General features: G+C 28.3%; 21 protein-coding genes across 21 annotated transcripts; 14 read left to right on the top strand and 7 right to left on the bottom strand.

Moving 5' to 3' along the window:
- Positions 1-9336: 9336 nt before the first annotated feature.
- OCT59_017043 (uncharacterized protein) lies at positions 9337-10579 on the bottom strand (the record flags this gene model as incomplete). The annotated part of the gene is made up of 5 exons (XM_066146097.1): positions 9337-9402; positions 9471-9676; positions 9750-9836; positions 9932-10198; positions 10258-10579. 5 exons carry the CDS (start codon positions 10577-10579, stop codon positions 9337-9339), a joined length of 948 nt encoding a protein of 315 aa, XP_066003823.1.
- Positions 10580-16621: 6042 nt separating this feature from the next.
- OCT59_017042 (uncharacterized protein) lies at positions 16622-17843 on the top strand (the record flags this gene model as incomplete). Its single annotated transcript, XM_025316644.2, has 4 exons — positions 16622-17213; positions 17342-17428; positions 17502-17707; positions 17778-17843. 4 exons carry the CDS (start codon positions 16622-16624, stop codon positions 17841-17843), a joined length of 951 nt encoding a protein of 316 aa, XP_025180048.2.
- A 5160-nt stretch (positions 17844-23003) lies between these two features.
- Positions 23004-23890, top strand: OCT59_017041 (uncharacterized protein; the record flags this gene model as incomplete). Its single annotated transcript, XM_066146096.1, has 2 exons — positions 23004-23139; positions 23691-23890. The coding sequence occupies 2 exons, from the start codon at positions 23004-23006 to the stop codon at positions 23888-23890; spliced, it is 336 nt and encodes a 111-aa protein (XP_066003822.1).
- An 89-nt stretch (positions 23891-23979) lies between these two features.
- OCT59_017040 (uncharacterized protein) lies at positions 23980-24358 on the top strand (the record flags this gene model as incomplete). The annotated part of the gene is made up of 2 exons (XM_066146095.1): positions 23980-24111; positions 24224-24358. 2 exons carry the CDS (start codon positions 23980-23982, stop codon positions 24356-24358), a joined length of 267 nt encoding a protein of 88 aa, XP_066003821.1.
- Positions 24359-29910: 5552 nt separating this feature from the next.
- On the top strand, positions 29911-31553 carry OCT59_017039 (uncharacterized protein; the record flags this gene model as incomplete). The annotated part of the gene is made up of 6 exons (XM_025310669.2): positions 29911-29992; positions 30079-30159; positions 30485-30664; positions 30822-30968; positions 31140-31262; positions 31336-31553. 6 exons carry the CDS (start codon positions 29911-29913, stop codon positions 31551-31553), a joined length of 831 nt encoding a protein of 276 aa, XP_025180045.2.
- A 5310-nt stretch (positions 31554-36863) lies between these two features.
- OCT59_017038 (uncharacterized protein) lies at positions 36864-38327 on the bottom strand (the record flags this gene model as incomplete). The annotated part of the gene is made up of 6 exons (XM_066146094.1): positions 36864-36901; positions 36981-37028; positions 37420-37547; positions 37625-37856; positions 37942-38179; positions 38268-38327. 6 exons carry the CDS (start codon positions 38325-38327, stop codon positions 36864-36866), a joined length of 744 nt encoding a protein of 247 aa, XP_066003820.1.
- A 217-nt stretch (positions 38328-38544) lies between these two features.
- On the bottom strand, positions 38545-38909 carry OCT59_017037 (uncharacterized protein; the record flags this gene model as incomplete). Its single annotated transcript, XM_066146093.1, has 2 exons — positions 38545-38751; positions 38820-38909. 2 exons carry the CDS (start codon positions 38907-38909, stop codon positions 38545-38547), a joined length of 297 nt encoding a protein of 98 aa, XP_066003819.1.
- A 9625-nt stretch (positions 38910-48534) lies between these two features.
- OCT59_017036 (uncharacterized protein) lies at positions 48535-49314 on the top strand (the record flags this gene model as incomplete). The annotated part of the gene is made up of 5 exons (XM_066146092.1): positions 48535-48735; positions 48898-48981; positions 49071-49079; positions 49158-49175; positions 49267-49314. The coding sequence occupies 5 exons, from the start codon at positions 48535-48537 to the stop codon at positions 49312-49314; spliced, it is 360 nt and encodes a 119-aa protein (XP_066003818.1).
- A 4307-nt stretch (positions 49315-53621) lies between these two features.
- OCT59_017035 (uncharacterized protein) lies at positions 53622-54683 on the bottom strand (the record flags this gene model as incomplete). Its single annotated transcript, XM_066146091.1, has 2 exons — positions 53622-54055; positions 54158-54683. 2 exons carry the CDS (start codon positions 54681-54683, stop codon positions 53622-53624), a joined length of 960 nt encoding a protein of 319 aa, XP_066003817.1.
- A 380-nt stretch (positions 54684-55063) lies between these two features.
- OCT59_017034 (uncharacterized protein) lies at positions 55064-56510 on the top strand (the record flags this gene model as incomplete). Its single annotated transcript, XM_025316643.2, has 1 exon — positions 55064-56510. One exon carries the CDS (start codon positions 55064-55066, stop codon positions 56153-56155), a length of 1092 nt encoding a protein of 363 aa, XP_025180042.1. The 3' UTR covers positions 56156-56510.
- A 1902-nt stretch (positions 56511-58412) lies between these two features.
- Positions 58413-59513, top strand: OCT59_017033 (uncharacterized protein). Its single transcript, XM_025316642.2, has one exon. It carries the CDS (start codon positions 58445-58447, stop codon positions 58994-58996), a length of 552 nt encoding a protein of 183 aa, XP_025180041.1. The 5' UTR covers positions 58413-58444; the 3' UTR covers positions 58997-59513.
- Positions 59514-62433: 2920 nt separating this feature from the next.
- OCT59_017032 (uncharacterized protein) lies at positions 62434-64215 on the top strand (the record flags this gene model as incomplete). The annotated part of the gene is made up of 13 exons (XM_066146090.1): positions 62434-62453; positions 62588-62652; positions 62731-62752; positions 62905-63097; positions 63167-63206; positions 63285-63364; positions 63431-63490; positions 63544-63630; positions 63713-63828; positions 63878-63883; positions 63949-63965; positions 64029-64048; positions 64129-64215. 13 exons carry the CDS (start codon positions 62434-62436, stop codon positions 64213-64215), a joined length of 813 nt encoding a protein of 270 aa, XP_066003816.1.
- Positions 64216-67937: 3722 nt separating this feature from the next.
- Positions 67938-68535, top strand: OCT59_017031 (uncharacterized protein; the record flags this gene model as incomplete). Its single annotated transcript, XM_066146089.1, has 4 exons — positions 67938-67971; positions 68158-68177; positions 68268-68393; positions 68491-68535. The coding sequence occupies 4 exons, from the start codon at positions 67938-67940 to the stop codon at positions 68533-68535; spliced, it is 225 nt and encodes a 74-aa protein (XP_066003815.1).
- A 3-nt stretch (positions 68536-68538) lies between these two features.
- Positions 68539-69900, bottom strand: OCT59_017030 (uncharacterized protein; the record flags this gene model as incomplete). Its single annotated transcript, XM_066146088.1, has 3 exons — positions 69135-69900; positions 68884-69003; positions 68539-68732 (listed from the first exon to the last, which is right to left on the bottom strand). Exons 1-3 carry the CDS (start codon positions 69598-69600, stop codon positions 68539-68541), a joined length of 780 nt encoding a protein of 259 aa, XP_066003814.1. The 5' UTR covers positions 69601-69900.
- Positions 69901-72399: 2499 nt separating this feature from the next.
- OCT59_017029 (uncharacterized protein) lies at positions 72400-73278 on the top strand (the record flags this gene model as incomplete). Its single annotated transcript, XM_025329795.2, has 1 exon — positions 72400-73278. The coding sequence occupies one exon, from the start codon at positions 72400-72402 to the stop codon at positions 73276-73278; it is 879 nt and encodes a 292-aa protein (XP_025180040.2).
- Positions 73279-78257: 4979 nt separating this feature from the next.
- Positions 78258-79375, bottom strand: OCT59_017028 (uncharacterized protein; the record flags this gene model as incomplete). Its single annotated transcript, XM_066146087.1, has 4 exons — positions 78258-78569; positions 78652-78848; positions 78936-79088; positions 79255-79375. The coding sequence occupies 4 exons, from the start codon at positions 79373-79375 to the stop codon at positions 78258-78260; spliced, it is 783 nt and encodes a 260-aa protein (XP_066003813.1).
- Positions 79376-80627: 1252 nt separating this feature from the next.
- Positions 80628-81726, top strand: OCT59_017027 (uncharacterized protein; the record flags this gene model as incomplete). Its single annotated transcript, XM_066146086.1, has 5 exons — positions 80628-80844; positions 80920-80952; positions 81031-81102; positions 81204-81478; positions 81559-81726. The coding sequence occupies 5 exons, from the start codon at positions 80628-80630 to the stop codon at positions 81724-81726; spliced, it is 765 nt and encodes a 254-aa protein (XP_066003812.1).
- A 2755-nt stretch (positions 81727-84481) lies between these two features.
- Positions 84482-86829, top strand: OCT59_017026 (uncharacterized protein; the record flags this gene model as incomplete). Its single annotated transcript, XM_066146085.1, has 10 exons — positions 84482-84653; positions 84738-84830; positions 84920-85018; positions 85134-85181; positions 85266-85334; positions 85450-85524; positions 85620-85679; positions 85764-85817; positions 85935-86566; positions 86650-86829. 10 exons carry the CDS (start codon positions 84482-84484, stop codon positions 86827-86829), a joined length of 1482 nt encoding a protein of 493 aa, XP_066003811.1.
- A 28314-nt stretch (positions 86830-115143) lies between these two features.
- Positions 115144-116871, top strand: OCT59_017025 (uncharacterized protein; the record flags this gene model as incomplete). The annotated part of the gene is made up of 4 exons (XM_066146084.1): positions 115144-115314; positions 115414-115476; positions 115552-115625; positions 115710-116871. 4 exons carry the CDS (start codon positions 115144-115146, stop codon positions 116869-116871), a joined length of 1470 nt encoding a protein of 489 aa, XP_066003810.1.
- Positions 116872-127080: 10209 nt separating this feature from the next.
- OCT59_017024 (uncharacterized protein) lies at positions 127081-127514 on the top strand (the record flags this gene model as incomplete). Its single annotated transcript, XM_066146083.1, has 2 exons — positions 127081-127162; positions 127237-127514. The coding sequence occupies 2 exons, from the start codon at positions 127081-127083 to the stop codon at positions 127512-127514; spliced, it is 360 nt and encodes a 119-aa protein (XP_066003809.1).
- Positions 127515-127675: 161 nt separating this feature from the next.
- OCT59_017023 (uncharacterized protein) lies at positions 127676-128243 on the bottom strand (the record flags this gene model as incomplete). The annotated part of the gene is made up of 2 exons (XM_025325665.1): positions 127676-128088; positions 128174-128243. 2 exons carry the CDS (start codon positions 128241-128243, stop codon positions 127676-127678), a joined length of 483 nt encoding a protein of 160 aa, XP_025180035.1.
- Between the last annotated feature and the right edge of the window lie 570 nt (positions 128244-128813).

The following is a 128813-nucleotide window of genomic DNA, read 5'->3' as shown; positions in this document are numbered from 1 at the left end:
TCTTCGTCTATCGCATACTAAAGCTTGAGTCTGACATGGACTGAATTAAATTCAAATTCAAGTTTCTAACTTGGGGTATACTTGTCGTCGAGATTCGTGAATTTCAGCAATTTTGACATTTAGGCTATCCGTAATTAATTCGGTGCAGTTCGTAAATTATCCGTAATGCCGTAAATAAGATGCCTTGATTCACTTCAATGATACATTATGGAAGGATCTGGAAACTTACTTTCAGTATTGGATAAATTAATTACTGGTATTTCATTATTTGAATCTACACTATGATTTGCATTGTTTTACCTTTGGTATCATGAATCAAATGGTAAGATTCATATGTACAGTATTTATAAGCCTCTATTTACCTATTGATACTAAAGAATATATTTTTCTAGAAGTAGGTAACAAAATTAAAGAAATATTAATAGGTCGATGAAATATAAAATATATCATCTGGTTATATCAATCGCACATCTTTTAGATCCACAATATTATGGACGAAAACTTCTAGCAAATGGCATGACAATAATCTCATAATTTATTCAAAAATATTATTCACATAATGCAGACATTATATAAAACCAAAACTGGTGGTGGAAGGAAACTTTGAACTTCAGCGCCTGAGTTGTGCAAAGTAACTGCTAGGATCCATCAATGACAGCAGCTTCAGAACGTAGAGCTGTGACCCGTCAGAATTTCTGGATCCGGATCATATCCAAATCAAAAGGTGTTACCCGACTCCATAACGGGTATTACCCATTTATACCCGTTTACTTTTTTATCAGATATGACTTCAAACACTTTGATATTATGTAGATTTGTATTTAATATTAGACTATCAATTTAATTTTTGTATAATTCAAATTAAGTGTTAAAGCCTTAAAGGTCACCTAGTGACCGTCAACACGCCACTTAATTCTGGCCGAATATTATAATTTTGGCCAGATTTAATTCAGCCAAGCAAAAATCCATATAACCCTTAATTTAATTTTCAGTTGAATTACTCCGGGGTATATGTGTATCAACACAAAACGGGTACGGATACTCATAAATACCCGAGTAAACAGGTAATTGGTCGCAGAACGTAGTTGGTCAAATTTTTCCTACATACATGAAAAGAAACGAAATCGTTTAACTGATGAACAGTTCAAGTGAAGATGGTGTTACTATCGATTTGCGTCGGGGTCACGTGATAGTAACAGAAATTCGTGTTACGTTTATCGTAAAATAAAATGAAATAAAGTATATATGTAAAATTAAGAGTTATATGTATGATTTTAAAGTGTATATTTATTCAATGTAAATAATAACTTAAAATAATCAAGCAATACAATAAATAAATGCTAATACATAATAAATTTCATAAATAATATCAGAATAAAATATTGCTGCCTCTGCCGGCGATCTGCAATATTACCGAATAAACTATACTAAAATTTAACACTAAATAAACCTTAATTATCCCCTATCCCCCACTGTTCGCCCGCTCTATATATATTATTCGAAATTCGGTATAAATTATACTATGTATAAGTTAAACTTCGTATAAATTATACCAAGTATAAATTACACTTAGTATAAACTATACAAAGTATAAGTTACACCGTTACACTGCGGATCGCTGCTAATTTCTTGAACTTTCCATGTGGCGCAGATCCGCGTAACAATGGTAACGGAATATGGAGATGAAGAATTATCTGAAAATTATTTAGACTTTGACTTAGAAGGTTTAATTTCTTTTTTTGAAAAAAACTACTATCTATAAAGAGACAGATTTTGAGAGTACTTTCGCGAAATTTGAAATGAGATTGTTAAGAATCCAGAGTTATAAAAGTTTAAAAATGAATCGTTTTTTAATAGGAAACTTCTTTTATAAAGCGAATTCAAACTATAAGTAAATTATAGTTTATTATAGTTTATTATAGAAAAATCCCTAATAGTAAATTTTTATATGGTACCGTACATAATTTTGATTACTTAGTTGATGGAACACTGATGAACACATCATTCAAAGGGAAATCTTTCTCTGAGTCAATTTTTTTCCGAATTAAATTTCCTTTTTTAAAAATTAAGTTAATTGAGAATGTAAGATACTTTGTCTTTTAATACAAAATAATGTTGCTTATTTTCGGGACTTATAATTCAGTTCATATATAAACATACGTCCCATTTTTCAGAAAAATATTGTCAGAAATATGTATAGGCCATAGGGAAAAAAAATTTCAAAATTTAATTTTTTTTTAAATAAACGAAATATTTGTATTAAATCGAACAGCTGATAAAAACATTTCACTTTATTAGCTCTATTTGTTAACGTTAAAGATAAAATATATTTTACATATTTATTCCTTCACGCAACAACTTTTTTTTTTTATCTCATTTACTCTTTATATATATATAATTTATCATTATATTTTTCCTAAAACCTTAGAAATCGTTTCATTTCCCATAAAATCGAAAAAAAATCTAAATGAGTTCAACTATCTTCCGACAACCCAGAGGAGAATCAAGTGGTAAAAAGTGTGGCGCAGTACCGCTCGTCTCAACACAACCCTCGTTTGCCAATCGATTCTTCCACAAATCCTCAACATGTTCATCCTTCTGTCTTCTTCTACCGGCCATCAAACGATTTTTACCACTATCTTATTAAGTGTAACGAATTATCTTACGATGCCATTATAAGTTTATTAAATAAAGAAGTTATTATATTTAATGATACGTGCAATCTAAAGAAAGCGAATATATATCTTCTTTTATCGACAAGAATACGATGGTCGATTTTCATGTGAAACTCTCTTTTGGTTAATAATTGTTTGAATATAAATTTTCTCGGAGTTGAACTTCAACAAAACATGAAACAAGAACATTTGGCATTTACCGTTGATCAAAAAGATTTTCTTGAACATCATTTAACAATACTTAAGTCAATATATATTAAACTAAACGAATAATGAAAAGGCTAATATAAACTTAATCTATAAAATTTTTAGTTTTATTTATATTAGTGACGTCGTGAAATCAATGTTACTGATTAATATAGTGTTAATAAATTAGTAATACCACCCTTATAAATAACAAAGATTTTATAAATACGCGAATCTACTATTATGCCAATATTTTCATCTACGTTTTTTAAGCAATGTGTTTCAAATACGTAACAGAATGTCACGTGATGTCAGTGTTTAAACGTGACATATTGATCAAATGATAGACGTTAACCTAATTAACCAAAACTATATCAACTATGGATTATTTAGTTATATATAATTTTACTATAAATAATATTAATTTTGTAAAAATGTTTTACACTTGAATTGTCTTCCTTTTTCGCCCACTTTGGTTAAATACGATTCTTCTAACTTATAAAAGCATCTTTACGGTTGTAAATTTAAAGATTACTTATTGGTGTCAGTAATAAATATAATAGTAAATTGTAAAATGACGTGAAATTGACTGATTTCATGTTAGGACATTATTTAGTATCCAAATATTTGACCGTAAAATTAATATTTCAGCATATTATTCATAGATAAAATGTCAAGGTTATTAAAGGGAACAATACAATGCAGAAAGGCATCTGAAACATGAAATCTACGAATTTTAGATCCAAACAATAGGACTTTAGAAGTTACACATAAAATTATTATCAATTCATAAAAAATAAAGCATCCAAAAGGCCCAAAAGTCGTGATTCATTAATAAATTCTCTTGAGAATTAACTGATGACTAATTGAAAGCAGCTAAATAGTCTTCTTTTTAAACAATGAGGTATCCTAAAGGACCAAATCAAGGTTAAATACTTCCACTTTTTTTACAAAAAAAGCAATGGATTTAATTGGTGATTGACTTTACAAAACGAGAAAAAGCTCAAGTACATTGATTCAACATAAAAATTTACGGAAGCAAGTCGCTCAACTTGATAAATCAAATGCTAAAAAAACTTGTAAAGGTCCGTCAATTAGCAAGAACTATTTCATAATACAAGCTCGAACACAATCAATACATGCCAATAATTCGTGCTGCAACTCATAATTAGTGAGCGTGAAAAAAAGCAAACATTTTATTTGAGAATTTATTTGAAAAGTAATCTAAAAAATTACACTAAAATAATTATTGAAATAAATTAATATATGAATAATTAATTAAAATAAAAAATTAATATAACACGAAAAAATGGAGAACTTTATAATTTGCTGACATGGTTTCGATTAAATAGTCACTAAAAGTTCGTGATACCAAGATTTGCAGAATTTACAAATTTTACTTATAATATAAACTTAGTCGACCGGCTAAGTACGTTAAGTACGTATTTTATTTCAAAAACTAAATAACACCGTTTCTTGTTTTGTCAACGAAATACGCTTATGAAAAAGTCCAAATTTTAATATTTTTTTCTCCAAAATAAAATATTTTAATAAAATAAACAAATATTTGATTTTGATCAAACCTTTTTAGTTGTTATTCAAAAAATATAAAAATATAGTATTTCACTTTATTGGATCTATTATTTTGTTAAAATATATATTTTATCATATTGTACATTTATTCTTCCACACGCTACTTTCTCCGTCATTAATATATAGTTTATTATTATCTTTTCTCTTGGAACCTTAGTACTAGTTCTAATTGAACTGAAAATTATATAAATGAGTTCTACAATTAATTCGCCAAGTTTTGCCAATAGCCTAAACGGATGTGGCGTAGTAGTGGTAGTACGCCTTGTCTCAACATACCCCTCTTTTACCAAAATTTATTCCGTAAATCTTCTTTCTCTTTTTTTTATCGACCACCGAATGGTTTTATCATTATCATATTAAATGAAATGAAATATTTTATGATACCGTTAAAGAAATAAAGAAAATAACATGAAATCTAAAAAAGACAAATATATCTTTTATCGACAAGAATTTAATGGCCAATTTTATCAGGTGTTATGTCAAATTGTTTCCTCTCTTTTAGTTAACAAATAATTGAGTAAAAATTTTCTTGAAGTTAAAATACGGAACAAGAGATTGGCATTACTGTTGGTCAAAAAGATTATCTTGAAGCAATATTTTAAGTCAATACATATTATATTTAACTGAGCAAATGAATTATTATGAAAAGATTTAGTATAATTGTCTTTTAGTATAGTATTTTTAAGTTTTATGATGCGGTAAAATTAATTATACGGTAGGGATGTTAATAGTCTGGTCTGGTTCATCCTGCAGTCCAGGACTGGAACGACCGGTCGATCCTATAAGACCAGAGTCCTATAATTTATATATCAGTCCTATAAAAAGTTTTTTTTATATTTTTTTGCATTTTTTTTTTAGATTTGGACGTTCGTCTACCTCTTGAGGCGCCTTAAAGAGTTAGCGGTACAACTAACTGTATAGTGGTACAAATTAAGTCTTACAGTACCGATCGTTCCTATCACTGTTGATTCCGGTCCTATATCGGTATACGTGTTAGTGTTTCTTAACTTGTAACTGAATATAAATATAAAAGAACTTTTATTTTCAGTATACATACAGGATTGCTTGTCAGATTATAGTATTTGTTTATATCAGAGAATTTTTTTTTTAAAAAAAAATGGAAAAAAGAAAAAAGCAACTGTAAAGTAAAAGTGAATATGTAAGTAATGCATTCTTAACTGATGACTGATTGCCATAAAAATTTTTTGTTCAATACTTAATGGTCAAGAATACTTTTAGACGTGTTGCTTTATATGGTTAGATTAGGGATGGAGATAGAACCGGTTCCAATAACCGGTTTGAAACAAAACCTGGTTCCAATATTGTATCGTTCCCAAACATCTCTTATTTTGATAAATGTGCAATTTAAATTTTTTTTTTTTAATGAAAATGTACAATTATTTTTTAACAAAATTCAAGCTAGAGGTTAGATCCGGTATTCGATATTCGGATTTAAATCCGAATACCGTATATAATTAATCCGGATGGAACGAAGGAAACCGGATTTATCATATCTGGATAACCGAAGGAAAACCGAATAAAACGTGATATAATCCGAAGGATTCGAAGGAAAGCGGATATATTATAAGTAAAAATTAAACCGGATTTATTTTTTAAATCCGGTTTCAACCTCTAGTTACACATTCATTTAACTGTATAAACACATACAGTTACGTTTAGTTAAAGTTAAATGCCAAGTCAGAAACTAATTTTAGCACTGTCTCAAGCAGCTATTTATAATTACGTCGATTCAATAAAACAAAATTTCCCCCGTAAAAGAATATTCTATTGAAAGAGCGTAAATCTAATGCAAAATGGTATCTTTGAACCTGAATGTCAGAATTTTGACGGAAATATCCAAATTGTCTCTGTAACGGGTGGCAGATATTAGAGTCGGTTGCTTACAACTATTTCGGAACGAAATTTTTATGTTTATAAAAAACTTAAGCGACTGAAAATAACTAAAACATGATTTGTTTTCATTTTTATTATTTTTATTTTTGTGACTTAATGTGATCACATCATAAGTCAACAAACATTTTTATATTGTTAATATGTAAACTATTCATTTAATTGTGACACGTAAATAAATGAATGAATGTGATCTCCAAAATACGCAAAACTCTGAAAAAATCAGCAATATATACTATCTTATTTAATATTAAAAGAATTAAAATATATTTTATTTAATCACATGCAAAAATCATCGTTCGATCAATTTCAATTTATCGCTATAACTTGAGTTGTTAATATCGATAAATCACTTCGTATTCATTTGCAAATTAAGATACGAGCTTAATCCACTAAATATTAAGGCAAATATTAAGCGGCAAAAACTCCTGATGTCAAAAAATTTATTAAATATTTTAATTCATTCGTTGTAGTTTCCTTTAACTTGAAATATTAAAATAAGAAATTGCAGTTAAACATCATCATATGGATATTAAATTAATTAATATATGAACTTTTGGCCAAGAATAGACCATCTTTTCAACAAACTTATTTGGTGAATAAATATCATATCAAAAAAAATAAAAACATTTTGATAACAATCCAGATTTCTTGAAATTAATAATCTAATAACAAAGATCTTGGAACCTATAAATTTAAAAAATTTAAAATCGTTGGAATATTTCCATATGAATTACAATTTACAAGCGAGCTTCAGTTGTTAATTGATAAATTTGGCGTTGAACAATTTCGATTAAGCTTATCGTACATCAAATCATATAAATGTTCATTAATTGCAAACCGGAAGTGTATTTCCTCTTACATAATGTAATGACAGTAAAGTATTTGATTAGAAGTTTCCAAAGTTAGCAAACGAGAATTATTACTTGGCCATGAATCTTCTCACCTTTATCACGCCTTGACGCATTAGAAAATTTGATTATCTACAATAAATATATAGGGGTGCAGACTTTTTCCTTTTTTAGCTACTTCACTCATGAAGTCAGTGAAAGGTTGTAACTCGTGACGTAGACTGCGTCACGTAGCTCGATATTATATAAATTATTATAAAATTTCTATGCGAACATCTGCAGTGACGTTATTGACGTAACTTTGTTACGGCAGTTATGACGGTAAAGTTTGCACCTCTAGTACTGTATATAGGTCAATATAGATTAAACATAAAATATAATATAAACACACTCCCTAGTGTTGACAAAACCACTTTAGAACCATCAGAGCCGCGAAGTCAAGCATGAGATATGAGAAGAACTGAATTATTTAAATGATTAATTACGAAGAAAAATGAAAAGTGGAATTAAAAAAATTAAAAAGAAAAAAAGGTATGGTTGAAAAAAAAAAAAATACTCCTATGAGCGTGAAATATTGTACGCACGATATTATTCCTAATGACCGAATTACAATATTTTAATAACTATTTAAATAAATATGTATTAATATCGAATCAAAAACAGGTGAAACTTTCTTAAAACTTTTTTTTTTAATTCCGTTAAACGACTAATTTGAAGTCGGGTTTTTTTGTTAAAAAATATATATATATATATATTGAAATAATAGTATTGCATATAATAACAAATAAATTAACAGACGTAATATCTAAATATACTATAAAGTATAAACAATCAGCATATCAACTCCAACGGTTTGGTAGTCCCATCGTTCCGTTCTACTGGCCTCAAGTCGGACTAAACTGGCCCGTTAACAACACCAAAAATATTTATCATATAGAGAGGAATAAAAAAAGAAAGGAATAACGAAATTAGCGAAATAAAATAAAAGAAATAAATTCTTAATCACGTGTTTAACTATTATGAAATTCGTAATAAAATAACCGAGACATTTCAAAATAAAAATGTTTATAAATAAAATATTTCAAATTGATATTTCATTTCGTTAAATTGGTATCCTTAATTTGATACTTAGTACTTTACACAAAAAAGGAGTTAGTATATTAAGAATTTTGATGCATCATTACTCAGAAAGAAAAGTAGAAAAAACAAACTTCTATAAACATAAGCAAATAATGAATACTAACTACGTACCAATTAAGGATTGTGAAATTGGGAGGATCAAAGTAATAAAAGGACTAAAAAGTCCGATATTATTTTAGGTATTTTTAATTAAAAGTTCCTCTATAGTATAATATATTAAATCAAAAATCAAACAATAATTAAATATAAGAGAATGTGTAATATATAAATTTGAAATAAAAAAAATATTTATTATAGCTAAAATACTATTAAATTACGTAGGATCATATTTTCATAGACCGAAATTCTTATTATAAAGCATAACAATGATAATACATGATTGTTCATAATTGACATAATAAAGTGGAGTAAAAAATATGGCATAAGCGAAAAATTTTAGAGTTCAGCTATTCACTACTATATAGTGGTAAATAATTATTTATCACTGTTTAACTAACCTAATTCATTATAACATAATCCTAACCTAACCCTAATCCTAACCCTAACCCTAATACTAACCCTCTAAATTTTACTATAGAATCTATATACATCACTATATAGTTACAAATAGGTATTTCCAAAATTTTATAGGAAAATTTTAAAATTTAAATAAAGCTTATAAAATGGTTTAAAAATAGCATAAAATAAAATTCATAGAAACTTAGATAAAGCTTATTTATGATGTTATAATTAATGATTGGATTGATTGGTGTAAAACATTCTTTGTGTACAACAGGTGATCGTCCTTTTATCAATGAATGTTACCAATTCGGTATGTTTTTGAATGAAAAATCCCCAATTTTGGTTTAATAGAACGTAACCAAGAAAGTTCTTTCAAAAAAAATAAATAAATAAATAAAATGAGGAAAAATATGTATATATAAACCTAAACCCCACTTCTTTTTGACAATATTCTTTTCAATTATCGAAGAATTTTTTTTTTATTTGTGCCAATTACTACCGAGAATACTATCGACTTCTGATTTATATTGATATTCACTATTATTCTAGATTAGATAATAAATTAATCAAAAATCGCAATTAATTTTTTTTTTTAAAAAAAAAAAAATATTACCTTATAATTTTGTTTTATGTTTTTCCATTTACACGCACATTGTGAAGGTGAAAATTTCTTATTGGTAAGTTGTAATAACGTATTTGATATATCTTCCCAGAGTGGTTTTTTTACATTTCCACGATTTGAAGTCAGTCGCCTTACCTTTACTTTACGTTGTTCCAAAAGGGATAAAAACAATTTTGCAATTTCTGGTTCAAACTTTTCTTTTATAATGTAAATTAATATATACATTAATATGGGTGAGTGGAACTCCGATCATAATAAAAAGATACCCACCTTTTTTATAGTCGTTTGCGCGAAAAGTCGATGATCCTCTAATTTCGGCAGGCCGACTAACACTCCCATGAGTCCCATCAGTAGCTTCTAAAATACACAAAGCGTTAAGTAATATTCATTATTAATTACTAACTAAAGATATTACTATATTCTATTTGCGAATCTGCAGGAAGAAATATTACTTTGTACACTATCGTCCAACCAGGTACTAGAATACTCTACAATTGGTTGAGCATCATTTTGACTTTGTTGTTGAAAAGGTTGATTAGACAGACTTTGCTGAGCTTCAATGAGACCATAAGGCGAGGAAAAATTCATGCCATTCCGGTTTTGATTGTTTAATTGGGCATTGAACTTAGTAGGAAAGGCGAGATTCGTGCCATATTCAGTTTCACTCGAATAAAGGGTGTTTCCACTTTGGATTTGTGTCCAACTTGGGAGCCAATTTCCTTAAAAAAAAAAGAAAAAAACGTTAAAGAAAGTTTCAAATATTCTTTTCGAAACTTACCTCTTGGGATCCGGTATCCAACTTCGGAGCCGTTTAATTGAGCTTCAAAAATAGCATTGGAACCAGAAGGAGAGTTATACGTTTCTTCAACTCCAAGAGGGTTAATAGGATAAGATTCGAAATCCAAATCGTCGTTTTTACCTTGGGCTTGTAGAGTGGTTACATTGGGATTAAAAATGGAGTCTAAATCAATATTAAGAAGAGATTTGGGATCCAAATCAAGAAGACCTTGGGCTAGTGTAGTGGTTATATTTTTGTTAGGTGGGTGAATTCCTTTTTCTCCTGCTCTGTTATCCCGACTTTGGCTTTGTTGACCATTCATTTTTTTAAGAAATGAAACAATGTTGTTACGAAAAAAATGGGAAAAGGAAGGTGAAGAAAGAACGTATAAATACATTCAGTTGTCAAGCACTAATCTAATCCACGCGCTGGAATACGATTGACTGTGGCAACTGTGAATTGGATATGATTAACTGCAAATTTGGATTGGATACGATTAGCTGTGGCAACTGTGACACAAATTAAAGTTTTAAGTTTTGGATAACTTCTTAAAGTTTCAGATAAAAAAAACTTAAACCACCCTCAGGGACTCTATTTCTCATTTAGTTATGAAAATAATTCTAGAACATTTTGTTTTTTTTTTATCTAAATTCATAATTTATATTGTAGAATGAATGCGAAACTAATAAAAACAGAGAGAGCATGAAAAGGATCGTCTTCAATTTTAAAGTTGCAATCACAAATATATTTAAATAGTTATTAACACCCTACAATTAATCTAGCGTTATTGTGACTTTAACAGTTAACTATCGTCTATCAGATTTAGACTAAATTGTATTAATGATATTAATATAATTACAGGTTACAAAATCTGTATATGACTTAGAAAGTAAAATTGATGCAGTTCAAGGGCACATATTTATTTGTCATATTTCCCTTTGCGGAAGCTTTTATTGCAATAAATCTGAACATTTGTATTCTAAAAATTTGGGATTTGATTTTATTTTTAGAAATCATGAAGGAATAAAATTAACGACAGTTAATTGGAACTATTGCCTGATCAATTCCTATCTTATTGTTATAGATGCAAGTATGACATCATGTGATTGGATTTCAAAAATTTAAAAAACACGTAAATTATCACAGATTTTTATTATTTTTTTGACAATCATATCTTTAAATGAAAATTGGGCGTATTTTTATGGATTAGATTTCCACATTTTAATTTAATCTAACCATAATTCCTAATTTGGACGTATGTATTGTGAAACTAATCTTTAATTATTTTTTTTGTTAGAGAAGAGGAAATCACTTACCCATTTTTAATTTATCTTTCGTAATAAATACTCGAAAAATTCAAAAATAAAAAAAAATGAAAATCGTTTCCTATTTTGATTTATCTTTTTTCTTTTTGTAAGAAAAAAAGTTCGTCTCAATTTTTATAAAAAAAAATTCAAATAAAAAAATTACTTTCCATGACATATCTTTTTCTCTTTTTGTAAAAAATTTATCCGTATTTCATTTGAAAAGAGCTTAGTAAAAAGTAAGCAAGTAGTAAGTTCTGATGCTGAACAATACTAGATAAAGAAATTGTTAAGTATATAGATTTAAAATAGTCTGAGATTTAAATAAGGGTTTTAAAGACATGTATTATTATTTTTTCATATGGGTCTTCTCTGAATTAAATTATGTATAGAAAATATTCATGTTTCAGAGGTTATGGTTTCGGTCCGATGATCTTTCTGAGTCCGGTAATGTTAATTTTTAGCATAGTCATGTGAATTTTGATGCAGACCGAATTAAACTTTGATCGGACTTCGCTACCATCGGACGTGACCGATCTACATTTCTTATATTTAATTAGTTGTAAATTTAAATATTCTTTATACAATAAACTCATAACAAAAATTTAAAAATAGCTCATGTAAGTAGTATTGTTAATGGAATGCTTGCATATTAATTTATTGTAACTTTAAAACAAGCGTAATAATAATTTGAGTGCATATTTATGGAAAAAAATATTAATATTGACCAAAACTAACCAGCGTTATTAAATTTCAAATTTCGATTCAGAAGTAGCGATACGCCGACTTATAGATAAAAAAACTATTGTCCGAAAGAGTATGTATGATCTTTGGAAAAAAAATAAAATGATTGTTTGTTAAAAGAAGTGAGGCTGAGATTGTTGCATTATCGGATGATCTTTTTTTTACCATGCAGTATCTCCGAAAAGACATTGAATATAAATAAATAGTCATTTTCATATTTCATGTTTTATTGTCTATAATTTTCTTTGTAACAAATAAATTTAGTGTTTGTCGTATGATTTTAAGAATATTTTAGTATTGTAGTGTCGCAAAAAAAAAAAAAATATGTATACTACAACCATTATCTCATTAAATTAATAAAAAAAAATATTTTTTTTTTAGTAACTCTCATTATAAAGCAAATAGCAATAAAAAAAAATCGTGTTAGATCAAGCTTATACAGCAATCAATCGGACCCAAGTAATTATTCTAAGCGACTGCATGGTCCGATGATCCGGACTCAAATTCACATGACTGTGCTAAATAAAAATTGATATGACTTGGAGATCATCGGACCGGACTCAGTAAAGATATATTCTATATTACTAATAGTCTAGCTGAGCTGATGCTATTAATTTAATAATTATATTTCACATCAAAGTACTTAAATGCTGCAGCATATACTTAACTTATATTTTATAAGTTTTTTGATTTTTTCTGACCATTTTCAAGGGTGCCAAGTAATTTTAATTAGTACAACTTCAGTTGTTTATGCTATAGTTTTGTGAAATCACATACTATGGTGTGGTGTTGAGTACCAGTGGTGTGTTATAATAATATACAATTTAAAGATACATTCAATTCTCCTAAAGAAACACATTCAATTAGTAAATTTTTTTAGTAAAACGCTCACGCAATTGCAGAACGTAATATCACATGACTGTCTTCAGCACATCAAAATTTGATTGGCCAATTTTCACTTAGCCACTACGTATTAAAATGTAAGTATTATAACTACAACTATTTAGACATAAGAAAATATGAATATAAGTAGTAAAATTAATTGTATAAAACTCGTTCTTTAATATATTTTTTTTAGTAACTATGAATACTGCCGAACCTGAGTAAATTATCAAAAAGAAAACATTGCGCAACGTTTTTTTTTAAATAAATTAATTAATAAAAACGTTTCACAACATTTTTATTAAATTATCAAAAAAAAATGTTGCGTCACAACAATCTCCTGATTAAATTTCCGTCAGATATATTTAGATAGGTATACATGAAGTTCAACCAACGCTTAAAATCCATGAAGAATTTGTAGCAAGAGTTCAAAATTACGCGTCATATTGCAATTTTTAGATGCGGTTGAGCAAAGTAGGTCGTGACAAAGAAAAATATATATTAGAAGAACAATCTTATGCTTATGTTCACGCGCAAGTAAGGAGGATAAAGTCAATTCAAGAGATCGTAAATCCTAAAGATGTAATTGTCCATTTTTATCAGAGCTTCACTTGATAATGATAGTGGACTTTAGCCATGAAATTGGTAACATAATCATGAAATGGTTGCTCCTGAATACAAAATATTTCTTAGTAATGAAAGAATAATTCCCCAAGAAATTAAAGTACGAATCATATTTTATCATCAAGCAGGTTGTAATGTACCAACAATTCGTTCAATTTTTAAGTAAGAATATAAACATGATGGATTTATAATGATATTTATAATTTTATATATCAGTTAATTGTAAACAAAAACAACACTTTTTTGAAGCAGAAGAATTTAAACCAACTTAAAAGAGAAATTGATGGATTTGAGTATGAGATAAGAGTTGATGGAGATACAAAATGAATTACTTCAAGTAATTTGGATGTACTTGATCAGAATCCTCTACCAAAAAAGTTGCTTGATTTTTGAAATATTACAAAATAAAGGTATAAAATAATATTTAATCATTATTTATTTCATTATTATAAAATTTTCTCAATTTATCATTACATATTTGTTTTTAGACAAAATATTAGAAACTGATCGCGCGGAAATTTGTTTTATGCACTATACAGAAACTGCAATTGTATTGATTAAGTATTTTTGGCGCAAATGATCTGGTTAATAAAAATTTTTTTAACAGCAGTGTAATATGAAATAAATACATTATAAAAAATTATGCATTTTTTAGTTGGAAATTTAATTGTATTTTGTACGTAAAATTCAGCACGGTATTTATTACAAAATAATCAGCAAAAGAAAAAACAAAAACATAACGAAAATATTAAAAACAGGAAAAAAATAACAGATAAAATAGTATTTTAATTTATAGATCGAACTTTAAATAATAGTTTAGATAGATAATAGTGTTGCTCTTGTTAACGCATTTAGAAATATGTATTTTTTAACTCTGTATTTCTGTATAAATTTTATATGTAAATTCTTATTATAAATATAATAAAGAAATGCGTGTTACTAACAAAAAAAAAAAAATGTTACAAAATATAACAATTTTTGCCCAATCAAAATTCGAGGTCCGGGATAAATTATTTTTTTCGTATGATCACGTGACCATAAATTTATGATGATGCTGGGGGGAATAGAATCAAACCATAATAATTAAAGATGTTTAACAGACTCGCAGAGTCGACTCTGCAGTCTCTGCTCACTCCGCTCAAGCTGCTCGGTTCAGCTCAAACTGGAGATGACGTTCGGCTCTAGAGCCAACTCCAAGTTGCATCCCTAGGATCGATTCGAATTTGTGTTAAATAAATTAACTTTTTTTTAATGCACTTCAAAGGACACTAATTTTATTAAATTCTTTTGTTTCCTTAAACATCCTATCATATTTAAGGCTTTTATAAAACTTTTTGACTCTTAAATTAATATTTTCTGTTACCTGTAAAAAAGCTTTAATATAAAGTGTATTATTGTTAAATTTGGTTAGAACATTGTTGAGAAATAGTTAAAAAACTTATTGTCCATACGGAAACTTTATAATTCTTAATAATTTATTAAATTTTTTGATAACGCCTGTTATTACAGGTTCGCGTTTACCTACGCATTTTCAAAAATATTAATTTGCTTTTAAAAAGAACATCTATATACAGTATATTAACTTGTAGAGCGAAAAAAAATTTCGTGTACAGTATATTATTGGAAGAAGTTAAGGTTTGCACTATCAAAATTTATAAAAAGTGATCAAACCTGAAACATGAATGTTTTCTATACATAATTTAATTCATATGAAAAATAATACTACATGTCTTTAAAACCCTTATTTAAATCTTAGACTATTTTAAATCTATATATTCATACTTACGATTTCTTTATCTAATATTGTTCAGCATCAGAATTAACAGAATTAACTATTTGCTTACTTTTTTTCAAATGAAATTTTTGATGATTGTATCTCATTATAAAATGGGAAACGATCTTCATTTTTTTTTTATTTTCGAATAAAAATGGTAAGTGATTTCCTTTTCTAACAACATAGAGTTTTTGCGTCCAAATTGGGAATTATGGTTAGACTAAATTAAAATGTGGAAATCTAATCCATAAAAAATACGCCCAATTTTTTCATTTCACAAAAATTTAATTCGTCATAATAAATCTCTCGCATAATTTTAAAATTTGAAATCCAATCACATTATATCATACTTACATATAACAATAAGATAGGAATTAATACTGTCGTTAATTTTATTCATTCCTTCCCATGATTTCTAAAAATAAAATCCCAAATTTTTAGAATACGAATATTCACTTTCTAAGCCATATACAAATTTTGTAACCTGTAATTATGTTAATATCATTAATACTATTTAGATTAAATCTGATAAACGATAGTTAACTGTTAAAGTCATAATCACACTAGATTAATTGTAGGGTGTTAATAACTATTTAAATATATTTGTGATTGCAACTTTAAAATTGAAGACGATCCTTTTCATGCTCTCTCTGTTTTTATTAGTTCTACAATATAAATTATGAAATTAAATAAAAAAAACAAAATGTTTTAAAATTATTTTATAACTAAATGAAGAATATAGGGTCTCTGAGGGTGGTTTAAGTGTTTTTTTTATCTGAAATTAAATGAAACTTTAAGAAGTTATCCGAAAACAAACTTTAATTTCCCAGTTATCACAGTCAATCGTATCCAATCCAGATTTGTGCCATAGTTGCAGTCAATCGTATCCAATTCACAGTTGCAACAGTAAAGCAATCGTATCCCAGCGCGTGGATTAGATTAGCGCTCGATAATGTATTTATATGTGAAAAATTTTCTTTCTTCACTTTCCTTTTCTCTTTTTTTTTCATAACGACATTGTTTCATTTCTTAAAAAATGAATGATCAACAAGGCCAAAGTCAAGGTATCAGAGCAGAGGAAGAAGGAATTCACCCACTTGACATGAATATTATCTCTTCCGGTCCCAATGCTCCTTTTGTAACCACTTCACAAGTCCAAGATCAAAACGACGTTAATTTGGATTTCTCTGATTTTGATTTATACTCTCTTCTTACTAGTCTCAATACTGATCTTGTAACAACTTCACAAGTCCAAGATCAAAACGACGTTAATTTGGATTTCACTGATTTTGATTTCAGCTCTCTTCCTGATCCCAATGTTCCTATTGTAACCACTCCACAAGTTCAAGATCAAAACAACGTTAATTTGGATTTCGGCTCCCTTCTTGATTTGGATGCCAAATCTCTTCTTAACTTTGATTTAGACTCTCTTCTTACTAGTCTCAATACTGCTGTTGTAACAACTTCACAAGTTCAAGATCAAAACAACGTTAATTTGGGTGGAGTTGAAGAACATAGCGTGAATGTTTCCTTTCCTCCTGATCCCACTAAAACTCACCCACAAAACCAACCAAGTTCTGCAGAAGGACGTCGAAGAAATATTACTTTGTACTCTAATGTCCAGCTAGGTATCAAAATACTTAACAATTGATTGAGAATCATTCTGGCTTTGTTAAACCGCTGAGATTCGTAAAAGAAATATAGTAATATCTTAGTAATTAATAATGAGTATTACTTAACGCTTTGTGTATTTTAGAAGCTACCGATGGGACTCATGGGAGTGTTAGTCGGCCTGCCGAAATTAGAGGATCATCGACTTTTCGCGCAAACGACTATAAAAAAGGTGGGTATCTTTTTATTATGATCGGAGTTCCACTCACCCACATTAATGTATATATTAATTTACACTATAAAAGAAAAGTGGGAACCAGAAATTGTAAAATTGTTTTTATCCCTTTTGGAACAACGTAAAGTAAAGGTAAGGCGACTGACTTCAAATCGTGGAAATGTAAAGAAACCACTCTGGGAAGATATATCAAATACGTTATTACAACTTACCAATAAGAAATTTTCACCTTCACAATGTGCGTGTAAATGGAAAAACATAAAACAAGATTATAAGGTAATATTTTTTTTTCTTTTTTTAAAAAAAAATTAATTGCGATTTTTGATTAATTTATTATCTAATCTAGAATAATAGTGAATATCAATATAAATCAGAAGTCGACAGTATTCTTGGTAGTAATTGGCACAAATAAAAAAACCATTTTTCAAAATTCTTCGATAATTGAAAAGAATATTGTCAAAAAGAAGTGGGGTTTAGGTTTATATATACATATTTTTCCTCATTTTATTTATTTATTTATTTTTTTGAAAGAACTTCTTTGGTTACGTTCTATTAAACCAAAATTGGGGATTTTTCATTCAAAAACATACCGAATTGGTAACATTCATTGATAAAAGGACGATCACCTGTTGTACACAAAGAATGTTTTACACCAATCATTAATTATAACATCATAAATAAGCTTTATCTAAGTTTCTATGAATTTCATTTTATGCTATTTTTAAACCATTTTATAAGCTTTATTTAAATTTTAAAATTTTCCTATAAAATTTTGGAAATACCTATTTGTAACTATATGGTGATGTATATAGATTCTATAGTAAAATTTAGAGGTTAGTATTAGGGTTAGGGTTAGGGTTAGGCCGTTAGGGTTAGGTTAGGATTATGGTATAATGGATTAAGTTAGTTAAACACAAAGGGCTAGTGATAAATAATTATTTACCACTATATAGTAGTGAATAGCTGACTCTAAAATTTTTCGCTTATGCCATGCCATATTTTTTACTCCACTTTATTATGTCAATTATGAACAATCATGTATTATCATTGTTATGCTTTATAATAAGAATTTCGGTCTATGAAAATATGATCCTACGTAATTTAATAGTATTTTAACTATAATAAATATTTTTTTTGTATCAAATTTATATATTACACATTCTCTTATATTTAATTATTGTTTGATTTTTGATTTAATATATTATATAGAGGAACTTTTAATTAAAAATACCTAAAATAATAACGAACTTTTTAGTCCTTTTATTACTTTGATCTTCCCAATTTCACAATCCTTAATTGGTACGTAGTATTCATTATTTGCTTATGTTTATAGAAGTTTGTTTTTTCTACTTTTCTTTCTGAGTAATGATGCATCAAAATTCTTAATATACTAACTCCTTTTTTGTGTAAAGTACTAAGTATTAAATTAAGGATACCAATTTAACGAAATGATGAAATATTTTATTTAATAATCATTTTTATTTTGAAATGTCTCGGTTATTTTATTATGAATTTAATAATAGTTAAACACGTGATTAAGTTTTTATTACTTTTATTTTATTTCTCTAATTTCGTTATTTCTTTCTTTTTTTATTCCTCTCTATCTTGATAAAAATTTATGATGTTGCTAACGGTCCAGTTTAGTCCGACTTGAGGCTAGTAGAATGGAACGATGGGACTACCAAACCGTTGGAGTTGATATGCTGATTGGTTTATACTTTATGTTTTTATTTGTTATTATATGCAATACTATTATTTAATATATATATATATATATACATATACTGTATATATTTTAACAAAAAAACCTGACTTTAAATTAGTCGTTTTACAGGAATTAAAAAAAAAGTTTTCAGAAAGTTTCACCTGCGATATTGATAATATTTTATTTAAGTAGTTATTAGATTGGTAACAATATTGGCCGAAAGCCCTATCCATTATAATTCGGTCATTAAGAATACTATCGTGCGTACAATATTTTCACGCTCATAGAATATTTTCTTTTTTACAATCATACTTTTATTCTTTTTAATTCCACTTTTTATTTTCCTTCGTAATTAATCATTTAAATAATTTCACATTAATTAGTTCCGTCTTTCATATCTCATGCTTGACTTCGCGGCTCTTAATTTCTATAGGAAGAAGATAGATAAGCGAAGACGATTCTAAAGTGTTTTATCAACACTAGGGAGTGGTGTTTATATTATTTAATGTATTTTAATCTATATTGACCTGTATACAGTACATGAATTTAATGTTTTCGTGGAGTAAATCCGCAGAATTCGAAGTTATCGCACGTGAATTAGTTGGAGGGTTTTTTTTAAAAAATATTTTTAATCATGCATCTTTCTACTTTTTTTTTTATCATAAGAACCGATCCGTTCATATTTTAAAATGTCATATCTCACAATTTATTAACTATAGCACTATTTATTTATTTATTTATTATTTATATTTATTCTAAATCATTAAAAAAAAAAAGTTTATAAGATAGAAACAATTCTCCAGTTTCTTAACCTCTGCGTGAATATTTACCGTACTAGAAAAACGGAACAAGGCCGGATTTGTTGCCAGGTTACACATGATCTGCGCACATGATCCGGACGATGTATTTCTTTATTGGCAAAAAATATTTTAAAGTTATTTTATGTACTTTTAATTTTATTATAATAAACTATTAAGATACTACATTTTACTTACTTTCGCTATAATAGATCATGTATTTTATTTGTAAATATACCTAATTAGTTCTTATACATTACAAATATGAAATATTATTAAACATGCTATGTCAAAAGAAGAGTGTCCTTTTTCTGATTTAATATGTAAACCCATATATAACTATAACGCCCAATTTCACACTTAAAATATTTTCAATATGATTAGAATTATTTATACGTCAGATTTTCTGTTTTTTTATTGAATGTGATCTTGTAATATTTTTTTCAAAATAATTCCTTTTTCATTAAAACTTTCTCTAGTATAATGTCACCCTTTACAAACCTTATTTTGTTGTTGATATGACATGTTAACAATTTTTTAGAAAAATATTTCGTAAAAGAAAGAAAGGTGGTGTGTGGCGTAAAGGATCAATAAAAAGTTTTATAATTTAATACCGAAAATAATCATCCGGATCATGTGCGCGGATCAAATATGCAGCTTGTCAATCACTTTTTTTTTTTTTACATTTATTAGTAAATATTCAAAAATTCGTCATATGTAAACTATAAATTTTTACCCAATCAATATGCGTAAAAAAATATTTTTCTCACCGTCTCTCCAAGAGTTGTTTATTAATAACAAGTTAGAAGAATCTCCTTATAAAGTTGGTCATTTTTGTTAAATTTGAACTTACAAATTCTTAATTTTGCAAGCAACATAAACAAACCTGACCTTCATGATTATGACGACGTTAGTTTTATGGAAGAAGAATAACGATTTTGACTTTAAAAGTATGGACAATGACTAGTATGTTAATTTAAATGATATTAATAAGTATTTGGACGATGTAATACCTGAGGAGGATACATTTGAAGATAGTAATATTTATTTAAATAGCGAAGGATATACAAATAATCCTAATTTTTTTCAATTAGATACAAATGCTTTTCAATCAGCCGTTATTTTTCAACTATTACTGATAATATAGATGATTATATATTAGATGAATCCGTAATTTCTATGGCAACTGATTTACTAATGAAATACAACTAATTGAAATTTCTGAGCCAACAAAGTCAACTAAGATCCAGCCTCAAACAATTATTTTGGGTGATGATTGTAAGTTAATATTTTACAAGCTGCAAGCTTTTAGTGGGGTGAAGATTGGGACGATTCCACGCTTTATTTCCAATGATCGTTTGTCGTAAACTTATATGAAGATAAATCCACTCGACTCTTGGCTGAAATTTACTACTTGTGTTTTAATAGATAATTTTAATGGTGAATTCGTTCCTGTGGAAGTTCACAAAATTTACGTTGTATAAAAAATATTTTGTATCTAGGGAAATTGATAGTGAAATAGTTCGTAAGTTAAATGATGATTTGGCTTCATCAGGAGTTTGTTATTCACATCAAAACTAAATTACATGTGAAAAATGCAAAAGGAACTAAGAATTCTTCTTTGGGTTTTATTAGCAATAGGAAATGTCTTTTTTGTAATATCAATAAGACTTTTTATACCCGTGGTGAGCAATGTGATCAACATTCTTGGACATTAGTTGATCGTGATTTACAAGTCCCTTGTGGTGGTCTATATCATTGTACTTCTTTAACAGAAATTCAACCAATTTTATATCCTAGTTTATCTAATAAAAAATCACTCTTCTTGTTATGAAAAACATGGTGGACATTTTCATCAAAGATCTGGAATAAAAGGAAAAGCTAGTCTTAATTCTCACAAAAATGATGTCATAGATTCTCTTCGTTTAATAGCTAATTGGCTACTTTATGTAGCCGAATATAATTATCTCGTGAAGCAATTAATCTTTTACAACTTTTACCTTCTTCACAACATGTATCTAATATGTCTATTTCTAAAGAATTTAACCCTCTTAATATCATTCCCAGCCCCTTTATTATTAAAGCTTCTTTTAAATTAAATAAATTAGATTTTTTTTAATTATGAATATAAAGAATTTAATGAACAAGCAAGTTTAGAATTTGGTTAAAAAATAGAAAAAACATTAATAAAACAAAAATTTATTTGAAAATCCAAATTCTTTAGTTGAACATCATAATATTATCTCCTTTTTTACTTTCCAATTTTTTTTCGGGATTAAAATTAATACGTGACAAATGTCAAAATTTAAAGAAATTAATAGAAAAAAACTAGTTGATAACAAACCTACAACTTCTTTCGATCCAAATAGTACTCTTAGAATTTTTCTTATGTCTATAATTTTTCATGTTGCTTTTCCTGGTCTTCATCTTTGACTTCTAACTATGCTTGATTCACTTTTAAGAATCCCAAATTTTACCGCCCAACTTCATCAGTTACTTTACAACACTTAATGCAGTTGCACATACTCAAAGACATGAACGTAAATAAGAAAATATTAGAATAAAAGCAGCAAATCCGCGTGAAAGACTTTGGATAGGTGATGATATTTGGAATATTGATATATAGATTTAAAAGAGAAAACATTCGCTTATTCAAATATTTTTGATCAAACAAGAAATACAATACATGCAACGGTACGTATGATATTGCTTACTTCACATTCTTCCTTTATCTGATACTTCAACTTTAAAACTTTTGGGGTGAGAATATTAAAGCTCAACAATTTATTTCTAACTTTCATCAGGTTTTTGTCCCACCGACGCGCTGTCGAAGTAAAAAACATGTAATGAGTCCGATTTAATCCAATTATGTATTTGTTGTTTTAATAAATTTGTAAGGCAAAGTTAATATCCTTAAGATCATCAATTTTCAAACTTAGAAAATACTTTCAAATACTTTCAAGATTTTGATTTACCCGATATACATCAGCAAATTATACCAGCCAATGTAGTTATTTTAGAAGCTGGAAATAAATCAATTTCAAATGAAGGAATATTTGAAGCATGTGATATGTTTTTACAAGATTTTAATTTAGATAATAATAAATATATGGATATTGTTTCCGATGAAGCAATATTTCGAAGAACAATACTTTATCTTGAAAATCATGCATACACTAGAATAATCCTGGGTCAATGGCATACAAGTAAGGACATATGTAGTGTTCTTATTACAATTTTTTCAGGATTTGGTATATTAATTTAGCGGCAGCTTATTTGGGAACTAAATTTCTAGATAAATTAGAAGCAATAGTTGATTATTGATCTACCTGTCGAGTATCGCACTTCATTTTCATTTAAAAAAATATAATAAAACAATTGAACAAATAATGTATGAAGACAATAATTTAATAAAAGATTTGGTATCTTTATTTCGGATGGGAAATTTTGAAATGCAGCATGAATCACTTTCTGCATTTGCATTGTAGTCGGTAAACTTAATTATGCCCCATCAGTTGCCTTTAATCTAGCACATTTAGCAAAACATCCTGAATCAAAGAATTATTAAAACATGCTTGTTCCATTAATATTAATCGAGAAAACCATTTCTTTGTTTGACGAGACTTTAGAAACCCTGGGGTTAAATATATTAAACAAAATATATCCGGAAATCCTTAATATCGATCAACTTAAAAATCAGATTAAAGCTGTTCAAATGAAAGGGATCGAATTAATCTGTTTTTAATTGAATTTTTAGATGATAATGTTGCACATCAAGGTGATCGGGCAGTAAAATCTCGTAAAGAAATTACTTGGAATGTAATAAATCAACTTATTATAGCATTTGATAATCTAATGGATAATTCTCTTTTTGAAGATATTTCAGAATTATCTAATATGACCGCAGAATATACATTTGAAGGACGGAACAGATTATTTAATTTTGTTATTCAATAGGAGAAGAGTTATATTAAAACAAGACATTTTAAACCGCGAAAAACAGGGCAGAAGAGCAAAAAATATTGGATATTATAAAATAACAAAATATGAAAACATCTAATAATAATACTAGGGGTCGTGGTAGAGGTAATAAAGATGGAGAACAACATGAATTGCCATCTAATATATTCACGACTCAATCTTCAAATTCAAATTTAATGAATCACAACATTCATCTAGTATGCCTTCTAATTCCAATAATTCTTTTGACCAAAATATTACAACAATTTACAAAATATACATTTAAATTCTAGTGTTCTCTCGCAATATAACCCTAATGCAGAAATTCAGAATCTTCCTAATATACAAGCTATTCATTCTCCTCCAGACCCAATTCAAAATCCCGCCCAACCATACATACCAAAAGAACAACCCATACACAAGAATTATCATTTTAGAACCACTAGTGATTCAACAATTGAATAATTGGAATATATCATAGCAAATAATCAAACTGAAAATATGTAGGATAGACAACGCGTAATAAAATGGGTACAACACGAACCCGTAATGATAGGTTGTTAAGAGAGGAACGAGAACGAAAATAATTAAGTCTAAATAAATAAATTATTAGTATCAATATTTTGTATTAATGTATTTTATAAAGAAACATTGTAATATATTTACCGTTATTAATAAAGGATTTTTATCAGCCAATCTTTCAACAATATACATATAAACTTCTGACCAATAATACACTATATTGACGGTCGACATTTCGTGTTAAAATCTTCGCGAAAGAACTTATATTGCCAGAAGGATCTCAGTTTAAAGGTCAAAAAGTCATAGAAAAGCCTTATTTATATATTGAAATATTTTAAGGGAGTGAGGTATTTAATAAAATTAGTGCCATTTGAAAGTTCATACGTATTACTTTTAATGTATTTAAAAAACTTATAATTATTTTGAGAGTCGTTGTCCACGTTGTCCACTTGTCCTAAACCAAATGAAGATAGGCTAATTTATGTAGTACAAAATTTTTAATTAGTGATTGGTGCTGCGCTGGAAATGTCCAGTGAGGCAGTTGATAAATTTTGGCGCTGAAATGAACAATTTCGATTAAGCTTATCGTACATCAAATCATAGAAATGTTCATTAATTGCAAACCGGAAGTGTATTTCCTCTTGCATAATGTAATGACAGTAAAGCATTTGATTAGAAGTCCCCAAAGTTAGCAAACGAGAATTATTATTTGAAATTAAAAAAAAATATTTATTTTGTTAGAATTTGACGCATTAAAAAATTTGATAATCTACAATAAATATATGAAGTACAGAAATCCTTAATTACTGACGGTCTTTCATATTTGTTTCTTACTTCTTAGTATATTTAAACTTCCGTTCTAAGGTTTTCGAGGTCAAATTTTTTTGGGATGTTGTCAGGTGTCAGCGCGATGACAATTTGGGAAATTTTCTATTTATGATATATGTTTTGTAACTTATTATTCTTATTTTTAAATGTATTCTTACTAATCAAAAATCACTGGATTATGAGCTACTAATGGAGTTAAAATGTATTCCTTAGTAGGTTGTATAAATTATATAAGAACTTGTAATAAGCACCCTTTTTGCACTTAATGCCGGCGCCAAGATCCTCATAATTCTGGCCAAAATAGCCATAATTCTGGCCATGGGCTCTTATTTTCGGGGGTGCTTACTAACAGAAAAATACGGTATATGTATTAGTGTTAAATTCTCCAGATACAGTATTTTAAAAATATAAATATGACCAGATTTCATTTGGATATTTGCCCCATGTTTTAAATATTTAATAAACAAAACATGTTAGTCCTACTCCTTATTAATTACTTTATTAATGCAAATTATGATTGAAAGACATTGAATTATTGTCAATATAGAAATAGAAGAATGAAATTTTTTTTTTACAACGGAAGATCATCATGCGTTGCAATTTTTGAATGAAAATTTACCATTTTTGCTCATCATTATTTATTTACTTAATAAAGAACGTTAAAATATTTTATTTTTAAGTGAATATGTAATAAATAAAATAAAATAAAATAAGACAAAAAAAAAGTATAAAATCCCTCCCACATCAAGGCTTTTTTTTAAAAAAAAAATTAAAAGTAAAACAATAAAACAATAATTTATAATTTTATCTCAAGAAAAAGGATATAACGTTAAATTACTTTTTTTTAGCTTTACAATTCTTGTACTTCACTGCGCATTGTGTCGGAGTATAATTATTATGCCCATGCTTTGACAAAATAAAACATACATATTCCCAAAATCCAGTTTTAATATTACCACGGTTTGATTTTAATTTATTTGTATAACTTTCATATTTTCCAATGATTAATTTGAAATTATCGTTAGCTTTTTTATCCCAGTCACATTTTTTTCCTTTCATAGTATATAAATACGTATATAATTATATATCGTGAGTGAAGATTTATGACGTTAAAGTATTAAAGTGTTAAACATGATAAAAAGATTACCTACCATCATCATTATTTTTATAGTAAGTCTTACAATATTTTTTATGTCCAATTGACTTACTAATTTCAATGAATAATTCAGGTTCTTTTGGTTTATATGTATTTGCATTTTTGCGATATTCCGTTAAGCATTTCTCAACAATATTGTAGGTGACTATTTTTGTATGAGAAAAGTAATTTTAGTGACTAAGACACTTATGTTTTTATGGAAAATATTAGTGATACAAGTTTCTGAGTGCAATACAGGTAAAAAAAAAAATTAACCTTTATTATTTCGTAACTTTTCAGCATAGAAATTTACTATAGATCGAATTACTGTATCAATAGGACCTTTTTGAATTATACTATCAAGCGAAATTTTGCATTGTTGGATTTCTTCTTCTAAGTCATCACTTTGGATGTTTCTTTGAATCTCCGAAGAAACGTAAGTTGTGCCAGAAGTCCTGTGTTGAAGTTCTTCCCTTTGGGTGTCACCTTGATTTTCGAAAGTATCGCGAGTTATTTTATTTTCTTCTATTTTGTTTTCGAAAAATGTAGAATAAGAATAATTGAAATCCATGATTAGAATATTAGATACTAGTTTTTTTTTTTAAAAATAAAAAAGATGAGAAAAAAGAAAAAGATGATAGAGAAGAAATAATAATGAAAATTAAAAAATAAAAATAAAAAGAGTAACAACTCCACATTAATAAGTGAAAACATTGTCAGAACTATTTTTTTAATCTAATCCAGTTGACAAAAATGATGAATAAAAAAAATAAAAAAATTTTTCTTGTCAAAAATGCAAATGAACTTTATTTTAAACGATGATCCAAGCCAAATCTAATCTATTGGATTTGACTTCAGAACGATCGTCGAACATCATATGCGACACAAATTAATGATTTTTGGTTGGTTTAAAATATTAAAATAAAAATAGTAATATTATTAATATAATTTTTTAAGGAGGATGGGGAAGGTATGTGTTATGTGACGCAGTAATTCTTATTTGCAGATACCTCAATGAACCGAAGTGGGCAGTTGTACGTGATTTTTTCGAGGAGCAAGAGATCTCCTTCATGGCAGTCCCACACACAGAGATTCCTGATATCATAGTTATTAATATAATTCCAAATAATAATTTACAATTCAATCTCTAAAAAAATACATTGTTATCATTGTTATTATATTCTATATATTCGATGACATAATTTAATCAAAATCATATGATAAATTCAAATGTTTTCTCTTCGATTTTAGAAAATTTCGAATCGAAATCAGATTGAAGGAAACCTAATAGATTAATTTAAATCATTATCAAGGACAACATTTATTGCTTCGATCATTGAGATTTTTTTTTTTTTTGACTTTCAGGTATCTGAAACAAGTTATAAAAAGATCGTCCCATGAAAACGTATCCTAAATAAATATTTTCCGTGCCAAAATTATCAAAATTTATTAGATTGGATTGCTAATATACTGTATATATATTGTTTGTTTATCAAGGTAACCATTTTTATCATGATCTACATTATTGTCATTCCCTTTTTTTTTTAAAAAAAAAATGACGATCTGAATTTTATATTTTTCATATAATTAAAATTTTGACAGTAACACTAGCACATATATTTTATAATAAACGGAACACAGAATTTTAATATGTTGTATTTAGCTATGCCAACCCATTATAATTACGTTGTTTGAAATTTGTTAATCTAATCCGATAAATAAATCAAGAAAATTTTATAAAACATAATTACTTGTGGAAAAAATAAAAATTTCAATGCAAAGATAGATTATAAGATGATAAAGAATTGTCTATGAAACGAATATGGTTAAAGAGATATTATCTGTAAATTACGAACTAAATCATCAGTTGTGCATTAATTAATTAAAATTTTCATATCTGATATTAAAATAAAGAAAATCATAGGTAAATACTATCATAAAGTATTATCAATAAATAAATGTGGGAAAAACATGTAAATATCAGATATCAGTCACGGCGCAGCTCCAATCACCAATTAAAAATTTGTACTACATAAATTAGCCCATCTTCATTTAGTTCGAACAAAGACAAAGGATAAAAATTAAAGTTTACATGTGACGAATCTTTACTAATAAATCATAGGGAAAAACAAATGATCGACAAGCCGCATATTTAATTAATATCCACAAGCTTGTAATTTATATGGAAATATTAAAACGATTTCAAAATTTTTTAAATTTATAGGTTCCAAGATCTCTGTTATTAGATTATTAATTTCAAGAAATCTGGATTGTCAAATTAATTCTTTTAATAATTAAGTAAGATAATATATATTGCTGATTTTTTTCAGTTTTGCGTATTTTGGCGATCACATTCATTCATTTATTTGCGTCACAATTAAATGAATAGTTTACATATAACAATATAGTGTTTATTGTAAATAGAAATTATTACAAAAAATCAAAAAATGTTTGTTGACTTATGATGTGATCACACTTAGTCACAAAAATTAAAATAATAAAAATGAAAACAAGTCATGTTTTTTTAGTTATTTTCAGTCGCTTTTTATTATCATAAAAAATTTCGTTCCGAAATAGTTGTAAGCAGCCGACTCTATATATCTGCCACCCGTACAGAGACAATTTGGATATTTCCGTCAAAAAATTTTCTGACATTTCAGGTTCAAAGATACCATTTTGTATTAGATTTACGCTCTTTCAATAGAATATTCTTTTACGGGGAAATTTATTTTATAGTTTATTTATAATATATAAAATTGTTTTATTGAATCAACGTAATTATAAATAGCTGCTTGTGACATTGCTAAATTAGTTTCTGAATTGGCATTTAACTCGTAACTGTATGTGTTTACACAGTTAAATGAATGTGTAACCTGATGCTGATATTTGTTTAACGCAGTAATAATTTATCAAATACAAAATTTTCTTTTTCAATATGGTAATGTCGTCTTAATCGGAGTAAATAATTGCTGCTGAAGATGCTTTGAATGAATGCTAGCTTTTCGTTACTTTAATTTGATTCAAATTTTTCGAGAACTTTATCATATTTTTAACCTGATTTGTAAATAAAATCCAATTTATTGTGTTATGTCGATCATGCAATCCAATTCATCTCCGATTTATATGTCGGATAAAATTAAATTTATTTTAACAAGGACTTTAGAATTCTCATTATTCCTTCAACATTTTTATCTATTGGATTAGATTAAGAAAAAATATACCATACAATGATTGGAAGGACTTTTTTATTTTTTGTTTTTTATTTTTGCTTTTTAGTAATAACTTTTGTAGATAATAGTGCTCAAATGCGGATGATCATGCAATCAAATCCAATTCGTTTCTATTTATTTATTTATCTGTTAATTTGAATTGGATTAAGCCGGATAAATATTATATTTCATCACATTTTTAACAAGCTGTTCAACATTTTTATCAGTTGGATTAGACCAAGAAAACATATATTATGACGGTGATTTCGGTGATTTGAAAGACTTTTTTTCCTTTTTGCATTTTATTTTTGTTTCTATCTAACATGGTGGACAATGCTGATGAATGGGTCCAAGGGACCATACAATATTATACGCAAGCTATTCAAAATTATGCTGGTTCACAAGGTGAATATACGTTGCTTTTAAAAAGTTATATCGTTATTTTCACAAATGAAATACTGTATATATTGTTTTTTTCCCCTCTATATTAGATGAAGCTGTAGATGAAATTTTTCCAAATATTCAGCAAAATCAGGAACTCATTCTTCGAAGTTACTTTAGTGCCCATGAAGGTAAATATCTCTTTTAATTTATGTTGGTTTTCTAGTTAGGGGATGGCCAGAAATGACGTCATTTCCTAAGGGGGAGGGGGTTAAGACGATGATGTTACACACCTTCTATTTTTAGACACTTGTAGTTAATATAATTCTAGCCAGAATTATGTTTTAATCTTACATTTCCTAAAATGAATGATGACATAGGGAGGGGGGTCAAAAATCCTAAAATTTAAATTACGTCATTTCTGGCCATCCCCTTAATCACTGACGACGCAACCCTTTATAAATTGAAACGTGATAAATAAAATGTGATATTTTGTCTTTTTTCTTTTTATTTTAGACGGAGTTGATGAAATTGAAATTCGGATAAATGATCTGCAACTTCAATTTCAACATTTTTGTACCATTGAGCGAAGTAGTTTCGATCATCAAATTCGTCAGCTTAAAAGTACAATCTTGTTAAGTCAACAACTTATTCAGCAAATTCAAATTCATCTAAGTTTGGTTCAACAAAGTCCAGGTAATGCCGATTTCTAATATCTCACTTCATTTATGTTATTTTAGAAAGAGTTATGTCGCCGTTTTTCATTTTGTTGACGCGATCCACTTGCGATAAATAAAATATGATGAATAACATTCTAAAGTTTGATATTTTATCTTTCCTTTTTTTTTTTTAGATGAGACTGGAATTCAGCTAAGACGGACCCGGGAGCTTCAACTTCATAAAGTTCAGCATCTGCATAAACTACTAGATAACCGAAAACAAATAATAATTCAAAAGATACTAAATTTTTATGTTAAAAAAGTAGTTGATGGTCATAAAGGTTAATATCCTGGTTTAATTCATTATTTGTTTTTAAAAAGTTGTATGATCATTCTTCTGTGATCAGATTCTAAGTATAGTTACAGTTCTTTCAGCATTTTATAAAAAAAATAATTAATAATAATATTAATAATATTTTTTCTTCCCTTCGTTACTTTTTTCTCATACAAAGTTACTCCCGAAATTGTTGATCGATGTTTAATGAATAACGATGTAGGACCCAAATTGTTTGCCGATATTAGTGGTATAATTAAGCATCCAACTTACAAGAAGTCTAACTATCATCATCATGGGGGTGAGTACTGTATCCATTATTATCGAAATAAATCATCAACGAGTCGCTCACAATAAATATATTTAATCTATAGGGATTAGGTGCAATTGGGATGAGGAAACTTCTAATGCCTTTAATTCGATCGTGGGGGAATATGATGAATATATAAATAAGTTAAAAACAAATCACGGCAACATTAAGACCGGTTTGTGGGAATGTGTTTCATTCATACTATCAGAACGTGAATATAATTATTCTCCACCACAATGTGCATTGAGGCACAAAAATAATTTACGATTAAATCACTATTAAAAAATATAAACATCAGTGTCGATGAAATTCTTGGTAGAAATTGATCTGGTAAAAGGGGCGAACGAAATTAGCAAAATCAATTGCTTTTTTTTTAATTTTCTCTGGTGCAGAAGGGAACACCTATATATATATATTTTTTTTTTATTTTAATTGAATTTAATTTGTTATTTATTAAATATTATTTATTTAATAATTCTTTGTATATTTCCCCTATTAGGTAGTTAATAATGAATATTCTTACGATAAGCCAAAAATGTAACAAATGATAGCCCTGTACAATTATAATTTATATTAATAAAGTAATTTAACAAAGAAACTAGTGCTACATTCATTTTATGACTTGTTTAGTTAAATATGTAACCCATATCGTTTACAGATCGACAAAAAAGGTTGATAGAAAAGGGATGTAATGAATGAACGATAGTTTGTATTCATGTATTATCTGTTATTAGATATTTTTTTTTTCCAAGCGCATTTTTACGATACCCCGATTTTGTCTAATATTATACGAAATTATTTCTTTGAATAAAATTTCTTGTAATAGAATGTTTAACAAATTACTTAGTAGCATTTATTTCAAAAAAAAATTAATCCAACACCTACTATTAATTACTTATTTAAGAATCTCGTTGGTTTATATCATTTCCATTTATTTTTTTATTATTATAATAAATACGTAATAATATTTTATTGAAATTTCGTTATATTCGTATTTTTTCCTTCTAATTTTTATAAATTATATAGCTTTCACGGACTATCCACAAATTCAAATTTTATATACACTATAAAATCGTACTTTCTTTAACAGAATTTTGTTTGAGTAAATTTGTGTGTCTTTCAGTACGGTAAAATCGCGAATAATTTTTATCTCATAACATCTCGAAAAGAAATGAGATGCAATGTAATTTCTTCAAAAACTAATCATGTAAATATGAAATCCAACAAAACAACATGATCTAAAAGGAAAAAGAACAATATCATACAATAAATGAGTTCATACATCCACTAGGAATGAAACAAAAAAGATGGGGATTCTCCTGCATGTACAGTATATATTAAAGGAAAAAAGAAAACCAAAAATGCACGTTTTCAGGGGAAGGACATCAATTCATTATCATATGATCATGATCATTGGAAGTTGCACGAACATCACATCAAATTCTAGATAAAATAAATGAAGATAAAGTATCTCTCTCTCCTAATAGAAAATTCAAGTTAATTGCTGTTCCGAATAATGGAGAAGAACTTATATGAACATCAGACAACACAGTATACAATCTGCGAAGAAATATAAAATATTTAAAGATTTAGACCTTTCCAAATCAATAAACGTATCGGCGGGGTTCTCCCGAAAAACCGAAATATATAGCAAAGTTTATAAATCTGGTCGAATACGCTACAGCAGTCAGGATTTTAGAAGAAACACAACTTATAAATGGAAAACATGTAGAAATAACATAGCATTTGTTGAATTCTCAGGTGCTGGCAAAAAATGCATACATAATTACAAAAGCAAACCATGAAAATACAAGAATAAGAATGTATGTCTATTCCAATAAAGTCTCTTCGAAATAAGTATTTAGAAGATGTTCTTACATAAGTTTATAATAATACAAAGAATATATGTGGGAAGTAAAAAATCACATTACAAGAGAAACAACACAAACTGAAGATGCAAGAAACAAGTTGTAAGCCGATAAAAAGAAAGACTGTGATCTAACTCTTAGATAGTGACTTTATTTGAACGTTTAAAATGACCTTCTCAATATTATAAACGAAAAAGGAGAAAAAGTTTTATGAAAAGCCCGGCGGAAATTAGAGCAGAGGGTCAGGAAGCGATCAAGCCTTTTATATTCCAAGTAAGAATGATCAGATTTAAATAATAGTAACGTTGATTGCTCTTTTAAGAAATTTAATGCATAACTTAAATGATATCTAAGGGATGATGTTTATGATTACTGTAAGGTTAAAAAGGCGAATTAATTGGAATAATGACGAATACACAGCGAAGATTTAATTCTATCGTGAATCATAGCTAGTTTAGACCATGTAGCACTTTGTAAGTTAGTCAAACGTCCCATCAAAGATCATCAATTCATAAAATCTCACCATCTTGTTTGTACCTTTAGGAAAAAAACAATAAGAGTTGAGAAAAACGTGCGATGGTCCAAATATAGGATTCACGTGTACACTCAATTACTCGTGATGCAAAAGATAAATATATTGTAGGATAAATATAAAGTAATGATGCACAAGAGAATGTCTATGATAGATAAAAGAGATTTTTGATACACACGATCTTTAAATGAGCTCAATAGACATTTTACTCGTGACATTCATCCATCAGCAACGTACCAAAAAAGAAATTAAAAATGCAAGAAGCGCGTTCGAGAAACAAAAACGAGGAGATTTGTTATTCTTTAAGATTATCAAAAAACATTGTTATCACAATATCACTGATGCAACACACCTGTGGATAAAAGATGTTTAGTTACGGGACAAAACAATAAAGCACTTTATTACACGAAAAGACAAGTTCACGGGAAAAGATCCTTTATTCGATCAGAATTCGACGGGACACCATAATCAAGCAAGAATTGAAACTTTGTAAGCGATCAGAGAAGAACGTTAATTTCAGCTAATGGTGGATCTTTCAAGAATTGCTAACAACGAAGAAAGGGATTCTTTTAATCGAGCCAGATGATATTAACTGGGAATAGTTAAGGTTTCACTAACATTTTTTGAACTAAACCATGAATTTAATCAAATACCAGAAGAATAGGCAGAATTTATTCACCAAGGTTAAGTATTATGGTGAATTGCTAAACGAAGTTCTATCAGAGGAGGAATGTAATGAGTGCTATGAGTGTTGGAGTCAGAAATTTGGGTATAAGCTATGTTTTGACTAAAAAAAACAAACCCGGACACAAAGAATTTTCAAAGAATTGATGAATATGTTTAATTACAGATAATTCTTTTTAAGATGGGTTCTTTGTTCAATTATACAGAAACTTAAGATTGAAATTATAATTAGGATACAACCAATAGTATGTAATGAGTAGATCAGAACCGAAGTGAAAATCTTAAACACGAAGCTATGAGAATCCTAAGTGTTTGGTTTAAAGCGAAAAAGGATACCAACTTATAAAAAAGAACTTGAGAATACCAACAAAATCATTAGAAAAGAGAAAGTGAAAAAGAGAACAAATAACGCGTATATATACCGTATTTTGAGACCTACACAACGTTACGAAACCTTATTCCATCAATTTTTGCAATAATAAAAATCCAAAGCCGTGATATGCAAAACGTCCAGTAATTTTAGGAGTGAAGTGAAGCTACCTCGAAGCAATCAATGAGTAGCTCAGATACCTAAATTTTTTATCCTTCTGAATACACAAGTGCCATCGTTAAGGAAAGCTCAGCTTAATTTGATCTAGATTAGCTTACAGCATTGCTTCGTACCAGTCTCTGGCAGCATCTCTAAGAAATTCAACAGCTAGAGCAACCTTTCTATTGTCATTGGCTGCAAAAGCAGCTTCAAATACTTTACATCAATCATAAGGATCTTCTTCATTTAACAAGCTTACAAGAACCTCGAATATGATTATGAGACAAACTCTCAGCTGAGACAACTTTACTTATTAACGAAAATGGTGAACTGACTATAAAAGGAGATTCAAAAAGCCCTGAACAAGAGTATGATAGCATAATTTTGCTTCAAGCTAAACAAATTGGCTAACAACAGCGGATAGAAGCAAAAGAATGAATATTCAACGCTATAGGTCAATGTATGATTGGTTTTAATTTTGCCACGTCGTATTAGAATAATCCATGATTAAAAAGAAAAATTCGGACAATACATATAACTGGAATAAGTTGATTAATAAGATATTGGCTAATTCACGATGTAAATAAGTGACAAGGTTGGTTGAACATTGGTCATGTAAATTTTTTTTAAAACTTGTCGTTATCTATGTTGGTGAAAATTTACATAAAAAACATGAGAAGCATTCAGGAATTACCAAAAAAATCAAAGCGTTAATTAAGAATTAATCGCATAATGGTGATATTATTGACACAAGAACACATATAATGCAAAACATTTCTACATAGTACACTGTTGACCAAAATAAGTACCGGTCGGTTAATGAAGAGGTGTTTAATTTTATTTTGATCATCGAAACTTGGTAAAATCATATTATTAGATTTAATAGATAGTGTAGATTTAATAAAGGTGAAAGGTCATAGTAGGAATTGTGGGCCGGATAGGTTAGTCAAGAGAATCAACCACATGACAGGGGTATTTTCCTAACAAAGACAAAATTGCATACTTTTGGGGAAATGGAAATTCACCACAAATGACAGGAATTTCTTCCATCCGGATCTAGATATATATGAGCTGAATGTATCTTAGAAGCAAACACAGGGTTGAAATGCACCTCCTTAAGAATATATTGAAGATATATTAATCTATTGCGCTTACACTTCCTACCTAGAACAGATGAAGAAAGACACTATAAAATTTACGGCGATTTAAAATGTTTAGCATGCAATTAACAAATGAAACAGAAACGCATCTTGCAAAATGTACAAAATGTCAGGATGTTTATGTTATATAACGCGCAAGACAAAGTGAGTTCTTGAAAAGCAAGAAATTGCATAACACGAGTCCAATATCAAAATTAATTCCCCAGATATTTATTAGGAAAAGCATATTCAACCCGCCGCTCAATAGCTTTTATGAAATAATATGGTGCCCAGGTAAAACAGAGAAACGTACAAGGGTACAAGAACCAAACAATGAATTTTTATTTGAAAAAAATAAAAAAAAAACTTTCGTCAAGAACTTTCCTATACTGGACTAGAGATTTGGGTGGTTGTATATATATATATAAACACAAAATTTTTGAACACTAGCCAACATTATTTCCTAAAATTACGTTTTTCTCTGCCGTTTTGTTTATACCTGCTCGCTATTAATATTTACATCACGAATACTAGATTTCGCTATTTCTTGAAAATTATGGATATTTCTAGCGGTACTGCTTCCTTCTGCTATTTTTTCTATTGCTGATTGTTTTTTCAAACTTGCTGCATTTTGTGTGATCCAACTTGCAACTGGTGTTATTTCAGGAACGTTTTCAGCCTGAATTTCGCCTTCGCTAGCAAGTTACTCTACCATATCCTTTGCTGACATACGATCTATTCTGTTCATATTACCCGCTAAAAAGTAGCTCTCAAGGTAAGATTTCACTGTTTTTGTCATTCGTTTTCCTACTCCTCTTTTACCATATTTCTGATTACGTTTTAACGCCTTCTTTTCAATTCAAACGTTTCTCCAATAGCTAAATAAAAAATTACTAGAAATAATTACCAACAAATTTTAACTAATGTATAAGAAAAATGAAGAAATTATTATCTTGCCTAATAATGAATAAGCTTGATTATTACTTTTTTCTTGTTTATTTGTATCTACCAGTTGTAAATATAGAAAAAAAATCAGAAAAAAAATATCATTTTCATTATAATAAATAATTACTTTGAACGTGAGATAGTGAAAAGTTCCATGGGTTTTTTGGAATTGAGTGAGGTGTGACGTTGGACCTTGGCTTATTTATGGGTGCTGTAGTTAATTTTGATATTTCAAATGGTGAAACCTGAGACCATGATCCAATATGTGGCAAGCATTGAGCTCGTATATATCCAGCGTAATCACCATCAATTGGGCAGGGAATAGATACCAGTCACGCCTGCCGGTCAAAGTCCCGTCCTGATTTTGTTTATTTCTTCAGTTGTTGTCATTTGATATTCTGAGCAAAGCTCATAGGGAATTTACGCTATTTGTAAAACAATTTAGTAATACCAGCAATTGTTTTAACATTATGATCATCACGTATAGGTTCTAGATTTGCAACCGAAGTTCCTCCTAAATCAGCTATTGCAGTTTGTATCTTTTCTCCTTCGTCTAAATTATGTCCAATACGAATATATCTTTTTGTGGCATGTGCAATCTAGCAATGAATTAATTATTGTTTTATAGTTTAGAAAAATTACTTAGAAAGCTTAACTGTGCGTGATGAGAATCAACGCTTGTTTTGGCTTCTCCCGACTCAAGGAAATACCAGCCACGAATTTCAATATTGTACCATTGGTACCAGTTAGCAACAGCGGCAATTAATTCAGAGTTATGGTAATGAGCACCGTTATCTGATACTACTACAATCCATTGTGGTCTAGGGTTAAGAGTTTCAAAAACAGAATCAAATGATGAAATAGTAAACCAAGGTTCCTGTTTTGTGTCTATACTCCAATGATCGAATACTTGAACGTTAAGTTGATCAGCTATATTTTGTTAACACCAAAATTGTGTGCAAGGTCCACCCACGTTTTCCAAAAAATTGATCTTCAGTTTCTCTTGCGCTCTTAGGTATACGCATTTTATAATCACATACCAAAATTGCACCATTACTGTCTAACTTTGCTAGTCTAGCTTTAAACTGACTATTTAAATATACTTTTCTCGCTTGGTGTGCCAAAAAATAATATAGTTTATCCCTGCATTCTTCGATTGTTGAATGGTGTTCTTCAAGATGTATCATAAGATATTGGAAGAGTACAAATAGCTGATCACATGCAGTACATCGATTAGTATGTTTTTCGTGGCATTTCCCAGTAAACAATGATTAATTGTGTTCATGTGAATTGTTGTACCATCCCATTCATAGTTAGTTCTTCTTCAAAACCTCTTCTACGTAATTTTTCCAATTCCATAATTTAACTTATTTTGTAATAATAGAAAAATTTTTAATCAGATTAGACTAGGTATCAAAAACTTCATAGAAGTATTCGTTACAAATACTACATAGACCACCTATATCATTTCAATAGATATATTGTCCATTTGCTAATCGTGCCATAAATGATGTCCGTTTAATTCCATCTGTGTAAGTTGCCTCAAATTTTTTCCAAAGTGCCTCTTTATTGTCTTTCAAATACAAATTGGAAGATTAGTTTTTGAACCAACTTTATAGGAGCTCATAGAAACATTGTCTTTATCCGCAAAAAAAGCTTCAAACTCGTAATCTTTTACTTCTGATATCCGACTCTGAGTTACTATTGGTTTGCTTATAGCAATACAACCAGGTCCATTAGATCGTGAATATTTCCCTGCTGCATCCATCAAATCATTTGAAATCTAAAAAATTTGGTATATTTTAGCAAAAAAAAATTAATTACAAACAATTATTATTCTTTTAAACCTACATTCAAATTCTTTTTTATATCTTGACGCGAAAAATTATTAGCAATTACTGATAATATCCTTTGTTTACCATCCAAGTCACGATTGTTCATTTCCAAAATTGATCAACTTATTTTGGAGTTCATGATTCTTTTCCAATATTTCTGCCTTTGATGGATCATATGGAGAAGATTTTTTGTATACAAGTCAAGTATCAAAGCTCTATCACTTCTTGAATCCTCTACACATGTCCAAAATTCAAGCTATTATATTGGGTAAATTGTTTGTTTGTATCATCATATTCAAAAAATGCTTTAGCAATTCAACTACTCATGGGATGATTCTTTTTTTTATAAGGTGTTATATCAGTACATCCATCATTGTTCTCCATGCCCCTAATATAATGTCAGTAATTTCACAATCTGCTGGATATATAGAAGCAAGATGTGAGGTAAATTTAATAATAGTTGTTAGTTGCTGTTTCCATTTAACGAAAAAATTGATACCAGTTTATATTAACAACTGATATTTTTTTTTCTTTCAAAAGCATGCGTTATTATTTGAATATTATTCCAGTCACATGATTTGCAATATGGCGTATTCATGTGGCTTTTATAACAAGTTGACATAAGCCAAATAATTCTTTGCCGTCAAATTTTTTCAAATATCAGTGGGAGATTTTCCAATGTAAGTGTCAATTTTTTTTTCTTGTTAATACAGTATATATCTAATTTATATTCATTGTTCATTATTGATTGACATATTAAAGAGTGTTGTCCATGATACTTATGATAAAAAGATGAGCGATAACCAGAACCATTCTGCTTGATCTGAACTACCCAATGTTGCCACAAAAACTGTAATACCATTGGTAATAATTTGCAATGGAAAAATCAAAACTTATGCTTGTAATTGTTCAATTATTATTTCATTATCAGAACCTAAAACATCTGGTCCAGAAAAACGCGTCTTAACATTTCATTTATTTCAGCACTTGGTGTCGAGTAAACTATAGCTTTCTTATCTAATTCACATATATAACCAGGCTTCTAATTATTATCAAATACTCGAATAATAAATTCTATTTGGTTAAGTTCAAATTTTAATCTCATTAACGCGTATAGGAATACGTCTGTTTTGTTTGAGCTGTTTTTGTTTTTATTCCAATAAAGAACCACCAATTTATAGCAAAATGACCATAATGAAGTTTCTGAACAATATTACCAGTTGTCTTTTATGTTTTTGAGTAGACATAAGGAATTGGTTTTGAAGATTGAGGCAAAATGCGCATTTTATTATTATTTATTAGCACGACGATTTTATATTAAATTATGATCAGGTGGTTCTATTGATCAGCAGATCAGTAATTAACAAATTACTTTCTAAGAATATTAATTCAGTATAAACTGATAACTGACATTAAATCAAAATAATAATAGTACAAAATCATGAATTTTAAGAACAAAAGTGGTAGTTATACATTTACATTTATGGTTATTATTTTATAACCAATTAAAATTTAATTTAAGAAAATAAGTAATATATATTAAATCTTATTTTAAATTTTTTTTTATTTTATATATCTTCAAATATTAATTTTTTAAATTAAATAAGCTGCAAATAATATATATATAAATCAAATAATATAATTTATGAGAATCTTAAATAATATATATAAAGATTACATTAAAATCAAATTTTCTACTATAATCAATAAGCAAATTATTTGTAATTATAAATCATCCATTAGTTATCTAAAAGACCTTATATGTACACCATTTTCCTGTATATATAAATTATATATAGAATAGGTTTTCTTAAATACTTACAGTTTATAGAAGATGATTAAAAGATTTGCTATAAAATTATTGTACTATTAATTATTAAACAACTTATTTATGATTTATATATATAAAAAAATCTTTATAAAAAAAGTTTTATTATTAAATTTCTTTAATTTCACTACTAATGAAATTTAAATTTTAATTATCAAGATAATTTTAATAATTTGTATTATTTATTTGGAAATAATAGGGGTTTTTTCCTGAAGGGAAAAAAACCCTATTGTTTTCCTTTCCAGAAAATAAATGAGTAATTAATTCCCTGGAGTATGTCACTCATTAAATATTAACTATTTTAACTATTTTAAACTAAAATTAGTAATTTCCTGGCTATCTATATGTAGTGCTCCAAAAAAAATCTGATCTGATCTAGATCCACAGATTTGATCCGAGTCAGATCCGGTTCGGTTTTCAAAATTCTGATCTATAGATCAGATCGGATCAGATCATAACACAAGAAAATCTGATCCGATCTGAACAGATTCAGATCAGATTTTTTTTTAAATAAAAAAAAAAAATTTTTTTTTTAAAAAACTTTTTCTGGATGAACGGACGAAGCTGGACGACCAATATTTAAAAGAACGAACTAGGTAAGTTCGTTTCTTTTATTTTTATTTTATTTTTTTTACTTAAAGGAACGTAATTAACGTTCCCTTTCTTTTTTTTTTAGGAAACCTGGACGTGAGATGAAGGAACAACCAGGATTTAAGAGAACGAACTATAGTAAGTTCGTTTATTTTATTTTATTTTATTTTTTTTTACTTAAGGAAACATAATTAACGTTCCCTTTCTTTTTTTTAGAAAACCTGGATGTGAGATGAAGCTGAACGACCAGGATTTAAAAAAAGAACGAACTATGGTAAGTTCGTTTTTTTTTTGTTTTTTTTTATTTTTACTTAAGGGAACGTTGTCACCCACGTCTGCCACCCGTGGATAAACACATCTTTTACATTACAACTTTACTTCTCATTATTTCGCTTGGTTTAGATTTTGTTTTTCTCTTAACTTCTCGCTTTCTTTCTCATATATTCGTAATATTTATTTTTTCAAATACTACCACTCATTCATAATATTCCCAAAATATTATTCTTTATGTAATATTTATTCTTTCAAATATTACCACTTTATTTCTTATAAACTGAAGAGTTCTCCTAACTTCTTATTATATTTCATATAATGAAATGAGAATAACTTTCTTTTCTTTACTTTTCTGGACTTAATAATATAACATTAATTAATTCTCAAGCGTACAATGAGCATATTCAAGATAACTTTTAACAATTAATATTTATTTTATTAAATTTGAGTCAAAAACTGACTGCGGAATTCCTAACGAATCCCACCTATATTTATACATTTTTAAGAAAATTATTTCTACTATTTCTAACTTTTCTACTAATAAAAATTTAAGAATAATAAGAAAATAAAGATGTATTATCATATGACTATCTCGTGACTAAACTAAACTAAACTATAAATATTATTTTATCGGTTAATTATTTATCCATCAGTTAATTATTTATCCTTGTTCCATTCAGTCTTTTATTCATCCGCTCACGTGATTATCCTGATTTCTCGGGTTACAACGTACTAATTAACGTTCTCTTTCTTTTTTTTTAGGAAACCTGGACGTGAGACGAAGCTGAACGACCAGGATTCAAAAAAAAGAACGAACTATAGTAAGTTCATTTCTTTTTTTATTTTTATTTTATTTTTACTTAAGGGAACGTACTAATTAACGTTCCCTTTCTTTTTTTTAGGAAACCTGGACGTGAGACAAAGCTAAATGACCAGGATTCAAAAAAGAACGAACTATGGTAAGTTCGTTTTTTTTTGTTTTTTTTTATTTTTACTTAAGGGAACGTAATTAACGTTCCCTTTCTTTTTTTTTTAGGAAATCTGGACGTGAGACAAAGCTGAACGACCAGGATTCAAAAAAAAATGAACTATGGTAAGTTCATTTTTTTTTGTTTTTTTTCTTTTTACTTGAGGAACGTAATTAACGTTCCCTTCCTTTTTTTAGGACAAGAACTAGATCTGAATCAGATTCAGATTAAATTCAAATCGGATTCAAATAGATCCGAACCAGATTCAGATCAAATTGAACCAGATCTGATCGGATTCAGATCAGATCAGATCTATTAAAATAAAAATCAGATCAGATCAGATTTAAGCTGAATCCGGTCTGAACCGATCTGTTAGGAGCACTATCTATATGAGACCAGAAAATGACTAAATGAAGATTCCCAGTCATTTATAAACTCAGCTAATTACTCACAATTTTTAAAAATTAGTATGAAGGTGATCATGAGTGATACTTAGTGCGACAGGGGATTATTAATTTTATTTACTACTAGTAATTTTTATTTTAATTTTATATTATATTTTACAATTTTTATATAAGAGTATTGCTAAATATTACCAAGAATTAGAATAGAATTAATTGCTAATATTTGCTAATACTAGTATAGTAATGATTACTGCATTATACATGCTGCCCAAATTATTTTGGGATGCCATAATTATAATTTGGGATGCCATAATTCATTCGGTTTATATATAATTTACTATGTAAAGTGCCAAAATAATTTGGGATGCCATAATTGAATTTGGGATTTTACTTATAATTACGGCAGTCCAAAATAATTTGGGTGGCATGTATATACTGCATAGTGATTTTTTAATATTTTTTTTTAAATATAAAATATTTTATTAAATAATTATGTATTATATTTATTTAAAATATAATTTTATTAATTATTACTTTAATTATATAAAATTTGCCTACTAAAGTTATTTAGTAAATTTAATTTATATATTAATTTTTATAAAGCTAGATATAATATAATTCATTTAAAAATATATTTTTTATTAATACAAATTTTTCAGTAATTTTATTATTTTAGTTAAATAAAATCAAATTAAATATTATTTGGCAAAATTAAAACTACTTATATATTAATTTTTATGAGTATAGATATATTGTTATTTATGAAAAAATTGCATTTTTTATAATAGTATTAACTTTATTTTTTAGCCTTAAAGTATAATTTTACCATTTTAATTAAACTAAAATTGATTTTTTTTATTAAATAAAAGTTGTTTAGTAAGGTTAAAACTACTTATATATTAATTTTTATAAATATAAATATAATAGAACTTGAACTATATTAATTTAATTCAGATTTAAATTTTATATTAACTGTTAAGTTTATATATTAATTTTAGCTAAATTGTAGAAGATTTTTAAAAATTTTTTATTTTACAAATTTTTATTTTCAAGCAATTTAATTGAATTTTAATAAAATTTATATTATTAAATTTATTTTGATAAGAGAAATTCAATATAAAATATTGTAAAAAATGTATTTTTTCACTTTTTTTATTTGAATTATTTGAGTTATGTTATATTAGTATTATTTGTATTATTTGATAATAATATTAATTTTTAAATTTTTTTTTTATTATTAACTTTTAAAATATTTAAAAAGTATTAAGTTTTTTAATTGTATTAAAAAATATAGGTTAATGCAAAAATATTGATATATAAAAATTATTATTTGGTAACTATTACTTATAAATTATACTAATATTATTTATGTAACATTAAAATTTTAATATAATATGGTAATAAAAAAAATTTACTGCAATTAATATTTTAACAAAGTACTTTAAAAAACAAGTTATATAATAATAAGTAATTAAAATTTTAAATTTTGGACTATTGTTGTTATAGATAACATTTATTATAATATATATATAAAAATCAAAAATCTAGTTATATAAATATAACAATTATATAAAAAATAAGAAATATTTTTTATTAACTGCAATATATTTACAATTTTATTAGAATAATGTTAGTAATTATATAAAAGTAAAAAATTATATAACTATACTAATATTATTAATTTGTAAACCATTCGTCATTTCTCTATGAAATCTCACATATGTACTGTTAGATTAATATATAGCTCTAATGTTTCTGCCTGATAGACTATAAGACCATTTATTAATAAAAGCACATCTTTATTTTCTTTATAAATAATTTAAAATATAACTAAAACTTTTTAATTAGTTTTTTTTTTTATTTCTGCAATGCATTTGATAATTTATTAAACAGCAAAAAGAATCAGGACATACATAAAGTACTAACACCTAATCTACTTTACTAAAAATGGCTAATTTTTTGAAATGATTTTGTAATAATTTTAAAATACTACAAAAATACATTTAATACATCAAAATGTTTTTATTATATTTTTGTTATTATTTTGTAATTATATTGTATCTAGGTCTATAAAAATAACTCAAAATAATATCACAATAATTTTTTAATGTTTTTATTATTATTTTATTATTATAATATAATTAACTTTGATATTATTTTAATATTTTAATCTTAAAAATACCTCAAATATATTTTGATATATTTTAAAAATTTTACAAAACAATTGCACAATTGTTTTGAAAGCTATTGTATTTAGGTTTATAAAAATATTTCAAAAAATTGGCCATTTTTAGTAAAGTAACTATCTAATATTATTAATTACCAAACCACTCGTCATGCTATAAAGCACTCCACATATGCACTGTCGGGTGAAATTTTTGCTCAGAGGGTATAGTTCGTTTTAAAATGACCATTCTTAGCATAAATGCCCCTCTTTCTTTACAAGGCATTCACAGGACCCACCTTTTTAATTAGTAATAATTATTAATACTTTTTAGATATTTAATAACATAAAAAACAATATTAAAATTTATTACTATTTATTATATAAGGAAATTACTACAATTTTTGATATTAAAAGTAACTGTTACATGTATAATTACTAAATATAATAAAAATAAAACTTTATCATAAAAACTATAGTCAACCAAAAAAAAGCTTAATTATAATATTATTACATCTAATTAAAAGGAAAATTCATTCCTAATATTTATTAGAGTTAGGAATTAGAATTAAAGTTAAGTTATGGTTAGGTTAAGGAGTTAGGTTTATTTATTACAAAATTTAGTTCTTTAATGTGAGGAGATTCTCTTTAGTTAAAATTAGAAATTTTCAAAAAAATAAATTATTTAAGAAACAAATTACTAAGCCAAATAGATGAAATTGTTAATTTTTTATTACCTATAAAATGTCACAAAAAAAAATATGTAATACTAATAATTGTAAAAAAACAAGTTTGCTTTTACTTAATAATTTAAACAGAAAAGAAAAATTAGATTTTTAATAATTGGCCAGTGAAAATATCACAAAATATAAAAGAGTTTTTTTTTGTACTATAAAATATCACAATACTAATTAAGTTAGGCAAAAAGTATATTTAGGGTCAGTTGTTGTTCTTGAACAACTATAGATATTATCACGTGATTCATCAATTAATTATGAAATTTAACGATTTCACATGCAGTACCACATCATATAAATAAGAAAATCTCTCACATCCTTCCGTTACTTAATACTTCAAAAAGAAATCGGAAATTTCAGCATTTTACCATTTGTGAATCAGCAATTTACTGGATACAAATGAATTACCAATTTACCGTAACAGGTAATACATAAAATGAATTTACTTTACGCAATTTGATTTTTTTTTTGACGCGTTACTATTTACTAATTTTTCAGTATACCACATTTTTTGTTAGCATTGACGAAGGTCAAAAAAATATTATCATTCAAAAACGTTAGAATTGACTCAAATACAGATACTTTTAAGGAAATGTATGATGCAATTAAAAAAGATTTATTTTTTACACGAAATGTTCGTGTTTATGTGGGAAAAATTGATAATAAATGGAGAAGAAGGGTTATATGATGATGTCAGAGTTAGAATTAAAACATATAAGATTCATTATTCAATGAGAGGAAGATAATGGTAAAAGTAATTCTAGAAATCAAGTGATTCAACAGAATAAAACAAATATTTTTGACAACATGATGGAAAGAGCTCGCCAACCTTACTTTTCTATGCAAAAAAGAGAGGATACTCGATGTGATATTTTATACAATGATGTTATTACTTTATTGAGAAATAAATAAAAAAATGGAGTGGCGTAAATTCAGAGTCATTGGCTAATAAATTTGTGGAAAGGCTAGTTGCTCTTCTCTGGTATATTGATCCACATAGAAATAAACTAATTACTTGGTCATTAAAATTATCAGATATATTCAAAGAGTTAGAGCAATATCAACATAATGAAAGTTATAATAAATTTTATTTCATTGGACATCATAAAAAGGAGCAGCTCTCACATGAAAAACTTGAGCAACTGGTAAAATGTCTATTGTACAGCCTTGGGCAAAGTATATCATTTATTTACAAGAGAGGTTAATCAAAAAATGAATACAATACATAATAGTGATGTCTCAATACGTAATCCTGGTTGTTATTTAATGATATACTCATTCCAAATATGAAGAACTCTCGAATTTTTTATTTGAAAAAGATTCTTACGAGTTTTTTGATTTTGATGAATATACGCCACATGATGTAATACAAAATATAATTACATCAAAAATTTACAACTTAATGTTCTTGTGACAATTTATTGGTATTACCAAGGCAATTGGAACTATTAACACCATCGATCAGAACAGAAAATGCGCGTGTAATAGCAGCGATTAATGAAAATTTACCAAAATATTATACACGTCAAATGCGCAAAAATGCTTTAGATAAAGTGAGTTTTTTTATACAATGCATTGCTAGTATTATAGTTAAATTCAATTTCCTTCGTGTATTCTCTTTTTAAAAAGGTTACACCAGCTGTACTTTGAACTTTATATTTTGACTTAACTGGTGATGCCTCAACAACAAATAATGTAATTAGCAAAGAAATTGAAGAACGTTTACGTATAATGATGCAACTTAAGCAATTATTGTTGATCTGGACGCTAATAATGGATAAGTTTGATGTTTTCTGGGATGAAATGGGAGCATATTTTAATGAAGTAGATATTTTAATTAAGTAAAATGTATTTCTATTCAGATTTTATTTAAATAAGTAAATAAATATTTTTATTTGCCTGTAGAATACACCTGCAGTTGATGATAGATGGCGGCAAGAAATTTTGTATATGCCAATTGCAATTGATCTTTGTGAAATTATTATACATCGGTTAGAGGCTAAATATGATGTACCATTACCATACAACATCAATATTCAATGGATTCACCTCCAATTTTGGCCAACTAATCCTACTTCCACTCGAGCAATGCATTATACTGGTCAGTTCAATCTTAAATATCAAATTTAAGCTAGACAATTACGTAAGGATCATCCAGATGCACACTATTGTGCTTGTCTTTTCCGTTATTTTCATGAATTTGCCATCCTTTATCATGATTATATTTGTCTTATTGCAGCATATGACAAGTATAAAGTTCCAATTGAAGAGGGTGTAACTACATCAACTGGTGTACGTAATAAGAAAAGTTTGGTTGGTACAAATTCAACATTAGCAGCAAGTGATCATGACTCTGCAAAATTGCTCCTTACTCCTTCAGTTATTTTTTTATTGATGTTCCAACAACTATTGAGGATTCTTTTTATCATAGTTTTCAATGCAATTCAAACACATCATATTTCAGCTATTCCATCTATTCTATGTCTTTATACTGATGGTGGTCCTGATCATCGAACTACATTTGGTTCAGTTCAAATTTCTTTATTTCTTCGTGGTGATTTTGATATGCTAATTGCATTACGTACTGCGCCATATCACAGTTGGGTTGTGATCAGAAATGTGCATGTCGTAAGCATCAAAGATAGATGCAGTTAACATATATCGCCGAAGAAGAGGACAGGACCAGACAAAATCAATACGAGTAATAGTGTCATTATGTCGGTAGGTACCTAAAGAAGGGGAAGGGCAAATCCTGCAGAGTAAATTATGTCTATTATTAATTTTGGACTTCAGGGAGTTGCAATTATGAGAGATATAATGAGTACAGAATTGGAAGATATATTCAAAAAAGTTGACGCATTAGAAGAAATTCATGCAGCTGCAGCTAAAAATGAAGATCTAAAAAATGGATTACGTGATTGTATACTTAATATTCAACAGTTGTTACATTCACGAACTGAAAGATTGGTATTACATGAAAATCTTTTTGTTGCTATGATCCTGCAAGTGATCATGATATTGATGATTTTTTTTAAGTATCTGTTTAATTTTAAAATATTAATTCATATTACTGTATATTTATTATATAAATTATTACACAGATTATTCTTGAAATTGATAAATTATTAGATGCATGTGAAACAACGGCAGAAATATTATCAAAGAAAAAGGATTTCAAGAACACATTATAGAATTTGTCATTACTCATTTCAAGTAAAATTTCATTGCTTTTTTTTGTATTTTTTATTTTTATTATATATTGAGTTCAATGAATTTAACAATTCCGTTTTATTATTCTACAGATTAAAAATGTAATAATGTTAATTGTAATGTTTGTAAACAAGTTCGGCTTCCTCAGCATATTTTTGAAAATATAGACTTTTTACCAGATCCTATTCCGTCAAAATGCAAGTATATTCCTTTTATATTATATTTTGCTTTTATTATTAAATATAATTTCTATACGAATTTTAACAGCTAATACTGATTGTTATGAAGGATTTAACTGTAATACTGAAACATCTGAGAAATATCGTCCTACTTTAATGGCAGCTATGGAAAATACAAGAGCACCACCAGCTATCTTAACAAATACCAAAGTTCGTGATATTATCCAATGCTTTTCAATGTGGAAAATTCTGATGTCTTTATAGTGAAAAAGCATTAACGACCATGCAAAAATCTGAATTTCAACACGTTATTAATGATTGGGATTATAATTGCTTTGCGGATCACTTTTGGTACAACGACCCTAGCATTACCACAAAAAAATGGTAGCCTCATCTGTTGCCAGGTTACATTTGATCCACGCATATGATCCGGATGATTATTTTTGGTAATTATAAACTTTTATTGATCTGATCGATCTTTTTACGCTATACACCACCTTTCTTTAATACGTGATCTATTATAGTAAAAGTAATTTTCAACTAACAACTGGAAGTTCGGCTACCCGTTTATGCAAATTTTTCATCAAAATATCGACAACACGATTACTGGTAGCGAAGAATTTCCAGAAGAGATGCTTACCCAAGAAATCGGGTATCGTTACCGAATGCCGTATATGAACTTTTGGTGAAATATTATTATGATGCATATGATTGGAATTTTGTATCAATTGCTGACTTAGCTTCAGTAAAATATAGTATCTTAATAGTTTACTATAATAAATAATTTTTTAAAAAAAAAAATTAGTAACGCATTTTATTATTAATTATTTAAGTCACAAACGACTACCTAATCATATAAAATACATAAAGGTATCAATAATAATAAGTTATTGCTAACCCTATAACTGACATCTAAATTTAACTATTCATAAACCCGTGCCATATCAAACCTATTGGTCTATTATCGATAATGCTATTCATCATTTTCTGTTCAGTTACTAATTTTATTAAATTTTTCGTTTCTTTTTTATTTTTTTCGTTATTTTCTTCTGTTTTTGTTTTTTTCTTTGACTCGTGCCTACTTCTCTTGTCTTTTTTACCAATTCCTCTTTTTCTTTCTATCTCAACTACCTCCTCACACCTCTTAAGCCAAATTTTTTGTCTTAATTGATCGTAACAATAGACCCATAAATCAAAAATTACCTTTTTCTCGTCCTTATTATTAGTAATTTTATTGAATCTATTGTAAAAACTCCTCTAAGCAATTCCCATTCCCTTGTTTTACCTAGTAAAATCGTGGAATTTTCGAATAAGATCTGAGTAAAAGGTACATTTACGTCTCTTACTATCTCTACTTGATACTCGTCCGCTGATTCCTAAATTATATCTTCAAATGACACTATCGCGTTCAAAATTATTTCTCTAATCGTAAATTCATTTGCTTCACATGTCCAAACATGATCTCAATCCTCATCTTCTTTCTCACATCGTATACATACTGTTGAATCAATCATATTTTGAACAAAGTAGCGTAAGTAGGAAGCTCTTTTAATAAAATTTTAATTTTATATGATCGTTCTAGCGCGTCTTGATTATTGGTTTGCTGTTTTGAAAATTTGTATAAATGGCTAACAAAATTTAAAGACTTATTCCAATCAAATTCATCAAATTCATAAAAAATTATAGTAAAATAAGTCTTAAGTTAATTCACTATTTAAATTTCGTTTTTGTATTTCACGTTTATCTTTGATTTTCCCCATTCTCTAAAATCTTCAGATATCAAATTTTTATTCCAGTATAAATTGAACTCATTTACTATCAATCCCTTCATCATAATAGAACAGTCTTTCCAACGTAGAATCGTTCATTGAATTCATATAATTTATCAAATAAGTCCTAATTTTGTTAGCCTTAATATATTCCTCGTTATTGAAAATACCCAACGTTATATTCTTTCGTTTAACCAATCTTCAATAAAATAACGATCATCCAATCTTTTTCTTTTACTACCTAATTTTATAAAATTAAAAAATCCTTGATTCTATTTGTTCTAGAGTTTTGATACATAAGCGATTATTATTGTCTAATAATAAAAGCACCATTATTAACCATGTAAAATAACGCTAATCTTGTCCTTAGATATTATTATAATACTAACTCTAATTTCGGTATCACTCTTATCTTAATCTTCCCTGATTACCCACGAAATTACGTCTTTACTTTCTTTTTTACCTCCTACTTTTTATTTTATTTTTTTATGATCTAGAATTATATATTTAGTTTTCTTTCCCTTTCGTCTCCTTCTATTAACTATTCTTTAAAACGTCTATAATATTTTACTAATTTATCAATATTGTCAATTCTAACATTATAATCTTCATCTATCTTTTCTTCTATCGTCATTTACCTATTAGATCATTCTTCAATTTAATATTCCCTAACGTTTCAAAAATTATAATAAATAATAAAATTAAAAATACATAAAATAACTTTATAACAACATTTTTTGCCAATAAAGAAATACGTCACGATAAAATAAAATTACCAAAAATAATTTTTTTTTATAGTATACAAAATAATCGTCCGGATCATGTGCGCAGATCGTGTGTAACCTGCAGTAACCTGCAACAAATCCGGCTACCATTTTTTTATGGTAATGCTAGTAATGCTAGGGTCGTTCCTTAGATCATGCGTTGTACAGTACAATATTTTATTTGTACTGAAGTGATAGATAGATATTTTCACGCTATCACGTGCAAGTGCATAACCCCTAAACTCGGGCCAGTTCGTACGTTAATATCGCACACTGTAAGGCGGCCTTACGTGAATATTCTTTATTTAAATAAAATAATTAATAACATTTGTTCAAAAATAAAATATTCATAATAAAAATAAATAAAAATAATAAAATAAAAATAAAATTCATCTAATAAAATAAATGTTTTTCATGAAATCCATCGAATAAAATAAATAAAATAAACAATTTTCATGAAATTCATCAAATAAAATAAATTGTTACTAATAAAATGCGATAGTTTCCCCTTCCATTTTCTTAAAATAAATTATTCCCATGAAAATTCACTAAAACCCACTTTTAAAAATTATTTCTTTAATAAAAATTCATGAAATTCACGAATTCACCTCCCAAAAATATAGAAACAAAATAAAATAAGATAAAGTGAAGCTTACGAATTATAATAATTCCAACGTTTTATAATAGTAAAGCTACTACGCCAACTCTTATGAAATTATTATTTTCCACCGACTTGAAAAATTACTCTAATGAAATTTTAAAATTATATATCTCTTTTTTGTGAAAACCTCTAACTGATTCATACGTAATTTCTAAATAATTATGTGATTTTCATTAAAATAATCATCCTTCAAAATTAAACCAATAAAATTAATTATTTCCTAAATTATGATCGTAATGATCGTCCATAATAGTATTTCTCAATGAATAAACATTATATCATTATCCTCATTTTGTTAACTAATAAAATCAATTATTTCCCGAAGTAATAAAATCATAAAACTATTTCTCAAAATAGTATAAAAAACTATACATGTACTAAACATTGTATATGAATAAGTTGATCCAGAAGGTTCTGATATGTATTTTATTTTAAAACGCTTCAAAATTCGTAGGTTATATACCTACAATAAATATATTGCTGCGGTTTATAATTAATAAATGCCTTAGATGAATCCTGGCATTACAACACCCTCACTGTACGTTAAGGACGCCCATTCCAACGCATGCATCATCAAAATACAAATTTGTATTTCCATTATGCAATATATGTCAAACTGCAGGTAAAGAATTTTTTGGAAGAATTGAAATTAAAACTAATACTTAAAAAAGGAAAAGGAATGATTTATAAGTTTTATGATAGTTATTGAAAACATAAAGAAGACTAATAGCAATTGATCTAAATAGTAATAAATTTTTTTATACATGATAATAAAAAAACAACTTTATAAGAACTCTGACCAAAATTAAGAATAATTCTGGCCAAAGTCATAATGTTGGCCTAAATTTTGAAAATTTCAGATTATAGGTACAATATAACATTATTTTTAACAATTATATTCTGCTCTAAAATTAACATTTTTAAGTTATAATCACATCTTCTCTATCTAAAAATGTAATAAAATTTACTGTTTTCATGGGTTTTTGAAAAAATTCATTTTTTTATTTTATTTTTCCTATTTACATTGTTTATAGTAATTTGAAAATGGTGATAATTCAAATAATTATTCTTTTAATACTGTAAAAGTAAATAAATGAATAAGTATTATTTTTATTATAAATATCATACTAAATAGTAGAGAATCACTATGATCTGCAATTTAAATATAAGTGAACAAAATAATTTTGTTTAAAACTTAACAATCATATTGGACATATGAGTAGAGTTGTATGATCCCAAGTGGTAAACAAATAAGAAACTTTGTTTTTCATTAACTTTGAGTAAATTTAATTTTTTTATTTGATGAACTATCTTCATCCAATATCTTTCGCTTACCAGCAAGTTTATCCGAATCAACTAAGTTTAGCATAGTTTCTCCATTAAGAATTTCTTCAATTTTCGACTTATACCGAATTTCAATTGGATTATTGTCATTTTGATTATTGTCATCATTATAATTTTGTTTAATATTTTTCCACTTAATAGAACACTGTTTAGCAGTATATTTGTAGCCTTTCTCAGATAGCATAGTAACGGCATCATCCCAAAGTTTTGTTTTAATTTTCTTACCACCGTGCTGCCTCTTGCGTTTTACTAGAAAGGAAAGTAATAATTTCACGGAATTTTCATCCCACGTGCACCTGCATGATTTTTTCTTTGAACTTTTTGTATTTTCATATACGTTAGAAGATTTGCTTAATCCTACTATAATTGATAATAAAACATTAAATTCGCTTTTAATCATTCAATTTAAAAAATTGCAAAAATAAATTCAAGACAATAATGATAAAAAATTCTTAAGCGTACATTTACAATAATTTTGATAATCTTCTACAAACATCAAATCTAAATAATAATTTTTCTTGCAATCTTGGTCTAGTGCCAAGTAACAAGTCAAATCTCTTTTTAAGCTACTTTCAAGAATTTTTTGATCTTTCATATTTTTCATGGGAAGTTGTTTATCTTGAGTGAATTCGATTCCATAAGTAGATTTATTTAAAAACTGGAAAATAAATGTAGACGAAAGATTTCTACATGTAAAGCGATACAATCTCTTGGTATCAGATTGTACATAATCAAAATGATAAACGTTATCATACTGAAAAGAATTATTGTTTAAGTTGTTGTGATTATTATTAATTTCTTCACATTTAATGTGATAAATTTCATTGGATAACGAATAAAAAAATGAGTATTCGGCAGTTTGATCATATGAATAATTAAACGGATAAGAAATGATAGTAGCCTGTTGGTCGCAAAATTCAAAGTCATATTGGGGAGTAGAATTGGATAAAATGCTTAAGTTTCTTGGAATTTGTTGATTTGAATTCATAATTTTATAAATGAACTGATTTCCTCTCTATGGTCTTAAATAAAAAAAAAATAATCACTATATAATTATCGTCTTTCAAAGTGATTATTTTTGGAAATTGGAAAATCAATCATATTTAGTCTAAATTTAGATAGGAATCATTTTGAATGGGATTGGATTGAGATACCTTAATTGGGAATTGAGTTGAAGTGATGCCTTAATTAGATACTATATTTGGATAGGCGATAACCTTAATCGGATGAGGTGATACTTTAGTTACCTAAATATGACCGGTTTATTACGGAGAAAGTTTCAGGTCATGAAGTTTGAAAAAAATATATAATACCATAATACACAACGAATATTTGGCAAAATAAAAAAAAACAATCACCAAAAGCAAGATGGATGCTATGGGTGCTGTGACAATTGATCCTGCCGCTTCAATTCGACCTGTTACACAAAGTAACACATTAATTCAGCAAACGAATAAACAAACATTTTTTCATTACACACCTGAAGATGATTGTTTTTATCTTGTAACTTGCAAAAATATTTTACAAGAACCGTTCTTAGATAACCATGTTTATGATCATGGATTTTTTTTCAGCAATTCAGTTGCAAAATATTACGTTACATGCAAATATATTCCACATTCTTTGATTATAAGTTTATTGAATAAAGAATTATGTAGAATGGATCATGGCGCAATTAATTTGAATCGAAAAGAATCATTATTTTTGAGTCAAAAGTTCAATTTAGAGCAAGACTTGAAACAAATTCTTCCTTCACACCTAATAGAGCATAATATTCCTGAAAGGAAAGATGATATAAATTTTCATGTTAATAATATACCGACAACACGAACAACCGTTCAAACTAATTTTGATAATAACTTATCGTTTAATGATAATTATTTTGCCAACCAAAGAGTAAATGCGGTTGGAGGTTACACTCATGTCATTGACTCACATTTCAATAATAGTATCCCACAACAAATTCTCGAAAGAGATACGAGACCAGATTATAATGGAAATATAAATTCATTCCATGACAATATTGCAATGACAACACAAACAGACTCAATAACTAATGATCAAACCAATTTCAATAGCTCGCACCACCAAAATGGAGTTGAAAGTTTTCAAATTCCCGATGATGATCACCAAGATGTTGACTATACTCATAACTCACAGCAACAAGTTGATCTCGCCAATTTCCCACAATATCATATTCTTGAGAGTAAAGAAAATATTGAAAATTATGTGACATCAGTAGTTCCAATGGCAGATACTAATCAAAATTATATCGATAATGACTTACCACGCAATGATCGCAATGATCACAATTATCGCCAAAATGTATATACTCATCAGCAAGTTGAGCTATCCGATTTTCCATCACAACACATTCCTGAAACGAAACTGGATTTTGATAATGCGTTTGATGGAAATATTGGGAATGATTTAACTATAACACAAGCTGTTCCAGATTAAAATTATTAAAATGGGTAATGCGATATTTAATATATATCCTAATTACCGTATTCGATTTTTAAATTTTTTCCTTATTATAATTAATACCATAAAATTATAAATAACCTTAATAAATATCAAGCATTCAAATATTAACAAAATTACCAGATTGATTAACGTTAAGCTTAAACATATTTATTATTTATTTATTTTCTTCTGGAACCGGAAGTGACAGAACCAGCATTTAAATTATTCTAAGTTATCTCCATTTTTAAAACATTGTTAAAATTTATAAATACAACAGAACATTAACTTTTGGGATAGGTTGATTTTTGTAGTCTAATAAAATATTAAATATTACGATCATATGATCATGAAACTGCGAAGTTTTCTAGGCACAACGGTTATTGTGTTTTATCAAATGATTAATGTCATTGTCCATTTTACTTTGTACAGGGAAATGTGAAAAGAATATCCCTTGCCTTAAATACATATCTTTTACCTTGATAAACATTAATTTTAGGTTTACTTAAACCGTTATGGAACTATTTCTACTTTATGAGAACAGTCTTTTACGTGAGCATATATGCTAGTGTATACTGTATAATAAATTAACCCTAGTTAAATTTCAAGAGCTTTAGTGTAAGATTTTCATGGCTAGTAATTTTTAAGCTAGCGGCTATTCACGTCTCACAATAACAAAGCTTTAGAGAAAATTTTATTAATCGAACAAATTTCGAACTTCAAATCATTATTCATGAAAAGAAACTTCAATATTACTTTTGTATAATTTACAATAAGTTGGAAAATTACTACGAAAGTTTATAGTGCAACCAGTAGGATTTTAGATATATTGATTTAATCTTTAATCCTAATACAAGGCCAGTTCATTTCGCAAAATCCGTTAACCAATCCAAGCATGTGATTAAATTATTAGCTGATCGCTGATCGTAAAATTTTTTCAACAATAACCAATTAACACGTTCGTTTTGCTTATTTTAAATTGCGATCAAGAAATTCCACTTTTTTGTAGAACGCAAAAATCGGATCATTGATCGGGTAACACATTTCCGTCAGCCAATTTATCGAAATGAACAGGCCTACAGTCAACTCTCGTCTCTCGATAATAACGAACTCGAAATTTTGACACGTGACATTTAACCAATCAAATACGTCAAATATCTTCTCTATAATTTTATAGAAAACCGTAGGGTTCGTTATATCGAGAGCTGACTGTATATCGAATAATACAGACCTTTTTAGAGCTTGGACTCGAGTTAGGATGAATCAATTTGAGTAAACGAGACAAGACTTGAAAATCAGAAGTCACCTCGAGTCAATACCATAGTGCGGGCCAAAATCGTTTATAATTTTGGCCAATATCGCACTCGGTTTTTATTATCGATCACGTTTACTTGAGTCAGCTCAAGCCTCGAGTCAAAAAATGTCGAGTACGAGTTGAACTCGAGTTACTCGAGTTACGAGTCCAAGCTCTATTAATTGGTCAAATAATCAGATTATTATTTATATTATAATTTATACTATAGTGAGTAAAATAAAAATATCATACAGTGTTACAGTGCTATGCAATAAAATAATTATTACATCTTATCATTAATTGATCTTTAAGTTCTTTCAGATAGATAAATAAGTATTTTGAACTTATTCTAATTATATATATATATATACTGTACATGGAGGTAATTTTTTTTGTCTGCACTCATTTACTCATAATTACACGGAAATATTAAAGATGGACTTATTTTATCTTATGTTGAAACAAATAATAACACTGATATTATTGAAGGATAATAGTTTAGTATAATTTTTAATAAGTGTGAAATAAAATTTTGATTTTTTTCTTACTAAAAAAAAAATAGTATTCTATTATATATATATATATACAGTATGAAAGTCATTGTGCGCGCTAAATCATGTAATATAATTGAATTAACGCCTAGGATTAATTAACGCCTAATCAAATGCAATTATGCAATGCACCCCTGATTGTGGTTTTACATGATCACGTGAAGTTTATTTATACAGTTTACAGTAGGATCGGCATCGTGCGTGAATAGAAACCGCGCACAAAACGGAACTGCTAATCGAATGAGTGTATGATGTAACAGGATCAATTGGATGGGATTGGACCTACCCATTTTTGGATAACAATACAATCTAATCCGTATCATATTTATCTCCTGTTTCACACAAAAATATAACATGACTAATCAAAAAATGTATATAAGTAGACAACTGAAAACTGTCTTAAAAAAAAATTCAATTTTTTTTTGACTAAATAAATTAAATATGAGTTCAAATATTATGCCAAATATTATTCCAAATAATTATACTATGGAGAATTATTCAACCAAAAATGACTTCGCTATTTATCAAAACGATGAACCTAACATTCGACAAATTTCAAGCGTAGGAATGCAAAATAACTTTATCAACCCTGCGGCTCCCAAATCTGAGACATATGAATGTTATTTGCCTATGCCAAACGAACGGCGTTTCTTTCATGTTACGTATACCGAGATAGATGAGTTTGAAATCACGCAACTCTTGAATAATAATATTAATTTATCTCACATTCCTAATCACCAGTTTCCACATCACTATAATATACAAAATTCAATTCAAAGGCATATTATTCAGAATTCTCAGCAAAATTACAATTTTTATAATGGCATTAATGACATTCGAGAAGATACTATGGGACCTGGCTATGATTACATAACAGATATACCAGATATACAAAATTCATCAGGGCATGAGGTCTTACTGCAGCAAAAAAATTATCAATTATATAATGACACAGTGACACACAGTGACGCAGACTTAACTGATGAATTTTAACAGAATTATAATTAAAGCAAAAAACCAACGTTGGTGAAATTGTTTTAAATTGTTAAGTCACTAAGATCTGCATACAATGGACACTTTCGTAATGATAAATTTTAACTATAAAATTTAATTTTATTATGAAAAGACTTTTCATTTAAAATTTCCACATTTTGTTATTATTCTAAATGAAACCAATTTGGAATGCATTGTTATATCAGATGCGTATTGTATACAAAAGTTAATTTTAACTTTAAAATAGGTTTTAACAAAAAGCTTTATTATAGCTTTAACGATTGTAACAGCTAGCTAAAACTTAAATTATTGGTTTCAGTTAAAGTTGGTATCACTACAATTATGCCAACAATGAAAAAAGTATATTTGACATTATTATATTATCATAATTATAATTTGATTTTTTTTTTTTTACTTTTCTTAAAAATAAATGCGTAAAATTATTTTTTAAAAAAAAATGCGATGTGGATTGCAAAAGTTTAAATAAAGTTTATAATAATTTATAAAATCATTACAGAATAAATCTAATTTTAAAACTCATCGCTATTATAGGGCATAAACATTATTATACTACTAGATTAGTAAATAACTAATACTTATGCGGCTCGTTGCCGCATATAATGGTTAATGACGAATAATCACTATAAAATTTTTATCCGAATATTTCCATTATTTTTCCGTGTCTTCCGTAAATATTCCGTGAAAATGGTACATTCACGGATATCCGTGTTAGCGAGATGAAAATTTTCATGATTTAAGGCATGAAAATGATACATTCACGGAAAAAACATGGATGATAAAACATTGATCAAATTTTTTACGGGGACGGTATTTTTGTCATCCATTGATTACTATATAAATAAACCGTAGAGAAAGATTATGTTATCCTTCTGCTTAATCACAAAAAAAGAAACAATATTATTATTAATATTTGTTATTGTTTAATGAACATCCTATAAAAAATTTTTCGGAAAAATGATCACGTGTCTGAGTTTCTTCGGAATGAAAATTAGAAAAATGATCATTTATCGGAGTTTTTCCAGATTTTTTTTTTATAGAGACATAGAAAAGACATTTCTAAGACGCTATTCTGTATTTGCTATGGACAGAATCTGTAACTATCAGCCAATCAATTGCTTTTCTTTTCACGTTACGGATGTTTGGAGGTGTTCGCTTGCCAAAATTAATCTGCCTTTTTGTCTATTCAGTAACTACCTTGTCAACATAAATTCTAACATAATTGAATTATTTAATTTCATTCGATATCGTACCTTGATCACATGTGATCCATTACTTTTTTTATTTAAATAAATAAATACACAGGCGATCGCGATAAATCGGATCTTCGATAAACCGGATTTGGATTTTTCTCCCGGTTGTCATATAAGAACAATCGCGATATACCGGATTTTATTAGTAAAGTCGCGATATTTCATAAGTCGGATTTGAATTATATCAAAAAAAATCTTGATATATCCTTTTTTAGAATACCTTATCTGTTATATTATCGTAATTTTAAAAAAATGCTTAATTCCAGCCGAAATGGCTAATTTTGACCAGAATTAAGATTAATCATTTATACCGAAATTCTTTACAAATATTGCATATTCTTTTTTTATTTTGATATTTTAATCAAAGTTTGGGAATAGCTTTATTTTTCTGTATATCTTGATACACCGGATCCTAGCATAATTTCATATAAAATCCGGTATAAGAAGATTTTTTTATATATCGGATATCTTGATATACCATATTTCCCTGAAACAAATCAATCCGATTTATCGTGATCGTCAAGTTTATGCATGTACTTTTAAATTGCTCAGTATTTGTTGAATTTACTGACTAACTTGTTGAATGTTTCTCTGAATTTCATTTTTTCAGTGATCACATAATATATATTTTATTTATCTACGAATTCTTTGAGAAATGGACCTTGGCAATATTATAATGTTTAAGTTGGCACTGAGACATTCCTAAAGAGATTGAAAAATTTCATCTTCAGCTTTGTATGTACAGTACAGTATAGGGCCCAGAAATATATATAGGGGTCAGGTGATGAAAAAAATTTTTTACTATGAGCTGTACGCATTTTTTCAGGGCCGGAATTATGATAATGTCAGTCGATTACTATAATAGGAAATAAACATTCTGACTGGAATTATCAAAAATCATCCAAAAAAGGAAAGATTTTCATGATATTTTAGTTCAAAATACGCAAACTCAAACCTGACCCTTTTATATATATTTCTGGGTCCTTACAGTACCATACTGATCAGCAAACAGCTTCTTTCTTTATTTATTTATAAGATAAGAGACACGGCCCGGAACCACAAACAACTGCTAGTAGTACGAAATACAAACAACGATACAAAACTAAACTAATACGAGTGAATTCAACCCCCCAGGCACTAGAGAGGAGTCGCTTGCCCAATGCTTATAAGGAACCCTAGGCATAGCCGGATTAACCGTAGAAAGAAAAATTAAATGAAGTTATATAAAAATCTAAATTAAAAGATACAGAAATAAAAGAAAAATAATCCATAAAATTTAAATGTTTATCATAAAAAGATTGTCTATCATGACAATCATGAATTTGACTGATGTTGTAAGAATGATTCAATGTGGAATAAAATGATGATTCAATTGATTCATGCGTTTGTAAGTATTCAATGCGCAACCGATCGTTGTAGCGGTTAGAATGGTCATAAATCTTTAAAGACGGGTGTATATTGCGCCTTGGGGGAGCAGGACTAGATCGAACTTGAATATCGTAACGATCTTGAAGTTGTCTTTCTTCAACTTTTGAGATTTTCGTCTGCGATTTCGTAAGAAATTACTTTTCGATTTGGTGATACCATGTTGTTTTTCCCATGAATTTAGGGAATCTGTGTGTCGAAGCCAATTGATGAATAGAATTGATTTTGACAAGAAAGCATAAATTCCATGATCAAAGAACTCGTGAGCTTGAAATTTTTGGTGTGTGCATAAAGCAAATCCACTAGGACTTGGGAACCAAATTATGTAAAACGAGATAAACAGGATGAGAATCATCGAGCACCAGGGTGAACGACGTTTTGTGTTTTTGTGATTTGATCCAACAACAAATTTTCTACCCCACGTGACCTAAAATATTCATCACCGGCATCACACCCATCGCTTTTTTTTGCCTCCCAATTCCCAAAATTATTTTTTTTCACATACTTTAAATGTCATCGGTCACGTGGGTAGAATTTTTAATAATATAGTTGTTGGTGTTACCACGGTAAATTGATTCCCCTGTCCGGGTTAACCCGGGTTATAATCAGATGATTAGATGATCTTATTTAAAAAAAAAGAGTGAAGCTGAAAAAACCTCTCTTGGAAAGTGAAATTCTTTAAGAAGGGAACTTTTATTAGAGAACTTTTTGAAGAAAACGAGCTTCTCATCACAGCATAAAATGAAAAAACTCGTCGAGAAGTTAAGTGTTTGAACTTTCCGTAAGTATTTTTTTTAAAAAGAACAAAAAATTTTTTCATATTACTGTACATAAGTATTTTATAAGGTTAAATAGTATAAATATATGCTAACATTTTATCTTTCTTAATATTTAGAAACAAAACATGGCTTCGCAAGAGAGGAGACTCTAATACATCAAATCTTTGGCGTCATTTAGAGCGTAATTATCCAGATAAAAATCCAAAAAAGCAAAAGAATTTGATAATAGAAAGCTAAAGTACGTTAGATGAATTTGTAGGTCATCCAAGTTTCCATCTAAAGTAAGTTAATATAAACAGTAAAATATATAAATTATTTTTATAATATTTACATCCTTCATTTTAAGTTTACACAAAAAGATTTTCGTTGGTTCATTTCAAATGGATAATTCTTTCTTCCTTGCCTTATATGATAATTATTGATTAATGCTCAGGCTTTCCCCCCTTTACCTAACCTTCCTCACCTATGATGATGATCAACCGTTCACAACACTAGAAAATAAATACTTTCGACAGATGATCAAGCTGGTCAATTCAGATTTACTTGTGTCATCAGCAGATACATTAAAAAATGATATATTAGAAAGTTCTAAAGTGGAACAAAAAAAAATTAAGGAATTATTTCAGGTAATTTTAAATATACGTGTAAATAATTTTTAATAAATTAAATTATTAAATTATTTAATTATTTAATAGAGTGTACCAGAAGCTTTAGATTCATGGATATCAATGAATAGTTATGCCTTTTTAGCTATTACAACACACTGGATTACAAAAGATTGAAGACTACAGGATAAATTACTGGATTTTATAGATCTTTTTGATCCTCATTCTGGTGAGAACCTCTGTAATGCTTTTGTAAAAAGTTGTCATGAATTCAGGATTTTAGCAAAGGTAAATAAATAATTTATATAATATTTATATGAACTTAGATCTCATCAATCATTATAACTTTAATAGGTTTTTGCGGTTAAAAGTGATAATGCATCAAATAATATCACTTTTATGAAATATTTAGATGTTTGTCACAAAGAAAATATTTCTTTTAATGCTATCAATTCTCATTGCCAAAGCAATTAAAAGCTGGTGATGCGCAAACTGAGGATGATATCATGAATAATATTGATGCAACTATAAATGCTGGAGAAATAATTCCAAAAGTTAGTTGATTTTTTTGTATTTATATTATTTATTTTTGAAATTTTCAATTATAATAATATTAATTTTATATGATAATTTTAGCTTCGTAAACTTGTAGTAATAATAAAACTTTCACCACAACACCTAGAAAGATTTGCGCGTCACTCTGAAGCAGCTAATCTTAAAGATCTTAAACTTATTTTGGACGTGAAGACGCGGTGGAATTCCACCTTTGATATGCTTAACCGTGCGTTTGAAATGCGTGAGATTAGAGTATTTATAAAATACAATTACTTTTTATTTATATTTAATATATAATAATATTACTTTTATAATAGAGGCAATAGATGCAATGGTAAATTCAGATAGAGATCTTAGAAGTATTGACTTACTGATGATGAATGGAATGAAATCAAAGAGATTATTTCTGTTTTAAAGGTAAGTAAATTATTATAGGTTTTATTTGTTTGTTTAACCTTTATGATTAATTAAAAATTTTTTATTTTATATTAAAACAGATATTCGTGCAGACTACTAAAATACTTTCATCTGTAAAATATTCCAATGCTTTCTTCTGCTATATATACCAATATATAATTATTTAATGGGTGGACCTGAACCATATTGTGAAAATTTGATAGCTCTAGTGATACTATGGTAATTGCTGTTAAAGCAGGATTAGAAAAACTTGAGATTTATTATGAAAAAACTGATGATACTACTATGTATACAATTGCTACTGGTAAGTTAAATATAAAATATTATAATTTTATTATAAATCTGATTAAAATTTATAATATTAACAATTATATAGTGCTTGATCCACAGTTTAAGTTGGGCTATTGTGAAGATAATAAGTGGAGGCAAAGTTTTATTCGCTATTCAAAAGAAACAGTTCTTTAATGCTTACAATAATGATTATGCGCCTGATATGAATGTAGAGATTTATGATAATAATAATGAAGATAAAGAATTTTAGATCATATTTTGGCAAAAAGAAAATCTTCAGCAAAATGAAGTAGAATTATACCTAAAAACTCCTCGAGCAGATCGAAATCAAGATGTTCTACTTTGGTGGAAGGTAACTATTTAATAATAATTGGTTAGTTTTACTAATTTAATTATAAACATATTAGTTAAATGAAGTAGGGTATCGCACCTAGCAATAATGGTAAGGGATTATATCGCAATTACAGGTAAAAAAATTAAACAATTTACAATTTTTAATATTACTAATTACTAGCTAATAAAATGATTTTAATTTAGCTACAAGTGTTCCAGTAGAGCGGATCTTTTCTGGTAGCGCTGATTTAATTACAATCTCAAAACTAATACAATCCGTGCGTGTATGTGGTGGGCGTAGGATATGAAAAGAATGATCTAATGAGAATTAGTATTTTAGAATTTTATACTTTATCAATAAAAATATGGAATTTTATTAAAATCTTGTAAAAATTGTGCGAACAAATTCGTTTTGAAGATCTGAAAAATTTATCTGACCGGAGTTAAACTATATCGAATCGGGTCAGGAATCGAATTACATAATTGTTAACCCGAATATTTATCGAGTTTGGTTTTTATACTCGGGTCAAGTTCAAGTACATTCTCAACCCGACCCGACTCGACCCTTTCGGAACACTAAGTGACATATCAAAAATTAGCATCATTATACCAATGTATCACATGATCGTAAAAAATTTCCTTATTGCACGGTAAAAAATTTATGAACATTGGTACATTAAAATTCTATTTCTGTATTTATATTATCCCTAATTTCGCATGTAACTTGACAATCGCCGCTTTTTAAAAAAGAGAAATTTATCTTCTGGCGGGCGATTCGGTAAAAGGTAAATTCATGATGGTCCAATATAATAAACAACATTTCACAGATTTCCATAGCAAATTTTACAACCATTTAAATATTATGTAACTTATGTAACTTTAGTTATCGAATTTACAGCTGTTTTAATAAGTTACGGGACATTCGGCATTTTGTTTCTTGCTAGAAGTATGTAAATTAGGTTTTTAAAATAGTTAATGAAGGAAAAGAATTTACATTAACCAAAAATATTACAAATAACTCGGTAAAACTCGGTAGAGATTAAAATAAAAACCATACCGCTGTACTTCGGATCAGTGCTCCGAATCTAACGATGTAATTTTTACCTTATTCTGAGTAATCGATCGTATATCTAGTGAATTTTCATGTGGAGGTTCGAAGCTATTACCATATTTTAAATAACAATTTACGAAACCACACTACATAGTGCCGGCCATGTATACAATGTCGACAACGAATCAATCTTCACGAACAAAATTTGCACTCACGTGGTTATAGTAAAATATTTGTCACTTGGCGTCACACCTCTCACTCTCCATTTTTGCTAAGTATACTTGATTTTTCGGTTTGTGAAATCTTATTTGTCACATATTATTTGTCAAATACTTTAATGCCAAAACGCCACATCTAATGCCATAATGCCAGCAGAAAGTTAACAAGCGCAACATGATTGCTGGCAGTGGCAGATCATTAACACGAGTTACGAGTGCGAATTTTCTTTTTAAATATCTTTTCTTAAAAAAAAAGACAATTCAAATTTAGAAGCTACAAGTAAAATTAAATCCATTTTAAAAGAAGGTTTTTCCTCAAAAATTCCTGATTTACTATTCGTCAAATTCGTTGAAAACAATCCGCTGAAAATTTGACTAGAAGGTTTATGAAACTTTGTTAAATTCCTAAATATAATATACAATTTATTTACGAGATTTGATTCAGAAAAGTCAATTGCAAATCATAATTGAGTTTATAATTGATAAAAAGCTTTCAAGTTTGATCATATTCTCTAATTACTGCTGTTTATCTCAAACTTCTGTTAAATGTAAGCAATCATTATTATTTCATAGTAATTAATAAATAATATAATATTTCTCGCTACTAGTGCTTCGATCCGGATGGGTTTTTAACGGATCAATCCGCGGTTTACAACGGGTTGGCATCGGTTTATTTGAGTTGGAGCTATTAGTTTGGCCAAAATTAATAAATTTATAGAAGAATAAATCTGACAAAAATTATAGTTTGACAAAAATAATAGAAAAATGTGGTGATGCTAATTAACGGATCAATCCGGATCGAAGCCCTACTCGCTACGCTCCGGACAACAAAATAATAGTTAAAATATTTTTATTTAATTTTTGCTGATTAGTTCTTATCATTACACAAGAGACAAATAGCATAAGTTATAAAGAGGGAAGGAGGTTATGTTAAACGAAGTGTTGGATTTGAGCTAAAGCCGTGATAGCTTTAGGTCCTATATAGAGTTACAGTGCTGACAAAAGTAATCGGAAAATATTTTTATCTAAAGATGTTAAAAAATTTATTAAAAAAATTAAATAAATTTGAAAGGCAATATGCCATAAATATCCAACCAAATTTAAATATTCTTAAATTATCAAGTATATTTAATGAAAATTTTATGATATTTTAATTCAATTAAATTTTTATTTCAAAAAAAAATGATGTAAAAAAAGTTGATATTTCGATTAGGCAAATTTAACACAAGAAACCACTTACTATGCATTAAGAGAAAACTATTTCTCATAGTATAAAACATATCATTTTTTAACTCTATTATATTTTTTTTATCAGTAAAATACTAATTAAAAAATATTTTCCGATTACTTTTTGCCAGCACTGTATGTAAGGCTTACCGTACCATAATTAGTTGCTTAAATAATAAATTTATAAATTTATATAATGATTTGTTTAAAATGTGAGTGAAGGCATATAAACATATGAAGTTATTAATAAAAAAATTTTTTATTTAAAAATTTTACCTGCACATACATCATACAAAAATATTTTTTTTTTTAAAAAAAAGATATACAGTATAAGTTAAACGTTACGACATTTACTTTTTATGGTATAAATATAATGATGATAATATTAATGCGTAATTTATTCACAAAAGTTACACATATTCTGTATAGCATTAAAAATGGTCATTCAATTTGGACATGGATTTTCATCGTCTTTCAAAAATTAAAAATTCACTGTATTAAGTGGCACAATTAATCTATTTTTGTATTTCGCTCAATGTGAAAGAAATTTTAACTAAATTTGGCTTATTTCAATGCTCGTTTTTTTTTATTAAGAATGGCATGTACGAATCTACGAGAATATTAAATGAATATATAAATACGCTCAATATTTCATAAATAAAAATTTTATTTCTGAGTTTTATAAATTCCATGTTCAATCCTATATTAAACTCTATCGGACTTCGTAAACTTTTGGATAGGTCATGATCGTGTATATTAAGAGATTAATATGACGAATCCAAATCACAGAACAACACATCTGAGTAATAAATATAATAATATAATAACAAAAACGAAGTAAAATATTAAGGTATTAAGCTTTCTTTGAACTACTGGATTAATATATTAATTTGCTTCTTTTTTAATTTTACTTTTCTTTTTTGTACCAAGAATTTCATTAACCTGCAATTTGTACTTCTTATTTTGTTTCATATTTTTCCACTTATTAGAACACTTTTGGGGTGAAAATGTAAAACCGTAACTATTTAACTCATCAGAGACTTCAGTCCATTTAATACCACCATGTTTCTTTAGTGATTTACTTCGTTTTTTCAAACAGGACGAGAAGCATTTGGTCGCACCTTCGCTCCAATTACATGGGCGTGATTTTGTCTCCCCCGCCGAACTTTCACTTTCAGTAGACGATCCAGCAGTTCTTTCGCTCGGCGGACTTTTTTCTGTCAAGGTTTCATCATTATTTTTATCGGAAGCTTGAGTTATTTATTAAATTAATGAAAAAAAAATTAAATTGTGCATTATTATTTAATCATTTTGTTCATTAGTTGGTGATTAAAAACTTCGTTATGTTTATCACGATAGAAATTTAGCTCTTAAAAGTATTTCGGTTTATAGCGTGACTGAGTTTTGAATTTCAAATTTACTCCATGGTATCCAACATTTATGAATGACAAAGAATCGAGAACAATACCTTTATTATAATCATCGTAATGTTGATGGATATTACCTATTTCGTTAACACTGGCCAACAATTGACTTTCCTCAGTACGACATGTATCGAGTAATCCTATAGTATTCAAAAGAGTAACGGTAACAAAAAAAAAGACAAATATATTATAATATATATTTATAAAGAAATATGATAATCAAAAACAAAGAAACATAAGTTTGTTTGAAATTATTACTATTTACAAACATGATATATTATTATAACCTACCATTATTTTGATAATACTGCAAAAAACTTGGACTTTCTTGTAGAAGACGATTGAATGTTTCATCAACTATTTCTTTAGCTGCGACATACCCATAAGATTGGCTATTTGATGGCAAAGTTACTAGCATAGCGGAAAAGTTCAATTATTTTTGCTCAAGTTAGATGATGTTCACACATAATTAGATTATCTAATGATATATTCAGCGAAAAATTATAATCGAAAACGATATTAATATTGAGAAAAAATAATACCTTGGCAATTAGAATTATTATAATCATTATTTTGTCTTATCGTACTTTCATAAGAAGTATATAATTCAAAAAATGCACGATACATAAAATCATTTGGTTTATAATTTGTTAAACATTTAGGTAAATCATTCTTTAAATGAGATTCAAGACAATTTTTGTCATTTTCAGAAAATTCTCGTTTTTGTTGTTCAATCGGATTTAGATTAATATTAAAAATTATATTATTTAAGGCTTGCGTAACAAAAGTAGTTGAAAGCTTTTTACAAGATAATCGATATTTTTTCTTAGTATTTAAATGTTCGCAAGGAAATATAAAATTTAATGGATCGTTCTTATCACTATATTCATTAACTCCAGGTCTGGATTCCTGGCACTCAATAAAATAAACTGCATTTCTCAGTTCGTAGAAGAATCTAACCGGTTCATTATTATTTATTAATTTATCGTAAGAACTATTTTCGCTCATAGTATCACGAAATATTCTCAAAAAACAGTTTTTTTTCGAAATGTAAAAAATAGGTTATTATATAATGAATAATGTAATACAATTTGATTTATTATAATTATAACTAATTAGAATTTATAGCCAGATAATGTTATATCGGAAAAGATCTACTTTAATATCCAATTCTAATTCAATTCCAATCGCAATCCGATCACAATCGATTTAGCTTGCATTAATGGATATAAAAAAAAATTTAGTAATTATTCAATAATAAAATATTACCATTAAAGAAATAAGTAATGATAAATTCAGCCAAATTTATCACACAAGCGCTGTAACATAAACGTTCGAAATTCAAAGTATTATTAGTTCTATTGATTTATATATATACTTATAGAAATTCCTTACGAAAAAATCGATTTATTTATTACAAATTCTGACTCATTTATAATCATAATTAACTTTATAACCGATATTTTAATTATACTTTTTTTTCTTTTATCTTTATCAGTATCATCAGAAAAAATTCATATTATCGGACTTATAACTTGAATTATTTTCCGTAAACAAAATTTGAACGCATGGTGATTCAAAAAAATCATATGACAATTAATTTACCTTTTATATTGAGAATTATACTTGTTATGGAAATACTTTTATCGTACAAACTTCCCAGATATTACCATTTTTTGTTGTCAGAAGCACTAAATATACATGAAATTAAATAATATTCTTAATTTCTTTATTTTTCATAAAAAAAAATTAATATTCTTCCACTTTACTCGGATGTTGTTCTCAAGAATTTCAATGTGCGTAGTATATCGGAGGCACTTTTCTACACGTATTATCAGATTCTTTATCGCTTTAATTACTTATTACATTTTATATCTTATTCTCATTAAAAGGTTTAATTAATTCAATAATTAAAAAAATTTTTAATGAAAATTATGTATTAATATCCAGTTATATCATTAGGGTCACTACGACGTAAAGATTCGTAAGACTATATTTAGTTTATCGCATTTACGATTTACCTGTTACAGCGTGGTAAATATAAATTTTTTATGAATACACTTCAATATCAGATATTTTGAGAACGGTGACAAAAGGATCGAAGAATTACCACGGTTAGAATTATCACTATTTTATCGTATAATGATAATTTACTTCTAAAATTCTCATTGCTGATCATTTCCGTATTATGGTAAGTTTTTAAAAGTTGAAAAAAAAAAATAGGGAAAAAGTTACCTACGAATATGTTCCGTGTTCGTAAAAAAATATGATAACAGAAAATATAACCCACTAACAAATAGTCAACCCTTACTAAAAAATCAAATAAACATATCTAAAAAATTAATACATATTGGCCAACGATCTACAGTACACATCCAAAAGAAAGGTCTAGATCGGTCGAGGTATGTCGGATAGTACTTCAAATATGATCAGCGCATTTATCTCTTCTTACAGAAATAGTCAATGAAATATAACTTGTAAAAAGAACACGTCTCCTTGTGTAATTGGAATCAAAAAATTAAATCTATTTCCAGTCACTTTAGTCATTTGATTTGATTTAATTGGTTGATATTTTGAAATGTGTCACTTGTCATTTTGTCATTTGAAACTTCTTGGTTAGGATATATTGTGTGTTAATCATCGAAGTTAGATTTTGTTCTTCGAATAAATTTATTATAGTCGTATATTCTGATAAAAACGTGGGATTGGAATATTTAAATTGTTGAAAACAAATTTCTAATATCGCTCGTGATTTCAAAAGTAATGCATTAACCATTTAATAACGTAACCACGATCTTACTATTTAAGGAATATTATGATAAAGCTTTATATTTTATTGATAGTTGCTTTTATATATATATATTATGTATAGGAAAAATGAATTTTAATTATTAAGGGTTTTAGAGTGTTAATTAAATTATACATTTTATCTCTTGGTGATTGTTAAAAATCGAAGATTCGAATTTACAATTTCTCATATTAAACGAGTAAGGTCTTTCTCTAAAAAAAAAAAAAATTTGATATCCCATAGTAATATTTATGTAATTAAATTTTTGCACAAGAATTGTATCAAAATCGTAATGTAGCACAATGTCGATCCACAATCCTCACTACCTAAAAAAAAAACATGCCGTTAATTTCTTTTATTTCTTTAAACAGCAAATATTATTATTTGCATAACAACAAAAAAGATGATAGTGTAACTAAATAGTAAGCTCCACTAAGCCTTAGACGTAATAAAGGAAAAAAAACATCACTGCCTATTTTGGAAAGTGTTTATATATTTACAACTCTGCATTTAAGGGGTTTAAGTAATACACTAGTTCTAAAAAGGAAATGAATTTGGATTTAGATTTGGATTTAGATTGAGAATAATCCAATCTCAGTTGGCTAAATCCAAATCCAAATCCAAAACTTTACAGCCATTAAATTCAAATGCCGTAAAACTTGGAAATATTCGAAATATTCGAAATATTTTGAACATTTGAAATATTCAATAATTTTCTAAATACTTGAAATTAACAAATGCTTTCAATTCTATGTAATTCTGGGAAGTTCTAAATCAGAAGTCTTCCAATTAAATAAAATTTTTAATAATTGCGCTTCCGGGATAGTCTGGACGCCACGTGACTCTTGCAGGTGTACAAATATTTTAATTCCGTATTTTAGAATTGTATCGTCAATCTTTTTCCTTTTTCATAACAAAATAAGCCTTTATAAAGACAGTTATCTATTTTTTAAAGAGATATCTTAATAAACTTTACTGGTAATCAAATGAATAATTTTCGATTTAACAACTCAGACAGTATGCCTTCGCCAATGTATCAAAGTATGAACGATGTTCCAATACTAAGTTCATGTAAATTCTTTCATCATACACCGGATGATGATAGTTTTTATCATGTAAATTGTGAGATTATTTCACACGACACTTCTTTCGATGATCACCATAATTATGATCATGAATTCTTTTACTATTCAGACATCAGAGCAAACTATCATGTTAAGTGCAAGTTATTATCACATACTTATGTCGTAAAACTATTGAATGGAATTGATCCTGACATAAACGACATAAAACCAGGATATCTATCACCAATTCAAAAACTCAACCTTGAACAAAGCTTAAGACAAACACTTTTCTTTTATATTCCGCAACATAGTAATCTTGAAAGAGAATATTCTGATAAAAATATAAATGGACATTATGTTACAATAAAATCAACGGCCGATATTCAAAATAATGTTGACAATAGCTCGTCACATAATGACCATGTCGCAAACGAGGTTGAGGAATATCCACAACAACATGATTTCGACAATATTTCAAATCAAACGAATTCAATAGAAGTCTCAATTATTGATAGCCAAGAGAATTTCAATAATCACCAAAATGGAGAAGGTTTTCAACAGCATCAAATTCTTGAAGATGATCGCTATAGTATAGAAAGCTTCGATCATTTACAGTATCACGTTTCTGAGAGGGAACCAGATTATGATAGTAATATAAATAGAAATATTGTGAATGACGTGACCCAAGCTTCAACGATGATAGATAATAGTAATTTCTTGTCATGTAATGATAACCAAAATGTATATGTTCAACCAGTTGTGACTGTCCAATTTCTACCATACCAAGTTGTTTCAGATCAAATTTACAATAATGACTGTTTTATTTCAGCGTAGATATTCTAGAAATTTATACCTAATGAACTAAAAAGAGAACTTTTTGTATGATATAAAAAGAATATTGGAAGACATAGGCATCAAGAGGTTTTGGAAAGATATAAGAGGAAATAATTAATCCATTCATTAATCAGCCATTATCAGAAATTCACGCAGTTATGTATAATTATTGATGATTAGAATCCAAACTCAATATAATCGTAATATCTGGGAAAATTTTCTTTAGCTAATTTTTACATAATTTTTATTCTCTATTGCAAATTAAGATTCTAAAACATTTTTATTTTGTCTAAATTCTATTTTATATTTTATTTTTATTAACTATTTTTTAATAAAAAAACATTTGCCGAGAGTAGAAATATTATTTTTCTGTCTATTTTATTAGATAATTTTAGATTTTCGGCTCAGATTTATCACGATATTAGTTATTATCCGCGTTGATTTGATTTTAGATTTCGCGTAATATTAAAATTAACGTAAATTTAATAATGAATATCAGCGCTAATATGTTTGGTTGAATTTTTCAACCAATTATTTTAATTTAAAAAGTGAAAAGGAAAGTTTTCCCCACCCTCATTCTGAGAAGGAAAAAGGAATGAATGATCTTTTTCAATTTCCATAAAGTAGAAAAATATGAGGATGCAGATTTTAAGGCCAAGAGGAATTCTTCTTGCGTACTTTCATATGATTTTGACGTAAATAATGCGCACTTAAGTACAACACATATATGACATTTTATTCTATTACAACCTATATATCTGGTGAATTTAATCGAGTTAAAAACAACGAGTTAATGCTCAGTCCAAGTATTGATAGGTCAAACTAATCCTGGCTGAGATCATTATAATGCGTTTAATTTTTTTTAATCTAAATATGTGTATGTCACAGCGGAAATTAATTATTTGTGGGTATAGTCTGATGTATTTAAATCATAAAAAAAAGAATATTGATCACTTCAGTTACTCAATTCTAAAAAATTTTTTTTTTTATCTTGAATTAAATTTTCTTAATAATTTTCATATACTGTGATGGTCTATGTTTGTCATACATAATTTTGCCTAAGTGATGATGTTGCACATTTTCCATTTTTAGACACTTGTAGTTAATATAATTCTGGCCAGAATTATGTTTTATTCTGCATTTCCTAAAATGGATGATGACAGGGGGTTAAAAATCCTAATATTTAAATTACGTCATTTCTGGCCATCCCTGCACATCTGAAATGTGTGTCAGGTTGACGGCGCAGTGTGGTGCAGTAATTTCAAAAAAATTTTAAGTTAAAAGATTTTCTTTTTAATGTAAAGCTTTCAAATTTACACATTAGATGTATTCTCATCTGTTTTACAAAATTCACTTATAAATGGAAGGAGGTTTTGGAAATAGATTTTGACTTTAGTATATAACAACCGATTTTATCGTCTTTGCCAATCATTTCCAAAATTGGATTTGTCGAAAAAACAGTTTTTGTTAAATAACTCGAAAATGGCCTTCTAAACCACCTATATATTCTCTAAGTAAATTTGCAGAGCGGACGAAAATACATCTAGTGCAGGAATTTAAAGGTTTATTTTTAATAAAAAAAATTGCAATTTAATTTTTTTTTTGGAAAAATCGCTGCGCCACACTGCGCCGTCAACCTGACACATGCGCCTAGTCCGTAATGCCGTTAAGATTATGCGATACAAAAAAAGAAACCCATTTAAATATTTATCAAAAATCAATATATCATTATAGATTTACAATTTATGGCATTGTAAATGAATAATATGGTATATTCAAAATGCCGAATTAATATTTCGGTAATTCTGACGACACGTATAAAACTATCAATAGGGGTACGGAAACATGTCATGTGTAGAGGCCTATGTATGTCTGTATAGTGATCAACATACGGTATGTATGGTCATTTTTACCATACTGTAGGGTGGGGTGATGTATACTGTACCACTATACGTACATACATAGCTCACCGTACGCTACATGTTTTCTATATAATCTATAAATAGCCATCATTATTCATATATGCTATATGTTTTTTTTTAAAAAAAAATAATTTAGATATAGTTTTTAATTAATACTTCAGGTAATTAGTTAGTAATACGTTCTTTTATTTTTATTTTTATTTTTTTTATTAAATTTAATGAACAAATAAATATATATATTAATTCCATAAAAATTTCAATTGGAACATTTTCGTTACTAAAAAAAAAAATTTTTTTTTCTGTTATTTAATATTAATAATAATCATCCAGCCAAAATACCATGTAATTTTGTAATTTTGTATATAAAAAGATTAATATCATACCTATGCTAATTTCTTAACGCTACTTAAAGTATCATTTGCTACAATATTCTTTGTTTAAAAAAAAGTCTTACATAACATTATTTACCAGGAAATGGAATAAAAATAAGATGTTATAAACAAGAGGCCATAATTTTCTAAATACGACAAATTAGGAGAGCGTGCGTAAAATTTGTATATGTATAGAAACTATCAACATACGACACACCTTCACATATTTATTCTCGGAGATCCTTCATACTTGAATCGAAGTTTCTAACTTGACTTGATCGACTCCTTTGGAGCATTTACAACTGTTTTTTGGTTTTATGGGTTACGGGATCCGAGTTAGAGGCCTGCAAACGGACCCGGGTTTTTTCACCCAAGCCGTCTGAGCCGGCACATGATTTTTTGTTAAACCCGGATTTTCGTAATTCTGGCCAAAATCGCCTTAATTCTGGCCGAAATTGAACTGGGCAAAATTAAGTTTTACATATAAGGGTCCGGGCCGGTCGGGCCGTAAAATAGGGGTCAATGCAGATTGCAGACCTCTAAATTTAGTGATACTTGGCTAAACTCTTTTTTTGCCAAAAATTTCAGTTTCGTCATTGACTAAACCATATAGTAATAATTTTTAATTTTAATTTTAGTTATAGGTTTATTTATCATAAATAAGTCTTATCAATTTTTTTAAAAAATACTATATTTTAATATAAATTTATGTATAATAATTTTATAAGTAATTATTACAATTAAAAATCTTACTCATGGAGCCATGGAGCATATTTTACATTGCACAGCGTAGGGTAGGGTATTAGATTTATTTGTAAAGATACTTATTGGTTCTTTTAATAAACTCATACTGCTCTCTTGAGTATAATTTTTTTTAAAAAAAAATTATAATTAAAATCCATGGAAATATTATGGAATATTGAATTTCGGCATTTTGTTTTTTAATTTTAAATGTCTAAACTATTTCGGTTTTATCAAATTTCGGTTTCGCTCGGTATCATACCTCTAATCCGAATACAGTGGTATGGTTTTTATTTTATTATAACTTCACCAAGTTTTACCGAAATACTTTCGGCAAGAGACAAAAATTTCGAGTGTTCCCGTAACTTATATCAAATGCCAGTAAGAATTATCGATAATGCATGCTCGTGCTAGAAATTTATTTCTAATTCTTCCATTTAATGCTACGCTCACTATTATATCTTAGACTTTTTTAAAAGGAATGATTACAGAAATATTCAAAATAAACGGGACACTTGAAAATTTTGTTGCCGAGAATCTGCCAGGTTGTCGGCTTGCCGGGTTTCTGGCCATCCAATCAATTTCATAAAGTAGACAATATCACGTGATTATTATGTAAAATGATTGGACCTGACAACCCGACACCCAACAAGTTCTCGGCAAAAATTTTCAAGTGTCCGGTTTATTTTGAATATTGCCGTAATTACAAATTATAAGGTAATGCCGAGTAACTTTTTATTGGTCTTAAATTAGTTTCTTCTAGACTTTCTATTACAGTCAAACCTTTATATAACAATATGTCGGGACATATATGAAATTTTAGGAAATATCGTTATATCAAAGTTTTATATCTCCTCACATATAGTGGGAAAATAAAATTTTATCGGTATGTCAATTTTTCAATAGTATATCGGTATATCGAATATCGGTATATCGATCTAATTTTGACTATTTTCCTTATTGAAGTAAACGTTTAGTAAAAAATTATTAAATAGTAAACGACGATAAAGGACGTTAATTTTTATTAAATAAATAAATAAAAACTGTAATCCTCTAGAGAATAAATGCTTCTGTAGTATTCTGTCCACAAAGACTGACCTGAGGCTCCAAAACACTCTTTCAATGTCAATAATGTGGATCTTACCTAATTATGCCTTTATTGACGAATAACACATTTCGTTTTTGTTACCCTTTTCAATTAATAAAAACTAAGTAATATTTCAGACAAAGAATATTATTATCAATTTTTGATTATTTTCAAAAATAACATAACAAAACAAACGTTTGTTTGTGTAGAAATTACATATCATTGTAAAATTATTTGTTCGTATATAGTGTTTTTAATTACGTGCATGATTATTTATTTTGCTGTACATGATAAAATTTAATTACTTTTGTAACATGCTAGTTAATAGTTAAGAAAAGAATAATAAATAAAATTTTTTATTTGCTCGAAATTTTTCTTGACAGATAATACCCGGTCAGATTAGAAGGTAAAAAAAATTTTTGTCGTCGTTAAGCTTTGAAAACATTGAAGAAAAAATTTTTTCTACGGAATGGTTGATGCTCATTTTGAACACTTATTTTATGAAAGTAGTCGACAATTTATAAATAGAAGCACATTTGTACTAGTTTTAGTTTTAAAAGCTAATGGATCAGCAAATTTTGTTATGAATGAAAAAATTTACTAATTTGATTGTTTCAAAATTATTCATTGTTAAATTAACTTATAAAGAATATTTCCAAAGCAAACAATATGTTTATTAATACATAATAATACATTCCTCTCAGAAAATATTATATATAAATACCCCCCTTTTTTACCCTACATAATTTTTTCATTTTTTTCATTTTTTTTTCCTTTCTGTCTGATTTTTAAATTTTTACATTTTTGTGCGCCGGCGCTTAACAAATATTCCGAGTTTATAATATACAATTTTCATTCTTATTTTGAAATGTTTTCATTTATGAAAATCCATTCTCGATTCGGACAAGCTTGATTCAGATATTCATATTGGTTCGGAAATCGGTTCGGAATCGGAAATTGGTTCGGAAATTGGTTCGGAAATTGGTTCTGAATGAGGTTCGGAATGAGGTTCGGAATCGGAAATTGGTTCGGAAATTGGTTCGGAAATTGGTTCGGAATGAGGTTCGGAATGAGGTTCGGAATCGGAAATTGGTTCGGAGGATCCTCTTCATCTTCATCCTCTGAATCAGGAGACGTATCAACCTCATTAGGGTTTGTGCCTTCAGTTTTCTAAATTTAGCAATTGAATTTATCAATAATGCTTCTTCTTTTTTTTAAAAAAAACAATAAAAATGACTAATGTTATCTTTACCTGAATGTTTTTATATTTGGTTAAGCATTGAACTGGCGAATAAATGTAGTTTTTTTCAAATAAAATGAAAGATATGCATTGCCAGAGAGCTGATTTGATTTTCTGATGTTTATTTTTCAGTTGATTAACATATTTTTCAAATATTTTCAAAAGAAATTTAAATTCCTCAGTAGCTTCTTGGTTCCAAGTACGCGGTTCTAAATTTAGAAAATGAACGTACGTAATTCGATCGCGGAGATTTGACGGCGTTACAATTTTTTTTTTTTTAAAAAAAGAATACATACCTTTCTTTTTGAAGTCAGTTTTACTATAAATTAACCGATCAGTTAATCTGCAAATTTCGATAAAGATTTCAACCAATTCAGTTGCTTTATATTCTTTATTTTCATTTACAACTTGTTTAATAATATCGGATGTAACCTTTTTACGAGAAAGAACTGAAGAAAAAAAAAATTAAAATAGTATAAACATTTAATTAAGCAATCACCGTAAAAACAGAATAGCTTTAAGAGTTTTCGAGAATCTGGTGGCTTTTACAGGCAACGTTTGCAAGATGTATTTTTATCATTTATTTCCCTTCTTTCAGAAAATGATAGTAAATACCTTTGTTATTATCAACTAAAAAAAGACCAAAAAACTCTAATAATTTGCTTTCTTCGAGAACATAATGATAGCATTTATCCAAGTCAAAAGGATCAGTGCTATCGAAGGTAAAGACTCGCATTTTAGAAGTAAAATTTAATTTTTTGGAAGATAGTATTTTAATCAAGTTTTAGTTAAAAAAAAAGAAAAAAAAAGAAAAAAAATATTTTTATTTAAATTTCATATAAGAAATAGGGGATAGCACATTATAAAAATATTTATATTTCTTGCGCCAAAGAATCTAATCCAACAGATAACAAATAAGGAAATATAAAAGTACCGTAAATTATATTGAAGAAAGTCATTAACAAATGATTATTGGATATTATGTGATTCAATTTAATAAATGATGCTTAAAGAATCTGCACTAAAACAGATGTTGGGATTGGATTGATCGTCGACAAGTTTAACTTTATATGAGATGGTTCAGCTGAATTCGTTGATATTGTACCGTAGTAATAATGTTGGCAATAAGATATTGGAATAAGTTTGGAATAATATCAACTGGAATTTTTTATGATATGAATGTTAATATTTTTTTTTTTTTTTATTTCAAAGGGCATTAAACGCAAATTAAACAAAAAAATAAAAAACAGTTATTACATAATGTTTATTTATTTGGTTAGACGATTTTTCATCTTTCTCACACTATATAATTACAAATTTGTAGCACATGGGTATACTATACACAAATAAATTTTCTGCTCACGTGACCTAAAATATTCATTACCGGCATCACACCTACCGCGTTTTCACTGTTTGTATTTATCTGAGGGACTTAGTTTTTTTTTTGCCCCCCAAAATTATTTTTTTCACATCCATTAAATATCACCGGTCACGTGTGGTTGAATTTTTAGAAAATTGTGTGTTACAACGGCAAAATATACACAAATCCAATTAATCACATGTATACACCAATTTGTTAAATAAGGTAAATTCGATCCAATCGAATAGATTTGGACATTTTGTCAAATATAAATTGATTAATTTTCCCGAATTAGAATCCAGATCAGTAATCACAGATAAATCAATTAAGGGAAGCTCAATCCAATCCAACTATTTAATGTTCACTAGAATAAACTTGGACGTTTGTTTAACATTCCTAATGAAAACAAGTGGATTAATTTTCCTTCATTAATCATAGATAAACTCAATAAAGGTAAATACAATCGAATCCAACTAATTAATTTGTCATTTGTGTTGAACGTTTGTTTAACATTCCTTCAAATAACAAGTTGAGTTGGATTAAGATTGATTTCCTGAATTGGAAGATGATTACTGATGACTATATAAATAAAATATAACCTCCTCGCCCAAATCATGATAAGTTAAACATGCAACTTTTAAACAATCAAAATTGTAATTTATCGACCTCGTATCCAGAATTCTTTAACGGAATTTTATTAGGCGACGTAGTTTTTGAAACTATTGAAACTAATGATAAAGGGACAACAGAATTCTCTGACGAAAAATTATTCGACGCAGTTGTTGAAACTGTTGGAACATTATCTATCTCGTCAAGTAAAAATTATATTGATAATTCTAATCAAGGTATTTTATCATTTTCAAAAAAATTTAAGAAATATTAGTAAGTCTATGAATGCTAAGTAACTCATTATTTTTTAGTATCGAACGTTTACTTACCATTGGATAATCGAGGTTGGTTGCGTAATCGAATATACTTAAATCAAACATTTTGAGTGAATGCTAAATAAATTTTTTTTTTTATTATAATAGTTATCCACTCACCACTTCAAATTAAATCGTATCATCCAGCTTCTACTTCAAGTGGTTATAATCACAAAAAAGGTTATTAGCAAGTGATTTTATTTTATCAGCAAAGAATTACGATATGTTAAGGCCAATTTGTCATAATTAAATTAATTGAATTTTGTTAAATTTTTTAATAGGGTTAAACAGCGACATTATAATAAAAAAAAATTCATCTGGTAAATCTCCACCTTTTAAATGGAGCGATAAAAAACTTGAACGTTTATTGCTTTATTTGAAAAAATATATAGATGAAGTTAGAAAATTGGATAAAAGGAATGGTGATGGCACGAAACAAAGGCTTTGGGAAGGTGCTTCTAAAGCGTTTTGCGAGGAAAGCGATAAATATACCTCGTACCGTTGCGAGATTAAGTGGAAAAATGTAAAGCGGGATTATATTAAGTGGATAAATGAGGTAACTATCTTTTTTTTAAAAAAAGAAGAATAATAATAATAAAAGTTTTGTCAATTTTTGACATTAATTATTTAATTTAGATTGATAAAAATGAAAATGATAAAAAACCTGATGTTGAAGAAATAATTGATGAAAGTTTACGTAAATTGTATTACGATGAAATAACCTGTAGTAATGAAAGTAATAAACGAAAGATAATGACTGACGACTCGAACAGAAAGTCTCCTAAGAGGAGCAGAACACTATAAAATATAAAAAAGTCAACTCAACTCGTATCATTCATGTTGAACGTGAATATACGTGTATATTAAAATTGTGTAATAATTATTAATTGAAAAAAATAAAAAAATTTGTATTTATTTTAATAAAAACAAGAAGGTGTAGGAGGAATATATATAATAATTTTTTTTTTTTCGAAGTCAAATATGTTAATTGTATTATTGCCAAAATTGATTGTAATTCACGTTCCATATTACCCGTATCATTAATGGAAATAAAACAAACAGACTAAAAAAGTTACGACATATTTTTCTAACGAAACGAACTAAATTAGGTATAAGAATAATGAATGATCAACCTCATGCTCGGCTCCTGCTTTTCCATTTTGTAATACATTTGAACTTTCTGTATACATTATTAATAAACTCGCTATACTTTTTAATATTAATTTAACTTTTTAACTTATATTCAAAACAAATATTTAATATAAAATTAATATTTCATTTTTATTATTGGTGAATAATAATATTAACGACTATTCCGGCATTAAATGTAATTTAACCTTTAAATGAAATTAAGATATTTGTAATTATTAAGGAGAATTATTGGAATTATTGGACAATCGAACAAATAAAAAATGGTAGCTTTTTTTCTAATGATATTGTTTTCTTATGAAAATTTATTAACATTTGTATTACGAGGATATCTCTTTGCTGAGTTATACTAAAATGGATTATGTGATAAACTTTTATATAAATAAAAATTTTTTATTGAAAAATTAATTTTCCATATACTGTATTTCTGCTTTTAAAATTATATTTTCATTTCAACTTTTTAAAAGGATATCAAGAATGTTTGTTTGAAAAGCAAGCTTCCTTAAGACTGTATCCCAAATTCGTGCAACTCGAACTGACCAATGAGCAGTTAATTATGTGAAATCCTGTGATTTGGCCAGAATTATGCAATGTCGGCCAACATTACGATACTCAAATTTTGGCCAAACTAAATGTCTGCCAGCCAGCATTATGATGATTGCATATCCTAAATCAGGCGAAAATTAATATCATTTTTATAACCTTATTCTGTGATTTCCGTGAACACAGAAAATCATCAATCCATCATCGTCCTGAATTGTCCGCCTCTGCAATAGATATACTAATGCAGTAAAAATATGCATTGACTACGGTATTGTATTTGTATTGATTAACGTAACATAACACTGCATAGAGATTGAGCTCATAAAAGATTCGTCACTAGATTCCTATGATCATGGTTAAATGCTTTTCTTTTTGTAGGAATATAGTTAGGGATACAATAGGTAATATTTGGTAAGGTACTGTGGTAGGTATTGCGTTCATTCGTTTGGTAATTTGTTTAATTTGGATAGGTACTTTATTTAACGGATATCCTGATGTCTACATTGTAAAGGACCTGTATACCTTAGAGTATTCCTTTACAATATTAATAAAGTTAAATTTTTTTTTTAAAAAAAAAGTTAATCAACCCCATAAAAAAATTATTCCGTATTTTATACACGGAATTTATAGTCTCAAAACATGGAAATTATCCGATTTCTAGTTATTTTTCCACAAATGTTGCTATATTCACGGCGTTTTTACAGAAATTACGGATAAATTTTTTTTACAGGGAGTACAACATCTAATGTACACTATCGTAAAAATAGACTTTCTTTTTCTCTTACATTTTACCACGATTACCAAATAATTCCCACAATAAGGGTTTGTTGACGTACAAAAATTAAAAGGGAAAGACCTATAACCATAAAAGGTAACGCAACATCAACAAACAAAAAAAAAAAATAATAAAAAATCGATTGTTACAATTTTTATTGTTTAAATTTTATATTCGCGTTTTTTTAAGTACAAAAAAAAAATAAATAAATAAATTAACATACAAGTTTGAAATACTTCTTTTTTTAGAATTGGATTAATGTAGATCTTCACATGCAATGCATGTAATGTATACTCCATTTAACATTTCATCATTCATATAAAGGTATTACGCGTCGCATTATATATGCATTATAATAAATCTAAACACGGGACAAATTCTAATCCAATCTACATTTGTAAATTTTGAATTCGGACTGAGCCGGTAATACCCTAAAATGAAGATTGTGATTTATGACCCCAAATTCAATCTATCCAATCCGAAACGAATTTGGACGTAACCACCCTATAAAAAACTTTATTCGATTATTCCGATCATTTAGTTCTTATTGGCATGTCCTTATTTAATTTGAAATTATATAGGAAAAATGCTAAATTTATGGAATATAAGAAGCTTTTTAATGGGTCGATTGAACGTAGTGTATTATAACCGAGATCCGATTTTTACACGAAAAAAAAATGTTTTAAAAATTTCACGTTTTCTAATAAACAAATAGATCAATTTTTAAAATTTTGCGAAATATTTAATTTTTAATATCCATATTGGTAAAAAGAATTATTTATTGTAGTAAATTACTTATCCTAAAAATATTTCACAATGAATGAAAATGACAATTTTTTTAATCCAAACTACTAAAAAAAATTATATGTACTACATGAAGTAACCTTTCCCCTTATTTTCAAACCAAACTACATAATAAATATGTTTAAAATAGCATTATTGCCCTCCCAAAATTGTTTTTCGCGTTAAACAAATAATCAATCTAGCCGTTTTGTAATTTATCTGGATTAATATATGTTACACCTATAACTGAGTGATATACATATAAATTAACATGTTGTTTTATTAGGCCCCTAACAGATTATAATAAACATGTATCCAGACAATTTCACTAATAATTGTGATAATAATCTTTACTCATCTATGCGCGAAAATAATAAAACTTCAACAGATATCTTATCTTCACCGCCATTATTGACCGCAATTAAAGAAACACTTTCCTGGTTTTCTTTAATTAAGAGTGATGCATACAATTTAAGCCAAGGTTAATATAACTATTATTTTCTTAACTTCATTATCAATCTTCTATTCCACCTTTAAATGAGTTGAACGAATATTTATTTTTTAGGACTAAACGACGCCTCTTCACAATTAGCATCCACAACTACATTGAGCGAGAAGTATAGACTAAGTTATTCGTTCGATAATAATCCTGGAGAAGGTACCGCTTTCAAAAAAAGTTGAAGCAACTACGAAGAATCTTTCATTTAACTATGTAAATTGATTCATTTGTTTTTTTTTTTTAAATAGTAGGCCTTATCGCTATAACAGGATTGATAGCTATCTATTCACTATCATATATGTTGACCGAAAAGAGAGAGTTACTCTATACTACTGTCATAGATAAAGGTAGTTACAACAATTAATCTTCAAACCTAATTACAAAAAAAAAAAAAAAATTGAATAATTTAAATAATGTCGAGAGCCGTTTTGTTGAATATTAATTATCTTTAATTATAATTAGGAAATATCTATATAGCACCTAAACCTTGTGGTGACAATAGTGACAATGGTATTATAATAATTATTTCAGCCTTGGTATTAATCCTCACTGCAGCTGACAATTCTAAATTTTTTTTTTTTTAATCGTAATTAGTACGGATAATTATCTCTATAGAACAGAGAATTGATTACACTGTCCACCCAGAATATGATATTAATAAAGGTCACTATAAAGTTATTTTCCTCAACTTTCATTTTGTATTTTGCTGACTAACGTGCCAATCTTTTTGTTATGAATTGATGTAAACTAAATATTATCTCCCTTTTAATTATAATAGGGTTCATCAATATTAATCCACAAGAAATTCACTACACTTTTTTCTATAACGTTAACGATCAACGTACTAAACAAGGTTAAGATTCTGCTCCTCAGAGTTTTCAATAATGCTTTTAGTATTGCGATATCATTAATATTACTAACGTTATAATCTCTTAAAATTATAATTAGATTTGATCATAGATATCCCTTCACAACGATTAGAATATCGACATAATAATTCTAATAAAGGTAATAAATATAACAATTTACCATTAATCTTTTACTAATAACATTGATAAGTGTTAAATGTCGTTGCTTTTTTAATTATAACAGGAATCATTTTTATCCCTTCAATATCACAAACAATGGTCTATCGTAACAATCAAGGTTATTATTATATTTTTTTCCAATAATCTTTTATTGCTATCTTCGAAAAGTTATTCTACATAGATTATTATGCTGCCTATTAAACATATGTTGAATAATCTCTTTCTTTGTGATTAGGATTTCTCAATAACCTTTCGCAAGAAACAAGAAGTCATGATTATGATGTTGATACTCTTTCTTCATTAGTATCAACTGAATCTTCTGAAGGTGTAACTCAAAAGCAATCTTGGAGCGAAAGCACAACAACTATCTGTGAAAGTCCAAAACAAATGTCGTTAAATACAACTATTGCTTGCGAAAGTCCAAAACAAATGTCGTTAGATACAACTATTTGCGAAAGTCCAAAACAAATGTCGTTTTCGAGCAAAGATACAACTATTTGCGAAAGTCCAGAACAAGCGTCATTTTCGACATGGGTGTGTAAAAGTCCAAAACCAATAACGTCTTCGAATGAAAGTACGACACTTGTGTTTGATAAAAATCAAAAACCAATGTCATGGAGTAAAAGTACATTAAGAAAATTGTCTAAGGAAGGAAGCGCAGGGCGATGTTCTTGGGATAATATAGCGGACAGTTGCCTATTTTTATATTTGGAAGAAAATAAAGATAAAATCAAAGAACTGAATAAACATAATTGTGCAAAAGAAGGACTCTGGCGTGATGCTTCTTTGTGGATGAAAGTAAATGGCTATCCCTATTCAATGGACCAGTGTTTCAATAGATGGAAGAATAAGACACAAGATTACAGGGTGAGTTATTTCATTTTATTTTTTAAAAAATAAAAATAAAAATTAAACCTATTTAATTTTTGACGAAACAATCGTTTATTTAGAGCGGTATTTTAAATGATCAAAATACTCATAAGTCGATAAAAAGAATTTTTGAACATATTGATCATAATAAGCGAAAAAGGTCAGATGAAGAAACAGGACCAAAAGACGGGGAGTTTATTCATGAAAATCCGGGTCAAGAATATGGGAAAGGAAAGAAAAGAAAAATAATAATTTATTAATTCTAATTTCTCTAGTTGTATTTAGTTAACAAAAAAAAACCAAAATTATTAATTTATTATTTGTAATTGTATTATTTAACAAAAAAAAAATTAACCATGTAAAAAGGAATTCATTTATATAAAATTTTTTTTTATTTTTTTTTCTCGATGGAACGGCGAATTATTGAAAAAATCATACACATCCCACGGAATACGTACTCCGAAAATGGCAATAAAACAATTAATTAAAAATAATTTTGAACACATTTTAGCGCTTTGTTACAATTAAAAAAACCATTGTAATATTGCCAAATTAGGCAAATTTTTTTTCTTTCAAAGAAAAAGGAGTTAATGAATCAAAATTAGATTGTTTATCGATAATCTCACAATTTTGTATGATACACTTATAATATTTCAATAAATTCATACTTTATCTACGGTATCAGGGGGTAAAGAAATATTATTTATATTAGCAACATCTATCAATTATTTTTAATTAAGCATAGAATTCTATGTTCTTCTTTTCTTCTTCGTTACACGACAACTCATGCAGTGAGGCAAAAGAATTTAATTTTGAAAGATTCTTTTGGTAATTCAAAAAATCAATTTCCTATCGAGGTCAAATTATAAAAATTTACTGAAATAGTTTCACATTCATTTTCAATTTGCTATTTAGAATCTGAAGTAGTTTACGGGAAATAATAATTGAATGCTTACAGCATATTTAAAGGTACAGTAGATTAATCAAAACGCAAATTAGCTCCAAAACAATAATCTATATGGCTAAAGAAGTATGTAGATCAAACCAATTATTTTGTTTGTGTCTAAATATTTTGGTAACAATTTATTTTCTGGAGCGTAGCGGAGAACTATTTATATACCTGTTTCACAAAAACCACCACTATTTCCGTTTTTGGATAGTCACCATTTCATTTTGAATAATCCCTAAATAAGTAACATTTAAGTCCTTCTTTGGGACATTACCGTAATAATAAATCAACTTGATTTTCTGTAAGGAAATAATTTATCGGAAATGATTCTCCGTTTTTAATTGTATGTTGTGCATATACGAAACGTTGATTTTAGAATGTCGATCCGTTAATTTGTCGTATAAACGGATATTAGATTATCCAAACATATTACTAGATGACTAACTGGAGTGTATGATAAGATTAATAAATATAAATATTTTTTTTTTCTCCGGAAATTGTCATCGAAAATGCCCGAAAATGTCCAGGTGTCTGGAGAATGTCTGGAAAATTGCAATATTCCGGACGCCGAGACATTTTGAATTTCCAGAAGGACTCAGGCCTGGTGTGCTGAAAGTGTCCGGAATATTGCAATTCTTTTATAGGGTATATTTTCCACCCTGTTTGCTCACTTTTCAGTAAATTTCATCTTTGTTATAATTTATTTATTAGTGTAATTTTATTTTATTTTATTTAGTATTTATGATTAACTGAAATATATATTTTTTTACTAGAAAAACTTCATGAAGGTGAAGAAGTGTTTTAATAAAAATTTTAATTGACTTAGCTTATAAAAGGAGCTTACATACCGTCTCTCTTTAAGAATATCCCCATGTTAAAAGACCCAGATACAATATACGGCTTAAAAATGTTAATTCTGGTAGAATTAGGCTAATCTTGACCATGTATCTCACAAAATACCCAAGGGGTATCATATAATTTTTAAATCATAAGTATTTGTATTATACCTGGTATCTTGTGTAGTGCGGTACGGTAGATTTATTAGTTTATGTTTTAATAGCAAAAGATATAAATATATACAGTCGGATCTCTATGTACCGATACTGTTGTTTTGGGGAAAATATATCGGTATATCTTTGATCCACATCGGGAAATTTTTCTAGGGGATATATGTATACTTGCCACCCATATTAAATGGGATGGGAGAATCCCCTATCCCATCCCATCCCATATCCCATCCCTTTTGCCAAAATCCCCTCCCATTTGCCAAAATCCCATCCCAATCCCAAATCCCAATCCCACCCATATCCCATATCCCTTATCCCATCCCTTATCCCAAATAATCTCATTGGTCAATTATCACGTGACGTTACACAAATTTCCAAAAAAGGAAATTTTGCCTCCCGCAAAAAATGGGCGGATTTGGTTTCACAAGTATTCCAAAAAAGGAAATTTTTACGCCGATCATATAATTCTGGCCATCATTGCATCCATTACCAGAATATGAGCAAAATTAAGATCCCGAACAGATTTACGAAGTTTATATTTAACTCCGGCCGGAATTACAAATTATAAAGGTTTAAATCCTTATCCTACAAACCCAATTTTTAAAAGATTTACTGATCAGATTTTAATGAAATTTATATCTTTGGATTTGTCTTGATGCAAGGAATTAAATGGTAGTGAAATCATATTTCTAAAATTAATATTGACTGATTTATTATAAAAAATGTATTTTTATACTACAGTCAACTCTCTTTATAGTCACACATTTGGGACAGTCCATATTTGGTGATTATAAAGAGATGTGACTATATAAAAAATTTCTTATATTAGTATATCATAATTCCGGCCAAAAATTAACATAATTTTGGCCAAAATTATACTTAAAACTTTATTGTATCGTAACTCCTCCAATATTAATCGTGGAGAGATGATCTTACCGCCATTCGATTCGTCTTGATGAGACGGTTCTAATGGTATAAAATACATCGAAATCCAATCACTAGATTAATTTCCGAAATTAAAAAAATACTAATGGTTTTTGTGTAATAACTCTGCCAATATTGATCCTAGAGAGACGATCTTACTACCATTCGATTCGTCTTGATGCGACGAATCTAATGGTATAAAATACATCGAAATCCAATCACTAGATCAATTTCCGAAATTAAAAAATATTAAATAGTTTTTAAGTAGTAACTCCGTCAATATTGATCATAGAGAGATGTGCTTACCACCATTCGATTCGTCTTGATGAGGCAATTCCAACGAGCTATTAAACGTCTTTTTACAATCACTAGGTACCGAGATATTTAGCAAAATGTTAAATGGCGCAGTAAACGTAAATCAAGGAATATAATAATGCCGATGCTTAACATTTTGTTGAATAACTCATCAGCTAGTGATCTTAAAAGGATAAAACTTTTTCCCTCTTCTTTGGGTTATTTATTTGGATCCTTTACTCACTGTTTTGAATCAAGAAGCACGAGATCCTTTTATTTTAAAATCTTCAGCTCTTTTAAATTATTCTCCACTTGAATTTGAACAACATTCTTTACCAATTTCACATTTAACGTTTATGGATGATTCTACACTTATTGCTTCTTCAAAATCTGGAATAGAAGACCGTCTTTCTATTACTGCTGAATTTTATACTTTAAATAATGTTCAAGCCAATTCAGCAAAATATGTTCTTCTTTCATCCTCTTCGCCTTCTTCAAAGATTATTTTTGAACTTTTACCTTCTTCTTTAGTTTCCGATACTTCTCTTTCCCTTTCCTCTTTATCTCTTAATACTTCATTTTGTTTCTTAGGAGTTTGGTTTTCCTTGTCCGCCTCTTCCGCTTTTGTTTTGAAACAAGCGCGCTCCATGGTCAAAGATATGGCAGCTCTCCTGGGACCGAAGAAATTATTAGCACAACATGTGGCCTATCTCTATAATGCTGTCCTTCTTCCGCGATTGGAATTTCGTCTTCAAACTACCCTTTTCTCTGAAAGTACTATTCAATCAATTGTCAAGCCTCTGTTTTCAGTACTTCGAAGAAAAGCTGGTCTTGCTACGACTACTCCGTTGCCCTTGTTATTTCTCAAACTTCCCTTTTCGATTCAAAATGCTTTCTATCGCTTTCTTTCTTCCCATATTGCATCTTGGCAAAAAATTTTCACTCATCCTGATTTCAAAGATTTTGCCCTTTATGCTATCTCCTATCTTCAAGGATATTTGGGTGCTGAAAGTTGCCCGACTACTATTAACTTAGAACCATGGTCACAGATCATTTCTTTGTGAACGCACACTTTGTTTAATTCGTTATTGTTTTCTTCGCATTTGAACATCACGTGGTCTCTTTCCTTCCGGCCTCCGAGGCATGATCTACAACCTGCTCTGCCACTCCGATCTATTCTACCTCATTCCATTTTTCAATCAAGTTGGAAACTTTGGAAAAACTTGAATATATTTGTGCTTGCTCAATTGGTTTCTCCTTGTGGACATTATCTTATGAATTGGCCTGACCTTCGTTATCTTGGCATCGTTGGTCGTAAAGGACGGATCCCTAATTGGTTTACTTTTATCGATAATAATTTTCTCTCTTCTTCTTCTTCTACTTTACTTTTATCTTCATATTTTATTAATTCTCCTTTTACTTTAGCTTCTCCTTGTTTATTAGATTATACTGTTAAAGATTATTCTTTTTATCCTCAATGGGCTATTAATCTTGACTCTGCTACTCAAACTTTATCTGTTGGTCGTGTGTGTATCACTTATAAGAAACAAAACTCGGCTATTATGTCTCATTGGCTTCCTGTATCTACCTCGGCTGATGAACGATCCTATGACCCTTGTCCCGGTTGTGCTCTTAACATTCCCGCCTTATCCATGAAATCTGCCATCAGACAATGCTGTAATAGCGAGAAATGTTTTTTTAATGTAACTCTATCGGATACTGTGGGCTATCCTACCAGAAATGCCAAAGTTTTCGCGGCTTACCTTCCCATTACTTTATCTACTTCATGGAGTTATGCGACTTCCTTGGCTCTTGTTCAATTTTCAAACGCGTCTCCCGCTCTTTCTCCTCTTTTTAAGGATAGAATCGATAGAATTGAAGACACTATCTTACCACTTTCTGTACAATCTTTGTACACAGATGGTTCGTTCCATCCTGCCAATGATTCTTCGCCTTCTTCCATGACTTCTGCTTGGATTGCTCTTGATGATGTTGGACTTGTTCTGGAATCTTCTTCCATGCATCTCCCTTCTTACTTTCCTTCCGCTTTGCGTTCCAAAATTTTTGCTGTTCTATTAGGATTGAACGCCCTTTCCCGTGATTCGTCAATCTCTATTCATACTGATTGTAGTCAGTTAATTTCACTATGGACACGGTTTGTTGATGCTCCTTTCTCACCAAAGTTGCTCCGAGAACCTAATCATCTTCTTTGGCTTTCTATTCGACAACTTATCATGGATCGTAATCTTAATGTCGAATTGATTAAAGTCCCTGCTCATGGCGATGATATCTACAATATACAAGCGGATTCTTTGGCAAAAGATACTCATTCGTCTTTACAACCCACTACTCTACTTTCAACATTTTGTTATGCTCCATGCTTGTTGACTTTTAACTCCTTGCCTATTGACGTGAATATTCGACATTTTCTCCGCTCTATTGCAGATGCTCGTGCTCTTTTATCTTTCTGTTCACTAGCGCGTTTTACTGCTCTTAGTTCTCCTTCACTTTTTGATTGGGCTGGTATATATTTTTGCCTTTCACAAATTAAAGGTTTCGCTTCACATAGGAATGGTCGTCCTGAATTTTGGATCTTCCGCATTAAACTTCTTTTGGATATGTTGCCTACCTTAACTACTCTTCAACAACGCAAACCTTACTTATATTCTCCTGACTGGCTCTGTCCGCAGTGTAATTCTGCTCCTGAAGATTTGAATCATCTTTGGACTTGTCCTTATATTTTACCGGATTTAAATCCTTGTTTAACACACTGGTCTGAAGTCATTAAATTTAGAGATTCTTGTTTATCTTCTTTCCTATCCTTGAAATCTTTGGATATTTCCTTTCATACCGAATTCTTTGCTTTGGATTGTTGGAACTATGAAGCTCCTTCTTCATCCTGTCTTTGGCTTACTCGAGAATTGTTGCCTGCGCATTTAACGGCATTTTTGAATCAACACTTTCCTCTCTCTGTTATATACAAGATTATTTCTCCCCTTCTTAATGACTTCCAAGTCGAATTATATGGTGAAATTTGGCTGTGTCGGAATGTTCTTTTCCATGCTTGGGAAGAGTCGCAGGGTATCTCAGCTGCTTCCAAATTACGTGGCCCATCTACAAATTCTTCTCCTATTACTACTTCTCCACAACAACACAACTCTTCTTTGGCATCAGTCTCTCAGGATTCCTGGATTACTTGGATATCCTCTTCTATAATTCGGGGTGGATCTTGGATCTCGCACTTGGATTTTCTGCGCCGCTTAACAGTTCAACCTCTTAGGATTTCTTTCTGGTAACGGACTGGATTTTTGGATGTTGGATAGTTGACTCACACTGGCCTTCGGGTAAAGTTGGGGTATGCGATTCTGTAATAGTTTAGTTTTTCTTTGCTTTAATTTATTTTAGTCTAGATTTCTTTACTTGTATGAGTCGTGAAGCTACTCTTTTTATTTTTTATTAGTTTATTTTCTTATTTTTGTAATATTGTTCGATTATATTTTCGAAGTCCAAAGTATAAATAAAAGATAAAGTCATAAGACTGTTTGTACGGTAAAAGGATAAAACTACCACCATTCGATTCGTCTCAGTGAGACGATTCTAACAAGCTATGGTACATCTTTGTACGATTATTAGATGCCAAGTTATTTAATATATTCTTTATATAACTGTGATTATAAACGGTTCTTTTTAATATAAGATTTTTGAGGATAGGTGTGATAGTGACTATAGATAGATTGTGACTATATAGGATAGATTTTAATAATAAAGTGTTTTGAACATTCAACTGGTGTGACTATATAGTAGAATGTGACTATAACGGGAGTGACTATAGAGGGAGTTGACTGTATTTTTAAAAAAAAAATTCACTAATGTCTGACCTGAAAAATCTAAAAAAAGAAAAAGAAATAAATTTTTAGTAAAGTTCGTTAAAATAAATAAATTAATAAAAAAAATTCTTACCTAAATCCTAAGTTAAATCCAAAAAAATCCAGAAAAACATTTTATCAATGAAAAAGATGAAAGAATATATCCTCCCCCTTCCTTTCCTACCGAATTTTAACGTGTTTTTTGGCCATCTAAAAAGAAACAAGTTTCCAGGCATCCGAAGGTCAAAATGAGATAAAACCTAAAAAAAAGATTAGTACTAATGTACTATAGACAAAAATCATTTCACAAGAGATCTACCAAAACAAAAATGTGACCTAATAAATAAATTTATAATTTTTTTCATGTTGTGAAAAGCGTTTAATTTAAGTGAAAGGAAGTGTGAAAGAGAGGAAGGACGAAAGAGAGGGAGAGAGAGGAAAACAAAAAAAGGGAAAAAGAAAAATAGAGGAAAGAGGAAAAAAGAAACATCAGTAAGATTTTGGGTGGTGTATACTAGTGTTAATTAACGCCAATTGACACTAGTGTTGTTTAACGCTTTAAAATGTAGAAAAACTAACCCTATAATGACCGACACTATCAAAAAACGTGTATAAAAATGGTAGATTAATGTTAACCAACGCATATCACGTGTTAGTTGATTTATATTGTACAATATAGTTTTTTGTTAATAAACTTGATAAACAACATATTAATTCGTAAAATTTTTTATTAATAAACTTGTTAGACAATGCAATAATACGTATTGTACAATAAAATTTTTCATTAATAAATTTATATAATATATATACTAGCTAAATTACAGTGATTTGGATAATTGAAGACTGCGCAATAGCAATTCGTTAAAAAATGATTATCCTCCAGAATCTTTTATTTTAAACGTTAAAACCATTTCTAATAAAAAAAAACAAACTTCGAAATTAATTTCGAAAGTTGCTAAAACCCGAAAAAAAAAAGAAATAAGAAAAACGTCAGTTAACGTTTTGTTAAAAAATTAAAGAAAATCTTTAATTTTCAAAACTTACCAATATCTATCACTCAATTCAAAGTTAGAACTTGCCATTAAAGAAATAATAAAACAATTTTCAACTTATTGCTGAAATTCATGTTTGACCAGGGTATCGAAGAGCTGTCTAAACTACAAATTCAAAACACGAAACATTAATTAACGTATCATTAAGAAATAAAAAAAAAATCAATTAAAACACTTACAAATTCTGTGTTCAGAAAGACTCGAAGCGCCACCTACAGAATGCAAAGTTGAAACATTAGTAAATGTTTCATTAATTAACGTTGCTTCCCTTACTACTATAACTAAATAAGTAGCTCACCTTGATTCCTTAAATGACTCCATTAATCATATTAACCATTTCTAAAAGACCCACCAAAATTCTACGCATTCAGGAATATACCCATTAAGGTTGCTTGCCGAAACCTGTTTGGCCTAATGCCGAAAGGTGAAACCTCTTATATAGTGCCAAAACGCCAAAACGCCGAAACTGCAAAACCTGTCAAAATTGCGAAACTGCTGAAATATGCCGAAACCTCTATAATAGGTTTCTCTGTAGTTTCGGCATAGTTGATCATAAGATTTGCATATAGTTATGCCAAGTTACACCAATTAATAATATAATTTAGATGATCAAATAATCTACAGATAAAAGATTAAACTTCAATATTTTACCATCATCTTAGTTCTTTTAAGCTTTATCTAGTATTAGAATTTTCATTTCTAACTCCCATATTAATATTATGATATTACACGTTTTTACAGTTTTTTTTTAAGGGGCTTATATTCATTAAAGGAAAATGCGTAACATGCATTTAATAAACCCAATTCCATCATCTCCTTTAACACTGAACTAAAGTTTCTTTTACTTTCTTCCGTTTTCTTAATAATAAAATTAATAATAAACTGTTTCAAATGACTGATCACATAGAAGATTCACCCATTAAAAAGAAAAATAGAGGAGGTCGGCCACTTAATAGCATTTGGGAAGATATTAATAAAGGAGAAGCTGTTGGTTCTGGCAAATTTGCCGCCTCCTGCAAGTACTGTAAGAATACATGGTCACGCGGTGAAGTTTCAAAGCTTGAAGAGCATCTTTCAAACCATTGTCCAGATGCGCCAGCAGCAGTTGTTAGAAGGTATATGACTAAAGTAATGGAACGGCAAGATAAGTCCAAGTCATCCAAAAAAAGAAAATACTCTGAAGGTCAAAGTAACATGGATGATTACCATAATTCAACAGAGCTTAACGAACAAAGATGTACACGAATTAATCGTGCATTAGTTAAATTTTTTATTGCGTGCGGAATTGCATTTAGAGTAGTGGAACATCCCTTTTTCATCAATTTTATAAAAGAGCTTAATGCCGGGTACAATACACCAACAAGGAAAGTATTAGTAAATCAACTACTTGAACGTGAATTAGCTCAAGTGAACTTCAAAGTTAATTCTGAGCTTGAAAAGGAAACGAATTTAATGTTAGGTTTGTTAAATTAAATAGGCTATCATATGTCATTTTTATTTAATCTTACTTACTATATAATATTAATTTATAATTTAACCTTTGATAGTTGGACGTCTGGTACATATCGTTCAATTTGGAACTTCATTGTAATGACTCCGTCGCGTAAAGAATATCTTTATCAACTTTCTGATTTGTCTGAAAATTCGCACACTGCAAAATATCTAGTTACGGTAATTAAAAAGGTTATAGAAGGTATTGGAGAAGATCGAATATGTGCTGTAGTTTCCAATAATGCGGCCAATGTTCGTAATGCACGAAAAATTATACATGAGAATCATCCAAAGATTGAGAATGTGCGATACGTTGCACATTCTATCAATTTAATTGCATGTGATATCGTCAAGGAGAAGTTTGGGGAATGTTTATTAAAACGTGTTAATATTTTGACAACCTTTTTTAGAAGTTCTCATCAGGCTAATGCAAAACTTGCTCAAATAATTAAAGAAAAAGGAATTAGTGAAGGAGGATTAAAATTATATTGCAAGACACGCTGGACTACTGCTAGTGAATCCGTAAATTCAGTAATAAATTTGAATTAGCACTAGAAGAAATGGCCAGCGATCACGATAAAGTGCTAACAAATGATAAAATAAAACTGACTATTCAATCGAGAATTTTTTTTTCAAATTTACGAGTTCTTGGATTTGTTCTGGATCCTCTAAGAAAAGCGGTACTTTCATTAGAATCGAGAAGAGCTACACTTGCAGATTGTTTCCTGAGCTTGGCAAGACTTGTAGCTACATTAAAAAAGTTATCCAAATCATTAAATCCTGCATTCCGAAGTCATTGTATCAAAGTAATAAATGAAAGATTTGATGAGTTCGATAATAATAAGTATATTACTTGTTTTTTTATGGATCCCAGATTTAGAAACGCGCCACTTAAAAAATGCGCCCTCATGAGAATTATCAAATGTGCAGCTTCAATCGGGAAAAATTTAGGTTTCGACTGTTACGAAGCTGAAACTTTATGTAATCAAATACAGAAATATATTGATGAGCAAGAGCCATTTGACCTAGATATCGGTTTTGCTAAGATAATCCCGTGAATTGGTGGAAATATATTAATACCGAACCAGAACCAGATGCCCTGCCAAGAATTGCAAGTTATCTATTTGCAATATGTCCTAACTCAGCAACTTGTGAACGTGGATTTTCGACTTTAGGATGGCTATTTCATAAACGTCGCTTAAATCTTAATGTGGATAAACTAGAATCCATGTGCAAATTAATTTTGTATTGGAAATCCAATTCAAAAACTGAACTTTAATTTTATGGAATTGATCAAAAAAAGAATACTCGTCTTAGTGATGGTGAAATCAATATACGTATTGCAGAAGCTTTTGCAGAAGATGACGATGAGGAATATAATGAGGAGCAAGCTTCTACTCAGAGATTAACTACAAGCGGCGAAACAATACCCGAAGACAATTGCCGTGTAGTAATCGAAAGTCTATGGATTGATCAATTTGTTAATTTATCGCATGATTCAATTACTAGTGAAATCAGCGATATTCCAAGAGATATATTGGATGATTCAGATGAAAATAATGTGGAAGATGATGAAGTTGATGATAGTGGTAATAACAAGAAACCCGGAGAAGGTGACTATGATTATGATATAGATGATGTATTAGGTATGGATGACGGTGATAATAATGACGATAATTATGATGATAATGAGGAATAATAATAATGAGAAATAATTACAATAGTTAATCCAATGAGAATTAATTCTAATATCATGTGATTTAAATAATGATACTATTTAGGAAATAAATGATGTAATTATGCAGGGCAAAATATTCGCGATCAAAGTCCAGTTAACATATAATTATGCAGGCAATGCAAGCAATTGTAATTTTATATTATATTTTAAAACATTGCAATTTAATTAAGGAATAAGGATAAGCATATTATATTTTAAAAATAGTGCAATTTAATTAAAGAATAAGGATAAGCATATTATATTAGAATCAATAAGTTTTAAGGACTTCGTTAATTAAATTTATTACATTAGATCAATAAATTTTAAGAACTGCGTTACAAAAAAAATTTAGAACTGCATTAATTAAATTTATTACATTAGAATCAAAACTGTATTTATTTTGTTACAAATACTTTAATTATGTAGAATGTTATTATGTTCATCAGTTCATGTTTTAAACATTATAATGAATTTTAAAATTATTATAAATATTATGAAATTTGAATTTTTTTTTCGCAATTCAAAACCAAATTGTATTTTAATTTTCAAATTGTATTTAATTTTCAAGTTACGAAAAAATCATAAAAATAAAAAATGGCAGCATTAGTACCTTTTGTCCCACCGCCACCACCAGTATTCCAATGGACGATTAACGCAGCTAGGCAATTAATCGCGGAATGAAGAAACTTACATCAGCAATTCGAAAAAATTGCAAACTGTCATCATGTAAATGCATGGACAATAATAGCAAATAGGGTGTTCGTTGCAACGGAATTTGCAGCGACACCCAGGCAATGCCAAACAAAATGGAATGCCCTCAAACGAGGTTATGAAAACCTCAGTAGGATAATAAATAATAATGATGATGACATTCCTATTATAAGCCCAAATAGTTTCGATAGAGCGTGTTTTGCTGATATGAACGATGAATTCTGGTTACAAACCGGTAATTATTATTAATTATTATTTTAAATTAATTTTATTTAGGCAATTCATTCAATTCATTAATATTTTTATTGGATTTTAGATCTGTTTAGACGAGAGTATCGACGGCAGCATGCTGCGTATGATCAACATCGATATGAATATAGATTGCAAAGGGAAAGAAGAAGGTCGCGATCTAGGTCTCGATCAAGAAGTAGATCAAGAAGTAGAGATAGAAGACGAGATAGAAGTAGAGATAGAAGACAAGATAGAAGTAGAGATAGAAGACGAGATAGAAGTAGAGATAGAAGACGAGATAGAAGTAGAGATAGAAGACGAAATAGAAGTAGAGATAGAAGACGGGACAGAAGTAGAGATAGAAGAAGAGGTAGAAGCAGGTCCCCACATAGAAGATAAAGATATTATTAAATTTTAATTTTTATTATATTTTTAATCGTATATTTTATTAGTTTAATATTAAATATTATAAAATAAATATTTACATACAAAAAATCATATTGTCTTTATTCTACATATCCGCCGATTTGCGGAATTTACCGATCATCAATTTTGTGGCGCAGTACCGATTAAAATCGATCAAAACCTGTTCCTACGTAAGAAAAAATGTTAAAAATATATAAAAAAAAAACCTTTAAGACCTCTCCCAAAGTATTTACCTCTTTAACCCGAAACCAGTAGAAGGAGTTTCTAGAAAAAAAGGGAAAAAATATTATAAAGTTAGTTTATTAAAAAAAAAAAAGAAAAACTTTACAAAAATCCAGAATATTTAATGATTTAACGAAAAAAATTAACTGAAAAATAATTAATAATAAATATCAAATAGATTATAATTAAACAACTAATCAATACATAATTTAATTTCGCTAAATCATCGTTATTAATATTTAGAGTTATTTCTTTATTGAAAGATTTTTTTGAATAATTTTGCTTTCTAAATAAATTTTTTTTATAAACTATAAAAAAAAAAAATAAAAAAACAGTTCCAAGTTGTGTCTAATGTAAAATAATTACCAATATACTTGCAAAAATTCTCAACTTACTTGATGTAAAAACTGGTTGAAAAGTTGATGGGGGAGTTAATGGGGAGTTTAATAGGGAGTTTACGAAAGAAAAAATTTTTTTTAACGCAACTTTTTGTTGAAGTAATTTCTTGATATCTGTCATATGATCATGTAGTACAAGTGTGATCATTTTTGCAGAACTTAATTTACCTAATTTTTATTAAATTATTGTCAAATTCCTTAATTTAGACGAATTTTGTTAATTCCGCAGATCGGTGGATATGATAAATTGTTTAAATGCCGAAACTCTAATTAAATCATATAGAAAGTATTGCCGAAACGCTGAAACAGTTTCGGCAAGTTATGGCAGTTTCGCGATTTTGATAGGTTTCGCAGTTTTGGCATTTCTGGATGATTTCGCGAAACTAGTTTTGGCAGTTTCACGTACGCCATTCTGCCAAAACCCTCTAGTTTCAGCAAGCAACCTTAATACCCATCTAAAAAAAAGTGAAATTGAAACGTTAGCGAAACATTTCGTTAGAATAATAATTTTTTTAAAAAAAATCTTTACCAAATTCCATGTGTTCGTAGACTCAGCCATCTAAATAACTTACTGAAGTCTACAAAAATAAAAAAGAGACACGTTAGCCATAATATTAATAAATTTCAAAGTTTCGCAACATTTCATTGCGAAACTTACCCATAATCCAAAACATTCCGAAGTCTAAATAAAAGAAAATGAAAAGGAAATGTTAGTAAACATTTCCAAATTAAAAAAATAAAAAAACAATGGAAGTTTTGTAACAAACGAAACTTACCGTTTTCCGAATTTCTAAACTTCTAGGAACCTACAAAAAAGAAAGGAAACATTTAGTTAGAACGTTTCCTAATAAAAAATAAAAAAAAATATTATTTTTAAAAGTTTCGAAGCGAAACGCTTCAAAACTTACCATTTTGTTTTTCTCCAAAATCAAATATGCCAAAGGTTCTAAAAAAAAAATTACAGGATACATTAGTAATGTTTCCTAAAAGAAATTAATTTAAAAAAGTTTCGAGGTGGCGCACGCCTCGAAACTTACCCTCGCTTTCTTTTTCCAATTCAAATACGCTGAAAAGACCTAAAAAAAAGAAAGTATAGGCAACATTAGTAACGTTTTCTGAAAAAAATTAATTTAAAAAAGTTTCGATGAAACTTACCCTTTCTTTTTCCAAGTCAAATACGCCGAAAAGACCTAAAAAAGAAAGTATAGGAAGCGTTAGAAACGTTTCCTAAAAAAAAAAATATTAAAAGTTTCGAGGCGAAACACCTCGAAACTTACCATTTCATTTTCGAAATCGAATATGCAGAGTTCTACAAAAAAAATTATAGGAAACGTTAGTTTCCTAAACTAAAAGTAACTAAAAAAAAAATTTTTAGAAGTTTCAAAGTTTTTAACTTCGAAACTTACCATTCGGAAAATGGGAGAACGAAAAGGGAAGGGGAGAGCAAAAAGAGAAGGGGAAACGAAAGCTAGGGAGAAAAAGAAATTTTTTAAAAAAAAGTTTAAAAAAAGTTTCAAAGCAAACGCTTCAAAACTTACCATTTTGGAAATGGGAGAACGAAAGGAAAGGGGAAAAAGAGAAGGGGATAACAAAAGAGGAGAAGGTGAGAACGAAAACGAAAAGAGGAAGGGGATAACGAAAGAGAAGGAGAAGGGAGAACGAAAAAGAGAAAAGAAAAGTCGTGAGAAAAAAATTAAGCTTTTGCTAAAAAAAGCTTAATTTTTTTTTTAGCAATACCGCAGCACCGCAGCAGGCGCAGCGGTAATTACTAATTTAAATCACGTGATACACGTGATATGTAAATTTATATAAATAGGGCTTTCCCCGAACTTCGAAACTTTTCTTTTATAATTTTTAATAGATGTATATATGTGCTTATATACAGTCAACTCTCTTTATAGTCACACATTTGGGACAGTCCATATTTGGTGATTATAAAGAGATGTGACTATATAAAAAATTTCTTATATTTGTATATCATAATTCCAGCCAAAATTAACATAATTTTAGCCAGAATTATACTTAAAACTTTATTGTATCGTAACTTCGCCAATATTAATCGTAGAGAGATGATCTTACTGCCATTCGATTCGTCTTGATGAGACGGTTCTAATGGTATAAAATACGTCGAAATCCAATCACTAGATTAGAGCTTGGACTCGCACTCATGTAACTCGAGTTGACTCGAATTGAACTCGCACTCGAGTCAGAAATTTCTTGACTCGAGTCAACCGGGATCACGTGGTTGATAGTGCCGGCTGAACCCTATTTGTAATTCCTGCCGGCACTATGACTATAACGGTCTGGGTAAAATTATGGATAATTTTTTTGGCCTGCACTTTAACTTTTGACTCAAATTAACTCGTGTTAACTCAAGTCCTGACTCGAGTCCTGGACTCGAGTACTCTTCGAGTCAAAAAAATTCTTGACTCGTTTTACTCGAGTTGACTCATCCTGATTCGAGTCCAAGCTCTACACTAGATTAATTTCCGAAATTAAAAAAATATTAATGGTTTTTATGTAATAACTCTGTCAATATTGATCCTAGAAAGATGATCTTACTACCATTCGATTCATCTTGATGAGACGAATCTAATGGTATAAGATACATCAAAATCCAATCACTAGATCAATTTCCGAAATTAAAAAATATTAAATGGTTTTTAAGTAATAACTCCGTCAATATTGATCACAGAGAGATGCGCTTACCACCATTCGATTCGTCTCGATGAGGCGATTCCAACGAGCTATAAATAGTCTTTTTACAATCACTAGGTACCGAGAAATCTAGCAAAATGTTAAATGACGCAGTAAACGTAAATCAAGAAATATTATAATGCCGATGTTTAACATTTTGTTGAATAACTCATCAGCCAGTAATCAGAAAAGGATAAAACTGCGGGCTGTAGTGGCCTTTGAGTGAGACTTAGTACCTAAAATGGTGGTATGGAAGGGTACTAGATGGTTGATGTTACCTGTCGAAAGTCCTCCATGAAAGTAGATGCTCTCTAAAGGTCGTTAAATAAATTGAGTATCAGTATCATGCAATGGGTATAGGATGAGTAGGCGGCGTGTACCTAGCTTCAGATCAGCCTAAATGGCCCGATGGGGGATGTCTTCTATAGTGGTGCTGTTACCTGAGGAATTAAGTACTCGGTTTAATGGTTGCCCATTGAAGATGATAGGACACAGACCCGAGATTAGTCTCATAAGAGGCAATGGGTGGTCTGGCCGTAAACACTTGCAAAGGAAAAGGATAAAACTGCGTGTACCTAGCTTCAGATCAGCCTAAAATGGCTCGATGGGGATGTCTTCTACATGGTGCTGTTACCTGAGGAATTAAGTACTCGGTTTAATGGTTGCCTATTGAAGATGATAGGACACAGACCCGAGATTAGTCTCATAAGAGGCAATGGGTGGTCTGGCCGTAAACAATAGCAAAGGAAAAGGATAAAACTAGGGTTGGTCACCCTATCTCGGTGGTTAGTCACTGAGACCCTCATTAAGCCTGAGTATGGTGAGGTCGCAGGTTCGATTCCCATGACCACGGAAATAAAAAGAATTTTACTGCGGACGCTACAACCAATAGCGTGAAGGTACAGGGATTAGTGTAGTTGGACTGCATCATGGTGAATTAGTGTGTACGGTTAGGCCGCACATTTTAACAAGCCAAGTGGGTCACGGTTGTCCTTCTAACATTCCCTATAAGGCCATTGGCATGTGCGCAGTCCTGTCCTTGAGGTCACTACTATACCTTGGGGGGACTTCCTGTCCGGGTGGTCACTCCACGATACCATTTGGGGTCAGTAATGGCTAGATGGTCGTCCTAGATGGTAAAACTGAGGGTGCAATGTCTTAGTGGTAGTTAGACCTTCTGTTAGGTCTTAGGCCAACCAAGATGTTCATGCACAGAACAGGTAGCATGGTTATGGGGTTCGATTTCCCACTTCTTGGGTCCTGGTTGGTGATCCCTGGTGGTTGATACCCACCATAAGGGGTGATCCTGGACAGAAGCCTGCTACTTCCTGTCTGAGTGGTCACTACAAAGTATACCACTTGGGGTAAACAACTGTACTATCGGTGTTAGGTAATCGCGGGCTGTAGTGGCCTTTGAGTGAGACTTAGTACCTAAAATGGTGGTATGGAAGGGTACTAGATGGTTAATGTTACCTGTCGAAAGTCCTCCATGAAAGTAGATGCTCTCTAAAGGTCGTAAAATAAATTGAGTATCAGTATCATGCAATGGATATAGGATGAGTAGGCGGCGTGTACCTAACTTCAGATCAGCCTAAAATGGCCCGATGGAGGATGTCTTCTAAAGTGGTGCTGTTACCTGAGGAATTAAGTACTCGGTATAATGGTTGCCCAGTGAAGATGATAGGACACAGACCCGAGATTAGTCTCATAAGAGGCAATGGGTGGTCTGGCCGTAAACACTAGCAAAGGAAAAGGATAAAACTAGGGTTGGTCACCCTATCTCTGTGGTTAGTCACTGAGACCCTCATTAAGCCTGAGTATGGTGAGGTCGCAGGTTCGATTCCCATGACCACGGAAATAAAAAAAAGAAATTTACTGCGGACGCTACAACCAATAGCGTGAAAGTACAGGGATTAGTGTAGTTGGATTGCATCATGGTGAATTAGTGTATACGGTTAGGCCGCACATTTCAACTAAGGGTCATGGTGTCCTTCTTACGTTCCCTATGAGGCCATTGGTATGTGCGCAGTCCTGTCCTTGAGGTCACTACTATACCTTGGGGGACTTCCCGTCCGGGTGGTCACTCTACGATACCACTTGGGGTCAGTAATGGCTAGATGGTCGTCCTAGATGGTAAAGCTGAGGGTGCAATGTCTTAGTGGTAGTTAGACCTTCTGTTAGGTCTTAGACCAACCAAGGTGTTCGTGCACAGAACAGGTAGCATGGCTATGGGGTTCGATTCCCTACTCCTTAGGTCCTGGTTGGTGATCCCTGGTGGTTGATACCCACCATAAGGGGTGATCCTGGACAGATGCCTGCTACTTCCTGTCTGAGTGGTCACTACAAAGTATACCACTTGGGGTAAACAACTGTAGTGGTATGGAAGGGTACTAGATGGTTGATGTTACCTGTCGAAAGTCCTCCATGAAAGTAGATGCTCTCTAAAGGTTGTTAAATGAATTGAGTATTAGTATCATGCAATGGGTATAGGATGAGTAGGCAGCATGTACCTAGCTTCAGATCAGCCTAAAATGGCCCGATGGGGGATATCTTCTATAGTGGTGCTGTTACCTGAGGAATTAAGTACTCAGTATAATGGTTGCCCATTGAAGATGATAGGATACAGACCCGAGATTAGTCTCATAAGAGGCAATGGGTGGTCTGGCCGTAAACACTTGCAAAGGAAAAGGATAAAACTACCACCATTCGATTCGGCTCAGTGAGACGATTCTAACAAGCTATGATACATCTTTGTACGATTATTAGATGCCAAGTTATTTAATATATTCTTTATATAACTGTGATTATAAACGGTTCTTTTTAATATAAGATTTTTGAGGATAGGTGTGATAGTGACTATAGATAGATTGTGACTATATAGGATAGATTTTAATAATAAAGTGTTTTGAACATTCAACTGGTGTGACTATATAGTAGAATGTGACTATAACGGGAGTGACTATAGAGGGAGTTGACTGTATACATATATATATATCTATTAACTTTAATACTTTACGAAAAGCCCCTCCTCTATAAACAGGTAGAGGTCATAAAGTACCTATAGGGGGAGAGCTATTGTTGCTCCATCCGCCTGTTTTATAGTGATAAAAAGAGGGAGTCTTCAGTAGTAAGGTTTGATGTGTATTTATACACATTAATTATTAATATTAAATAACACAATATACATATTAAATTACACCTGATATTAAAAAATATGTATAATGTTAAAAAACACTAATAAAAATGAGTGTATTTCTATACTAAATTGCAGTATAACAAACTTCGTATTTATATACATTGTTTATTAGCATTTAACAATATGTTAAACTACATTATATGTTGAAAAATATGTATAGTATTAATAAATAGAAATAACAACTAGTGTATTTTTATACTAAAATTTAATAAAACAACATTTGTGTTTATTTACATTGATTGATGGGCATGATGGCATTAAACTACATTGCATATCATATTGAACTATACTTGACATCAAACAACATAAAAAAACTTGTAAAATTATACGTATATAACAGCATTCAGTGTTAATCATTACAGTATACAGTATTAAACAATAGAATATATCATATTAAACAACTCCTTAATGTTAATTAACACTATAATTATGTAAAGCAACACTTTTAAAACTTGCTGATGAAGAATGAAAAAAGGGAAAGAGAAAGACGGTATCATTTAAAAAAGAAGGAAGAACGGAAAGGGATAAAAAAGGAAATAAATAACCAAAAAATGCGTAAAAAAAATTCAAAATAAAAGAAATAAATGACAATAATGAAATAAACAAGATAAAATGAAGGGGAAATGAAAAAAATGGAAAAAAATGAACGAAAGGTGAAAATGAAAGAAAAAAGAAAAAAGAAAGCGTAAAAAAGGGTGAAGTGGTGAAGGGAAAGTGCGAAAGAGACGGGTGAGAGTGGAAGGGGAAAGAAGGGTAGAAGAGTGTAAATGGAAATGGGCGAAGGAAATGGTTAATTAAACTAAAAAAAAGTTTAAAATAAACTTATCGTCACATCTTAGTAGTTTAACTAACGGAAAGTCATGTCACATAATATAATACACATGATTGTTAAATAATCTCATAACTTATTTTTAATTATCACCATTTTCAATTTGGTTGAAACTGCGGCTTGTCGATCAATTATAATAAAAAGACTGAAAACTCGTAATTTTGTGAAACTGTACTAATAAAGCATCACGTTTCACATATGAACATATAAAATATTTTGATTGACGCATCATGCTAAGCCACTCCTGTATTATTTTTATTATTTTTTTTTTATTTTCATAATGTTTTAATGGGAGATTACTAGCGATTCAACTCCAACTGAATATATTAAATGGGAGTATAATAGCAGTCCCTCCCTGAAAACTGTAACTTCACACTAAATATTATTGTTTTTTTTTTATTTAACTGGAGTATTTAACTGAAAATACTTATTAAATAATAATAAAGTACTTGCCAGTATTTTAGATTGCAAAGTTTAACATTATTTTAAAGGTAAACTAAGTTTATTATTATTATATTGGTAATATTAGCAAGTAATAATTACTGATTTTTATTTTTATTCATTTTATTATAGACCTTGTTGGATAAACAAGATATTTTTATATACAGCTAGAGATAAATATTTATATCTATAGATAAATGTGGTGGGTACTTGAGTTAGGGCAATTTTTGGATTATAATTAGAAAAAGATTTGTTTCTTTCAAAAATTAAAAAATCATTTAAATTACAAATTAACAGAACACTAAGATTTTGATTTTTTTTTTTAAAAAAAAATCATTATAATTATATAAACTTTAAATCTTTAACTAAATAAAAAATTATTCAAATCAAATTACAGATAATCGAAATATTATAAAGTAGTAATTATTGTTTTTAAATGGTTGGTGAAATTTTCTAATTATTGTAAGGTTGCAAAAGGCATAATGTTAAAATTTTTTCTTTTGAACGTTTGAACGCGAAAAATAATTTTTTTATTCAGTAAATTATTATGTGTTTAAATTTCATTGGCTGATCATTGTTGATCAACATGTGACGTAAGTGTTTTCGGTAATTATTATTTTTATTTATAATTTAATCAGTTTCAACTAAATCGAAAATAGCGATAATTATAATATTATGGGATTGATAAATTATCACTACAGAAATTTATTGATAAAATCTTTTAACACTTAATATCATTATTTATTTTTCAGATTATTGTCAATAAATATCATTAATGTTAAATATCTTATAGAAATTCATCGATAAAATTTTTAACACTTAATACCATTAAATATCTTTCAGATAATTATCAATAAATATCATTAAATATCGTTATATTTTTCCAGTTATCGATGATTATCATAATACGTTGATTATCGATTTATTTAGTATGATAAAATGTGATAATTATCGATAAAGTGATAATTATCGATATTTATCCTCCCAAAAAATTTCCCGATAGCCATTCATGCCACATTTCTTCAGATAAAGGGAAAATACTATGCATTATTTCTCGTGCTTCTTTTAACTCGTCAAATAATGCTGATTGACGAAGAGTTTGAATATACTCAACATGTATCTCATATGCAAAAATTACCTTCTTGACCCTTCTCATATTACTTTCTTGACCCGGTCAAAATATGCATGATTATGTATGACAAAAATGTTCCTTTCTTGACCTGAAACATGATATGTGATAAACACAAAAGAAATATTTTATTTTTTATTTATATTTAACAAAAATAGCGTTCTTTTAATACTTTTTTATTTCTACAATATTGATAAATTATTTTATTTACAAAAGATAGCCGATAAATAGATTACATTTAAGAGAAGTACATTAATTAGATAATAAATACTAAACTACAACCTGCATAAAACTAAATATTAAAATAAAGAAAAAAAATTATTTTGTCATTAATCATTAATGATAAAAAATAAGTACTATATTATTCTTTTTGACATTAAATATTAATCTCTTTGTGTACATAACTCTTGAAAAATTATTAAGTCAATAAAGTAATATGAGGAGGGTCAAAAACGTAATTTTTACACTTCATATTGTTACACATTGTTGGAAAGCTGCTCAAGTAGACCTGCAATAGTTTTGGAAATGGCATTAATACTTTCCTCCAAGTTTTCAAATTGATCAAGATCACTAAAATTACTTTCATTATCTGAAAAGTTTGAGTTGTGCTCATTGTTTTTATAAAAAAGTTCGTAATGACAAAAATAAATGACTTATAGATTTCAAATTGGGATTCCTTACACTGGTAAAAAAATGATTTATCCTACACATATCTTACACATATTGGGTACTCAAAATGTAGAAAGTCATACACAAATAATACACATATCGGGTACTAATATATATATCATACATATATCAGGTACCTGATAGGTATACTATATATATAAATACCCGATATGTATATGATATGTGTATTATTTGTGTATGATTTTCTACATTTTGAGTACCCGATATATGTAAGATATGTGTAGGATATGTATAGAATAGACCATTTTTTTACCAGTGATTAATGTACAGTAGGGTGTACGATATTAACGTACGAACTGGCCAGGCTTAATGCTGACGCTATCTTATGCAAGTGCCTAACTCCAAAACTTGGGCTAGTTTGTACTTTAATATTATACATCCATATACTTGCTACCCATTTAAAATCCCCTCCCATCCCCTCCCATCCTCTCCCCTCCCATCCCATATCCCATTCCATCCCAAATCCCAATCCCAAATCCCATCCCATCCCAAATCCCAAATCCCATCCCAAATCCCAAATACTTGTGTAACATTTCTCCCATTGGCCAATTGTCGCGTGACGTTACACAAACTTCCAAAAAAGGAAATTTTGCCTCCCGCAAAAAATGGGCGGATTTGGTTTTACAAGTATTCCAAAAAAGGAAATTTCTATGCCGATCACATAATTCCGGCCGTAATATTTTAGTTTTCGAAGTCTAATGTTAATTCAGGTCAGAATTTAGTTTAAATTCTTATCCTACATACCCACAATTTTTAAAAGATTTACTGATCAGATTTTAATGAAATTTATATCATTGGATTTGTCTCGATGCAAGGAATTTAATGGCAGTGAAATTATATTCCCAACATTAATATTGACTAAGTTATTATAAAAAATGTATTTTATAATATATATTATTAAATAACATGTATAAAGCAAGCAATAATTGGTTACTTTTAATATAAAAAGTTTTTAAAATATATTTATTCAATTTATTATTTTATGTTTTTTATTACAATTTAACTTTGAATTAACTTAAACCTATCTATTAATTCATCAAAAAAAGTTTGATTATTTATTTCTAATATATATAATTTGATAGATATTATTATTGAAAATTTCAAAGTTTACACGGGGTATTTGAACACGGGTCATGTGAAATATAATGACACCAATGTCACACCCTTTTACTTTTTCTATGCAATATATGTATTTTTGACTGCTCTGCAAGTTTACTTAAGGCATCAAAGGGGGTTTTGAATGCTGTTTTTGACTAATATATGAAAAACTGTCTTTGCCGATCATTTCCTAAATTTTTTTAAGAGCGATCGGCAAAATCAATTATTCATAGGTAAAGTTAAAACTGACATTCAAAAGTACCTTTGATTTCTTAGATAAACTTGTAGAGCAGGCAAAAATCCATTTATCTACTAATTTTGAAGTTTATACTATTAGTCAAAATGGCAATAATCACATGACCTAGGTTCAAATACCCCGTGTACAAATAGAAATTGCCATTATTATTATTGCATAAATATTTAATAAAATAATATTTACAAACCAGGAATTAATTAACTGTTAATCTAAAAAAACAATATCAGCAGATATCATCAAAATTATTAATTCAAATAAAATAATCAATATATTACTGAATACTAACTGCTAACATGTTACTTTCAAATAATATATAGTATAAAAATACATTTTTTATAATAAATCAGTCAATATTAATTTTAGAAATATGATTTCACTACCATTTAATTCCTTGCATCAAGACGAATCCAAAGATATAAATTTCATTAAAATCTGATCAGTAAATCTCTTAAAATTGGGTTTGTAGAATAAGGATTTAAACCTTTATAATTTGTAATTCCGGCCGGAGTTAAAATATAAACTTCGTAAATCTGTTCGGGATCTTAATTTTGCTCATATTCTGGTAATGGATGCAATGCTGGCCAGAATTATATGATCGGCGTACAAATTTCCTTTTTTGGAATACTTGTGAAACCAAAATCTCTCAAATTTTTGCGGGAAGCAAAATTTCCTTTTTTGGAAATTTGTGTAACGTCACGTGATAATTGACCAATGAGATTATTTGGGATAAGGGATGGGATAAGGGATATGGGATATGGGTGGGATTGGGATTTGGGATTGGGATGGGATTTTGGCAAATGGAAGGGGATTTTGGCAAAAGGGATGGGATATGGGATGGGATGGGATAGGGGATTCTCCCATCCCATTTAATATGGGTGGCAAGTATAATTGTAATAGCTGTTCAAGAGGATCTATTTCTTTTAACTGATCTTGTAAATTATTAGGAATATTTCCATGAAATTGGATCCAAACATACTACATCCCTATAAAAAAAAATTTCTTTAAAATATACTTAAAATATACTTATATATTTTTAAAATATATCTAAAATATACTTAACATTTTAAAATATACTTAAAATATACTTAAAATTGCAATTTTAAGTATATTTAAAGTGTAAAATTTTGTACTTAAATTATACTTAAATTATATTTAAATTGCAATTAAGTATATTTTAAATATAATTTAAGTATAAAATTTCATACTTTAAACATATGTGCCGATTTTTGGAATTAGTCTAAATTAAGATTTTTATAAAAATTTAATATTTTAGTAAGATTAACATTACACAAATCTAAATTAAATATGTGTTACATATTTATGTAACTCAGATTTAATAAAAAATAAAAAAAATTTTTTTAATCAATATTCAAAAATAACGGTAATAACCACTTCTTTTTCCCCATCACTGCCCATCACTTTTCCATCATTTTTCTATTCACTTTTATTAAATATGACAAAAAAGTTTATAAGCAAATATAGCAGTTATTTTTAAGTGGTAAGTAAAAGAAAAAACTTAATATTTTATATACATAGATAAGACATATTTTTTCATAATTTTTAGCTTTAATTTATTGTTTTTTCTTTGTAAAAAATACATGCAAATAAAAAATAATTATGATGTAAAATAGTTGTAAAATGAATAATAAGATATTCTTTTTTTTCAAAATAACTAATTATATATTTGTTTTTTATCTTTTAAAATTATTTTATTAGATTTATTCTACTAAAATCCTTAAATGGCAAATAAAATCTTTTAAATAAAGTAAAAGAATTTGGGATTCTCTTATGAAAGCATTTTTTGGTAAGAAATAAAATTTTCAGATCGGACTTTATGCAGGTGACAAAATCGTGCATTATTATTCCTGGAGATATGCTAACGTCATCATTTTACATTCATTTGAAAGCTGAGAATTTGCCCTATCGTAAGAATCAAAGATCAGGAAAATTGGATCACTGGATGAGGCGTAATTAACGATCAAAGTCAAATCAAATTTAAAAATTAAAAATAAATATATTAGACGTAATTATTCACAATCCAGTGATTCAATTTATTTGATTTTAGGCTTATTAGATAGACCTCAATTTTCTCTTTCAAATGAATATAATTTCATTCGTGTAGCTTGCATCTACAGGTATTTAATAAATTTTTTTATATCAGATTTTATCAAACTTATAAAATTTTATATTAATAATATAATTGATGATTCCTAAACATCTACATATATTAAACGAATTATTTTAAATTTATTTTAAAGATAAAAGTTGGCATCACCTTAGGGAGCAAAGATCATTCAAATTGAATCACTACATGTGAAGTAATTAATGATCAAATTTAGATAAAATTCAATAAATATACTGAACGTGATTACTGAACAACTAGTAATTCAATTCACTTGATTTTAGATTCATTAGATAGATCTCGATTTTCTCTTTCAAATGAATGTAAATTTATTTGTATAGCTTATTTCTACGAAGAATTATCAATGATTTTGTCATGAGAGTTATATTTGATCTTTTAAATTTTAATGATATCTTATATTAAAAAAAATTAAAAATTATATAATTAATTAGTTTTTTTTGCATTATCTAGTATAAATTTATTATTCTTATATAAATGATAATTTATATTTGCTTTAATAAAATTATTTTTGTGTAAAAAAATTAGATTCCAAGGATCGGCCCATATGATATACTTAAAATTGCAATTTTAAGTATATTTTAAGTACATTTAAAAATTTTAAGTACATTTTAGATATATTTTAAAATATATAAGTACATTTTAAGTATATTTTAAAGAATTTTTTTTTTCATAGGGCATATGTTTGTTGACATTGTGAATAAATTCTTTTCCCTCACTGATCAGAATTTAAAATTTTACTTAAAACTTGATACACATTATAACCTCAAAATATACATCTATAAATTCCCCTTGCCTTGGAATAATAATGGATATTACCAGCAAAAATAGAAAAAAAAATGCTTTCAGGACATGGTATAGAAAATAATTTCTTTCCCATAGACCTAAAGTTTAAAGGTAGCTTTTTGTGTATTTTAGCAACTAAAATTTAAATTCAACAACAGTATTAACTGGTGGTTCATCAAGTTCTTGGTGATGTTTATTATATTTTTGTACATTTTGTTAATGTCATGCTAAACCCTTTGAGTTCTTGAATTCTTTTTTGCAGGTGAAGCAGGTGGAGTTATTAAATTGAGGAAGCGTTGCTGAAGGCATATATTGCTATAATTCACATTGTTTTAGAACCTAAAATAAAAAAATTAAAACTGAATAAATAGTGGAATATTATTTTATTTCCAGTAATGCGTATTTCTTACCTGAAAAAACAGATGGGTTTTGCTTTTAGTTTTGTTGATTTTAGATGTCATTTGAGGTTTACACAACAATTAGTGACATCATAAATCAGGTGTTTTTGTGATACTGATCGACCATTTTTGGGGTCAAATTTTGTTGTCAAAATCCATATATCAGCAGATATGTTTGTGAATTATTTGCAGATTTACAGATTATTAAGTACAATTGATTTCTAAAATCTGCAATATTGTGGGGTTTGGAAATCAATTGAGGACCTATCTTTACTTATAAAGTAAATCTTTCCTACCCTCAAATTTAATCATTACTTGATTTAACAAATGATTATGATGCTCATTAATTTTATTAATAAATACAAAACCATTTAAATTCCTGCTTTTTGGATAAGAAATATTAATGAAAAATGAATAGTTTAACTTTTTTATAGCAATATCTTTAATGGAATGTGATTCATAAATGTGGTTGTAAGTACAAATAAATGTTCTTTGACAAACAATACTAGCTTTACAAGTTATATAATTCTTAATTGTATGAAATTCTTGTTATTTTAACCATTTATTAAGAAAATTTTACACCATATGGGCTGATTTGTTTACCTTTAATTAAAATATTGATTTTATTACATTTTTATTATACAAAATACTATATAATATACAGTAAATTGGGGTGAGTATTAAAAAACTTTTATTTAATGTTATTATACTATAAGTTGGTAAATATTTCTTTTAAATTAATATAATTCTTAGCACTTACTATAATTTGTATCTCAACTTTAAACGTAAATATCTCCAGATCTAATGATCCAATCGGCAAGTTTTATTTTCGCTTATATAGACCAGATCAAGGGCTTTCCAAAGAGCCTAAATTTATAAAAAGCGGATCAGTGGATCCCAAGATATTTGCATTTAAGCATGTTAAAAAGTCCGTACCTCAACTTTAAACGTAAATATCTCTGGATCTAATGATTCAATCGGCGAGCTCTTTTTTCGCCTATAAAGTCCAGAACAAGGGCTTTCCAACGAGCCTAAAATTATAGAAAACGGATCAGTGAATCTTGATATATTTGCGTCTAAATATGGTAATACAAATTCTGACATAAAATAATTATTTTTATTGTTTGAAAATATCTATTATGATACCATCTTTTATATGATATTTTTATTATACTTTTATAAACATTTATAACTACTAAGACTATATAAATTTTTATTTTACTTTATATTTTATTAAAATATACTTACTTTTTAATAATATATGTTAAAAATTCCATATATATGAGAAATGGGTTTTTTATTAGTGAAATGGGTTTTTTCACACCTCTTTTACATTTAATAATTTAAGTTTCGCAAATGTAAATTTTTGTTCAACTTATTATTTAGTCAAGTGATCATATGAGCGGATCTTAACTCTAACCCCAATTTTTTAGGACGTACCCTAAATGACAATCATACTAAATTGACATACGGTAACACTGCATAAAATGTTTTAATTGGTGATGATCTCAATCAGATGATTAATTTGCAACTGTAACACAATTTTTTTTTTGCAAAAAATTTCACGAAACTGTGTAAAATAATAACAACACAGTTTAAATTTTATTCTTAATTTCTAATTTGCAAATGTCTGACGTACAAGAAATTCATAATTACCCCTTTGATCCAATTATTAATTTTAAAAAATCAGGACATAGCTTTTCATATAAAATCATAAAAGAAGGAATATATCCTAATAAATCTTCGTTAGCGTACACTCTTCCTCCCAATAGTTATCAGATTCCTGATAATTATATAGTAGAAACAACATGGGGCAGAAGCAACAATTGATGTACTGTTCAATGTTTTATTAATTACGTTGATGATAAACCAGTTTTTCAAATTTGGTTTGGAAAGTGCTTTGAACATGTAGTATCTTCAGTTAAAAGTGCTACAGATGTTACAAATCTATTTCATAAAGTTTGTACATTAAACTATTTTTTTTTAGTTTTTCTATTTTTTCTATTTATTAAAAACTAATTTAATTTATTTTAGGAGTGTACCTCTCAAAAAAAAACAAAAACATCAGGAATTTATTTGTTTGGTCTTCATCTCAAAATATTAGACACGTCAAGGGAAAGCAAATGACGCGCACATATATTAAAACCAATTGACCAATGTGGAAATTCTACTTTTACAAAACGGGCTACAAGTATTGGAAAATATATATTAGCTGAATTCAATGAAAAAACAAAACAACTATATAATTTGAAAGATGTACCAGTATTAGAAAGTATATGTTATTCTGTTAATAAAAAACATACTTTTACTATCAATTATGAAAATGATGATAAAATTAAGAAAAAACAAAAACTTGAGTCAATAGCCAGAGCATTAGATGATGGCAATATTCCAAAAGATTCTTATAGGCGTCTATGTGCCATAGAACATCACTTACCACGTGAAGGAGAAATATCCAAAGAACGTATAAATATAAATGAAACAATGGCTCGACTCATACCAATAACGATAGTAGATATTAACACTAGAAGTCAAGTAGATGAATCTGAAAGAATAGATATAGATGATGAATCTATAACACAAGAAGTAATTGATGCAGTTGGTAAAGGTGGGTATAGAAATATTAATAATATATTGCATTATTTAGTTCCTAACCTTGTTCAAAAAGGTATTTTGAATCCAAATCAGCCCATAATTAATCTTCGAATCTCTGGAGATGGAAGAAATGTAGGAAGAAAAGTAAAACATGTGGTTATCACGATAGCTATTTTAGATGATAAAAGTACATTATACAAACCAGATCATCATTATACGACTATACTCTATCCTGGATGTGAAGATTATGAGTCTCTATCAAATGCAATGACCCAATTCTGTCGTAATTTAAGAAATTTAAAAGAAGGACTGGTAATTAATAATGTGAAATGGAATTTTCAATTTTATTTTTCATCTGATTGGAAATTCTTAGCAATTTGCTTAGGTTTTAACAGTGCGCATAGTAAAAATTTCTGTCCTTGGTGTACAATCGATAAATCACAACAAGGAGATCTATCAAAAGAATGGAAGATTAGTAAAGAAATGGAAAAATTAGTTGAAAAGAGTAATTATTATAAAGGACATATAAGAAACTCACTTTTTGATATGATACCTCTTAATCATTGGGTTCCTGATGAGTTGCATATTATGCTTCGAATTACTGATCATTTATGGAGTCTTGTGATAGCAGAACTAATGGAATATGGTTTATTTAATGATACTACACGAAAAATAATTGTGGAGGAAATGAAAAGAATTAAAGTTAGGTTTCAGTTTTGGCAAATCCAAGAAACTAAGACTTGGAACTACACGTTGTAATAACCGAAAATATTATGAAATAAAATAAGGATAAATAATTAGCTGAAGGATAAATAATTAGCCAATAAAATTATATTTATAGTTTAGTTTAGTATAACGAGATAGTCATATGATAATAGATCTTCAAATTTTATTAGAAATATTAGAAATATTAGAAATATTTTTCTTAAAAATGTATAAATACAAGTGGATTTCGATAAGAAATTCCACAGTTCAATTTTTGGAAAATAAAAATTTTAGTTCGTCCTTAATAATAATCTAACACATTCTTTTAGCCTTTTTCTTATGAGTAAAAAGTGCCACATTAATTATTTTTTTTTTTAATTAATGGTTTATTAATGTTTTGTAACTAATTTTTATTTTAAACCAAGCATAGATATTGTTCAAACTCAACACGTCGGTGGCAACATACGATATTTTATTTTATTTTAATATCCTATGGGCGGCGTGTCACATTTTTGGTGCATGCTCCGAGAAAATAAAAGATTGTTGTCTTCATACAAGATTTAAATGAAAATAAAAGAAAAGTATATGAGAAAATTAAAGAAAAATTTGTGAAATTAATAAGAAAAGGATGATATGAGAAATCATCAAAGAAATATGAGAAAAGGAAGGATGATATGAGAAATCATCAAAGAAATATAAGATAAGGAAGACTTATCTGAAATATGAGAAAAATGTTACTATATATGAAAAAAGATATAGTAAAAGTAATATTATGAAAAAGGAATATTACGGAATATATGAGAAATGAAAATATATGATATATTGAAAAAGTATATATCGAAAAGATGAATGAAATATTTAAGATAATAATGAAAAGATTTAAAAATTGAATGAGAATAAAATTTATAATGAGAATGAATTTTGTGAATAATAAGAAATTAATAAATGATTGAAAATTCAAAAGTATTATGAGAAAAAGAAAAGTTATTAGTAACAAACCCGTAAACTACTATACTTCTATGAAGAAGGTAAAGGCAAGCCCAGTACAGGTTACTAAATGAAAGAGAAAATTAAAGGATATTGTAAATACGAGAAATATTGAAATGTTATTATTTGATATATGAGAAATAATTTTATTATAATAAAAGAATGATATAAAAGATTGTAAAAGATAATAATGAATTATATGAAATAAATGATGTAATAATGATGTAATATAAAAATAAAAAGAAATTGTATAAGCATGTTGCGTAAACAATATAGAATGTGATAAAATATTTAATCAGAAAGAGAGAACATGAGTTCAGTTACAGAAATGAATAAATAAAATGAGAATTATACTGCGACAAGTCATGTGTTAAAAGCGCAGTAAAAATTATGTGATTAAAACGCAGTAGAAAAATAAAATGTTGTACAAATCACGTGAGTAATGTAAACCATGTGATGAAGCGCAGTAAATAGAAGAAAATAAGAGAAAGTATAAGTCACGTGATGAGGCGCAGTAAAATATATAGACCTCCCCAGTCTGAGGAGATTGTGGACTTAGAATATTTTTTCTCAAAATTTTATAAGATGATAATAATAAATAAATAAGAGAATAGTAAAGAAATAGTTGTGTCACCAGGGGCGTTATATCAACAGAAATTTTAGTACATTGATCGCTTAAAAATCCGTGGCTATCCAATTATAATAAGAAAATATTAATGAATTATAAAATGAAATGCGAGAAATAAAATAATATGAAATAAATTTGAATAAATATTTTGGAAGTTAATATAAGAAAAAGATTAAAAGTTATTAAAAAGTTTAATTTTGTGTATAGAACTGGGAGAACCCCAGTATAAATAAGAGTACACTGGAAGGACCCAGTATAAATAAGCCTTTGTTGGTGATCATATTAGTCTGATACTGGGTGGCCCCAGTTATAAATAATCCCTAGCCTTGATCACAGTTATTTGCGCAAGATATAGAAAGTTTATAAATAAAATCGCGATTATAGATTATATTATAGAATGTATAGAGAAATTATAGAATCAAAGCTGGAACTTTGAAAATATTAGAATTTAAATTGTATTTTAAAGAAGTAAAAGATAAAATAGTAATTTAAATGATGTTAAGTTAATGATAAAATATAAATAAAAGTGAAATTATGAAATGTTTAAATAAATAAAAATGTCCGATATATATGACGAATTAGAAGTGATTAAAAGAAGACATGAAATAGAAAAACATAATGAGTTAAGAGAAGAGTATCAAGTAGATCCTTCATGTCTAAAATGTTATAGTACTGATGAAATAGAGATAGGAGATTGGTTTAAAAGATTTTGGAAGATTTTTCAAAAAGTAATATTAGAAGCAATGAGTTATAATAGAAATACATATGTAAAATTAATGGAGTACATAATACTAACAAGAAAAGATGGAGAAGAAAGTTATCCATCTAGTAAAAAGAAAAGAAATAAAGAATTTGAGAAAATAAGAAAAGAAGGAGAAAAATTGTTAGATATAGTCGTAAGGTCAATTAGGTATAGAAATAAATCAGATTATAGAAAAATAGGAATTATATCGGTAATAAAAGTGATATGTGAACATTATATACTTAGTGAAGATAATGAGTTCATATTAGATGATCAAACAGAAGAGAATTTGTTAGGGAATAAAGAATTGTTGATGTATAGATATATTATAGAAGATGATGAATTAGATATAAGATTTGCAAAATTTGAAGAATGGTTAGAAGAAATAGAATCAGTAACTATTAAGAATAAAGGATATGGTACTATGAGAAATTTTAAAGAAATATTACATTTAGAAGAAAATATAGCAGAAGAAGAAAATAGAGAGAAAGTCAAGAAGTTTCAGAAAAGTATAACATATCAATGGTGGGATAGAAATAAATATCCAAAACCATGGATAAATGATGATGTAACAGATAAGATAATAGAGAAAATTGTAGAAACAAAAGGTTTTGCTGAAGAACAAAGTGACGTAGGAGAACTAGAAAGTTCAGATAATTTAGGAGAATCAAGTTCAAATGAAGGAGACAAACATATAGAAAGAATATACAGAAATTATTGGTTAGAGAATGGTTACGAAATTGATATTGAAGAAATAAAACGAATAATAAATTTTAGAGTAGAATATGAAATAATAAAAACTAAAGAATTTATGAGTTTTTATAAAACTATTGAAGAATTAGATGACAAAGGAATAGAAGAAGAATTAAGAATATGGCATTATATGTATACAATAGAATGTCCAACGTGTAATAAAATAATATTAAAGAAAGAAGCAATAGAAGCGGTAGAATACAATAAAGAATTTATAGAAAAGATATGTAAAAGTTGTTATGAAAAAGGACCAGAAAATTTGAAAGACGAGAATAAATTGGATGATGAAACAGAAATAGAGAAAAGATTAGAACGGTTAAAAAATTTAATCAAAGTTTTAGAAATTGAAGTTTCTGATGGAGAATTATTAAGATTAATAAGTATGAGATATAGAGATGTTGATATATTAAGTGCAGACTTTATAAGAAAATTTCAAGAATATAAAAATGAATCAGAAAAAGAAATAAGGAGAATATTAGATGAATATTTAAAGAAATTTGAAATTGAAGAAAGTGAAGAAGAAATTGAAGAAGAAAATAATAATACAGATGATTCAGAAAAGATTGGAGAAATATTAGATCCAGAAGAATATGAGATTTGGGAAGGAAATTCTGAAGATTTCAATGAAAATGAAGTCAAAAATAATGATGAAAATATTATAAATACAGAAAGTTTTAGCTTAAGTCAAAATTCAGATTCGAATAATTCGTTGAATATTAAGGATTCTGATATTGAAAATTCTGATACAGAAAGTGAACTATCTGATTACAACTTACAAGATTTATTTCAAGAGAATATATTGTTGAATATGGCAACTGAAGATCAAATGAAAAGAATAATTGAGAATGCTTTAGGATACCCACCTAATACTTTGGATGGATTAATAGGGGCAGGAGCACACTTAGTAGATAGGATTGAAAATGCAGGAAATGAAGCTGGAGGAATAATTAATATACCATTATTTTATGGAAAAGAAGAAGAAGATGTTAGTGATTGGATTAGACAATTCGAAGTAGCATTTACGGCAATTGGGAAAGCAGCAGGAACTAATAGCGAAAGACAAGCGGCATATACAGCAGCACATTTAAGGGGAGCAGCAGCACAATGGTATAATGAAATGAAAGAAACGAATGCAAGTCATTTAAGGAATTGGGCAGATGCAGATGATGATAATGATTTGAAACATAGAATTAAAAGAAGATTTACCAGAGAAGATGTTAGAAGAAGAAAAATGTTAGAATTGAGAAAAACTAAACAAGGAATAAATGAAAGTGTTGAAGATTATACGAGAAGATTTAGACAAGTATTAAGAGTAGCGACAAGAGGTCAGGCATTAGCTGACGAATATCAAGTAGATTTTTATATTGAAGGACTAGAAGCAACAGTAGGGTACCAAGTTAGAAGACAGAACCCAGGAAATTTAAATGATGCAATTAATATGGCAAGAAGAGAAGAAGAAGCTAAGAACGAATTGATATTGAAAACAACAGGTGTAAGTATAGGACAAATAAGACAAGAAAAGAATATAGAAGAAATTTTAAAAGAAGAAACGAATAAAAGAGAAGAAAATGAAATATATAAAAAAATGCAAAAGCCAGTTAATGAAAAAGATATTGATGAATTAAGTAAAGCGTTAGAACAATTTAGAGCAGAAAAAATAGCTATGGGAGAAATGTTAAATGAAATAAAAAATCAACAAAGAAGAAATATAAATAGAAATACAAATACAAGAAATACAAGAATTATGAGATGCTATGAATGCAATGAAGAAGGTCATATAAGACCAGAATGTCCACAATTAGGACGAAAGAATAATTATAGAACACAAAATAATTTTAATAGGAATAATAATGAAAGAAGAAATAATAGTAATAATAGAAATATAAATTTAATGGATCATGAAAGATATTACGACAATAATAGAAATTATGATAATGGTAATTATTATAATAATTACGAAACATATAAGTATGAAAAATAAATATTTCCAACTTTAAGAAGTGGTAAAAAATATGGAAGAGATTTAGATAATGAAGATATCGAAATGGAAATTGAAGATGTTCCAATACCACCAAAGAGAGAATATGATATGAAAATGGATATTGATGGTGAAAGAAAAGGAAGATTTTCTAAATAAAGAAGATAGAGATAGAGCATACCAATCAAGAAGAAGGCAAAATCAATGTGAAAGATGTGGATTAAGAGGTCATTTTATAAAAGAATGTCCAAATCCGGGAATGAAAAGAGGAAATAAAAATATTAGAGTACGAGTTAATGTACCACCAGAAAAATATGTAATGGATATGTTTAATGAAAAAGCAAATATAACATATGGACAAATTTACAATGAAAATCCAAAATTTAGAAGAATAGCTAGAGATTATGATGAAGATAATAGTGCATGACTACACTCAGACCAACCAATAAAAAGTGTAGATAATAAAAGTGAAACTAGAGCAATGAGAAGTAAAGTTATAATAAAAGGAAAATTAGTATCAATAATAATAGATTCAGGAGCATCAGTCAGTTTAATATCAGATAAATTAAGAAAAGAATTAAATATTCCAATAATAGAAAAGAGTGATATTAGATTTATAATGGCTAATGGAACAAGAGTTGCATCAAAAGGAAAAATAGAAATAACAATAGAAATAAATGAAAATACAGAAATGAAAATAATTATGGACGTAATCGAATCAGTAGAAAAAGAATTAATATTAGAAAATTATGTGTTAAGAGAAAAGAGAGGAATAATAGATTATAATGAAAAGACATTAATATTAAGAGAAGATGGAAAAGATATTGAAATACCAATAGAATATGAAAATAATGATGAAAATATTAATGATGATAATGATAGTGATGATAGTGAAGATGAAGATAGTGAAAATGAATATGAAGAAACAAGTGAACGAGAAATATTTTTAATGAATAATGAAGAAAAAGGACATGTTATAGAGCAAAACTATTAGGTCTTGGCCATAATAATGGAGAGACATTAAAGATGCACAAAGATTGGACAGACGAAATAAAATATAAAGATTTAGAGAAATTACAAGAGAAAGAATTAAAAGATTTAGTTAAAGAATATGAAGATATTTGTATATATGGAGATAAGAAAATAAGTAAAACAAATATAGTAAAATGCAATATAAGGTTAAAAGATAAAACGCCAATAAATCAAAAAGCATATAGAGAAAGTATAGAAAATAGAGAAATAATAAAAAAAGAAATAGATAAAATGTTAAAAGAAGAAATAATACAAGAATCATGTAGTCCATGGTCGTCACCAATAGTAATAGTAAATAAGAAGACAGGAGATAAAAGATTTTGTATAGATTTTAGAAAAATAAATCAAATGACGATAACAGACGCATATCCTTTGCCAAGAATAGATGACTTATTAGAAAAATTTAGAGTAGCAAAATGGTTTACAACAATTGATTTAGCAAGTGGATATTGGCAAATAGAGATGGAAGAAGAAGATAAAGAAAAGACAGCATTTATTTGTAGTCAAGGATTATATGAATTTAATGTTATGCCGTTTGGATTAAAAAATGCACCAGCAATATTTCAAAGAACAATGAATAAAATATTTAAAGAATACTTAGATAAATTTATGAACGTATATATAGATGACATTATAATATATTCAAAAAATTGGAATGAACATTTACAACATATAAAAATAGTATTAGAAGAATTAAGAAAAGCGAATATGATGTTAAAGTTAAAGAAATGTAAATGGGTGAAAAAGAATGTAGAATATTTGGGACATATAGTAGGAACAGATGGGTTAAAACCAGATGATAAAAAAATAGAAAAGATTAAAAATTTAAAACCGCCAAAGAATATCAAACAAATAAGAGAAATAAATGGATTATGTTCATATTATAGAAAATTTGTGAAAGGATATTCAAAGATAGTAAAACCAATAATGGAATTAACAAGAAAGAATGTTCCTTTTGTATGGACAGACAAACAACAAAAAGCATTAGAAGAATTAAAAAAGAAATTAATAAATTATCCGATATTACAACATCCGAATTTTGAAAAAGAATTTATATTAATAACAGATGCATCAGGAGAAGGATTAGGAGCTATATTAGAACAATTAGATGAAAATAATAGAGAAATAGTTATTAGTTATGCAAGTAGAAGTTTAGTAAATGCAGAAAAGAGGTATCCGATAACAGAATTAGAATGTTTAGCAGTATTTTGGGGAATAAAATATTTTCATAAATATTTATTTGAAAGAAAATTTAAAGTAATAACAGATCATGCAGCATTAAAAGGATTTATAAGTACATCAAAAGTTCCTAAAGGAAGAAGAGGAAGATGGATGATGGAATTACAACAATATGATTTTGAAATAATACATAGACCAGGAAAAGAAAATAAAAATGCTGATGCGATGTCAAGGTTAATATGAGAAAGATAAAAGTTAAAAAAATAATAAATAATAATGAATAACGAGATGAATAAAATTAAAAATGGTTAAAAAAATAGGATTAGAAATATATGTATTCATAATTCATACAAATATAAATTATCATTGCATATTATTTGAAGATAAAGAAATAAAATTTATTTTACCATTTGAAAACGAAATAGAAAATTTATTAACAAATGGATGAAAAAGAATATGATAAAATTTTAAAGAATATAGAAAAAGAAGAAAAATACGTACAAGAAAATGGAGTTTTATATAAAATTAAAGATGAAAATAAGTTTAGAGTAATAAGAAGATTTGAATTAGAAGGAATAATGTATATGATGCATGATCATGAATTATCAGCACATTTTGGGATTCAAGCTACATATGAAAAAGTAAAAGAAAAATATTGGTGGAAGAATATGAAACGAGATGTAGAAAAATATGTAAAAAGTTGTGATAATTGTCAAAGAAGAAATAATCCACAAGGGTTACATGAATTACATCCAATAGAAGTAAAAGAACCTTTTCATATGATTGGAATAGATGTAATAGGACCATTACCAAGAACAGAAGAAGGAAATAAATATATAGTAGTAGCAATAGATTTCTTTACAAAATGGCCAGAAGTAAAAGCAATAAAAGAAGCAAATGCAAAAGAAATATCAAAATTTATTTATGAAGAAATAATTTGTCGACATGGATGTCCAAAGAAAATACTTACAGATAATGGATCAGAATTTAATAATCAATTAACTAAAGATCTTACAGAAAAATTTAATGTTCAACATAAATTCTCAACTCCTTATCACCCTAAAACAAACGGATTAGTAGAACGATTTAATAAAACATTAATAGAATCATTGGCGAAATTAGTAAAAGAAAAATTAACAATATATAGAAATAGAGAATATGAAGATAAAAACTGGGATCAAAGAATAGCACCAATATTGTTTGCATATAGAAGTAAAATACAGAAATCAAGTAAAATGACACCATTTTATTTGACTTATGGAATGATGAAGAAGTTAAAGGAATTACAATGATTAAAAGAATAGAACATATAATAGAAGAATTACCAATAAAAAGATATAAAGCGAAGAAGAATATTGAAAAAGCACAAAAACAACAAAAGAAATATCATGACAAAGTTGGAAAACGAAAACAAAACTTTCAAATAGGGGATAAAGTATTATACTTTAATGCGGTGAAATACAAAACACATACAGGAAAACTAGAAGAAAAATGGAAGGGACCATATTATATACATGAAGTAATAATAAATGGATCGTACAAAATTAAAGAATTAAATGGAAGAATTTTAAGAAGACCAGTAAATGGAGAATTATTAAAGGAATATTTTGATAGGGAAATATTTGAACCATATATAATAATATAATATGTTTGAGACCCGAATTCGATTCTTAATTTATGGGACATAAATTTTTCAAGAGGAGGATAAATGTAATAACCGAAAATATAATGAAATAAAATAAGGATAAATAATTAACCGAAGGATAAATAATTAGCCAATAAAATTATATTTATAGTTTAGTTTAGTGTAACGAGATAGTCATATGTAATAGATCTTCAAATTTTATTAGAAATATTAGAAATATTAGAAATATTTTTCTTAAATATGTATAAATACAAGTGGATTTCGATAAGAAATTCCACAGTTCAATTTTTGGAAAATAAAAATTTTAGTTTGTCCTTAATAATAATCTAACACATTCTTTTAGCCTTTTTCTTATGAGTAAAAAGTGCCACATTAATTATTTTTTTTTTTAATTAATGGTTTATTAATGTTTTGTAACTAATTTTTATTTTAAACCAAGCATAGATATTGTTCGAACTCAACACGTCGGTGGTAACATACGATATTTTATTTTATTTTAATATCCTATGGGCGGCGTGTCACAACTAGGGATCGGAAAAGATTCGATTAAAATCGAAACTATCGAAAATCGATAAGAATCGATTTTAAATCGAATTACGAATAAAAATCGAATCTACTTATTGTGGCGCAGTTTCGTTAATTTGACCGTAAATTATTATTTGTTCATAATAGTTAATTTTGGCCAAATTCATAATTCCGCCCGCGAATCACGTGACGGAACACAAACTTCCTAAAAAGGAAATTTTATCTCCCAATAAAATTCAAGTTGCTATCGCACAAGGTTGTACAAATTTCCAAAAAAGGAAATTTTTTCGTCGATCACTGTAATTTTTGTAATCACGTGATATGTGTTTAAACAAACCTATTATAAATAGTATAAAAAAAATCGGTATTTGCGAAACGATTAATCGCGATTAATCGATTTTAGAATCGATTCTAATAATGGGAATCGATTCCAATCCCTAGTCACAACGTCATTAATGGGAAATGATAAGCTTAAAGTATTACAATTCTTTGATCTAACAAAAATTCTTTTAAGACAACGTGCCTAGAGTTTCGATCCGTAGCGGTTTTATCCGGTTTTTATCCGGATACCGGCTCGGTTAATTTAGGCTGGGACCACCAAAATTAATAAAAATTTATGGAATAATATTATTTTAATTCTGGCCGAAATTATAGTCCACTCAAAGCCGAAATTTGTAACCTTTTTTAATCATAATCCCACGTTAAAATATTTGAGGTTTTATCCGGATCGAAACACTAAACGTGCCATTATGATACGAAATCTATGGAATAAATTTTATGAGCTTTATATAAAAATGAAAGACCAGACAACAAAAGCTGAAGATTTTCAAAATGATGCAAAAAATTGGCTTACTTTATTTTTAACGCCATCTGAAGGTATCCCAAATACTCAAGGATTCAAAAAGGTCTTTATAAACCTGATGATGTAACACCTTACATTCATGTGTTAGTCTATCATGTTTCTGAATTTATAGCAATTCATCAGAAATGGGGATTAAAGTCATTTTCGTGTAGTGCTGTTGAAAAGAAAAACCATGAGCAGGTTTCTTATTTTTTTCATAAAACAATGAAAGATGGAGGTAAAAAATCTAAGTCATCAGATATTATTGAAATCTTGGAACATGAAAATCAATCTCTTTTTTACAATCATCATGATGTTCCTTTAAAATATCAAAAACCTCATAAAATTCATATTAAAGCCAGAAATAATTATAATGAAAATACTTAATTTGATGTACTTTGATATTGTTTTTTTTTGTATTAATGTAGTGTAATTTTGGCTATTTTATTCAATTATAGCTTGACTATTGTAAAAATGAAAATAAACATGACCTGCTTGAGTAAAATTACCATTAAAATCAGTATTTTTTTGCTTTTTCCATTCTACTACTAATTGACCACGTATGCATTTTGGTTACGTAATTTTTTGATTGTTTCATGAGATAATGCAGCTGCAATAGGATTTTCTTCACCATTTTCAATATTGTTGTCACCATCACAAAGTACAACATATGTACATTGCCGTTGATCATAAAATTTAATTTCCCATCCTTGCATTTCCAGAATATTTGATAACACTTGGTTTGATGAACCTCCACGAAATATACACTTATAGATACCTTTTGTAGCTGAATAATAATGTATATGGTTTTTAAATACTGCATAAAACTGACTTTCAGTAGCGGAAATAGAAACTGTTTGTTTTCCTAATTGTCTATATCCTTTTGGTAACCTCTTGCGAATATAGTGAACTAATATAGCTTTAAATTGATGTATAGTGTTTTCGGGTAAAATATCAAGATCTGAATGTAAAGAATTGTATTTTGCAACAACATTTAAATGTCTTGTTAATCCCCCTTTTTTTAAACAGTTTTCCGCATATATTACATTCAAATCTTGAATCAGTAGTCATTGGAGTTATTGTTGAAGGTGCGGTAGAAACTGCAGTTTGACTCATATTACCTAAAGGGTTTTGTTTTTTATCGCACCTGTGATATGTCGCAAGGGCATGCGCCTCCTAATTTTATTGGCGAAAAATTTTTTTGTGGCGCGTCAAATTTCAATTGTAACACGATCTTAAAATTTTTTTTTTAAAAAATTCTTCGATCTGTTTTGGTTTCTTTGTCCCTACCTTTTAATAAAAACAAACCTTTACATTTCTTTTCTAATTACGTTTTCATTAAAAATATTGTTTATCATGTTTATATTCGATGGTTAGTTTCTTTTTCTTCTTTTTTGTCTTGTTTTGAAAACTACACTAAAGGTTTTTTTTTCTTTTTTCAGGTCTTTTGCGTTGTGGATTTTGACGTTAATATCATTTGAAAAGAGACTTTTCATTCTTCTTACTTTTAATTAAAGACTCGGTAAGTGAAGTTTAATACACCGTGTTTAATAACCTTAAAAACACTATTAACGATTTTTTTTTTACTTTAGATTCTTTCACTTTAGATTCTTTTCACAACGGAAGTTTAATGTCAATTTCGTTACTCTTCCTTCTTCTCATTTGGAAAAAATATTGGTAAGTGTC

This window comes from Rhizophagus irregularis, chromosome 25 (genome assembly GCF_026210795.1).
Source record: "Rhizophagus irregularis chromosome 25, complete sequence".
NCBI classification, from domain to species: Eukaryota; Fungi; Glomeromycota; class Glomeromycetes; order Glomerales; family Glomeraceae; genus Rhizophagus; species Rhizophagus irregularis.
The sequence above is the reverse complement of the archived record's forward strand: the minus strand, read 5'-3'. Positions and strand labels throughout refer to the sequence as shown.

Bases quoted from the DNA above. Each gene is read 5' to 3' on its own strand.
- OCT59_017033 (XM_025316642.2), top strand. From the start codon at position 58,445: ATGAGTTCAAATATTATGCCAAATATTATTCCAAATAATTATACTATG.